The sequence below is a fragment of the Adiantum capillus-veneris genome, chromosome 11 (genome assembly GCF_014529385.1).
Source record: "Adiantum capillus-veneris isolate H3 chromosome 11, ASM1452938v2, whole genome shotgun sequence".
In the NCBI taxonomy this organism is placed as follows: Eukaryota; Viridiplantae; Streptophyta; class Polypodiopsida; order Polypodiales; family Pteridaceae; genus Adiantum; species Adiantum capillus-veneris.
In genome coordinates, this window is record NC_140941.1 from 38,499,883 (window position 1) to 38,644,061 (window position 144,179).

At 44.9% G+C, this 144,179-nt stretch overlaps 1 protein-coding gene across 1 annotated transcript; it reads left to right on the forward strand.

Moving 5' to 3' along the window:
• The first annotated feature begins 13,723 nt into the window (after positions 1-13,723).
• ING2 (PHD finger protein-like protein) lies at positions 13,724-115,064 on the forward strand. Its single transcript, XM_086523011.1, has 7 exons — positions 13,724-14,015; positions 14,138-14,209; positions 14,388-14,575; positions 64,327-64,390; positions 70,436-70,707; positions 114,275-114,313; positions 114,400-115,064. The coding sequence occupies exons 1-7, from the start codon at positions 13,970-13,972 to the stop codon at positions 114,526-114,528; spliced, it is 810 nt and encodes a 269-aa protein (XP_086379137.1). The 5' UTR covers positions 13,724-13,969; the 3' UTR covers positions 114,529-115,064.
• The last annotated feature ends 29,115 nt before the right edge of the window (positions 115,065-144,179 follow it).

Here is a 144,179-nt window from a genome sequence, read left to right on the forward strand (position 1 = left end):
TTTTCAAAACACTCCAAGGAAGAGCTTTCGTTGGTGCTGAATGCATTTTTAGAACATCGATCCTCCTAGTCTCTTTGCCTTCGCCTCTTGGCGTTGCAGCTATTGTCGCTACCTTTTTTTTAAAAACGCCACCTTAGGTTCACAAACACTGCAATTAGTGGCGATTGACAAAGCAACAAAACACAAGCGACCTACTATTTATTTTCTTGGTGCCAAAACTTCCACAAGTTCTCCTCCTTGCACCGCCAAAAGTCTCCTCTCCTATTCCTCTTCTTCGTGCAGGTTCTCCTCCCTTGCAATCAATGAGCACCATGTCAAAGTCAATGATGCAAAATCATAGGGCAATGAGGAGAATACATGAGAGAGAGAAAGAGTGTAATGGAAGTGAAAATATATTTATTGCAGTTGACAGGTGGTGAAAGCATAAGCGGTCAATGGGCTATGCGAAAGGATAGCACATTTATGAACATTTTATCACTAAAGTGCTCTTTATGAGCGATGGTCACTGTACATCTGGGCGGACAATATTCATTTTGAGCATTCAAGAAATCTATAAATAAATATGTGCAAGAGAAAAATATCACTCTTGCACGAGGGGAGATTGCACCCAGTGCCCTGTGTTATTGTTCTTCTCTCATTACTTTCCTTACTCCCTACACACCACCTTCACCATCTCTAATATCCTCTAAATTTTCTACACCCAGTACCCTCTCATTACACACCACACCCATAGGCCCTCAACCACATTTCGACAACTTCAAGTGCAATGAAAAACCATTCCAAAGGGGAAAACTTAACGCCATCCAGGAGAAAAGAGGGAAGACGTGTTGGATAGTTGTAAACGCTGAGAGAGAGAGAGAGAGAGAGAGAGAGAGAGAGAGAGAGAGAGAGAGAGAGAGAGAGAGAGAGAGAGAGAACCTCGCCATCCTGCAACTGGTTGCTGATATAGATACTTGCAAAGCACCGAATTTATAGTAAGTCTATGTTTTAGTAATCACAACTGCCCCTATTTATCTTTATCTACTCTTTCGACCTCATTTGGAACAAAATTCAACTCCCACACCTTGTAATGGCACTATAAGATATCTAAATCTCCATTCTACAAGACTATGTGATCAGCAATGATGTCTTTGGGGTGTCAAGGCCTTCCATTATTTTCTTGATGGTCGTAAAACTATAGATTTCTTGGTTCCTAATACCCTACGTGTTTGGCACGAGTACGCGAAAGGACAGCCTGAATTTCATGGTATCACCGACTTTGGTACCCCCCGCCGAGGCAACATCAAATGGATCAAAGAAAAACTTCCTCCTAGAGAAATTCATGTTACCAACAAAATCCTCTACATTAACACCTTCAATTTGCTGCATTCACCAACAATAGAAACCACCCAAGCTCGTAATGTACTTAATCTAAATCAACAATGTGATTGTTTTCCCATTGTTATGTTCAAAGTCTAGGATAGGGTCATTTAAAACAATGTCTATTATGCCTTTTGTTTCGTTCCTCCTAATCTATTTCACAATGTATTTGGACAAATCCTACGTGAATATCATCATGTTTGACAACTATCATGAACCACAAATGTCCTCTGACTTTGAGACGTGTGCATTGGGGACCGATGGAATTATCAATCCCCATACTTCTCTGACCACTTCACAGAAGCAAAGAAAATCCATGAGCACGAACACATACCATCCACCAACCTCACCTTACCCGACCACTGGTATGATGCCCATAAACCCTACTTTTCCCGCCTAGAGTACGATCCTTGGCTGTCTTAGGAACCTCACAACAGTGCCTTGAATGGAAGACCATGACCCCAATCGTCGCAGGCTACACCTAGGAGGTAGATATTCATCATATCCATGGTGAACAAAACCGATGTAAATATTTTTAGCAATTTTAATAGCTTTCTTAATGTCTATAATAACGCCAAAACAAATTTTCATTTTTCCTATTTCTCTTAAATCTTTCAACTCTCTCTCACATAGAACATCTTTTGCGAAGTGTAGACAGTAACAAATGTGTAGTCATTTATTTCTCTCACAAACAATAAGTTGTTTTGAGTTCTATCTACCATTTGTTTATTTTCCATTAGTCCTTCTATTGTTGTCTATTTAATCATTCCTAATTTATTTGTGTGTCCGACCTCTCTAGTAGCCTAACCTCCTTTTCCTCATTCCAAAAGCACAGCATAACTACACGATGTCAACTTCAATAAAGCCCCCCTCAAAGGGGTTATCCACTAGCCCAGTACCAATCTAACCCCAAACACATACGCATCACAGATTTACTTATCACTCATTATTGATCGATTTTTTCCAATCACTACCACACTAATGTGACAACATCCTAACCATTTTTTTTATGCTCGTGCTATGACTTGATGGACCTCATTTAATATTCTCATCTTGTCTATTTCTCTTGTAAGCTATTCTCTTTGCAATTATACCGAATAGGCTACAGTCAAGCAATTGCAACAACATAGAATGCTGCTAAACTTACTTATTTCCATTAATTGTTTAATCTATGAAATCAACCGATTATATCATCGCCATGGTACTTTCATTGAATGGAAATACTATTGACATTAATTAAGTATTAAGATATGAGCTCATGTGATTTAAGACGGTCAACAATTTATGTATACTTCACTAGTCAAAACTATTTCACTTTAGTCTCAAACAGGTAATATGTGTGGTCTTTTATGCTTTTTCTAGTCCATTGGTCACATGCACACAAATTCGTCGATTTAGGCAGTGTGCAAATACTCATCTTGGAGTAGATTCACCGATTTAGGCAACACACCAACAAACAACAGATTCACTAATTTACACAATATCAAGTGCAAATTCTAAGGTTTAGGTAGCACAAGTGCAAATTTGTTGATTTAGGCAGCATGATTGATTGGCGTTGATTTGTCGATTTAGGCAACATCGATTACAAAATCATGCTGCAATGGCTAGCCACCATTGCTCCTAGTATGATTTTGCTACCTGGGCATGTAATGAAAGTGGTATGGATTTGGACTTGCATTGGGATTTGGAATTGGATTTGGATTTGGATTTGGTTTATGATCATATAATGTCGGAAATGTATATTGAATTGAATTTGGAATTAATGGAATTTGATTATGAAACGGTGAGTGTGATCAATGATATCTTGATCCATCAGGATATGACACATATTGCTTATTCTTGTGGTATGGGACATCAGAATATACAATATGTGGATGACAACAGGCATAAGAAAATTCATTTGTTTAAATTTAAGAGTTTTATTTTTGCAAACAATTTTAACCATTGTTTTTTACAAGCAAGGTTTGCAGAGTTTCAACTTAGCAACTTAGGACAATTGCTTTTCTAATGGTGAGGTAACCTGCTTTCCAATGCTCAAAATTTGAACCATCAAACTTTGTATGGAAAAGCACAAACCCTGACAATTATGTACATGCCAAATCCATGGCGATAAACTGTGACAAGACCAAGCACAAATCGATCAACTGACAAGAGCCAAAGCCCTGGCCAACTTATACACCAAGTACTGTCAAAATACAACATAAGCTGGCATAAGCTGTCTAAGAGAAGTATCAACAAAATGAGAAAAACCGCTCAAATGATGCCAAAAAAACCGCTCTAATCCAACAGCACTATGTGGTAATCGATGAAACTATTCAACAATCTCCCTCCTGAAGAGATTACCACATATATGTCAAATGACGTAATCGGGTGAGCAAACACTCTCACAATGCGATGCCAAAACACTATGGAAAAGCAACCACTGAGTGCCAAATGCAATCAAAACACGATTGAAAACCATGCACATAAACAAATAAAATCGCAATAACAATTCGACAGAGTTTTGGCAGTATTTGGCTATCTAACAATAATAACCATACATGCCATAAACATGCTCAAAACCATGAGCAAATCATGCGCAAAATTTGCACTCAAGCATACATGAGCTGCCCCAAAGTCTCAACTCCCTAAATTTGGAAAACAATCCTGTAATCCGGAACACAAAGTGCATCAACCGCACTCTACAAGCGAGGCAGATACTAGCATAAACTTGGATGCAAACCAACCAAAATATGGCACAAATTGATGCTCAAAACAGATGAAATCAGCCCACATATGCCATTGCAAGGCGAAGAATCTCATCCGTCAAAAAGCGCACATCATGTGCATCCACATGGCAATGTAAACGAGCATCAAGCATGTACCAAATGTGTAGCAAATGAGCATCCAAATTAGCTGAAAATTCAGCTCACAATCATGCTAAAATGCTTGGAAAACTCTCTGCAAATCCGTGCACCACACTCTTGAAATCTGCTTAATCGCACAAGCCAATACACATAACCTGTGATGAATCCGACTCTCGAATTCTGAGAGTCCACAAGAATGCATACATCCACAAAGTGTTCTCAACGTATGCGCATAAATGTGTTGGAAATATCAACCCACACTCTCTTCACCTAAGAAAAACATCAATGCGCAAAACAAGAGAATGAGAAAGCTCAATCCGAGCTCTCTGAATGTAGCAAATCATCACAATAGGTATACATAATCTTCAACTTTTTGAATATACTGCAGCCGGTCAGCCCATATCTCCTAAACCGTTCAAAATTTGCAGAAACTTTCTTCTGCAAAGTTGTAGACCACGCAAAAACGGTTGGGATTATTAGAATGGACCTGAAATGTGTTGTTTTTACAGGTCGAAATAGATCTGTAAAAATCTATAGCTATGCACCTTAGACGTGCAGGCAGTCTGAGTGACGTATCTCAAAATTGGTGAAGATTTTGAGAAAACTTTCTCTTGCAAAGTTGAAGAGGAAGAAAAATTATTCGAGAGTAGCAAGAATCGGCTTGAATGAAGACCTTTTGATAGGCCAAAACAGATCTACAAAAACGTGCTTGAGTTTTTGCTGCATCTCTGCTTGCTTCCCTGCTCAGCTCTAATGGTGCTCCCAATCCATGAGCTCTAATACCAGTCGAAGTGCGCGAGCAGGAGCGTGTGTGAATGTGTGCAACAATGGAGAAGAGGAGACCTTGTGTTTGTAGGGGCTAAAACTCACTCTCTACATGTGAGCCCCCTTATTCTATGTACATAATGAATAAGTATAGTGGGCGGGCACCTGGCCTAACCGGCCACATGGGGCTTTACCCCAACAATTAGTTGGTATATGGCTAATCCTGGCAAGCAACATTGGATAGCAGTGAAACACGTCCTTGGATACCTAAAGGATACAACAAGCAAGTGTTTAAGCTTCGATAATAGTGACGTATCTATTGTTGGTTACACGGATGCAGATTATGCAAGTTACAGAGACACTAGGAGATCTATGTCTGGCTACATTTTTATATTTGCACGAGGAGCCATTACTTGGAGATCACCTCTTCAAGATTGTACGTCTTCTTTCACTATAGAGGCTGAGTATGTTACATCATCAGATGCTAGCAAGGAAGCTATATGGTTGGCACATTTAGTGGGAGATTTATACATTCAACAGGTTCCAGTTTTGCATTGTAATAGTCAGAGTGCCATTGCTTTAGCAAGGAATCCCATGTTTCACTCCAAGTCAAAACACATTGAGGTGAGGAGCCTTCACTTACTTTGCATACAAACGCCGACGACTCTTTTGGGATGCGTTTATGGATAAGCACTTGGATCTTGTCAAGTTCCACACTAATGACAACCTAGAAGATGATCTTACAAAGAGCCTAGCTACCGAGCGGTTTGCACATTGCATCGAGTTAACGGGTGTAGGGTGAATAGATTTGTACAAGGGTGAAGCTATCGTGTTTCACGGTTGTACATACTAGATTTAGTCACCGCGTACAACCACATTGACCTTAAGTGGGAGATTGTTGGGTAAAGGCCCTGTGGTCGACCGCCCTAACACTCCCTACACTTACTAACTCACTAGCTAATGTATTCTTCTCATATACAAAAGAGCAATAAAGAAGCACGCACACAATGCTCCTTCTTTGTTGTGTGTGTTTTTCCCCAATTGCCTCCTTTCATCTTCTCCTTCCCCCTTCCTACACGCATACGCACAGGTGATGTGCCCCATATCTCCTAGGCTTTGTTCTTCTCTCTTCCATGGAAACGACACCAAAATAACATTGTGTGGCCATTGTAGTATAGTGTTTGTAACAAAGCAACTAGAATGTCAATCCAAAAAACAAGAAAATTAACCCTGTGGAAATGGCACCAAAATAACATTGTGTGGCCATTGTAGTATAGTGTTTGTAACAAAGCAACTAGAATGTCAATCCAAAAAACAAAAAAATTAACCCTAACCTAGAGCACGACAACTATCACTACATTGTAGGCTTTGTTCTTCTCTCTTCCATGGAAACGACACCAAAATAACATTGTGTGGCCATTGTAGTATAGTGTTTGTAACAAAGCAACTAGAATGTCAATCCAAAAAACAAGAAAATTAACCCTGTGGAAATGGCACCAAAATAACATTGTGTGGCCATTGTAGTATAGTGTTTGTAACAAAGCAACTAGAATGTCAATCCAAAAAACAAAAAAATTAACCCTAACCTAGAGCACGACAACTATCACTACATTGTAGGTCTTGAGAAATGCATCATGCATGCATTGCAAACTCTAACATTCAAATCCAATGACCTATGTACTTGGTACACAAAGAATGTCCTTTCCTACAAATGCAATAAAATTAGTTCAAATTCTCAATGCACTCTCACTCAATGCAACATAGAGGGATGTAGCTACTCCATGGTGGGTTTCAAGCCCTAGTCGATGTTGGTCTAGCTCGTGTGGGATCATACCCTATGAAAGAATTGAGGAGAACCACTCGCTAGTTTAAAGTTTGCATGGGTAAAAGGGATGGTTGCTATTGTTAGCCCTTTGTTATATATTTGTAATAGGTGTTTTAATCAAATACAACGTTGTTCTTTTGGTGTCTTACTGTTGTCGAAGGTTGTCTCTCTCTCACCTTGATGGTTCATCTCTGCTGCACGCTCTCAATTTTTCTATGGACCTCACCGTGGCCATCCTCCCTAGTGCTGCAACCCAATAAGTGGTATTAGAACCCTAGGCGATGTCGAATCCTAGGCGGGGTGGCATTCTAAAACGTAGTCATAGGCGGTGATGAAAGGTTCCTAGGCGTTTCAAAATGCAGTGGTGCAGAGAAGGGGTTGAAGCCACAATGCCAGATGAAGGTCTGATTGTTGTTTTAATCAATAGCTTACCTGCTGCATTTCAACAAATTGTAACCATCTTAAAGGAATAAAGATCCACTACCTTCTTTGGATGGTATCATCAATTCCTTGTAGGAAGAGGAGAAAAGAGCATCTCGTGTCAATCCTTCCATTATTCCCACTGCATATGCAATCAGTGGTTGCGTTTCTACCTCAGCTTCGAGCAGACCATCCATTGGTAGTAGATCTTGTACAATTTGTGGACAAAACAATCATCAAACGAAGGATTGCGTCAGTAAAAAACCTTGTGCTCACTGCGATAAGAAAAACCATCCTTCCAATAAGTGTTTCAAGAAGAATAAAAATAAGATCTATATGGTCGATGGTGATGCAGAATCACAAATGCTTTTAAATGAGTGATATCCTTTAAATCCATTCTCTTTATGCCGTTCATGGTCAAAAAATTTGTATGGACTATAGACACTACCTCATAAAAAGTGGTAAGACCTCCCATTTGTCTGTCTAGTTTGAGTTCTTGTTGTCTCCACTTTGATTGGTGTCTGAGGGAAGTACATACACCCCAATGTTGTTGTCAAGGGAAATTGGGGGGGGGGGGGGGGGGGAGGAGCTTCTACTCATTACTTCAGGTGGTTGAACTCTGCCATGTCCTATTCTCAGTCCATTTTCAATGGTTTGGGCTTGGGTTTCAAGCCTTGGTCAATGTTGGTCTACCTCGCGTTGGCCTATTAAAGAACTAAGGAGAACCACTCCCTAGTCTGGAGTTTGCATGGGTAAAAGGGATGGTTGCTATTGTTAGCCCTTTGCTATGTATATGTAATAGGTGTTTTAATCAAATACAATGTTGTTCTTTTGGTGTCTTACAATTGTCAATGGCTCTTTCTCTTTCCTTGCTCGTTGATATTTGCTGCACGCTCTCAGTTTTCCCATGGACCCTCACCGTCGCCATCCTCCCTAGCACTGCAACCCAACACTCCATGTGTACAAAAGGAGACAATGTGTGTGCTAAAGTGAATCACCAAGCTTGCCTTCCACCCTATGCCTACTATTACACACAACGTAAAGCACAACTAGAGATTAAAAAAGCACCACACATACTTTAAGCATTCAAATTAGCAAACTTGCTTGATTAGCTACAAAACACAATTCACAAAAGAGGAGTAGACAAATTTATGGGTTTATTCAAAATCTCGAGCATCATGTATAAGGGAGCACTTGGGAGGAGAATGATAGAACTAGGTAGAAGCTACACGCTTGACTAAAAAAGAGCTATTCTCTATAATGAGCTTACTAAACTAGGATTCACATTTTGATCGATCAGAAGTGGTTAAAAATAATCCTTGCACTTAGTTGCTTTGTGAACATCACAAAACCACCAAAAAAATTACAAGATTTTTGGTACTCTCCTAAGGTTGTGTACTACAAAAAATAAGAGTTAGGATGTACCAAACATTCTACACACTTTCACTTTCTTACTTTCTCTAATCCTTGGTTAAACCGCCAACTTTTTTGGTGAATTGAAGTTCTTTATTTTGTCTCTCACATGTGGAGAAAAATGTGACTTCTTTAGTGACTCTTTCTCACATGTGGAGGAATGGGGTTATACATCATCCCTCTCCTTGCTGCTTCAACTAGTGAGCACCATGTCTCTTCTCTCCAGCGTCCCTCACCTCTCTCACTCTCTTAGCTCAAAGTAGTGGCCTCTTACACGCATTAAATTCTCCTCAAATATACCAAGTAGCATACTCTCTTGCATCCACCTTGCAATCATTAAAACTACACATCCCTACAAACACTTGCTTACCCACACAACATGCAATTGGTGCCAGGATGCATGCATTAACAAAGCAAGGATGGTATGGCAACTTGTAGCAACCACGACACTCAACGTTGAGGAGATAACCAAGGCAAAGACTTTCCCTTGATCCTCCTAGCAATGAGGGTTCTAATCCTCACCTCTTGGCATATTATACTTTGGTTCATCCACGTCAAGCAAGAGCTTCTCACCTCCGCTTAGTATCGATAATAATAAGGTGTCTTGTGAAGACCGGAATGACAAAAGCACGCCATGTGAGTACAACTTATCATTTTCACCAATGTTTGATTTTAATTTTGTATTGCTATAATCATTGGAAAAAAAATTGTTTGAACCAAGATGTTGAGAGCTTGGAAAATTTCGATTTAAAAGTTGTTTTAATCACTTGGAAACACCAAGGGTAACCTTCTTGGTAGGAGGCCAAGAAGGGGTAACTAATGTGAAAATGCATTGGGATAAATGTGGGCGCCTCCTCACTCCACACGGTAACCAATGAAGATCGCGAGATTGTGTTGGGGAAACTACCTATGAATTGAACCTATATATTAAGGAGGGTTTGGGTTCTTGCTTGGGAATGCATGACAGAGCTAGGGGCACTCTGGCAGGCTGAGTTAGTTTGCGAGAGGACGCATCCCCATGCTATGAGTTGCCAAAGTCATGATAGTGTATGTATGCACATAAAATAACTCAATGCACCGATTGTAGCTCAACTGGATCGGTTGTTGAGAGGTGTGATTACTCGTGTCGTGTTTTGATTGTTAGACTATGATTTTTTCTTGCCCGATGATTATACAACATTGCAAATGTTTATGATTGGATTGTGTTCATGCTAATGACATTAACTCAGCTGTACCATCCAATTGAGGGTGTTTCAAGATGTGACTTTGTTAGAAGATTTCTTGCTTATGATGATAAATTCTTTCAAATGTTGGCGATGTAAAAAGATTAAATAACACTAGCTATGGCATTCAGACATGAACCCACCGCAAGGAACTATGTGTTGTGTATTGTATAAGTGAAAATCCGTAGTAGATTTCTTTAATATGGGTGAACTATCATTGGTAGATTTCTCACACTAGAGGACTATCTCATACTCACTCATGTTTAAGAGATACCCCAGGATAAACAATCCCTTCTATGTGTAGAAAATTATTACCAAGTGGGATCTCTGCCCTACCTTAGGCAATGAGGTACATGATGGTATCTTGCATCACATCATGGGTTCATAGTGTTACGTGACATCTACCACCTTGACAATTAATTGGTCAGAGTTGTTGTATACTCTTCTCAGCCAATGGGATACATCAACAGGCTCCTCTAGGACATTAGGACCGCATAGATATTGTTTTCTTCGGTGGCTATGGGTGCATTCTTAAGTATTTTTCAATATAGATCAGGGACACATGACGTTTATGCACCTCCTCAACGGTTCAAATTGCACTCTTCCTATATGCCATTGTGATGCATAACTAGCACTCATACTACACTTCTCCAGTTTGTACTTTCGATGGGAGATAGGCCCATTGAGCATCCCCAAAGTTCTCTTGTACATTGTATATAGCTCCATTTTGAGAGATATAGTGCCTCTATAGTATGCATATGATATGTTCACATGCACGCCTAATGAGAGTATGAACGTCTTCATCGATCTGTTGTTTGTGCACATGCCACATGGTAGTTCATGATCGTTTGTGCCAGGCTAGCTTTGACACAATGCTACGAGGTTGGCGTGGGGGGGCAAAGAGCTCCAATGACTCCCACATACACAATGCATAGCTTTTGCAGGTACGATCCTCAACTCAATGCCCTTCCCACCTTGTAAATGTTGCCCAATTGAAGTAAACGTGTGAAGGGGGGGTGTCATTACGATATGACCTTTCACTCTAAGTGTTGAAAAAAGAAGGGGTGTGGCGGGCCATGGTGGACATCTTTGCACTTTTTGGCCGAATGAGGTGCTGAACGGTGCCATGTGCGCACACACACACACACACACACACACACACACACACACACACACACACACACACACACACAGAGAGAGAGAGAGAGAGAGAGAGAGAGAGAGAGAGAGAGAGAGAGAGAGAGAGAGAGAGAGAGAGAGTGAGAGTGAGAGTTTTTATTATCGTCCTCGGAGGTCAAATATGACCTATGGGACCAAAGTTACATGTGATGTAGTATGTGTATGGCTGATGAGTGACTCTCGATGCTCCAAAATTGCGGTGATGAGAGTCGCGATGGAGAGCCCACACTTTGGCTAGGAGAGGAAAGTGTGTAGGTCTAAGTTATGGCTGAAAATGTGAGAGAAGCAAGTTCGGATGTGACCAAAAGCTGAGCACTCTAGTAGTGTGTGGTACTCAGACTCTCGAACTTGCAGTGAGCATAATGTGCACAGTCGATTTGACTCTTCTCCATTACCCCAACGCCCTATCTCGTATCAAAGGAAATGGGAGCTAAGCCGAATGGCTGCGATAGTGCGTATCGCTGACAAGGGGATAGGCTCAAGCATGTAACTATGAGTACGGTTTCCTCTTTTAGCGAAGAACATGGTTTTGTAGTTGGGGGCAATATGGGTGGTGTAATGTATGAAGCGTGACCCACCGGATTTCTCCCAAGCCGTAATACATTGGTGTTGTAGAAAAGCTTTATTCACTTGGGAGTCAATTGAAGCATCATGTACCAAGTGTAATGCATCCCATCTCCCAAACCACTTCTTTATGTTTTGCATCCATCCCGTGCTCAAGATCTTGCTTTTATGCGTCTTTTGAACTTTTTTGCTTGCTTCCCATGCAATTGTAGGAAGTCGATGTGAGGGGTTTTGACGCATCTTTATTATGTACTCCACAACCCTTTTCATGCCCATAACCTCAATTGGAAGACAGCCCGACTCAAGAAGTAGGAGCATATATGGTGTTTGTGTCTTCACTTGGAGAAAGCTTGTGAGAAAACGCTTTTGGACATTCTCAAACTCTTTTCAAGTAGACTTTGAAATGCTCCCGCCCCACACTTCAACTCCATAAAGAAGAACCGGTGTCACCAATGCATCAAAAAGATACCTCTTGAGAACCCAACACTTGATGTTTCTCGCATTACACATGTTCTCAAATGCATAATATGCTCTCTTTCCCGCTTCCAAACGACGCACAACACATTCATGCCACTTGTGATTGGATGGAAGCTCAAGGCCAAGGTACTTAAAGCTCTCAACAACTGCAAGTTTCTCATTGTTGTATACAATGCATGGCTTCTCCTTATGGTTGGTTTTCACAAGCATAACCTTTGTCTTGGATTCATTCACAATCAGTCCACTATACAAGCAAAAGTTCTCAAGGACAACCATAAGCTTTTGTGCATCTTCTAAAGTGTGTGCTAGAAGCACTACATCATTCGCATACAACAAAAACATGATTACCGCATTGCAAATAGTGACCTCTTCAATGCCTTTTTCTTGCATAAAATCAAGTACCATTTCTTCCAATTGATCGATGCATAGACCAAAGAGTGTTGGTGACAATGGACATCCTTGTTCAACCCCAATAGTGCTTACAAAATTTCTGAAATTTCTCTTCACCGTGCGCAATTGACAAATCACCTTTCATAGATTCGAGAAACCGCAAGCATAAACTCACTTGGCACTTGGAGTTCTTCCATCCTTCTCCACAAATTGTTACGTGGAATCATATCAAAGACTTTCTTAAAGTCCACAAAACAACAATACAATCGCTTGCCTTTCAACCGACTTTCCTCCATGAGAACACGAAGAGTGACAAGATGATCAATGGTGCTAATGCATCGACAAAAACCCGCTTGTCCCTTTGCACGCTTGTCATTATCTTCAGCCCAATCATTCAATTTCATCTCCATTATGCACCCAAACAACTTTCCCATAAGAGACCCAATCATTATAGTCCGGTAGTTGTTTACATTCTTTACATCCCCTCCTTTATGCAAAGGCTTAACCCAATTAGTACTCCATTCATAAGGCATACCATGTTGAAGTGCAAGGTTGAACATATCACACATTCACTCATGGGTAAAATCTCCCGTCCATTTGATCATCTCCAGCTTGATACACACAAAGAGAGAGAGAGAGAGAGAGAGAGAGAGAGAGAGAGAGAGAACTTGCTATAAGCAACTGGGAGAGAGAAGGAGACTTGCCAAGATATAACATAGAGAGAGTAAGTGACCAAATGAGATTCCTTGAAACAACAATAGGAAGGCAATGCAAAATTGACGCATAGTTCTAATTATATAAGTTGGCAAACCAAGACAACGGACTACTTTAAGCCTAATTCAGATTATGTAGGAGACGACTATCAAACAAAAAGGGTTGTTGACCTCCAAGTTCACACTCCGCAACCTTTTAAACACAAAAGTTGACAAAGTAGTGAGATCGCACGTCTCTCCATCAATGAGTTCATGCTCAATCTACACAAATGGGCTTCTCGCTTTATTGCAAGGTGGAAGGCTCTCACGTCCAAGGGGTAGTGCCGCCGCAAGAATGCTGGGTCCAGAAGGTTACTCTCATCTTGTTGACGAACTAGTGCTCGCCACGGCAACAACTCACCCTGGTCTCAACGGGCAGTTTGAACCAGGCCTTAGGCAACGTTCAGACTGCCAGGTAAAAGCTTTAGCCAAGGGGCGTCTGTCTAGTGTGGCAAGAAATGGTTGGCTGGACGTGAGGTTCCTCGATACCTGAACTTGCCAAAGAGTGGGCGGCCTCAACCCCTGGGAACATGCAATCTTCCGCCCACTTTTCAACCTCTGCAAGCCACCAAGCTCTTAACTAGGAGTGCAAAGCTCATCGGACGTCTGCACTGACGATCAAACTCTTCTTGCAATTGTCCCTGCGCAGTCTGAACCCAACGGCCGATACAAATCCAAGCAATACTTTGCTGCACGTCCAGACGCAGGAAGCGGGGCTTGATCCCCCAGCCGCACATACAGAGAACGCGTCGGGTGATGGCGATCGCAAGAACGGGCGTTTATGTCGACGACTACCTTGACTGTAACACCACCCGCCTGTTTTGTTTGTTTGTCTGCCTGCGCGCGCGCGAGAGAGAGAGAGAGAGAGAGAGAGAGAGAGAGAGAGAGAGAGAGAGAGAGAGACGGCTTTTGGGTTGTTGACAGACTCTAGCTCTCTTCCTGCCGAGCTGCAGAGGCTTCTCTCTACAATGCGCGAGCTGGATGAACGTTCTCAAAGTACGTTCCACCACACGTATATGCATTATTCTTACTGACTTTTATGTTGGAAAGTATGTATTCAACATGATAATATCCGAGGAACGTTGCTTTGTGTGTGTGTGTGTGTGTGTGTGTGTGTGTGTGAGTGGGTGGTATTAACATGCTGGCTTCTAAGGGGCGCAGTGTGTGACTGCAGCTATGATCAGTCAAACAAAGGAACAAACCAATTATTGTTTAAGCTTCCCTTCTCAGCACTCAAAAAAGGCAACACCTGATCAAGAAGAACTTGTGGATAAGCTTCGCAAGGAGATTGAGACTAACCAGGAGAATGCTCTCAGTTTGTGTACAGAAAAAGTGCTATTAGCACAGCAAGCTTGTGACTTGGTATATTTGATTGCACAACTTGCTTTGTATGAGTTTCTTGATGTGTATATATATATATATCTATCTATGTATATATATAAAATATATATCTATGTATATATATATATATATATATATATATATATATATATATATATATATATATATATATATATATATATATATATATATATATATATATATATATATATATATATATATATAGAGAGAGAGAGAGAGAGAGAGAGAGAGAGAGAGAGAGAGAGAGAGAGAGAGAGAGCTTTATCAGTGTCTTCTGGAGGCTGAAGTTTGCTTGTGAGACAAATGATGTACATGTGTATGTCCTCTGGATATCCAGAACAAGGCGTCTAAGGCGTTTGGAGACAGACGTTGCCACTGCCTTTCACTTCGATTGGGGAGAGAGAGAAGAAGAAGAAGAAGAAGAAGAAGAAGAAGAGAGATTATAGTTCAAAGAGGAGAAAAATAAAACTTCACGCAGTACCTTCACACTGCATTAACGGAGTACAACAGTTTGCTACACTGCTTGTGATGGCATCACACCATGGAGATTTCTTGGCGGTTAGGACACCCCAGATTGCTGCTACACTCGTGAGTTCGTTGGAGTATTGTCCTTCAGTGGACATCACATAGACATATTCATCATTTGCCTCACATCTTCGGCTTCATGCGGTCTGTTCAACATGTGGTGCTGAGAGGGGGTGTTAGACTTACACCACTCTGTTGCTTCACAGGTCTAGGGCATGCATTTACGGCTAGTGTGCCCCAGGGCTGGCCACCCTTTGCATATTCATTTTCTCTGCATTGTCCAGCCGCCCACTTCTGGAATGCCGCCCACCTTGTACGGGCACCCTCATATATATTTCTTTTCTTGCTGGGTCGTGGGGGATTTTATATGGCATTGCCCTATCTCCCCTTGGGCACCTATTTAAGGGGCCAGGGAGGTACCCACTTCCATCATCTGGTTATTGTGTATTGGGTCTTCTGTTCATGGTAGTCATGAGGGGTGATTCACCATATCTTGCGTTTGGTGGTCTACTCTCTCTCTCTCTCTCTCTCTCTCTCTCTCTCTCACACACACACACACACACACACACACACTTCCGCACACGCACACCCTCACAGTTTTCTCGTTTCAGATATGCATTGTTGCAATGAGCATTTAGCCCTTTTTCCATCATGGTTGTACTCCCCTGAACGTATAGCTTCACATCCTCTAGAGTTAGAGGTCCATCACCTATATGTATACATCACCCACATACACTTTACTTAAGTCCGCTTTATTTTGTTGCATGTTTATTTTCAAGCTTTTGTCCTTTTGTTGGTGTCCTTTTGTTGGCACTACCTTTCGGCAGAAAGAGAGGGTGTATGCCGAGGGCATTTGAACATGTGTACAACGGAGCACCCTTCAAATTTTAAACCATTATTGAGGAGGGGAGAGCACGTGGGAGACGGCTCTATTGTTGCTTTGTGGACTTCCGCAAAGCCTTTAATACAGTGCCCAAAGCTAGATTGATCACAAACTCCAAGAGATGGGGGTACACAAAGCGTTGATCTGGGGGATCATGGCTCTATACAAGTCAGTAGTGGGGCATGTACGCACTCCAGAGGGGATTTCTGTTTGGTTCACTCCACTATTGGGATGAAACAAGGTTTCCCGCTATCTCCTACACTATTTGGCATGTATGTGGATGAGGTTGCTGACTACATTGAGAGGAATGGTGATAGAGGAGCACAATTGGCAGGGACATGAACTGAGTGTGAAAACAATTTCTTGTCGTAAAAGACGTGTCAATAGACCTACAAGTGTCCTGCCCAATAGGATCTGTGGTGTCTATAGTCAAACCGTCTGGAGAAAATGGGGAAGCCCAGGAACCGTCACGAGCATGACCGGAAGCCTGTCAATGCATGAACCTGCAACCTAGTGTGGCTAGGTGGCTAAAGTGTGAAAAAAAAATCTCCAAGAAGGCCAGATGTAGAAATCTGTGCCGTAAACTCCCTCCGAAACAAGGAAAGCTAGACTAAATAGTCTGCACTGTAGAAGCTACCGTAAGCTGTAGCAATCACTGATAGACCGCACAAACCACCACCGGATGGTGTCTTGTTTATAGGTAGGGTAATCCAAGATGAGGTGAAAGCCAGACTCAACAGTTTGCGCTGCGAAAGGCCTTTGAGAAGAGGGGTGGTAAGACCAAGATGTCTGCATTGTCCTGTGAAGAAGGGAAGCCAGACTGAGTAGTTTGCTGCCACAAATGGGTGACGTGGCATGGCATGGCTGGACACAATTACGGTGGGCAGCAGATACACACACCCCCTGGCTGACATGGCATCCGGAAATCCCGCTGACATGCTGACGTGGCAGCTCCGTACGGACCTCCGTAATTTGTGGCACAGAATGCGGCAGCAGGTTGACGTGGCAGCTGTACGGAGATTTGCTTTTTGGCGCAGCTGAATTCTACGCAAGGCTTTGGAGAAGCTTTTTGATAAGTTGCTTTATTTTAGATGCTTTTAAAAGTGGAAGCTTTTGGGGCTCTGCTTTTGGGCATCCCTTGTAAACATTTAAATAGGTGGGCAGGGTCTCACAACTCAGAGCATTTGGACACAGAGTCTGAGAGTGAGAACCCTCCCACTCTCTTGTACTTTGAACATAGATTAATACAAAAAGAAATACCGAAAGGGGCGCCAGTCTTTGGGGCCAATATCTCTAGGCACGGAACTCCGCCGGGCCATTCGAATCAATTGTGAACTGTGAACTGTTTTGAAGTGAATCTCTGTTGAGTTGCGGTAGAATCTTGACTTGGAGTGACCAAGTTTGTTACAGTAAAATCAGAGGGCGGCCGATTTCTCTTCTACCAGGAAATCCGATCCTTTTCTCGCGGCACTTATGGATTCCAACAATGAACAATCGACTTCCTCCACATCTGGGGATGCGGGAAGAGATCACGAAGAAGATTCTCACAAAGAGTATGGCCCGCCTTGGCCTACTCAGGCGGAGATTGAAGAGATGGAACGTCGACAATTGGTTGATGATGGGACAAAGATGATGATCAATCTTGCGAAGGATCCGAAATTTGCAAAATTTTTGACTCAGACAACCTTCGACGAAGTGCACTCCCAGTGGTTGATACACGAATTACCTAGCTTTTTGACGCGAACAACAAAGCCAAAAAGCACGACAAAAAGCAGAAGAAAGGAACTGACTTCCCGGGTCACTCGGGTCGTCAATCTACTTTTGCCTCGGCACGAAAGCAGAAGAAGCATGTGCGATTTGAAGGAGGGAAAAATCGAAGCAAAAAGCAAAGCTTTGGAAAGGGCAAGAAAAAGGCAAAGAAGCGTAAGTTTCGCCCAGTTTCTGACAGTTCTATAGAGGACTCGTCTCGGATAGTTCGGACTTCGACGATCACTGATTGTATGCAAAGAAGAAGAATTTCTATAAAGCCAACCAGTATGACTTTCTAGAGGATAAAAGCAAGAAAGTTCGAGAATTGAAAGAAGGTGGACAGTCAATTAAATTCGACACTTTTTCTGGATTCCGAGATGCTTCGAGGGCTTTGGCCTTCATACAGCTGTTTGATATAGCTTTCTCTGGAGGGCATTACTCAGAGCACTCCAAGATTCTGAGGGCTACCTCTTGCTTCAAGGGAAATGCTCGAACATGGTGGTCCACTCTTCTATTGAACAAGAAAGCGCCAGTTAAATGGTTGAAATTTAAAAGGCTTTTTATTTCTTCTTGGTTGACTTGGGAGTATGAAGGCGACATACGAATTGCTTGGAATCATCTCTGGATGACCAAGAAAGATACTTTGGACGCATATTGCGAGAGATTTTGGAGCTCTTTTCTACTCGTTCTTCATTTAAGAAGATCTCGTATAAAGAACAGATTGAGCGGTTTAGCTGCGGACTTCCTACAGAGATCCGAGATCATTGCTTAGAACTAAAGTCAGATTCTATTCAAGAACTGATGAGTCGTGCGAAACGGGGTTTTGCCATACATTCAAGCAGTCTGACTTACCCCATAGATGAGATCATGATGCAGAGAACCAAATAAACTTCTAAAAATGAAAGTAGAAAGAAGAAGAGCCCCGAAGAACAGAAAGATAAGGATGCACGACCCCGACTCACTCTTCGGGAGAGAGCCAACTACATCAAAGAGGGGAAGTGTTTTGGATGCGGGGAACTTGGGCACATCTCCGCGAAGTGCTCTAAAAAGGCACAAAAAGAACAAGATGAAGAAAGGCCAAAGAGTTTGAAAGTAGCTGAGGAATGTGGACGAAAAGGCAAGATGAAAGCTGGACTGGTTCCAGATTGCATGGATACTGACCCAAGCACGATTGATGAGAGTACAAAACTTTGCCAATGAAATCTAGTCTGTTTGTTTACTCGATCTTTTTGAAAGAGTTGAATGATGATTGTAGGACAAATATGTCTGATCTAGAAAAAGAACGTTAAGATTTTCTCCACACTTATGTTGATTGCTTTTCTGAGGGCCTGCTAGGCGAGTTGCCACCAGCTCGTCTTGAGGATCATACCATTGATCTGATACCTGGAAGCACACAACCGAACCGGCCACCTTACCGAGTGAGCTGAGCCTAGAATGAAGAGATTATGAACCAAGTGAAAGACCTCTTGAAAAAGGTTTTGATCGAGCCGAGTACTTCACCTTACTGCTCTCTAGTGTTTTTGGGGTTTGAAGAAAGACGGATCTTGGAGAATGTGCATTGATTATAGAGCTCTCAACAAAATCACCATCAAGAAGAGATTTTTGATTCCTAGGATCGATGATATTCTAGACCGACTACAGGGATCCTCTTGTTTCAACAGGATCGATTTAAAGAGCGGTTATCATCAGATCCGAATGGCGTTGGGAGATGTCTACAAGACAGCTTTTCGGACGACCTTCGGTTTATTCGAGGTTTTGGTGATGCCTTTTGGCCTTACCAATGCTCCAGCGACCTTTAACCGAATGATGGACATGATTTTTAGAGAGTGTAGATCTTTTTGTTGGCATTTTCTTTGATGACATTATTGTCTTCTCCAAGGAAGAGGCAGAACATAGAGAACATCTGCTTCAAGTCTTTCAAGCATTACGAGATCACAAGTTAGTGATTAATGCAAAGAAAAGTGAATTTTTCCTACCAAAGATACACTTTTTGGGACACATTGTGTCAGCAGGCAGCAGGAGTGCAGATGGATCTGGCCATGATAGAGACTATCTGTGATTGGCAGAATGCCCATGAAGTTAGAAGCTTCTTGGGATTGTGTTCGTACTACAGGCGGTTTATTAGAAAGTTTGTAGAGGTTGCTTCCCCTTTGCATGTTTTGACATAGAAAGGAGTCCCTTTCTTGTGGGGACCCACAGGGGTGACTACCTTTCAGACATTGAAAGAGAAATTGACTACAGGACCAATTTTGACTTTGTTGGATTTGCAGAAGTCATTGGAAGTATATTGTGATGCTTGTGGTCGTAGTCTCGGTGCGGTCTTAATGCAAGAAGGCCATGTCATTGCCTACGAGAGCCGATTGTTCTCAAGGCCAGAATTGACAACACAGATTTATGAGAGCTTTTGGCGGTTATCCATGCTCTTACTCAGTGGTGACAGTACCTACTGAGAGCCGATTTTATGGTCTTCACCAACCATCAGAGTTTACGCTACTTCTTGTCACAGAAGCAGCTATCGAAAAGTAGATGCAGTGGGCTAACTTATTGTCACAGTTCAGTTCCAGATTGTCCATGTGCAGGGACAGAAGAACTTGGTGGCAGATGCTTTGTCTTGGAAGCCGTTGGTTCTGGCTATTTCCGCGATACATCATGGAAGCTTCGAGGATATGGTTGATGAGTATGCCACAGATCCAAATTTTGCAGATGTATTCGGTTGAATACAGAATGGGGAGGTAGTAGCGGGATATTCCACTCGGGATAGCCACCATTTACGGTTCACCCTGCGGCATTGATACCACCTTGAAAGGTGTGGAGAAATACTTCTTTTGGCCGAGACTCAAGAAGGATGTGGACGATTTTGTACGCAGTTGCTTGGTATGCCAGAAGGTCAAGTTTGACAGGCATAAAGCACAGGGATTGTTACAGCCTTTACCTATACCCACCCGCCCCTGGGAAATTATTGCAATGGATTTCATTTTTGATCTCCTGAAAACATAGAGTGGGCACGATGGTATCTAGACTGTTATTGACAGATTTAGCAAGCAAGCTCATTTCATTCCAGTGAACAAGACAGTCAAGCGGGATCACTTAGCGATATTGTTCATTGCTCAGATATTCAGATTACATGGCATGCTTGAGACAATAGTCTCTGACAGAGATCCCCGATTCATGAGTTTGTTTTGGAAGCCTATTTGGGAGAACATTGGCATACGGTTGCAGTTCTCGTCATCTTTTCACCCCTAGACAGATGGGCAATCTGAGATTGCAAATTTAGTTGTACTTGATTTATTGAAGTCTTACATTTTGGGATCAGAAGACTCAATGGGAAAAGTATTTGCCCTTGGTGGAATTTGCCTACAATAACACGATACACTCTTCGATGGGGAAGGCGCCATTTGAGAATATTGAAGGTGCTCCGAAGGTTCCACCATTCTTAAGCACAAAGATAAGATTTTTGAAGCTGATCAGTACACGAGAGACTTGGATACAGCTTTTGCCAAGGTTCGGGAGGCTCTAGAGAAATCTCAGGAACGACACAAAAAGGTAGCAGATCGACATCGTCGCGATTTGAAATTAAAGGAGAACGATTTCTCTTACGATTTGAGAAGGCACGCCTGAGAAAGAAAAAGGGAAAGGAACGGCTTTTTCCAAAGCTTAGCATGAGATACTATGGACCTTTCCAGATTAAAGAAAAGATAAATGATGTCTCCTTTGGACTGAAGCTGCCCGATATTTGGAGGATTCACAATGCTTTTCATGTGAGTCTCCTGAAGCCTTTTAAAGGCTATGTGCACGATGATGGGGAGCCAGATGAGCAACCCGAAGTGGAGGAAAACGAGGAGATACTCATTCCAGAACAAATATTGGCACATAAAGATAGAAAGATTAAAGGTAAAGCGATCAGACGGTTCTTGGTTAAATTCAAGAACTATCCCGCATTGGATGCAAAGTGGATGGAGGAGGAGGACTTAGCAGATACTCCTCAGATTGTGAACCTTTACAGTGAAGCATTCGGTTTAGCTTAGTCTACTCCAATAGAACCCCGATTTCAGCATGGGCGAATCTAGTGCAGTGGGTACGCACAAGAGGGGAGTCACTCCACTCCTTTGTCGACAGATTGCCCCAATACCTTGATTTGATATAGAGTCACTGATGTCCCTTTGGGTTTCAGGGATACTGTTGAGCTGACAGTTGTGACTCAAGAATGGAGGGGAAAGGTGTTGAGGCTCGAGACTACCTTGAAAGGCGTGGAAAAGTATTTCTACTAAGCTTAGAAAGGATGTAGATGAGTTTGTCCACTTGTGTGGTGTGCCAAAAGGTCAGATTCGACAGACATAAAGCACCAGGACTACTACAATCTTTACCTATTCCTCGAAGAGTGTAGCAATGTACTTTATCTTTGATCTTCCGAACACTCAGAGTGGGCATGATGGAGTTTGGACAGTCATTGACAGATTCAGTAAATAGACTCTTCATTCTGGTAAAGAAGACAATGAAATGTCACGTGCATATCTAACCCTATGTGCATGTGGACAAGCTACTTTATGACAAGGGTTCAGTTAGCTTAGGAAGTGTTCTGGCACCTTTGTGAGTGTGTTCGCAGACCGTGCATGTCCAGACATTTCCTCTGGTTGCACACAACATGATCATCAGATTACAGCAGTACCCATCAGGGGCATTTTACAGTGCATAGAATCTATTTTCCCTATTTTAGTCATTTTTCATTTATTATTAATCAGTGACTTTGTTGGGAAACTAGGTAGAGCAATTCTGGTAAGTCAGTATATAATAAAAGCTAGCGTTAGCACTTTCTGGCAGAAAGGCAGCAGGGACCACTTGTCTGGCAGTGCACCTTCTCAGCAAGACCCCCGGCGGACAACCTAGCGTTTTCAGCCATCAAGAACAGCCTAGTGTTTTCAGCATTTGCAGATCAGCCCCAGCGTTTTGTAAGTTGCAGATCAGCCTGGCGACAACAGATTCTCTAGCGTTTTGCAGCAGATATCAACATCAACACTAGCGTTTTTGGAACAGCAAATCAGCCTAGCGTTTTGCAGTTCTTTGGCGAAAGAACCACTTTCTGCATCAGCGTTTTGCATTTTCAGCAGTTAGGATCCGCACGGTAGCCCCCAAACCTCGCAGATCTCACCTTCCCGTAGCAGATCCTCGCCGCACGGTTAGATCAGCCAGTGTTTGCAGATTCAGCCCGCTATTCGCAGATTTCAGCATCTGCGTTTTCAGCGCATTGTTGTCCCGCCGTCATCATCGTCGTCGTCATCGACATGGAGTCAGAATTCAGCAGTACAAGATTTGCAGAATTCAGCCCTTAGCGTTTTCAGATTTCAGCCCGTCTCGTCGTCGTCCTCATCGCCGTCGACATTGTCGGCAAGTCCATTGCATCTAGACCATTGTACCAGATTGTGTAATGAATAGCGTAGACCATTTCTCGCCATAGAGAGTGGGGCCCTTGGAGGAGGGTTTGACCACATTCTGGTGTCGTATTCTTCTCTATCTATCTCTCAATCTCAACACCTTCATTCAGAGTTACCCGGAACGCGGAACGGGAACGGTGATGGGCCTCCTTGTGGAACGGGGGAATGGGAATGGGTTTGAAACGGGAACGGTGCGGAACGGGAGGCTAAAAAAACACCCAAATAATGTTATTTTTAGCGTTATGTATTTGAATACAAGTAGTATCGGACCGCATTTTGACATTCAGGCAGCCTGCACACAAGAAGAATGGTGAATGCGAAGCGGGTGTCTGAATACTTTAGAAGCACTTTTTTTTTTGCCGCCCAACCTCTCGAGGTACTCACTCCGAACCAAGTTGTGATTGTTGATGGAAGTAACAAATCTTCACTGCATCAGCAATGACTGGAGCGATCCAGTCTAGCTTGCCGATGTCTTTTAGAAGGTTGTTCAAGCAGTGTGCCATGCAAAAGCACACTGTCACATGTAGATAGTGGCCCTCTATAATAGCTGCTGCTGTCCTGTTTGATGCCTCCCCATCTGTGACAAAGGCCACCACGTGTTGCTCACCGATTGTTTCTATGGCCGCTGTCCACTCTGCAGAGAGGACATCGGCGAACTTGCCACTCTCGATGGCATCATGAGAGTACACAAGGTACATCTCTCCACTCGAGTATGCGACGAGACCATGGATAGATCTCTTCCTTGTATTGCTCCACCCGTTGGCAATGAGAGAAACGTAATGTTTTGCCCAAAGACGCTGAATATTGAGTGTTGCTTGCTCCACGATAGCCTTCTCTCGATCGAGCAAAGTGGTTCGGAGAGCCTTTGAAGATGGCCGCACATAGCCGGTGCCATATTCTCCTATCCGTCGCACCATAACTTTTCAATACTCCGACCTATTTCGAGCAAACATAGAGATGTTAGTATTAAAAAGGCGGAAACGCTCCATATCGGAAGAAATAAGAGAGAAGATTGATAAATCATAAAACATACCTCGCCGCGACAAATGGGATATGGTCGTGATAGAAGAATCGGGCCACGGCCGCATCCACCTCTTCCTTCTTCTTTGGGTCCCAAGATGTTACCGGCCCGTAGGGCGGTAGGCTTTGGCTTTCACCCGAAATTCTGTACTTTAGACACACACACACACACACACAGCACTTTGCAAAAGGGAACTTGCGACGGGAATTAACACTTAAGGGCACACACTGCTCGGAAGCTAGAATGCTCCGAGCAGACGCCGACAACGTGTAGGCCCCAAAATTGGCGCCCCTTTCGGTATTTCTTTATACTTTGAGAGGGTAAATTACAAAGTAGAGTCCTGGGAATCCTTTACCTGTATCCCAGTTAGATACCAACTGTTTTGGCCAAATTTCGCGAGCATAACAACCCCAAAACTTGCGCAAAACCAATTCCCCTACTGGAACTCACTTCAACTAGCATAAACCCTTTGATTCCTGCCCAAAAACAGTAAATTCAGCACGCTGTATTTACTGGTTTTTGCCCTGTTTTCAGCCCCAAACAGTCCCCTAACTGTCCTCTGCCAGTGGGGCACTATTCCCAATGGTTTTGGCGTCCGTATGGCTGAAAAACAGTCAATTTACAGCGCATACACAGCACTGAAAATGCTCGTGCTCGGTGAGGTTATGACCCTCACCGATGCCTGCTTTGGAGTAGCAGTTAGCTACCCCTGTTCCTGCTCAAGGAGGCTCTTGCCTAAGCACAAAAGCATGAACCCACACAGCTGTACATCGGTCAAATGAAGAGCCCTCTTGTGGGGCATCACATAACTGCACGTAGGGGAGAGAGAGAGCAGTGTGTAGCGTGTAGGGCATCACTCCTAGCACCACACTGTACATGAGAGGGAAAGAAAGAACTCCGTAGCTCTTAACTTGTGACAAAAGCTGAAAAATGAGTCTCCCCGCTACAAATTCAGCGCCACTTCTTGATGCAAGAGAAAAGTGCACAGAAATGTGCCACTTGGCGCGTTTACAGGCATTTTCCCGTTTCGGGGTTGCTACCTAAAAATCTCCCGACTGGTTGCCCAATTGACTTTGTGGCAGAGTTGTAGAATGTTCCCCTTGTCATACCAAAGGTAACGACGCGAACACATTTCACGGCCCAAAATAGCAGTTCCCTTATTTTTAGGAGGTACTTCCGTTGGGGTCCCACTGGTCATCTGACCATCTATCCTCATTGGGACCGCATCCAAAAGTGCAATGTGGCCCAATTGTCGGATATTTTCTGTTGGTGATTCCACCTTGACTTTATGTCTTTATTGAGTTCACTTCCTAGTATCCACCAACTTGCTAAGTGCGACGGGGGCACCTACATGTCCTTGCACTGAGCCTAGACATCCTCTTACTATACGAATTCCAGTGCCGACCAACTTCCCGTCTGCGGATGATTTTCCCGTTCACATTGGCCATACAATGTCCGATCATTTGCAACTTCAAAAAGAGGGTCTCAAAAATTAAACAAAAATCATTGGAAAGAAACCAACAACTAAGGTTAGCAATTGCCACGTCCTCGTGACATACCCCCCTCTTGAAATCACAAACGCCCTCGATTGCATACCATAAATACATGCCACTGATGATCTTGTGTTGTTAGCACTCTTTTATCATCGCATGTATCCGCAAGAAAGGATGTAACACATAGATGTAAATGACTTAATGAGACCTTCATACTTTTGTCATTTCCATGTATGACACTGAATTCATATGTACATATGATGTGCTAGCTCTATCATTATCCCCCTTTGCACACGTTGGGTTGGGGCATAAGTAGGTTGTAACCCAAAGGCTTCAAAGTTCAAGGTAAAGCTGCAATACATTTGGTGACTCGGACAGTTCATGCTCTTCCATCCACTTTGCATCCATAGGCGGATAGTTCTTGAACTTCACCAAATAGCGTCTTGCAACTTGTCCTTTAACTTTTTTTACAAAACGTGCGATTGTACTCCAGCAAGCTCTTGCATGAAACTGAAGTAAGCTGGTGCCAATCTGTCATGATGTCGGCTTCAAATTCATTTGACAGCCAAGCAGATGCAAACATTTGCTTGAAGTAGACCCAAGTGGCGGGTGCCTGTCCTTCCATTAACAATGTCGTCCACCATGTAAGCGCATTGTCCTTTAAGAAAGTGGCAGCTTTCGTGACTTTAGAGGCCTCTGTAAAATTCCCTCCTGCATAAGCTGTATCAAATTGCTGGAGGAAAGTGAGGGCCTTTGCTTTATTCTCAAAGCCACTGAAAGTGCTGAATTTCACAGTTGCACCACCTTCTTTGTAAGCTTTCGGCTTCTCCAGTGCCCCCAAATTGTCATATGGAATGGTCTGCAACATGGGCACTGTAGTAGGCATGACCGGCACACCTTGGCCATTAACATTTTGCATCAGAGGTGCGATATCTGACTGCTGTCCAGAAAAACCAGCCATGCAAAAATGACCTTGTAGCACCCCAAACTGGCCCTGGTTGCACTGAAAACCCTGTTGCATGCCGATACTACCATACATGGGGTTTGGCATCATGCCTTGCATACCCTCAAACACTGTTCCTGGCATGTACAGCTGACTTCGAGGCGCATAACCAGCCATACTTTGGAACACTGATCCACCCCCGAAATACCCAGGATGTACCGTGGGTGGTGGAAAAATTGGGTGCATTGCCTGGTATCCTGTTCCCTGTCCTCTCAAGACAGCATGCGGGCTCCGAAAGGTGGCGGGCTGAACTGGCATAACCTGTGGAATAGGCGTTCTAGCCACCTGTTCAAGCATGGGAGGAACCTGTTTTGGAGCCCCCGAGTCCGCAACATGCGAGTGTTCCCTGTCCTGCTGAGTCGAATGAAGTACTTGGGCTTGAGCCTCAACAAGCTCTGTACGCGGTGTAGGTTGCCTATTTTGCTGTTGCACTGGTGGCGTTTGCAAGAACTCCATAAACCTTGGATTTTGCACTAGTTGCGAAAAGACATTCACTCGGCAACTAACTGAGTCCTGAACGCATCATCCTCTAGTTGCCCAGTCATAAAGCCCTGTACTACTGGAGGGACATTCACATTAACAGGAGGTACAGTCTGACGTGGTCGTGAGCTCTCGCCAATCTCGAACACCATAGCAGTTTCCTGTCTATCCTTCGAAGAGGAATCCTCTTCCATAATGCCCTTCCCTTTGTCGGCCATAGTGTAATCCCGCGATCCTATACTCTGTGTCTTTACCCAAAACAACCGAGGCTCACTCTTTGAGGAAAAAGTGATTGAGATCTCGGCAATGGAACCTTGTTACCGGCCCGTAGGGCAGTAGGCTTTGGCTTTCATCCAAAATTCTTTACTTTAGACACACACACACACACACAGAGCACTTTGCAAAAGGGAACCTGCGACGGGAATTAACACATAAGCACATACACGGCTCGGAAGCTAGAATGTTTCGAGCAGACGCCAACAACGTGTAGGCCGCAAAATTGGCGCCCCTTTCGGTATTTCTTTATACTTTGAAAGAGTAAATTACAAACTAGAGTCCTGGGAATCCTTTACTTGTATCCAGTTAGATACCAACTGTTTTGGCCAAATTTCGGCAGCATATCAGCCCCAAAACTTGCGCAAAAGTGCCAGATCACTTTCTATTCTAGACTAACTTTATTGAATTGAACCCTGGTCATGCTGTAGCTTGTCCAGGGACACATAGGGTTGGATGTGTCACGTGACAGCCAAGGGGTGCGCCCGCCGCAGGGAAGTGTAGAGCTCGGGTAAGAGAAGATCCTGCTCTAACACAGATTGCAAGCTAAAGAAGAACCTCAAGAACCCAAGAACCCAAGAATCACAAAAACCCAAGTTCCTCGTGAACTTAAGAACCCAAGACTTCAGTGTATAGTCATCACCCGAAGCGGAATGGATACTTCGCATGGAGGTGATGAGCATGGAAGTGGCGAAGAAGAATTTTTCCCACGAGGAGGTTTTTCCGACCCTCCCGCTATCCCATCTACGTGAAGGATTGCACCAAATCCTATGGAGGCTTTGGTCAAGACGATGATGGACATGATGATACAACAAGAAGCGCAACGCGCTGCCTTGGAGCGCGAGCGCGAAGAAAGAAAGGTAGAATTGGATCGTGAACGCGAAGAAAGAATGACAACCTTAGAGCGTGAGCGCGCTTGGCGGCCGAAGAAAGAAAGGCATAATTGGATCGCAAGCGCAAAGAAAGAAAGGCCGAATTGGATCGCGAGCCCGAAGAAAGACGGTTAGCCTTGGAGCGTGAGTGCGAGCAAGCGCGCTTGGTGGCCGAAGATAGACGAGCGGCCTTGGAGCTAGGTGTGAGGCATAGAGAGACCAACGCATGAAGAGTTGGTCCTACATGTACTTACCTCGAAACCCGAGCCGTTCAAAGATGTTGTTAGTTCATCAAGTAGCAAAGACTCGAACTCCGACAACCTCGTCACAGAGAAGATCACGTTCAATAAGTATGACGGTAAGATGGATGCTAGTGTTATTCATTCTTGGTTGCATCAATTTAATGCTTATTTTGCGACAACTAAGAAGACAGGGAATAGCAAGGTTTTGACGACAGCCATGTACCTTGCCGGTGATGCCATTAATTGGTACCACGGCAAGACACAATTGGCCGCGCACCTAGAGGAAGCCGACGAAGGCGCGTCCCTTTCCTTCAATTGGGGCGACTTCCAAGACAAGCTCAAGGCGCAGTTTATGCCACCATAGTACCTAGCACAATTGAAAGAAGATTGGCGCAATCTCAAGCAAAATGGTATGCCAGTCATGTTTTCCTCTAATCGTGTTTTACAGCTCGGCACCCAATTACGCAAATCGGATGATAAGTGCAAGGAGGCATTCTTTTTTGGATTGGACGAGTATATCAAGTATGATGTCGAGGTACTCCATCGATCTCAACAAAGCGGTAGCGATTGCTCTCAAAGTACCTCTTAGACTACTCAGAACTTGGCGCCCACAGAACGGTAAGAATGGTAACTCTTCTAACCAATCTTCCTCTAGTCTCTTAGAAAAGAACACTCACAATGAATCTAAGGGTAAAGCTAATGCAATTGCTAAACCTAAGCTCACTCCAGATGAAAAAGCAGCACAAGGAATTTTAGGAGGATACATCACGTCAGAAGAACAAAGCATTTATTCTAAGGAAGGTCGATGTTATCATTGTCACATCAAGGGTCACATAAAAAGAAGATGTCCTAAGATTGAATCTAGCGAAACTAAAGAACCCACAGAACTCACATCCTCTGTTAATGCCATCAATTGGAACACGAGTGTGACCCAAGTTTCTCATGGTCCTCCCATTAATGAGTCTCTCATTAAGTTTTACGGTCATGTGAAGGGTCAGCGTTTTGTCATATTGTTGATCTAAGCAGTATTCATGATGTTATAAGTGACTCTCTTGTTGAAAGAGCCCGCTTGGAGGTTAGCAAGACATCTCCTTTTGAGGTGTCGGGTATGGAATCTCTCATTACATGAGAGTGCCTTGATGTGTTGTTCATTGTTCAACAAGAGTCCTTCCTCAGAAAATTTGTAGTATCTCCTCTCTCAGGATATGATATGATTTTAGGCATTCGATGGTTTCATGAGCATAATTCTCTCATTGATTGGGCAGCCAATACTTTCACTTTTAATCCAAAAGTGACTCTCCCATTGTCATTTGTGGGGAGGAAGTTGTTCATTCTTCATCTCTCATTTCTAATGTGCAGGCGAAGCTTGAAAAGAAAAAAGAGAAGGAGACTCTCTCTGACTTTTCTTCTCCAAAGCACGACACCCATGATTTGCATAAAGAAGATGTGTTTATTCACAAGGATGATGATTTGCATGATAAAGATGTGATTGTTCACAAGGATGATGGTTTAGTTGATGCTTTTTCTGGTGAAGCTAACCTCAAATACGATCAATCACGAAGAACCGATCTTGGCTCTCGAGTCGAGATCTAAGGAACCCACTCAGGAAGTATTATGTGTCTGCATGATTAGTCAGCACGCATTGTTCGAGTGTTTCATTCATGACGGTTTCCTGTATATTAGTCACCGTCTTTATGTGATTTCTTTTCATAGGCATGCCATATTGTACGATGAACACGATTCACTCATGAATGAGCACGGATGTATGCGGATTACTCATGAAAAGATAAAATGTTTGCATTCAAGGAATTCACATTCCATGTCCCTTCCTTGGCATGACACAGTATCCGAAAGAGCACAAGAAGGATTGAGCATCAAGCATTGGCATTTCCATTGTGATTTGCCACAGTTGATAGATTTAGATCAGAAAGACAAGTTTTGATTTTAGTTTTTGCGTGTGTTTGATGAACGGTTTGGCACTCCGTCTCTTTGTTCATCTACATTGCATGCACAGTCTTTAAAGAAGACTAGAATTTTTCCAGTCACTTTACATGGAATGGGTATGTTCATGTTTTTGTGTTGGAAGTGGTTTCAGGAATTTTCCTCCTCGGAGATTCTTGAAGAAGGTAGATCCACGACTATAGCCGAAGTTGGAGCTTTGACGCAGCTACATATGACTTTGTGTCGCTTTCGGTGCGGCCCAAAGAAGCAAGCGTTGCAGACCTTTATGAAGTTCAAGTATCGCACGACCCACACATCAGAGTGGGCCGCCGAAGAGTCCTTCTCGGGATTCATCCAGATGTTGTTGGCGATCTCCCTCGACGCCATACAATTCAGTACGAGTACCTCACTTTAAAAAGGAGGGGATGTCACGTGCACATCTAACCCTATGTGCATGTGGACAAGCTACTTCATGACAAGGGTTCAGTTAGCTTAGAAAATGTTTTGGCACCTTTGTGAGTCTGTTCGCAGACCGTGCATATCTAGACACTTAGAGTAGTTGCATTTCCTCTGGTTGCACACAGCATGATCATCAGATTACAGTCAGTACCCATCAGGGGCAGTTTATAGTGCATAGAACCTATTTTTCCTGTTTTAGCCATTTTTCACTTATTATTAATAAGTGACTTTGTTCGGAAACTAGGTAGGGCAATTCTGGTAAGTGAGTAGATACGAAAAGCTAGCGCTATCACTTTCTGGCAGAAGAGGCAAAAGGGACCAAGTGTTTGGCAGTGCACCTTCTCAGCAAGACCCCCGACGGAACAACCTAGCGTTTTCAGCCATCAAGAACAGCCTAGCGTTTTCAGCATTTGCAGATCAGCCCCAACATTTTGCAAGTTTCAGATCAGCCTGGGGACAACAGATTCTCTAGCGTTTTGCAGCAAATATCAACATCAGCCCTAGCGTTTTTGGAACAACAAATGAGCCTAGCGTTTTGCAGTTCCTTGGCGACAGAACCACTTTTTGCATCAGCGTTTTGCATTTTCAGCAGTTAGGATCCGCACCGCAGCCCCCAAACCTTGCAGATCTCACCTCCCCGCAGTAGATCCTCGCCGCATGGTCAGATCAGCCAGTGTTTGCAGATTCAGCCCGCTATTCGCAGATTTCAGCATCTGTGTTTTCAGCGCATTGTCGTCGCGTCAGCATCATCGTTGTTGTCACCGACATAGAGTCAGAATCCAGCAGATACAAGATTGGCAGATTTTAGCCCTTAGCGTTTTCAGATTTCAGTCTGTCTCGTCGTCGTCCTCATCGTCGTCGACATCGTCGGCAAGTCCATTGCATCTAGACCATTGTACCAGATTTGTGCAATCAATAGCATAGACCATCTCTCACCATAGAGAGTGGGGCCCTTGGAGGAGGGTTTGACAACATTCTGGCGTCGTATTCTTCTCTCTCTATCTCTCAGTCTCAGCACCTTCATTCACAGTGGTTATCCACTTTGTTTGTGATCATTTGCACTCTCACTAAAGGAACGGAAGGCTCTCCCTTCTGTAAGTAAAAGGAACCCTTGAGCACAGTTCGGAGCACTCATCTTGAGCAAAGTTCAACATTCACTTCGCTACACCTTACATAAAAGCTGATCATTTAGCTAAGCTGTTTGTCTCACAAATTTTCCGATTACGTGGCATGCTTGAATCTATAATGTCAGATAGAGATCCCCGATTTACACGATTATTTTGGAGAGCAATCTGGGAGAATATAGGCACCCGCCTTAAATTCTCGTTGTAACAGACTTGGACACTCCAAGTCAAGAATCAATCGTGACAGCACCAAATAACCACTTCAAAACAATTCACAGATCACAATAGATTTGCACTGGCCTGGCGGAGTTCCGTGCCTAGAGATATTGGCCCCAAAGACTGGCGCCCCTTTCGGTATTTGTTTATGTATTAAATCAATGTCAAAGTACAAAGAGCGGTTAGGGTTTCACTCTCAGATTTTGCGTCCAAATGCTCTGAGAAGTGAGGCTCTCACTGCATATTTAAATGTTACAAGGGATGCCCAAAAGCAGAGCCCCAAAAGCTTGAAAGCAAAAGCAGATTCTCTCTCTCTCTCTCTCAATGAGAATAAAAATAAAGCATATTCTCTCTTTATCTCTCTTCCAATTTTTTTAAATTTTTTTTCCACCTCCGCGATTTTCAAAAATTAGGGTTTCTGGCAGAAATTAGGGTTTCCGCTGTTCGTAGCCACATCATCACTTTGTGACATACCCCCCTCTTGAAAGCATTGTAATCGACCGCGATTATGCCTGCAAAACCGACAAAAGCCATAAACCGTCTTAGCAGACACTGATTGTTGGTACCTACGTACTAGGAACACACATCTAGCACATGTACCAAATCGACAGTCACATCACACGACATCACAGGACATCACATGACATTCAACATTCATTCAGATCTTAGAGGTTAGAGCATGATTTATCGGCAATGTAGCTAGCAATCACTTCAAGGTCTAATCGGGACCTCATCGATGTCCGATTGACTAACCCCTATTGCAACCATGTCTATTCGAGATCAATCAGACCAAAATGTTGCAGTCATTTCGTCTTTCAGTTCCTGCACTCAAAAGAAGTGAAGAAACAAATCAGTATCATTATCGGGATTTCCATTTCATAAAGTCATCCAGCAGAATACTGTCAGCTCTCAGTATCCCTGAAGCTCAAAGAGACATTAGTGACTTTAGTATCAAAATCAAGGCATCTGTTGACAAAGGAGCGGAGTAACTCCCCTCTTGTGCATCCCACTGCACCAGATCTTTGGCCAAGCTGAATTTCCGGGTTCCGTTTGGAGTAGACTATGCTAAACCAAAGCATCGAGGTAAAGTTTCACAGTCCGAGGAGTATCTGCTAGGTCCTCCTCCTCCATCCACTTCGCATCAAATGCAGGAAAGTTCTTGAACTTAACCAAGAACCGCCTTCGGACTTTACCTTTCTTCGTATCCCTATGTGCCAAAATCTGTTCAGGAACAAGGATCTCCTCGTTTTCTTCCACTTCGGGTTGCTCATCAGGCTCCCCATCATCAGGCACATGACCCTTAAAAGGTTTCAAGAGACTCAATGGAATGCATTGTGAATCCTCCAACTATCTGGCAGTTTCAATCGGAAGGAGACATCATTTATCTTTTCAGTGATCTGGAAAGGTCCGTAGTATCGCATACTAAGCTTTGGAAAAAGCCTCTCCTTTCCCTTTTTCTTTCTTAGGCGTGCCTTCTCAAAATGTAAGAGCACCCAATCATCCTCCTTCAATTTCAAGTCGCGACGATGGCGATCCGATGCCTTTTTCTGTCGTTCTTGAGACTTCTGCAAAGTCTCGCGAACCTTGGCAAAAGCCGTATCCAAATCTCGCGAATATTCATCCGCTTCAAATATCTAATCTTTCGTGCTCAGGAAGGTTGGAACATTCGTAGCACTTTCAACAATCTCAAATGGCGTCTTCCCCGTCGAAGAGTGTATCTTGTTATTGTAGGCAAATTCCACCAAAGGTAAGTTCTTTTCCCATTGAGTCTTCTAATCCGAGATACAAGACTTCAATAAATCTAAAACCACTGAATTGGCAATCTCAGATCGCCCGTCAGTCTGCAAGTGAAACGATGACGAGAACTGCAACCGCGTGCCAATGTTCTCCTAAATTGCCTTCCAAAACAAACTCATAAATCTGGGGTCTCTGTCGGAGACAATCGTCTCAGACGTGCCATGTAATCGGAAAATCATCGTGATCATTCTGTGTTCTCGGGAGATAAAAAATGAAATCCATTTCAATATTTTCCCAGGGGCGGGTGGGTATGGGTAAAGGCTATCGATCCCTGTGCCTTATGCCTGTCAAACTTGACCTTCTGGCATACTGCGCACAACTCTTCCACATTCTTTTTGAGTCTCGGCCAAGAGAAGTATCTCTCTACCCCCTTCATGGTGGTAGCAATGCCGCGGTGACCCGTAAAAGGTGGATAGTGGCATTCAGTCATAACCTTTTCCCTCAACGGCTGTGTAACGCACAACATAGTCTTTCTCATCAAGTAGCCTTCCCGAAGGGAGTATCCAGCTACTGTCTCCCCATCCCGTATCCGCGTGAAAATATCTGCAAAATCTGTATCTATGGCATAATGATCGACCATATCCTCGAAGCTCCTATGATGTATCGCAGAAATAGCCAGAACCAACGGCTTCCGAGACAAAGCATTTGCCACCACATTCTTCTGTCCCTGCACATGGACAATCTGGAAGTGAAACTGTGACAAGATGTTCGCCCACCGCATCTGCCTACTCTGTGACAAGAAGTAGCGCAAACTCTGATGGTCTGTAAAGATAGTAAAATCCGCTCCGAGTAGGTAAAGCCGCCACTGAGTAAGAGCATGGATAATCACCAAAAGCTCTTTCTCATAAATCTGTGTTGTCATCTCCGGCCTAGAGAACAATCGGCTCTCGTAAGCAATGACATGGCCTTCTTGCATCAAGACCGCACCCAGACTACGACCACAAGCATCACAAAATACTTCAAATGACTTCTGCAAGTTTGGCAAAGTCAAATCTGGTCCTGTAGTCAATTTCTCTTTCAATGTCTGAAAGGCAGTCACCTCTGTGAATCCCCCGAGAAAAGGGACTCCTTTCTGTATCAAGATATGCAAAGGGGAAGCAACCTTTGCAGACTTTCCAATGAACCGCCTGTAGTACGAACACATTCTTCAAATCGGGCCAATCACGTATAGTCTCTATCTTGGCCGAACCCACTTGCACTCTTGCTGCTGAGACGAAGTGTCCCAAAAAGTCTCTGAAGAAGATGATCTCTGTGTTTTGCCTCATTCTTGGAGAAACAATGATATTATCAAAGAAAATGCCAACAAATAGCTTGTACTCTCGTCCATCATCCGGTTAAATGTCCTCGCAGGAGCATTGGTTAAGCCAAAAGGCATCACCAAAAACTCAAATAATCCAAAAGTAGTCCGGAAGGTTGTCTTGTAGACGTCTCCCGTCGCGATTCGGATCTGATGATATCCACTCTTCAGATCAATCTTGCTAAAGCAAGAGGATCCTTGTAACCTGTCGAGCATATCATCGATCCTAGGAATCGGAAATCTGTTCTTGACAGTGATTTTGTTGAGAGCGCTATAACCGATGCTCATTCTCCAAGATCCATCTTTCTTCAAATCCAACAACAGTGGAGAGCAATATGGTGAAGTACTATGTTGGACAAGACCCTTTTCCAAGAGGTCTTTCACTTGGTTCATAATCTTTTCATTCTGTACTCGGCTCACACGGTTCGGTGCCCGGTTCGTGTCAGGACAAGGGTCCTGTACCCTAAGAACTAGGTTAGTCACGGACTACGGCCAAGGGTCGGGCTTGGCAGTGTGGACAGGGGATCCGTCTAGGGCAAGGGGCTAGGAGCCCGCGTATATAAAGGGAGGTTGGGAGGAGGATCCTAGAGTCTAGTTCCCTAGTTCTTACACTGGTATCAGAGCTTAGGAGTCTCTTCCACTCTCTCTCTAGGCGTGGTCTCTTTAGGTCCCTAAAACCAAGCTCTTTGGGTGAGAACTGTGGCTTTTTTGGGCCTTTTCCAAAAATAGACAAATTTCTTGCCAAATCGGGCGGCTTGTCCCGTTTTGGAACTGTGTGTGTGGTGGGTGATTTCGCGAGGAGTTGGGCTTGGAATGGGCGCCATGGGGAGGTAGGGAAGTTGGCAAGAGCCTGCGGCCATAGCCAGCCTCGTTTGTCCACACCATCATCTCCTCGAACTCGCGTTGCTCTGAGTCGCTGCCTGCGTTTTTTTTTGCTAAAAAAAAACGCTATTTTCACATTGGTGAGGCCTTTGGTCATTAACCTTAGGCCTTGGCCACTACAAGCGGCCCTTCCCACAGGAAATTCAGCAAACCAAGCCGGTAAAGCAAGCCAGAGCAAGGGCGAAGCACACACTCGGCTTCCCATCAAATTTCACAAAGTTCGACTACGCTCAGTACTGTAGAAAATTCAAGAACCTGCGTGCTTTGATGGAAGGCAAACGACCACAAATTCCAACCGATTTGCTGTTTGCATAGGATGCAAATCCAATTATCTGCCACTACGAATTGATCAGTGTTTTCGAGTGCATCCTCGGCTGCAAGCCAATTGTTGATTTCGCGGTTGCTTGGGATTTATAATTCGACTTCGAATTCGGCGTTCGGTTCAGTTGAAGACATAATTACCTAGTTAATTATCGCAACCTGCTATGAGCTAGTGCTGAAGTTCCTCGGTGATTTCACCTCTTCGCCAATTCTACCGGGACTTGAAATTCACCTTCTTTACGACCGCCGGAGAAGTTAGCACGGCTAACTACCTCTGTGTTCGATACGGCTACGAGTTTTTATTGCACTCCAAGGTACTGTTTTCTCTTTTGTTCGCACAACACAGATTCGCCATGAGTGCGGAAATTGATGATCAACACATGTTTGACCTTGAATACCTGGAATTGGCTACACCTTTGGATGTCATGGGGCCGGATACTCTCACGGAGAGTACTAGCGTGGCAACAGGGATGGACGGTGCAAACCCAGGTGACCTATCTTTGTCCCCTCATTTATCAACCCCTTCTCCTTAGAGCGTGTTGGATATTCTAGAGGATGACAGTCAATTGCCGGATGCCAGGGAGTTCGTGAAACTGGCCTGTTCAATCCAAAAAGGGCGGTAGACTTTAAACTTAAACCTTATTTGCTTTCACCCATTTAATTTGTCGTCCACTTTACCTGTACTTTCAAGACACAACAAAGGGGAGAGGGATACAGGCTGCTAGATTGCACTTGTATGAGTAGACCGACACCAGATTGGCCCCTAACTTAGGCGCCCCTTTCAGTATTTCTTTATTGTTCAAAAGAGGGAATAAACGCTGTGGAACCCTACAAGCTGCCCCGCACAAACTTGGCTGAATTTCAACTGTTCCGGCCCGATTTCGGCAGCATAACTGTACTAGGACACTTCACAGTTAGTATTCCCACGCATTGACTGACTTTCCCGACGCATACGGGCACTTTGCAAAACCTGGCGAGAATCTGCAGCACGCTGAATTCTCTGTTTTCAGCCCCGAAAATGCGCCCGATCACCTGTACAACAGTCCCCTCGCGTCCCCGAACCTCCTGGGGTTATTAGGGACCGTTTAGGGCCAAAACCCTAAACCTGCAAAAATACACAGCAGGCTGTAATTTACTGTTTCGGGCTCCGTTTCGCGTGCCGGTCGCATCCGTAGCAAGTCCTCGAGCTCCCACACCTGTAGGGCTACTTGCCCTTTGAATCGGACGAGATTTCGAGCGTGAAACCTCTCCGAATCACTTGTACCTGCGGGGGATTAGCCGCTAACTAATCCATACCTGTGCAAGAGGCTCTTGCCTTGACAATCGCGCATGAACTCACACAACTGTACATTGGTCAAATGATGAGCCCACTAGTGGGGCATAACATACTGCCATAGGGGAGAGAGAGGGCAGTGCGTAGCGTGCAGGGCATCACTCCTGGCACCGCACTGTGCATAAGAGGGAAAGCAAGCACTCCATAGCTCTTAACCTGTGACAAAAAACTGAAAATGAGCCTCTCCCAGCTTAAAATTCAGCGCCACTTCTTGTTACATGAGGAAAGTGCACCAGAAGGTGCCACTTGGCACATTTACAAGCATTTTCCCGTTTCGGGGTTGCCGCCTAAAAATCTCCCAACCGGTTGCCCAGTTGACTTCACGGCAGAGTAAGAAAATGTTCCCCTTGTCATTCCGGAGGTAATGACGCAAACACATTTTCAGGTCCCAAAATAGCAGTTCCCTAAATTTTAGGAGATGTTGCCATTGTATCTTTCTAGGTCATCTGACCCCCTTTGTACACTGCAGCCACACCCGAAAGTGAAATGTAGCCTCTGTAGCAAAGGATTCCACTTAGGCTAGTCAATGACCCCACTTTGGCTAACCATAGTCTTTGTCCAACCTTAGTGCTCTCTTGCCCTCAGGCTTGGACTCCCTTAGTGCTCTCTTGCCCTTAGGCTTGGACTCCCTCTGGACAGTTCCACACTAGCTATGCAATGCAGGGCAGTTAGATTTCCCGAGGGGTGTTTCCAAGAAGTGAAAGTAAATCAATAATAAGAAAGAAATCAGCAAAAAGGATAGATAGTAGTCACACGCTGGTGACAGTTTGTCACTCGACAGGATTGGCAAACTTTTGATGCACGATTTTGCAAGCTAGCTATAAGGGTCCAAATATTGGTGATGCAAGTAGAAAATCTCACACAACTAATTTACAGAATGCTACAAGAATTAGCTTCCCGCTTGCAAGCAACCCAAGGGGTTGTCAATTTACCAGTTATGACCAAAGAGGTCCAACCTGTCCGAAATAATTCAGTTGTCGGAACAAATCGGGGCACGACCAACATGGTCAGGAAGCGCCTATCACCATCCGACTTTCAACGTGCAAAAAGTCAAAAATTATGCTTTATTTGCTTAGGAACACATCAAAAAAAGCAGTGCCCACATGTCGGATAACTTAAGCATGATGCATGAGTTCGTGATTTGACATAAACTCCAATTTTGGTGCACGGCATAGTAGTTATATGGCTTTTGAACATGTTATGCTTAGCCATTTTCTCATACTTCAATATGGATTTTCAACGTATTGTACGTTTTTTGAATTGTGTACTGTTACGCCCCAATTGTTTTTCTGCCATAGTCATTGTTGGTACGACCAGTCACATCTTCTCGGCTTATACGATCTGCCGAAAACATTCTGAGATGCATGCAAGATCACTGAATTAGGGTGTATATGATACACGTGTCCTACAACTTTACGTTTCGCATTTACTTTGGACAGTATTATGAAAAGCCAAATGCTTGGCCCATTTCACATGACACAAGGCGTCTAATTCGTACTCCGATTACCTCGGCGACAAGAGCAGTTGGCAACCAAGTTTGGGGCACCTACATTATCATCTCATCGAATCCCTACCAGTCTAACCGGTGCAAGGCACTTAGGGTGTTGACTTTCACGGTTGTCACGGTAGCCACGGGCTTCCGTTTTTGTATGCAAGGCATGCTACCTAGATGGTATAAAGTACGCTCTCACAAATCACTTTGTCAAAGACACTATTAGTTATGCATTGTTTCCCATAATTTTCGGTTGCTATCAAGGCACACAAAACAACCTAAAACTTCTACTGGATTCACAACCCATACACGGTAGATGGTCAAGATGTGACTTGTGTTCCCTCTCGTGATGTGAACACCATACAGTCAGATGGTTGCATGCTTATAGGATAAGCTGACAGTCAGGCATAAGATGTCTAAGAGCACACATTCTGGGCACAGACACACTAGCAATGTAAGGAAAGTTCCTCAGCCCAGCATGCTCTTTTGTTCGTTCTTCATCTCTTTCTCTAACGAACAAAATGAAAATTTTCTACGAAGTTTGTTTCATGTTTCACTACTGAGTTCTCCTAAGCCAAGATGCTCTACAATTCTCGGCTACAAATTGGGCAAGGTGCCATTCACATTTATTTTCATCGGTTTATCGATTGAACACTCATTGCCATAAGGGCTATGAACCACGCACGCTGGCTACGGGCCATTGCTAAATCTAGGATAAGATCCACTTGTTGGTATTCCTTAGATGATTGTTCTCAAGATCGAACACCTCTACCCAGTGGAGTACACATTGACGTTAATTGACAAGCAAGCGTCTTGTCATTACAGATGTCATTACGGATGTTTAGGGTGACATTTTTGTACTACATGTTTTCAGTGCAACGCTCATGTGCGTTTTTTGATAATCTTAACCTCACACCGGCTGATCTCTACCACGGAGTATAGACGCAGCAATCAGAGGTGACAACATGGTTGTAAGGGATCGGTAGTTAACTCGTGTGGGTCTCCTGCTCTCTCTATAGCACTACGAAGTGTCCATGGACATACGGTTTTGGGGTAAGACCCAGCGAGTGATTGCTACATCACCCCATAGGCATTAAGGATCATAGTTTGATGTGCATTGAGGATCACCGTTGACCTCTCCCAGTTCTACTTTCAAGGAAAGAATTCCACAATCTACCACGCGGTAGCAGACGAACACACTTTTTAAGTTGATTCCACTCAATCTGTACACGGTTAACTATATTGGTTACCGTTATCTCCTAGTTGAGCAGTTTCTACAAAGAAGTCTTATCAAGGGATTTGACTACGTACATTCTAATTCAAGGGCTTGGGTTGCAAAGGCAACAACCAGGTTTCCAGTGCAATACTGTTTGTTTTTCAGGTAGGGGACATGCTCCTTTCGATTTGTATACAGGTAAGTGTACATTATGTTATTGCATTTTGTATACATATAAGTGTACTGATTTGGTGTCAATTCCATGTTTAGTATGCTTTGCTTGGTGTTTCAAGACGTCTAAGTACGCTTGAATATTACAGACCCATGCCAAGGGCATGTCGGCACAAAGTATTTTGGGCCAAGTGTCCAATCTGTCTTTCTGCCTTATGCAGTTACGAACCTACTTGTAGGGTTCAATTTGGCACATGTTGTCACATGGGATACAACATGATTTAGGAACTCAAGGAGTTCGGTTTAGCCAGTGGAGCAAGACTAATGAGGGTCCCTCTCACTCCCGTCGTAGAGTGTTTGTAGTTACCTCCACACACAAGTACATCTTGTACTTGAAGGATGTTCCTTTTTACACATCCTTACATGAGACATATTCCACATGTGGAGAATATGAGTCTCTGGATTGACATTGGCACCATTATTTCAATTATGTGTCACGACAAAGTCCCTAGGTGCTGGTAACATCTGTTTGATAGACCATTTTTAGCACGACGTATGAGGAGCAATTTCGTGGCCAGAAATTGTCGGATACTTAGAATGACTTGTTAAGGTACAAGTACTACTAAACAACATTACAGATGGTTGTTTATACATACAGCAAGGCTATAAGTTGTTAATGAAAAAGTTTCATTGTCTGTATCTAGAAGTGATCAATGTTTCACCTTCTATTGTGATTCAGACGTTTCAGCAAGGCTTGCAAAAGATTGCAACTAAAAGTATTTAGTTTCTTTTCAGAACTATTTACATTCCTTTTAATGGGTGCTAGGCGCATCACATTTGCCATAAGTACTGGCAAGGATCATTATGGATATACAGGTTCGGGTTAGTTTTTGCTAAATGCATGCACACTAGGTGTTATGGGCCTTAGTGTTTAGCAACGGCTGATTTGGAACGACATGCATATTCCTCAGGTTGTTGCTTATGAAGCATTTTGCACTCTATGTGCACTATCTCTATGAGATAACTTTTGGGTCTAGTAATCACCAATAGAGGTCATGGCTCGGTTTGGGCGTTTGTAGATTTTCTCAAGTTAACCACGATGGTTGTACACTACTGTGATTCCCCGTTTACCAGTCATATGGGACGACTGTCTGTAAACCGTGAGGAAAACACACCTCAGTACTGTCAGTTATCCAAGGGGATAGGCAGATTACAAAGAGTAATATTGCGCTAAAGGATCTGCTAAGAGCATACGTTAAAACAACGCATTTCTGAATAGATGATTTTCTCCCTATTCTAGAATTTGCTTAAGTACGATTTTTCGTCTTTGAACACCTCTTGTGGTGGGGAGTTGGAAATCTGGCTCTCAACTTCAGGGACAGTTGCGCCAAGGTTTCCTTGAATTATTCCAGTACCTTCAGAAGATCTGAACACTGGTTATGCCTTTCGGCAACTCTTTGTTATGATTTCTCCTTTACAGTACTCAAGTGAGTTATAAATGGAGTTACCAATTAGACCCAAGTGACTCTTAGTTGTGGCTACTCCTTTACTGTACTCAAGTGAGTTATAACTGGAGTTACCATTTCGACCCAAGTGGTTGCAAACGGACAACAATGTTGAAAATCAAGATGTTGCTCTTGGTTTCATTGAACCTCCTCACTGCACCGATACTGCACCAATTATCTGTCATATAGACAACTGGCTCACTTATGGGACGTCAATAAAGAAAACATCAGTATTCTTAAGAAGATAGTACTAGTGTTTTCGAGGACGAAAACTCTTCCTTAAGGGGGAAGTAATGTCAGGACAAGAGTCCTGTACCCTAAGAACTAGGTTAGTCACGGACTACGGCCAAGGGTCGGACTAGGCAGTGTGGACAGTGGATCCGTCTAGGGCAAGGGGCTAGGATCCCGCCTATATAAAGGGAGGTTAGGAGGAGGATCCTAGAGTCTAGTTCCCTAGTTCTTACAGTTCGGTGGCGTGCTTCCATGTATCAGGTCAATGGTCTGATCTTTAGGCCCTCTGAAAACAATCGGCATGAGTGTGGAGAAAAATCTTGGCGTTCTTTTGATCAGGTCAAAACATATTCAACCTTTATCCATCGTTCAGCTCTCTCCCAAAAGAATGAGTAAAGAAACTGAAGTTCATCAAGTACAATCTCTAAGTCCTTCATTTATCAAAGTCGCTTTCTCGGCCCGATAGTCAACCACGGCGTAGTTCTTGTGGTACTAAGGGATCCTGAGTAGAACGTCACTCGTGTGCCTTGAACAACCCTGTCATTGCAAACGAAGTTTTCCAATGCTCGGTTTAATGGCAACATCCCATCCGGGTGCCAGTCGAACTACCTCCGCCTGTGGCGTCAGTCTGTCGGGTGTAATTCCAAATCGAGCCGCCAATTCCAAGTGAAAAGAAGTTGGCCTTGGCTCCTTCAAAAGAGCTTCCTGATCCTTCACTTTGCCCCAAAAGCGGCAAAGTTTGTACTTTCATTCATTAGATTCGGTGCAGGTCCCACGCCATGTGGTACTAGTTCTGCTTTTCTATCTGCCTTTTTTGCCACGTTCCTCAGCTGCTGTCAAACTCTCTTTATCATTCTGTTCTTTCTGTGCCTTTTTAGGGCACTTCGCGGAGATATGTCCATGTTCCCCGCATCCAAAGCACTTCCCCTCTCTGATGAAGCGAGCTCTCTCCTCAGGAGTAAGCTTGGGTCGTGCATCCTTTTTCTCTGGGTTGCTCTTTTTCTTTCTACTTTCATTCCTAGAAGTCTGTTCGGCTCGTTCTGTCATGGCCTCATTTGTGGGGTAGGTGAGACTGCCAGAGTGAATGGCAAAGCCCCGCTTCGCATGACTCATCAACTCCTGAATAGAAGTTGACTTCTGTTCCAAGCAGTGATCTTGGATCTCTGTAGGTAGACCCAAGGTAAACCGCGCAATCTGTTCTCTGAACGAGATCTTCTTGAATGAAGAGGCGGGTAGAAAAGAGCTCCAGAATCTTTCACAGTAAGCATTGATTGTATCTTTCTTGGTCATCCGAAGATGGTTCCAAGCAGCTCGTATATCTCGTTTACTCTTGCGTCAACCAAGAAGAAATAAAAAGCTTCTTAAATTTCAGTCATTTAACTGGCGCAGTCTTGTTTAAAAGAAGCGTGGACCACCGAGTACGAGCATTCCCCTTAAAGTAAGTGGCAGCTCTCCGAATCTTGGAGTGCTTTGAATAGCGTCCTCCCTCGAAAGCGATGTCAAACTGCTGTATAAAAGACAAAGCCTTTGAAGCATCTGAGTATCCTGAAAAAGTATTAAACTTGATCGAGTGGCCCCTTTCCTTAAACTCTTGGACTTTCTTGCAGTTATCTTCGAGAAAGTCATACTAGTTGGCTTTGTAAAACTTCTTCTTGTTCGCATAGAAGTTTACATCATCAGAATCTGAGTTGTCTGTAGACGAGTCCTCAGTAGAACTGTCAGGCTCTGGGCGAGATTTAGCCTTCTTTGCCTTTTTCTTGCCCTTTCCGAAGCTTTGTTTCTTGCTTCGCTTTTTACCTTTTCTGTCTTCTTCGCTCGAATCTGAAGAGCTAGAAGAACTGTCAGAAGAAGAAGAAGAAGAAGAAGAAGAAGAAGAAGAAGAAGAAGAAGAAGAAGAACTTGGTACTCCTTCAAATCGAACACGCTTCTTCCGTTTCTTTGCCTTGTCAAAAGTCGACTGACGACCCAAATACCTGGGAAGTCAGTGCTTTTCTTCTGCTTTTTGCCGTGCTTTTTGGCTTTCTTTTGCGCGTCAAAAAGCTGAGCAATCCGTGCATCAACCACCTCTTGTAATTCCTTCTCTGAGTACTGTTTGTGATCAGAAGGTTTCTTGAGAGCGGGGTTCAGGGGTGGTGTAGTGGTTTTCTGCCACTGCGCATGCACTTCCTGGAAAGAAGTCTCGCTCATATATTTTGCCAATTTCAGATCCTTCGCAAAATTGAGCATCATCTTTGTTGCATCGCCAATCAATTGACGACGCTTCATCTCTCTTTGCTCCGCCTGAGTAGGCCGAGGCGGGCCATACTCTCTGTCAGAATCTTTGTTGTGATCCCCGCCCGCATCCAGATGCAGAGGGGCCGATTGATCCTTGCGTGAAGCCATAGGTGCCGAGGAAAAAAAATAAATTGGGGATCGGATTTCCCGTAAAAGAGAAATCGGCCGTGTTCTGATACCACTATAACAGACTTGGACACTCCAAGTCAAGAATCGACCGCGACAGCACCAAATAACCACTTCAAAACAATTCACAGATCACAATAGATTTGCACTGGCCCGGCGGAGTTCCGTGCCTAGAGATATTGGCCCCAAAGACTGGCGCCCCTTTCGGTATTTCTTTATGTATTAAATCAATGTCAAAGTACAAAGAGCGGTTAGGTTTTCACTCTCAGACTTTGCGTCCAGATGCTCTGAGAAGTGAGGCCCTCACCGCATATATAAATGTTACAAGGGATGCCCAAAAGTAGAGCCCCAAAAGCTTGAAAGCAAAAGCAGATTCTCTCTCTCTCTCAATGAGAGTAAAAATAAAGTATATTCTCTCTTTATCTCTCTTCCAATTTCCTTGCAAAGCCAAAAAGCAGGGATTTGCGTCGCTCAATTTTTTTTTCCCACCTCCGCGATTTCCGGAAATTAGGGTTTGCAGGAAATTTAGGGTTTCTGCCAGAAATTAGGGTTTCTGCTGTCCGTAGCCACGTCATCACTTTGTGACACTCGTCCTCGTTTCATCCACAGAAAAATGTGCAATTGGAGATAGCAAATTCAATTGTTTTTGATTTGTTGAAGTCATATATCTCTGATCATAAGACTGAGTGGGAGAAGTACTTGCCTTTGGTGGAGTTTGCTTACAACAACACGGTCTATACATTTACGGGAAGGCGCCATTTGAGATAGTCGAGGGTGTCAGAAATGTTCCACCGATTCTGAGCACCAAAGACAAGATTTTTGAAGCAGATCAGTATACACAGGATCTAGACATTGCTTTTGCCAAGGTGAGGGAGGCTTTGCAAAATTCTCAAGCATGGCATAAGAAGATAGCGGACAAGCATCAACATGACTTGCAGATGAACGAAGATGATTGGGTGCTACTTCGGTTTGACAAAGCATGCCTACGAAAGCGGAAGGGTAAGGAAAGGGTTTTCCCAAAGCTAAGTATGCGATACTATGGAGCCTTCTAGGTAAAGGAAAAGTTAAACGATGTATCCTTCAGGCTGAAATTACCAGATACTTGGAAGATTCACAATGCATTCCATGTGAGTCCCTTGAGATCTTTCAAAGATGAAGTGACAGGGAGCTTGACAAGCAATCAGAAGTAGACGTGACGGAGGAGATTCTCATTCTTGAACAGGTAATGGCGCACAAGGAAAGGAAAGTGAAAATTAAGCTGCGCCAGAGATATTTAGTGAAGTTCAGGAATTATCCGGTTCTTGATGCTAAATGGATTGAGGAGGAGGACTTAACAGATACTCCTCAGATACTAGAGCTTTACCTTGAGGCTTTCGGTTTAGCTTCGACTATTTTGAAAGTTACCTATGAATCATTAGGTTGAATCGGTGTGGTGCGGACTGCTCCAGAGGGGAGTCACTCCACTCCTTTGTCATAAGGTTACCTCGATGGGAATAAAGTCGCTGATTTCTTGAGAGATTACAGGGATATTGACATGTTGATAGTGTTCTACTGAATGACTTTATGAAAATATGTACATTTGATATGGGAATTCCTAAAATGAATTTGTTACATGTGCTCTCTCATGTGTGCATTGTTTGAGTATGCATTTGAAAGATGAAATGACTGTAACATTTTATCTAGTCACCTGAGGGGTGATGTGAATGTGATAGTAGCATGATTTAGTAGATCAAGACATTTGTGAAAAGATGAGCAGCGTGTGGATGTGATTGCTAAATAATTTACAATGATCATGATTCTCATTTGAGATTTGACGCGAATGATGATGTGAATGTGATGTGACTGTACAGTGACTGTCGTCTTTGTGCAAGTGTTGGGGATGTGTGTAGTTTAGTATGTCAATTCTTAGAGTGAGTGTCCATTGAGCTAGTTTTTGTCCTATGTCTGTTTGGAAGGTGTAATCGAGGGCGATTACAATTCTTTCAAGAGGGGGTTATGTCACAAATTGATGGCGGGGCATGCCTAAACTTGAAGAGTTGGCCGAGGGGACACTTTGGGGGAGGGGGGGGGGTTTAGTGTTTAAAAACCTAACCTAAATAACTTACATATTTTGGCCGAGTTTGGCCGAGAGGACACTTTTTGTTAGACTTACACCACTTTATTGCTTCACAGGTCTAGGGCATACTTGTATGGCTAGTATGTCTCCGGGCTGGCCACCCATAGTCTAGGTTGCTCATGGTCTTGCCGCCCACTTTGTTCGGGCGTCCTCATATATTTCCATATATCATTTTCTTGTTGGGTCGTGAGGGATTTTTCCAGGCCTTGCCCCTACCTCCCCTTGAGCACCTATTTATAGGGCCAGGGGGTACCCACTTCCATCATACTGATTGTATTGGGTCTTTTGCTCATGGTAGTCATGGGGGGCTGATCGCCCCCTCTTCACCATATCTTGCGTCTCTCTCTCTCTCTCTCTCTCTCTCTCTCTCTCTCTCTCTCTCTCTCTCACGCTTCCGCACACGCGCACTCTCACATGGTATCAGCAGCTTCAGGCTCTCAATGATCCAAGGGTGCATATCTGCATGAGGCTTTCCTCCCAAGATCAGCAACAACCAGCGTTTTTGCATGCACCAGGCAAGCGATGGAAATTTTTTTGTCGCGGGAGAACCTTCTGAACCTGCGCTTTTGCATTTACACCTGGAGTTTTTGATCAAGTCTGCCAACACTACTGTTTTTGGAAAATTTCGTCACCGGAAAACCTCCTCCTTCCATTAGCGTTTTTGGTTGCCATCTGCATTTTTGGACAGTTGCTGCGTTTTTGCAGCAGAGGGGGCAGCGCTCAGCTTTGCTTCACCAGATCTTGCCTACGACACACGGCCTTGCATCCGATGCATTGCCGGTCAAATTCTTCTTCAAATCTTCAAATTTCAGCCATATACCACTTCTGTTTTCTCTGTTTCCATCCCACTTGGGATTGTGCCAGGGACTCACCATCCTCCCCAGACCCTTTGCACCGCTCCGGACCCCGCCAGGAGCGTACGAGCACGCTGAAAATCGCTGGACAGCAGCGTTTTCATCACCTCGCAGTTTTGTTCTTGGGTGGACAGCTGCCACATGGCTTCTGTTTTTCACAGAGGATGAAGTTACCTCTTGCAGGACACCATCCGACAATGGTCCATGCGGTCTCTCAGTGACTGCTGGAATACATGGTAATTTCGATATCGGCTTGATCATCTACGGGCGTACGATCCTTGGGAGATCCATTCATTCCAGCCATCATTAGGCGGTTGCGCACTCAAGAGGGTGTGGTGACTTGTGGTTTGCTATGGACACACCTATGTACTCGTTAGAGGAGTTCACACGAGATATGGCCATGCTTATGGCATATGGGATTTTGACATTCCCAGAGAAGACACCACCATCTTGGGTGGACAGAAACTTACCACTTGACCTCGACACGTCAGATAACTTGCTTATATAGGAGTATCTACATGGACTTCAGAGAGGATCTCGGATCTCTTCTTGGACAGGTTCATTGCTTGGATCTACAGACTGGAGTGGGACTTCAGTGCTTTGAACTCTCTTGGAGAGTTTACCCGCGAGATGCGGGAGATTAGGCATCCTGCGAGTACATCCGGAGTCACCCAGAGCTTGGCTTGGATGGTAGTGCAGTTGCTCTTCTACACTCCTGATCATTTGGATTGCTACCTTCAGGGTTGCTTATACTCACCCTCGGTAACCTTACAACAGACTTATCCCCCGACTTGGGCAGTAGGCCACTCCCAGCTCATTCACATTGAGAGCCACACCGATATGCGGTTTGGTGGCGTTGTCGGCGAGGATTCTGTTTTGGTTGACATCGGAGGATTGGAGGCAGGAGATACAGGCAAGACGGCGTGGATAGATTGGTCTAGCTTTTCCTCTTCTTAGAGGATCTTCACAGCGCAGACCGCTCAGTCTGTCTTCCCTTCTTGACAGAGGATGTTTACGGTGCAGACAGCTTGGTCTGACCACACCTCTTCTCAGAGGCCCTTCACAAAGCAGACTATTGAGTCTGGCTTTCCCCTTATCTTGGATTACCCCACCTACTGATGACAGGACACCATCCGGTGGTGGTCCGTGCGGTCTCCGGGTGACTGCTGCAGCTTACGTTAGCTTCTACAGTGCAGATTGTTTAGTTTGGCTTTCCTTGATGCGGAGGATGTTTACAACGCAGATTGCTACGTCTGGCCTTCCTGGAGTTTTTTATAGCTTAGCCACCGGGCCACCTTGGGTTGCAGGTTCATGCATTGACAGGTTTCAGGTCATGCTCATGACAGTTCCTGGGCTTTCTCCATTTTCTTTAGATTGGTTTGACTGCAAACACCACAGATCCTATTGGGCAGGACACTTGCATGTCTATTGGCACTTCTTTTACGACAAGGAGCTGTTTTCACACTCAGTTCGGGACCTCCAGGGAGTATCTTTACTCTGTATCGGTGGAGTACAACAGTTTGTTGCACTGCTCGTGACGGCACTTTACCGCGGAGATTTCTTGGCGGTCGGGGACACCCCAGACTGCTGACACTCGTGGAGTTTGCCGGAGTATTGTCTTTCAATGGACATCGTAGTAGACATCTTCATCATTTGCCTCACATCTTCGGCTTCAATTGGTTTGTTCAACATCCGGTGCTGAGAGGGGGTGTTAGACGTACACCACTCTGCTGCTCCACAGGTCTAGGGAATACTTGTACGGTTAGTATGTCTCCGGGTTGGCCACCCATAGTCTAGGTTGCTCGTGGTCCGGCCGCTCGAGTTTGGGGCCCGCCCCCTACTTTGTCCGGGCGCCCTCATATATTTCCATATATCATTTTCTTGTTGGGTCGTGGGGGATTTTTCCAGGCCTTGCCCTACCTCCTTTTGGGCACCTATTTATATGGGCAGGGGGGTACCCACTTCCATCATACTGATTGTATCGGGTCTTCTGCTCATGGTAGTCATGGGGGGGCCGATTGCCCCCCCTTCACCTTCTCCTCTCTCACTTTTCCACACACGCGCACTCACACTTTGGGGGGGGGGGGGGGGGGGGGGGGGGGGGGTTTGGAGTTTAAAAACCTAACCTGAATAACTTATAGATTTTGGTCGAGTCGCCCAAAGGGAGTTAGGGTTAAAAACCTAACCCTACCCAACTGACAGAACCCAGCTGAGGCGCCTAAAACATTAAAAAATAAAGTAGAACACCGATTTGCATAAAGGTTGATGAGTGGCAGCGCGAATGGACAAATCCGGAATTTCTATTTACTGTTGATATGGCATGGTAGGAAATTCTGAGATTTGCGTTGGAGCTTTTGGGTGTTGGTTTGTGGAGCAAAAGCTTGTGAGGAGCAGTGCTTTTAGAATAGAGCTTTTCACTTTTATGCTTTTGGCCAGGGGCCTTTAAATAAGCTACAAAGACCTCACTCTCGGCAGATTGGCTTGGGAGCATTGTGAGAGAGAGGACCTTGGGACATTGCACTCTTGCAAAGTAATAATAAAGAAATACCGAAAGGTGTCAAAGTAGGCAGTGGAAGATGCAATGAAGACAAGAAGTGGTTCGCGATTCGGTGTGCACCTCGACTCCGATCTAGAACATTTGCGATACAACATACATGAATAAGGCACCTGTTTTGAAGAGAGATCATCTGAGAGAGAGAGAGAGAGAGAGAGAGAGAGAGAGAGAGAGATCTGGGAAAGGCTCTCCGTGCTGATAATAAACTGCTCATACTAGTGACCAAGGTTGGTCCGGCATAGATCTGACATGCCCCAAGGGATAGACCCGAGGTACACAACTACGACTGTAGCTTCCATTTGCTCTTGCACACGAGACCATTGACGGTCTCAACATGTGCTGCCCTAGCCTCTTGAGAAAGCGAGGCTTTGGCTGGATCTCCTCCTAGCACGAGAAGTGATCTAGAGGAAGAGGAACATGTCTCATGGCATGGTGCTGTCTAGAGAGCATGGGACATCTCCTCCACTACCTACACCCCGAATATGTCAAGATGATCACACGGTCTCTGTTTGGGTGCTCTAAGATTCATTTTTCTTCAAAACAAGTAGCATTGGTAAACAGAAAGACGAAGTACTAGATCCTTTTTGAGAAGTTCTTTTACTTGGTTCATTATTTCCTCATTCGGGGCTTTGCTCACTCTGTAAGGTGGCCGGTTTGGTGGAAATATCCGTTTTGGTGGCGTACTGCCAGGTATCAAATTATTGTTATGATCTTTAGGTCTCTTAAGAGGTAGCTCTCTAGTAAAACCCGAAGAAACAACAATTGGCTTAAGCTTGCAAAAATTCTTGTCTAACTCTGACAAATTTGAATTTTTATCCTCTTCTAAATCTCTCAAAAACATCGCGACTGAACAAAAAGACTGGATTTCATTACTTTAAAAATGGTTGACGTCGCCCTTAATTTTACATGTAGGACGATTTCCTTGCCCTTCTCATTCTTCAATGCTGCTTTTCTAGCCCAATAATTGATCACGACATAGTTCTTGTGGTACCAACACCCCTCAAGTGGCATGATATAGAAAATAGAAGTCCTCGTGCCCTAGATACCCCTCACATGCAACCGCTATTTTAGTGACAGGTGTAATAGCGACATGACTCTCGAGTCCTGGGTGCCGCTAAAACCGCATCCATTTGTGGTTCCGTTCTTTAGGCGTTATTCCAACTTGAGCCACCAATTCTGGTGAAATGAAGTTGGCCTTGGCTCTGCCATTGAAGAATATCAAGACCTTCTGATCTCATACTTTGCCCCATGCTCTGCAGAGCTCGGTACTCTCATCCTTCTAATCCAAGGTCGGCCCCACAAAATGTGGAACCAATCATGCCTTTGTCTTTCCTTTGCTTGCTCCACTGCCGGTTTGGAATTCTTTGGCTTGTCGTTAGTTATTTCCTTGGATTCTTTCTTTGGACACTTTACCAAAATGTGCCCTTGTTCCCACAACCATAACACTTGCCCTCTTTGAAGTACTATGTGCGTTGCTCTACTGTCACTTTAGGGCTTGTGGGTTTCTTCTCGTGCTTCTTGCCCTTCTTCTTTTCCTAGGAGGACTCTTTTCTTGTTGACTTGGACATTGGCTTGTCAATGCATAAGTCAAGGACCTTGAATGCATGGAGAAACTATCATTTGTGTGTTCCATGAGCTTTTGAATGCTCTTGAACTTTTACTTCGAGCATTACCCTTAAGAAAAGAGGTCGCCAGTCGCTCCCAAAGAAAGTAACCCTTGTGTTGGTCATTTGCAGAGCCGTTAGGTAGTTCCATATCATCATTTTTGTGACGTCGCTCCTTGATGGTGATAAGCTCCTGCCGAGCGTGTTGCATCTGCTCCTCCATCCAAGGGCTACTTGGGTGGCGCTCCTGCATCCTTTGTAGGGAGGCAATGCCTTGTCGAAGTTGCTTCTCCTCCTCCTTGGTCGTAGCCAAATTAGTTGTAGATTCCCAGACGAAGAAGTGCTTAAGCTCGACAAGGCCATTGGCCGCTCTAGAAGCAGAGTCCCCTTGTGTGTCCAAGCTCTTTGTCCACAGCGCCACAACCTGCTCTTTGAGCTCTGTATCCAGCAGAATCCTCTCTGGGATGCGTAATAGGACACTGCCACTCCTTTGTTTTTTTGACACAGTAAGAATAATTGGCGCATGATCGGAAAAAGTAGTCCCGACCAAAATGCATACTCATCCACCCATGTCACAACAGTAGTAACGATCGATCATAGATAGATTCACGCCCCCTTCTCTGTGGTTAGATCGAGAGAACGAGAGGCTATTTGTTATGTGAAGCGGAAGTGATTGATGGTGTGTGCATTGTGCTTAGGATGAGTGCTCAATGCGTACTCAAGGACCAAGGTTCCTTTTTGTGAACGAGATAGTTCCTTTTACTTCATGAGAGTTGTGTACTAGATTACAGAGAAGAGAATGACACTGTGAGTGAAGGTTGTGTGTGTGAGAGAGAGAGAGAGAGAGAGAGAGAGAGAGAGAGAGAGAGAGAGAGAGAGAGAGAGAGAGAGAGAGAGAGAGAGAGAGATGACCTATAGGACAAATCAGAATACATCCTTGGTTACAATGTCTTCCATCATGGCAAAATGAAAATAAAATAAAACTACCTTAGTAGCTCAGAGCTCCATGGTCATGAGCTTACCATTACAACATGTATTACCCATGCTTTCTACATATAAAGAAAAGAAAGATGTGCAATCATGTTTCTTTAGTTTCCTGTGCTTGAGGTGATTTGTTGACAAAGTCTCTAATGATGGCTCTTCCTCCTCTATAGACTGCCCACTTCCCCTTTTTCCTTGCTTCTCTTACTTTTTCTAGTTCTGCTGATCTGTTCTTTAGTTGGGTAGGTGTCAGCTCATCTGATATCCAAACGGATGTACCTTTAAATGACCTTGTCTGCTTCATGTGTCACGTGACACATCCCAACCCTATGTGTCCATGGACAAGCTACACCACAGCAGGGTTCAGTCAGTTCCATCAAGTCTAGATTAGCAATGATCTGGCACTTTTGTGAGTCTATTCGAAGACCGTGCATGCCCAATCACTTAGCATAGATGCATATCCTCCTGTTGCACACAGCATGATCATCGGAATTCCCATCAGAATCCATTAGCATCAGTTAGGGGAATTTTCCAATGCATTTAGTCTATTTTCCTATTTATTGGTATTTTCACTTATTATTTTTAAGTGACTTTCTAACAAAAGTAGGTAGGGCAATTTTGCTAAGTTTCTATATAAGCAAACCCAAGTTAACACTTTCTGGCAGAAGAGGCAGCAGGAGCACCTTGCTCAACAGGCAACTTCTCAGCAAGACCAACCCCCGCGGCTACTTTGGCGTTTTCTCCATAGAAGACCTAGCGTTTTTGCATCAGATCAGCCTTGGCGATTTGTGCACAGCAGATCAGCCCCGGCGTCATCACGGCACAGCAGATCAGCCTAGCGTTTTTGCATTTGCAGAACCCCGGCGACAGAAGGACCAATTTCAGCCCCTGGCGTTTTTGGATTTCAGCAGCAAATTAAGACCGGCATTATTCACCTAAAGTGTAGCAGATTCAGCCCGTAAAGACCATCACTTTTCAGCCCTAAGAAACCTCATTTTTCAGCCAAGAAAACACAGCCAAAACAGTCATTTTCAGCCACCGAAATAGTCCCGAAATTCAGCGATTAGAAGATCTCAGATTTCAGCCATCGTCATCATCGTCGTCGTCGTCGTCATCATCATCGGCAGAGACCAAGTTGCATAGTCCATTGCATACGCATTGTACACCTTTGTGCAATCAAAGAATAGACCACTCTCGCCGACGAGAGTGGGGCCTTCGGAGGAGGGTTTTACAACCTCTCGGGTGTCGTATCTCTTCTCTCTCCTTCTCTCAGTCTCATTCACTTGCACGCACAATCCACTCACTTTGTTCGTGACCACAATACTCTACAAAACGGAAAGCTCTCTCTTTCCCTAAAGAACTAAAAGGAACCTTGAGCAATAAAGATCACTAATCTTGAGAAAAAACAACATTCATTCCGCTGCACCTAACATTGGTATCAGAGCTTTGGAAGTGTTCTGCATTACTCAAGGAAAGAACCACAAGATTTTTTTTGCTTGTTGCGATCGCACGAACCCAAGTTTACTTGGGCGTGGCGATTCCTAATCGTGTTTTGTTGAAGAGTGACAGGAATCCCAAGAAAGAAGGGCTTGTCCAGCCTCCCCTTGTGTCTCTTTTCACTCATTGAGAGCGGACCGTGCACTTAGCGGCCAGCCAATCGACGTGAGGTTGGAAAAAGCAACCTTGGTGTGAACACAAGGCCGCCAAGGGGTGCGCCCGCAGAAAAGGGTAGAACTCGGGTGAAGAGAAGATCCTTCTCCAACGCGATTTGCAAGCGAAAGAACACCTCAAGAACCTCAAGAACCCTAGATTCTCACGAATCAAGGACCTCAAGACCCCCAAGAACCCAAGTTCCTCGTGAACTTAAGAACCCAAGAACCCACAATAACCCACGATTGCAGAATGGTCATCACTCAAAGCGGAATGGATATTTCGATTGGAAGTGATGAGCATGAGAGAGGCGAAGAAGAATTTTCCCCACCAGAAGGTTTTTCCGACCCTTCCCCATCTACGACAGCGATTGCATGAACTTCTAAGGAGGAGTTGAAGCTGTTGTTTATAGAACAGGATTTACAATGCAAAGCAAGAAATGCAGTAAGAATGGAAGCCATAGCGCGTGAGCGTGAGCAAGCACGCTTGGATGCCAAAGAACGACAAGCCACATTGGATCGTGAATTCAAAGAAATGGAACGCAGACACGCAGAGAACCAAGCAAGACAAGCAGAATTTGATCGTAAGAACAAAGCCCTCAAAGAATAGAGTGATCGACAGAGAAAAGAGATGTTGCGACTTTTTTCTCAAGTACGGGCGTACTTTGCACAGAATCACGAAAAGGAGACTCTCTCAGTCTCTTCTTCTCCAAAGGATGATACACAGGATTTGCATGATTGTGTGAAGCATGATGATGATTTGATTGATAATGATTTGCATGATGAGAAGCATGATGAATTGAATGATAATGATTTGCATGATGATTTGAAGCACAATGATAAGCATGATGATTTGGATGCCAATGATTTGCATAATGATTTGGATGACAATGACAAGCATGGTGATTTGCATGACCAAGATGTGATTTCTCACAAGCATGATGAGTTGCATGAAGAAGATGTGATTGTTCACAAGGATGATGTGTTAGTTGATGCTTTTTCTAGCAAAGCTAACCTCGTTGTAGATTCGATCAATCACGAAAAAGCGATCTTGGCTTTCGAGTCGAGGTCCAAAGAACCCCCACAGGACGATTCGATCATTCAGGACGAACCGATCTTGGCTCTCGAGCCTTGGTCCAAAGAACCATCACAGGAAGTATTATGTGTTCGCATGATTGATACGCACGCATTGTTCGAGTGTTTCATTCGTGAAGGTTTCCTGTATTTTAGTCAACATCGTTATGTGATCCCTTTTACTAGGCATGACATATTGTATGTTGAGCACGTTTCTCTCATGGATGAGCACGAATGTAAGCGGATTGTTCATGAAAAGTTGAAAAGTTTGTATGTACGGAAGTCACATTCCAAGTTTCTTCCTTGGCATGACACAGTTTTCGAGAGAGCACATGATAGTATGAGCACTAAGCATGGGCATTTCCATTGGGATTTGCCACAGTTGATTGATTTTGATCAAACAGAAAAGATTCGACCTCATTGTTTGCATGTGTTTGATGAACGGGTTGTCACTCCGTCTCTATGTTCATCTACATTGCATACACAGTCTTTAGAGAAGACAAGATTTTTTTCCTTCACTTTACATGGAATGGGTATGTTCATGGTTTTGTGTTGGAGATGGTTTTAGGAATTTTCAACCATGGAGATTCTTGAAGACGAAAGAAGCAGGACTCTCAACGAAGTTAAAGCATCAAAGGAGCCACAAAAGACTTTGTGTCGCTTTCGGCGCGGCCCAAAGAAGCAAGCATTGCAGACTTTTATGAAGTTCAAGTACCGCTCGACCCACACAGCAGAGTGGGCCGGCGAAGAGTCCCTTCCAGGATTCCGGATGCTGTTGGCGATCTCCCTCGACGCCATACAGTTCGGTACCAATACCTCACTTTGAAAAGGAGGGGATGTCACGTGACACATCCCAACCCTATGTGTCCGTGGACAAGCTACACCACAGCAGGGTTCAGTCGGTTCCATCAAGTCTAGATTAGCAGTGATCTGGCACTTTTGTGAGTCTATTCGTAGACTTTGCATTCCCAATCACTTAGCATAGATGCATATCCTCCGGTTGCACACAGCATGATCATCGGAATTCCCATTAGAATCCATTAGCATCAGTTAGGGGAATTTTCCAGTGCATTTAGTCTATTTTCCTATTTATTGGTATTTTCACTTATTATTTTTAAGTGACTTTCCAACAAAAGTAGGTAGGGCAATTTTGCTAAGTTTCTATATAAGCAAACCCAAGTTAACACTTTCTGGCAGAAGAGGCAGCATGAGCACCTTGCTCAACAGGCAACTTCTTAGCAAGACCAACCCCAGCGACTACTCTGGCGTTTTCTCCATAGAAGACCTAGCGTTTTTGCATCAGATCAGCGTTGGCGATTTGTGCACAGCATATCAGCCCCGGCGTCATCACGACACAGCATATCAGCCTAGTGTTTTTGCATTTGCAGAACCCCGGCGACAGAAGGACCAATTTCAGCCCCTGGCGTTTTTGGATTTCAGTAGCAAATTAAGACCGGCATTATTCACCTAAAGTGTAGGAGATTCAGCCCGTAAAGACCATCACTTTTCAGCCCTAAGAAACCTCATTTTTCAGCCAAGAAAACGCAGCCAAAACAGTCATTTTCAGCCACCGAAACAGTCCCGAAATTCAGCGATTAGTAGATCTCAGATTTCAGCCATCGTCGTCGTCATCGGCATAGACCAAGTTGCATAGTCCATTGCATACGCATTGTACACCTTTGTGCAATCAAAGAATAGACCACTCGCCGACGAGAGTGGGGCCTTCGGAGGAGGGTTTTACAACCTCTCGGGTGTTGTATCTCTTCTCTCTCCTTCTCTCAGTCTCATTCACTTGCAAGCACAATCCACTCACTTTGTTCGTGACCACAGCACTCTACAAAACGGAAAGCTCTCTCTTTCCCTAAAGAACTAAAAGGAACCTTGAGCAATAAAGATCACTAATCTTGAGAAAAAACAACATTCATTCCGCTGCACCTAACATCATGACTGCTATCTTTTCTTTCATATCATAGTAGAAAACCTTTGCCTGTTTACCTTTGACTTCCACGAGAGAGAGAGAGAGAGAGAGAGAGAGAGAGAGAGAGAGAGAGAGAGAGAGAGAGAGAGAGAGAGAGAGAGAGAGTCAATCACGGGGATGGGCACGATGTGCCAATGGAAAAGAATAGAATGAACAACTTTAAGCACTTCAAATAACAACTGAACTGAAAGAGAGAGAGAGAGAGAGTGCATGACACACGAGACGGGGAGTGGCGGAGTTCCACCCCAAGAGTGCACTGGCCCCAAACCTTGGCGCCCCTTCCGGTATTTCTTTATATTGCCTCAACTCAATACAAGCCGATACTCCACGTTCTGTACCTTCACCCGGAAGCGTGCTAGAGAATGAGCCCATGGCACATATTTAAAGGCAGCCACATGAAAAGCTTCAAACTCAAAAGCATCTGAAAGCACTAGCACCAAAAGCTGCCAGTGCGTTTTGTGAAAAATCCGTCCAGGTTGCCACATCATCATGTCAATGCGAAATTCGGGAATTCCGTAGAGGTTGCCATGTCTGCAGTCCAGCGTAATTTGCGGTTGATCCGTGCAACAATGCCACATCATCATCGGAAGGTGAGGCCCCATCGGACGAGGCTCTGTAAGTTGGTAAAACTTCTGCTGCTACTTCAGTAGTTTGAGAGAGAGAGAGAGAGAGAGAGAGAGAGAGAGAGAGAGAGAGAGAGAGAGAGACCGACATCAGATGGGGTCCCAAACCCCCCTCCAAGGGCCCCCCTCCATAGTAATAGGGAATGGCCGTTTTCAGGTCTCCGTTCCCTGTTCCCATTCCATGTTCCCGTTCCGAATCCCCGTTCCGAATCCCCGTTCCGTGTTTCAAATGTGAGTACGCGTAACAGGGAATGGCATTTTGTTCCGCGTTCCCGTTCCAGTTTCCCGTTCCTGGTAACTATGCCCCCCTCTCTATCGCTAGAGAGGTATTTACTTTAGATTGCACAAATGCTGATACACTGGTCTAGATGCTGATGGGAACTTGATGTAGATGCTTGGTTCTGTGAGGCTGAAGGCTGGAAACTGAAAACGCTAGGCTTGACCCGATTTGGCTCTGCAATCCGACGATGAAGCTAGGCTGAACTTGCCGATGCTGAGGCTGAAAAACACTGATACTGATGGTAGAAAAACGATGGCAATGGGCTGAATGCTGATGGTACTGGGCCCTTGTATTGCAGGTACTGACTTTGGGTACTGCGGGTACTTACTTGCTGAAAACGCTGAGGTTCTTCTGGCTGAAAACGTTGGGTTTGATGCTAGGTGCTTGGGCGATGGTAGAGGAGCCAACGCTCGTACTTGGTACTTGATGTTCCCTTAGAGAAGTGACCCTTAGGGTCACATATATAGGAATCTCATGCTTGGTTGAGCAGTACTTAGTTTGCCCCCATGATCTTGGAAAAATAATGCTAAAAATGTCACTTATTAATAAGCGGTGACCCATTAATAAGAGGTGCTTCGCATGCGGTAATTTCCTAGGCTCGGTTCTAATGGTGCTATATGGGATGTGCAATTAGAGGGTATGCAGCTACTCTACATTGCCTGGACATGCACGTCCTGCATACAGGCTCACAAGGGTGCCAGAACACTTCCTAGGCTAACCTAAACCCTAGAAATAGGAGTTACAGCTTGTCCACATGCACATAGGGTTAGATGTGCACGTGACGTCCCCCCTTTTCAAGGTGAGGTGCTGGTACCGAGCTGCATGGCTTCTTTGTAGTCTGCCAACAACTCAGGATAATCTGTGAAGAAATCTTTGACGACCCACACTGCATCGTGGGTGCCTCGATCCTTGAACTTTAAAAAGTACTGTCGTGCTTGTTTCTTTGAGCCGCGCCGAGAGCGATGCAGAATAATCTGCTTCGGCTCCATGTCTTCAACTTTGTCTATGATCTCGAGTTCATCTTCTTCAAGAATCTCCTTTGAAGGATCTCCCTGAAATCTGAAACAACTTCAACCACAATTTCATAGACACATTTTTACTTCTCTGGTGATTGGAAATGCTTCCTAAATGACTGTGGGTGGAATGCAAATAAAAATGGGAATGAAGTGCCAAACCTTTCAACAAATACATGATTGTTATCTAAACTTGACCTTTCAACCTAGAACTACGACTTTGGCAAACCATAAAGAGAATACCAATGCTCGATGGACAATCATGCTAGTGCTTTTGCAGTGATTGTGTCTTGCCAAGGAATGAGCATGCAAAATGTGTGTGTGTGTGTGAGAGAGAGAGAGAGAGAGAGAGAGAGAGAGAGAGAGAGAGAGAGAGAGAAACGCTGATAGGAGGAAGAGGGGGCGATCAACCCCCCTGACTACCAGAGCATGAGATTGTACAATGTCAATCTGTGTGAAATGGGTACCCCCTTGGCCCCATATATATTAGTGCCCAAGGGACTCCATACTGGGTGGGCGGCCGTCCCAAACTTGGGCGGCCGGACAAAAGTGCAACCTATATGCATATGCTATGGGTGGCCAGCTTGGAGGCACACTAGCCGTACATGTATGCCTTAGACCTGTGAAGTGGCAGAGTGGTGTAAGTCTATCACCCCCTCTCAGCACAGGATGTTGAAAAAACCGCGTGAAGCCGAAGATGTGAGGCAAATTATGAAGATGTCTGTTGAAGGTGTCGTAAAAGAAGTGCCCATAGGCTTGCAAGCGTCCTGCCCAATAGGATCTGTGGTGTGTAGTCAAACCGTCTGGAGAAAATGGGGAAGCCCAGGAACTATCACGAGAATGACTGAAAGCCTGCCAATGCATGAACCTGCAACCCAAGGTGGCCAGGTGGCTAAGCTGTGAAAAACTCCAGGAAATAAACTAGATGTAGCAATCTGCGTCGTAAACTCCTCCGAAACAAGGAAAGCGAGACTAAGCAGTCTGCATTGTAAAAGCTACCGTAAGCTGCAGTAGTCACCGATAGACTGCATGGACCACCACCGGATGGTGTCCTGTCAGTAGGTAGGGTAATCTAGGATGAGGGGAAAGCCAGTCTCAACAGACTGCGTTGTGAAGGGCCTCTGAGAAGAGGTGTGGTCCGACCAAGCTGTCTGCACTGTGATCATCCTGTATGAAGAAGGGAAGCCAGACTGAGCAGTGTGCGGTGTGAAGTGAAGTGGCTAGACAAAGATGTATGTGCCATCCTACCTGTATCTCCTGCCTCCAACCGCACACACCTTGACAGCGTGATGAGTAAGCTATGAAATTCTCCCAACATGCTAATGTTGTCACAATTGCGGATCTCTTTTGAATTAATTAAATATCTGTCCAGCAATACACGAATATTACAATTTTGGGCATTTTTCTTGCACTCAATATCAATGTGAAGGTGTGATTTGTGCATTCATTTCAATCCTCCGGTGTCCACCAGAACAAAATCCACGCCAACAACGCCACCGAACCACAACTCGGTGTGGCTCTCAAGGTAGATGAGTTGGGAGTGGCCTATAGTAGCCTAGGTCGGGGGATAAGTCTGGTCGGGGGATAAGTCTGCTGTAAGGTTATTGAGGGTGAGTATCAACAACTCCGAAGGTAGCAATCCAAATGATTAGGAGTGTAGAAGAGCAACTGCACTACCATCCAAGCCAATCTTCGGGTGACTCCGAATATAGTCGCGGGATGCCTGATCTCTTGCATCTCGTGGGTAAACTCTCCAAGAGAGTCCAAAGAACTGAAGTCCCACTCCGGTCTGTAGATCCAAGCAATGAACCTGTCGAAGAAGAGATCCAAGATCCTCTCCCTAAGTCCATGTAGATGCTCCTGTGTAAGCAAGTGATTTGACGTGTCGAGGTCAAGTGATAAGTGTCTGTCCACCCAAGATGGTAGTGTCTTCTCCGGGAATGTTGGAATCCCATATGCCATGGGCATGTCCATATCTCCTGTGAACTCCTCTGATGAGTGCATAGGTGTGTCCAGAGCAAACCACAAGTCACCACCCCTCTGGAGTGCGCAACGGCCAAATGATGGCTGGAATGAATGGATCTCCCAAGGATGGTACGCCCGTAGATGATCAAGCCGATGTCGAAGATACCGTGTACTGCAGCAGTCACGGAGAGAGCGCATGGACCACCATCAGATGGTGTCCTTGCAGGAGGTAACTTCATCCTCTGTAAAAAAACAAAAGCCAAGAGGCTGCTGTCCACCCAAAAACACAACTGCATGGTGATAAAAACGCTAATGTCCAGCGATTTTCAGCGTTCTCGTACGCTCCCGGCATGGTCCTAGAGCGGTGCAGAGGGTGGGGAATCAAGGTCACAGCCCCAAGTGGGCTGAAAACAGAGAAAACATAGCAGGTGTATATGGCTGAAATCTAATGACATGAAGAGGATTAGGGCTGGCAAGGCACGGGATGCCAAGCTGTGTAGGAGGGCAATATCCAAGTGGGCGGGAACTAGCGCTCCCCCTCTGAACCTGAAAATGCAAGGGCAGTCCCCCCAAAAAATGTTAGATGCTCCGCCAGAAAACGTAGATGGCAGCAAAAATGCTAATGGAGGGAGGGGGTTTTTGCGATGAAAATGCCTGAAAAGACTGGCGCTGGCTGCCAAGAGGTTGATCGCCAGGTTGAGAAGAGTTTCTCCGCGATGAAAAAACAACATATCATATCTCTTGCCTGGCTGATGCAAAACGCTGGCCGATCTTCTTCTTAGGAGGGAGAACCTAATGCAGAAGGTGATGAAGCGCCTAGAACATGAAGAGCCTGTGCTTTGATACCATGTGAGAGTGCGCGTGTGTGGAAGCATGAGAGAGGAGAGAGAGAGAGATAGAGAACACATGCTGATATGAGGAATAGGGGGCAATCAGCCCCCCTGACTACCATAGCATGAGACCGTACAATGTCAATCTGTGTTAAATGGGTACCCCCCTGACCCCATATATATGAGTGCCTGAGGGAGTCCATACTGGGCGGGCGGCCGCCCCAAACCTGGGCGGCGGGACAAAAGTGCAACCTATATGCATATGCTATGGGTGGCCAAGCTGGAGGCACACTAGCCGTACATGCATGCCCTAGACTTGTGAAGCAACAGAGTGGTGTAAGTAACACAAAATTTATTGACATGACCTACAATGATGAAACATTGTGCATTCCTTGAACACAAACTTTCTATCTTTTCTAGAGTGCGGTTCATGCTTCTTTGTTCATCCGTGAGTGAATCATGTGCATCGTGCAATATGGCTTTCCTATAAAAGGTAACACACAAAGACAATGACGAAAATACAAGAGACTATCACGAATGAGAGACTTGAAAAATGCATACTGACTATTCATGTGAAAAAAAGATACTTCCGGAATGGCTACTGTGGACCTCGACTCGAAAGCCAAGATCTGTCCTTCGTGACTGATTGTATCTGGAATTGGGTTAGCTTTATTAGGAACATAGTCAATCAAACCACCAAATTGCTCACAAGACTGGAACCATCTAACTTGACGGTTACTCCAAGGTGTACCTGGTACAGACTGGAGCCCCTTGAAGGCTTGATGATCCTTACGAACAACTAAATCTCTATCTGGATGGAACTGTGAACATTTAACTTCTGAGTACAACGCTTTCTATTTAGCCTTGATTACTTTGGGGAGGACCATTGCTTTGACGTGGAAGGGGCTTGTTCCCATGGTGTTGCATATGGAGGAATAGCTACGAAGGTCTGGATTTAGAGTGTCCTTTGAGGCCTTGACTGGATAGACACTTAGAGCAGGAAAGCAGAAGCAAAATCAACAAAGCGATGATACTTCTAGATCTAGTTGTGTGTGAGCGTGTGGTGTTTTGGGAACATATGTTAGTACCTAGTTCTACATCCACTATTGGGCACTGGCGACGTTAGTGGGGATGTCGTGGTATTTAGTCAATACTATGCATGATGGAGCTGATGGTTATATTGTCTTGTGGGTGACTACCATAGGTCTATACCTTGCACTTTCTTGTGAGGGTGAATCTTGGCTTATTCTGGATTCATCTAGGTATATACTTCTAGATCTAGTGGAAGGTCCCCCCCATGAGATGGTAATCATGCCCTGATGAGACCCTAGAGTTCGAAACGCGTTGGCACTCTCCTTTTGCATTCAACTACACAGCCCCCTTGCATTTTTGCTCCTCATCTCCCCCTTGGAAAAGTTTCTCATGTCTGGTTTGTTTGTTTACAAAGTTTCACTTGTACCTCTCTTGTTTAGAGATTGCTTGTGGGGCTATTGCTCCCCCCCCCGTCCCCCCCGTGTCACCACACCTACTGCTACAGTTTGAGAAAATGCTCCACATCTATGTAGTCATATTTTATTCCTAGTAGTTTTTGAGCAGACCTTCATTCGTGTTTCAAACATGTGAATTGTTTTGGATCTATTTCAACTTGTTATATGCAAACTGTTTTGAAATCCCAATTTGTATGAGAAGCAATCTATAGGACCTTTGAAATCTCTTTTTACGTTTTTTCATTCCTGGCAAAAAAAAAGATCATAACTTAAGATTCTATAGAGAAATAAAGATGTTTTATACTAAGTATTTTTGTGGTGTCCTTGTATACCATTGTTAGTAGATGTACAAAGCTTAAGTTTATCTTTCATTGCTTGTTTCATGCAGATTGATGGCCACTTGAAACGTCTAGATGAAGATTTAAACCAATATGCGGAGGATCTCAAACAAGGTTTGAACTTTAATCCATTGATACATTTAACTGTCAAGAAAGAGGCTCGTAGTTCCTTATTTGGTATTTTTTTGTGAATTGCTTTTGTGTATCTTTTAGTGCTTAGCATTGGAGCTTTGCTAGCTGGTAGTGATAATAATTGCTTCTTCAGTTCAAAAGTACATACTTCTAAATGAAGACTTGTGATTTCTTTTGTGGTTGAGTGCTTCTGTTTCTTGATGGTGGACTAAGTCAGCCTATTCTTTAGACAGCTGTGGGTATCCTTTTCAAAGCACTTTGCTGAGTTTTAGAGCTCACACACGCTCAGATGTACCAAAACAGCACAAACTAGCAACTAACAAGGCCATTTCCATGAGTATGGTCACCTCTCATGCACCACAAATGTTCACGTTGTACGTGCATGTTTTATGTATATATGGGGCTCAAAAAAATCAGATTGTCAACATGGCAGTGGAAAAGTGAATTGGATTAAGAATAGCAACTCGTGCAGCAGCAGCTCTCTCCAAGTATGGACAACCACCTGGACTCCAAACAACTCGACCCAGATCTCCATCTGGATCAGCTACAACGGGATGTGCAGCCCTCTGCCAATGTAAATCTCCTCCAACGCAGCACCGTCAACCCATGACATTCAAACATATTGCAGAGCGTCTAGCAATAGGTGTGTGGGGTTGATATCAGGCCTGCAAGCTGAAAGGGCAAGGAAGAAGATTGGCAGGAGTGAGTGGGAGAGAGATCTCCCTGTAGGCACTAGAGAGAAAATTCAAAAAACACTAGGGGGACACTACGAGGAGAGTGTGATAGCAACCCAAAATGCTGGCCCTCTAGTTGCAAAGGGTGGCCTTAGGTCCCATACATATGGACCGAGAAGGGCTGCAACACCTACAACCATAACCCATAACACTTATCCCATAACATGGAAAGGTGCCCACTAAAAACTGTCTACGGGCCCTACAAACTGGGACCAGGCCCAATGCCAGCCTACTAGGTAAGGGCAAATTCATGGAAAAACAAGTTGCATGGTGATATTTATCTCTTTGTCGGGCAAAACCATTTTTAAGACCTCACTCTTTAGATGTGAACCAAGTAAAGGACTGGAGCTAATGGTGAGTGTCAACTTGAGTTTAGCCATGGAAGCTCCACTCATTCACAAGGCCAAGAACAACTCAAAAGTGTCGTGTGTGATGATTTCATGTAGCCTCCATCCCAGCTACATAAATACTATGCTTGTTTGTCTTGTTGAAACCCCTATCTTCCTCCTCCAATTCTTTGTCGAAATGATTTCATGGGAGCTTGGGCACTTTCATAGACAAGCCGACACACCTTTTTGAGGAGAGAGAACCCTATTTGGAACCCTCACACACTCAAATGCAAGGTAGAAACATCACGGGACTACACTAGAACACCATAGTAAAAGCTTGTGTATCCCCCTTGAAAGAGGCTTAAAGTGCTGATATTCAACTCCAAATAAGCGAGCCCCTTGCTTAGAGTCATGGCACTGTGAGTGATGTGGCATACACCTGTTTGAGGAGAGAGAACCCTATTTGGAACCCTCACACATTCAAATGCAAGGTAGAAACAACACGGGACTACACTAGAACACCATAGTAGAAGCTTGTGTATCCCCCTTGAAAGAGGCTTAAAGTGCTGATATTCAACTCCAAATAAGCGAGCCCCTTGCTTAGAGTCATGGCACTGTGAGTGATGTGGCATTTTTAGCCATATTTTTCTCAATTTGGGTTATTTTTTACCATTTTATGGCCTTTTTTTGCCATTTTTAATTTTTTAGCCCAGAAATGACCCATTGTGGTTGTGAAAAGCCCAAACAAGCTTGGAAAAAAATCCCTGAAAATGTGAGAAAATTCCCTTGAGCCCAATTTTTATGCTGAACTTCATTGTTATCATGACCTCTAATCACATCATTGACGGCTATGCATGCCAGCTGCTATGTTCGTCCACATTGAACTTTCTAGGCGAAATGAGTGTGTGCCACCATGACACACTTGACATATGTACATCTATGAACCAAATTAAGCATGTTCTAATGTGATAAAACACGCAACAATGCCACATCTAGGGCCTCGACTCCTCGACAAGGTATGTACACAACTGCAACCGCGGATACCACTTTCTTACATACGACACTATGTACATTGTAGCATTTGCCCCAAAATATCACAAAGCATAAAATGTGAAGTGAAAATTGTAACTTCACATTGTATGTAATGTGCAACGGAAGTGATTTATGGTGATACCTTAGGATGAGTGCTTAGTTCGCATTCTTACTTCATAAGAGAGATGTGCAAAAGACCAGAAAGAGAAAAGAGAGATATTGTGAGTGAAGGTTGAGAGAGAGAGAGAGAGAGAGAGAGAGAGAGAGAGAGAGAGCAACAACGGATGGGGCCCCAAACTCCCCTCCAAGGGACACTCTCTCTATCCCTAGAGAGGTATTTGCTTCAGATTGCACACATGCTGATACAATTGGTCCTAGATGCTGATGAAATCTTGCTACTGATGCTTGGATTTGCTAGGCTAGGAGCTGAAATGCAAAAACGCTAGTGGAATTGAGGGGATCTGCAACCAACGACGAGGCTATTCCTGATCTGCTATGGCTAATGTCGAGGGTGCTGATGACGACAATGAAGATGGACGGAAAACTGAAAATGCTGGCCGATCTAATGAATTAGGGCTGAATCTGGAAACATTGGCTGAAATTGATGCTTGAGGGCTGAGAATTACTAACGCTAGGGCTGATCTGGGTTGCGGTACTATTCTACCGCTGTATGCTGAAAACGCTAGGCTGATATGGTGCTTGATGGAAAATGCCATGCTCGAGGTTGCTGATGAGAAAACACTCGAGAGCTCTGCCTGCTTCTCTCTTCTCTCTGCAGGTACTGACTGACTTGACTCGAATGGTGACCTGGGGGTCACCTTAATAAGGCTTCTAGGGTTAGGTAGGGCACTTCCAGAATAACCCGACTTGCTGAATGCTGAAAATGTCACTTAATATAAAGTTATTAACTCATTATAAAAGGTGCTTCGTATGTGGTCAACTCCCTAGGCTGGGTACTGACGAGGAGGTGCTTCATCTTGAAGAGTTACTGAGGTGACATTCCCCATTCGAGTCATTAAAGTCTGCACTTGAGGTATTGCATGTGTGTTCATTCCATTTACCAAATCAAAAGCAAATACCACATCAGCAATTGTGTGGGGGGCCCTTGAGAGGGTTGGTTGGGACCCCATCGGGTGTCATCTCTCTCTCTCTCTCTCTCTCTCTCTCTCTCTCTCTCTCTCTCTCTCTCTCTCTCGGTCGGGAAATAAAAGGAACCATCATTTACGCCAAGAAGCAATCATTAATGCAAGGACATAAGTAAACATTTGTGGAAGTGTAAAACCTATCTTCACCATTTCAATTCCGTTGCACCTAACAACGAGTGCATTCCAATGAGTGCCAACACCTATAGTATGCCAGTAGGGAGCTCTGTAGCTGTGTAAACCTACAAAATTTGCCAAAACAGCCCTCAAATCAGCCAAAAATTGGTTTAGGTGTCCTAAGCTTCCTGCAGGTTGACAAATAGCTCTCCTCCTGCCATGTGTCCCACTTTCCACTTCATGAAGCCTCTTAACTCTTGGGCAAGTGAAATTTTGATTAGTTCATGACTAGGACAAATATTGTCCTCACATTAAATTCAATACATACACAATATTTAACGCACTTTGTCCACATTTGTAAATGTCGTCCAAGCAAATAAACCGGCGCACACTTTGGATTTTAACGTGAACTGGCTCAAACACAAGTCATGCTTGTGGCCAACTGGCCTTGGCTCATTTCTCAATGGCCATGCATTTGCCCTCGAAACTTGAGGTCTCGTCCACTTGCCCGTAGCAAGAGCTTTGGGGAAAAGACAGAAAAGAAAAATAGGAAAAATCACCAAAATACCCCTAAAATTTAGAACAATTTCCAAAATGCAACCTCAAATTTCAAAAACTCCCAAAATACCCCTCATATTTTACCAAAGATTCCCAAACTGCCCTTATAATATTCCAAAATTCCCAAAATACCTCTTGTTATTCTCGCAAACATCTCGAAAGACTTTACTCTTTGCAACTCTTCATAAGAAGATTAGCTCTCTCTCAACTGAAGATGATAGAAGTAGACCAGCGGAGACTGATCGAGATTTTTGGTTGGAGTTGACCCATACTCTCAGGGGACAGTTCGAGAGACTTCAGGGCAGCTCCGACCGCGTGTGGGAGCGCAAAGAGGCGTTCCTTCGACCGTGGCGCCCTAGGCCTTTCTTCACCATGGTCGGGGGTGAACTCAGATGGCACTACCGTCCACCTGTGTGGCTTTTCCCTCCTCCCATCTCCTGATTTAGTCCTCATTGTACATATGCTGTTTTTTCATTGGGAGAATCTCCCCTTTTGGTTGATGTAGCCCTCTCTAGTAGAGGTGGTTGTAGCCCTATGGGCAGTTTTATGAACTAATAGAAGGATCTTTTTCTCGGAAAAAAAAGATGATAGAAGTAGGATTTGAGATGGTATTGTGGGCTCTCAAGCTGAACTGACTTCTTATTAGTAGATACAAATGGCTCTATTTGCTAGGTGTATTTTTATATATAAGACACTTAAAGATAGATCACTCTTGTTAAAAAGAATAAACTATGCAATATTATGGAGCAATCCATCCAAGAGTGATATAAGGGTATTTTGGAAATTTTTGAAAGTTGAGGAATATTTTGAGAATTCCCTAAATTTCAGGGGTATTGTGGTAACGTAAAAATAAATAAATAATGATGCAAAACAAAATATAATAAGTAGAGACCAAGAGACACCTCTTGGTGACATCTATGTGGGTCCTCAACAAGAGTGGGTGGGTTGGGCTGTATCAGATGCTGCTTTGCTATGGTTGCATCTCTGCCCAAGAGTAAGTCAAACAATTCTAGCTCTTGGGCCTCAAATTTCCGTTTTTTATGGCGGGTGAGGGTCCTTTGCTCCTTTCAAGCCTAGTGCTATGTGATCTCATCTAATGCAGGCTTTGCAGGGAGGCATTTCTATAGCTCTTTGCACTTATCATTATACCATTGGTTATAGGTCATCATCCCAAATGGTGCAATGCCGCCTGTGTGGGTGTGATGAGGGAATCTGCTAATAGCTGAGGTGTGTAGGATGGAAGAAAGCTGACTAGGAGTGTCTAGTGGTGCTGAGGGGTCCAACCGATAGATGCTAGCCAGTCAATGAAGGAGCTGTTAATATTTGGTGAAGAGGCAAATGCAGTTGAGAGGACACAATGTTTCGCTGGTGAATCCTTATATTTGCATAGTATTTCAAACCATAATTCGGAACTAATACTACAGGGATAATATAGTGACAATTGTGACATTCTCTTCCATTTAAAATAAAAACCAGGGTTTAATTGATGCCAAGTGTTTGTCAAAGAAACCCCTAGAGAATGGAAGGATACTGTTACATTTCATATGTTTGCCAAGTTGAATTGGACTCATCAAGATCCATCAGTGAAGTCAATTTTTTAGCACCAAAAGATTATGTTCTATGGATGTGTCCAATTGCTTACTGGTTTCAAGACATAGAATGTGGTTCTGCTTGGGCACTTGGGTTTTGTCTTTGTGGTGCAAAGTTACTAGTTGTTTCCGTGTCATAATTTTGTATCTGATCCTTTACACGAATCTAGCAGAGCTTGACAATAGTAGTAGTCATATTTTGCTGTTTCATGTTTCTTACTATATCAGCTGGTTTTATTCCAAGTTGGTACTCATTTCCACCCATGTGAATTTTTCTTGTGCTTCTGCCTACTTGCCTACTTGAGGGCTGGTGGGACAGCCCCAACAAACACCCCCCCCCCCCCCCCTCTAAAAAAAAAAAAAAGGTGGGCCCGTTTCTTTTTTTGTTGGTCTTGAAGGATAGAGCAGTCCATTTGGGTCCAGATCTTTGGTTCTTTAGGGTTATTAAAAGCCATTGCATTCGATTTTGTTGGTAATTTCGTGATGGAGAAGCAACTTTTTCTTGTCTTGTTCTTGGTTATAACAGAAGGGAAGATTCCTCTTGATGAACCGGCAATAATTCCATTGACCAGTATCAGAGACGAAAAAAGGAAAGGAATATTTTCAACACCTCAGGGAAAGAGAATTGATTTCAAATTAGAGAGGGAAAGAGATTGGGAAAAAGATGGTGAAAGAGATAGGGATAGTGAACTTATGCCTCCACCTGGAAGTCATAAAAAGAAGAGTATTCCTGCTCCTTTGGATGGAGAAGACCAACCTATTGACCCAGATGAACCTACCTATTGTATCTGTGGCCAGGTAAGCTTAACATTTTCTATTGAAGGGTTTCTGTACAAATGAATAACTGCTTACGATTTTTAGGTTGTCTTGGGTTCATTTAGATGTATATATTTGGTGTATCACTCTAAAGCTCTTCCTTTTTCTAGCGAGTGTGAATAAGAGCTCTCAATGCCCAAAGCATTACTTCACAAAGCCTCTTCTTTGTGTTTAGGCATGATATTTCTCTTTAGAAGGTTACAATTGTTCTCATTCATTTATGCATGGCAAAAGCATACAACCATTTAGTCTCAAATAAACTTGCATAGCACATTTTTGTGATCCTCCTTTTTTCTCAAACTTTCTTTTTCGGATGATTTTTCTATCGAATGTCCCTCGATATTGAACTCAATATATTAGACTTTTGTATAATTTTATAGCTATCGTGTGTGCGTGTGCGTGCGCACTATATTATTCTTTGATCATTTGTAGTGTTTAGCTCCTTTATGTTCCTCAGTGCACGGCATGTGGGTTTTCCATCTTTCCTTGAAAAAGTATAGCATCACTACAGGAAAGTTGTGTGTGGGAAGATGCGCGACTTATTTCAAATTATTTTGACTATCCTGTATAGTTTATTATCCTCAGTTTGTGCCCATTGGAACTCGAATGATATTTTGATCCAAAGTTTCTAACGGGTGGACAATCAACAAGAGTCAAATTTGTCCAAAGCATTGCAATGGGACTCTTTTGTAGTCTGGCAGAGGAGTAATACTGAACAATAGCTGGATTTAGCGTAGACGTGCACTAATAGAAGCACATAATTGAAAATAGGGTCCACCTAAGGCCTCAAAAACTATGATTCTTGAGCAGGAACTATTTGGATACTCATTTTTGACACCCGGGAACCCTTGGCCAAGTTATAGTCACATGGAATGGGAAATGGGAAATGGGAAATGGGAACAGGGAACGGGGATGGCATGAATTGCCATTCCCCGTGACTAAATACTTATCTACAAGGACTGGAATGGGTATGACGTACCCAAAAATGGCCATTCCGTGTGACTATGGATGAAGTGCAACCACCTATCACACACAACATGGTCTTTCGTATCAAATACCCTTCCTTGAGAGAATATCTTGAAATTGTCTCCTAACTCTGTACCCTATCAAAGATTTCACCAAAATTCGGATTTGTAGGATACTACTCCCGCGTCTCATCAAGGTCTTAACGATGCATTGTTGTATCAACGGATAGCTGTGGCTTGCGAGACAAGGTGTTTGCAACCATGTTCTTCTTTCCTTTTGGATACACTATCTAGAAATGAAACTGAGATAGGGTATTGGCCCATCTCATATGCTTTTTGGACAACTTTTTTTGGGACAAGTACTTCAAACTCTCACGAACCATGTTCATTGTAAAATTTGCGCCAAGCAAGTGATGCTTCCATTGACTCAAAGCATGTATCACTGTTGAGAGTTCCTTCTCATAACTTCGTGAAATCCTCTCAGCCTTTGAGAGTATCCGACTCTTCCAAGCTACTACATGGCCCTCTTGCATTAAGATCACACCCAAACTGCGTTCACAAGTATCACAATAAACCTCAAAAGATTTCTGCAAGTGGAAAAAGAGTTGGCTGTTGACGCGCGTTGCGGCTCTTCGCCATCGCCCCCCCCCCCCCCCCCCCCCCCCCCCCCCCCCCCCCCCCCCCTAGCGCGCTACTCTGTTGTCCTTTCTCTTGAAGGTAGGTCGGGCTGTTCTTCATTCTTCGACTCACCTCCTTTGCAGCTGACCCGTCCTCCTTAGCCTTCACAACAACAGGCACAGATGGAAGACTCTGCTCCGCCCCAGAGGGACTCGACTGAAGCCCCCTTGCTCAACACCGCAGAACCTACCATCCGACTCGCTCTTTCGCCAATAGAGCAAGCGAGCTCAGAAGCAAAGGTGGAGCGCCTTTAGGCCACCTGTGTTATTTGCAAGATAATTGGCACCCGACCTAGCAGAGGAGAGGTGCGTGACCTCCTCCAGGCTCGCCGTCTATCGGAGGTGGAAAAGATCATCGACCTCTGTTTCTCGGGTGCAGCTACTACTCGATCGAGTTTGAGACTAACGAGATATCGTCCAAGGTCATTGTGATGAGCCCCTTGGCCATTTGAGCAGTCAGGGCTCATTTTCGAGTGGCGCTATAGTTTCGATCTAGCTATTGATGTTCTTGTCGAGGAAGCATACCTGCCCATTTTGGTCTGCTTCCTCGGCTTGAGGAGAGAGTACCTCTCGCTACTTTCCAGGAAAGGTTCTGAGATTGGGCCTGTTTTGGAGACACTACGCGTGGTAGCTTCAGTTGCTACCATAGCAATAGGCATACCTACAACACCTCATCCTCTGTAAGGTAGATATACTACCTCAGGTGATATGTCTGACCTCGAAAAACGACAAGAATTTTTGTAAGCTCAGGATGACTGTTTTCCCCGAAGGCTTACGAGGAGAGTCTACCTCCTGCTCGTCCAAAAGATCATACGATTGATTTGATTCCCAATAGTACATCACCGAACCGGCCATCTGACTGACCAATTGGGTCCAAAATGAACAAATAATGAACCAAAACAGATTTCCCATCCGGAGGATCGATGATATACTCGAAAGACTTCAGGGTTCTACTTGCCAAATTGATCTGAAGAGTGGTTATCATCAGATCCAAATTTGCTCCTGGAGACGTCTACAAGACAGCTTTCAGGACAACTTTTGAGGTTGTATAAATATTTGGTGATGCCATTTGGCCGTACGAATGCTCCGACTACACTCAACCGCATGATGGATAGGATTTTCAGAGAATATCGATCATTTGTGGGCACTTTCTTTGACAACATCATGGTCTTCTCCAAGAGTGAGGCAGAGCATAGACAGCATCTGTTACAAGTTTTCAAGACATTGCGGCAACATAAACTGGCTGTAAATGCGAAAAAGAGAGAGTTTTTCTTGCGTAAGATACACTTTTTGGGACACATCATCTCAGCAGAAGGGGTAAAGTTGGACCCGGTTTTGGGATACTTATTTGCCAGTGTCTCGACAATGCTAAAAATAGGCTGAAAAATGACTTATTAATAAAGCCAGGCTAAGAGGTGGTTCACATGCGGCAAATCACCTAAGTGCTGAAATGCTGTCCTGTGCAAGAGAGGGTATGCAACTATGACCGACCTGGACATGCACGTCCTGCTAGAGGCTAACAAAGGTGCTAGGCTCAGTCCTAAGCTAATGACTCATGCTAGACTGTAGCAGAAGCATGTCCACGTAGCGCAAGTGAAGTGCGCACGTGACACTTGACCCTTACATATTATGTGTGTGTGTGTGCACACGCGCGTAATATTTATATGTTTATATTTAGAGAGAAGAAGAAGAAGAAGATTGTTTTTACACGCGTAATGTTTATATGTTTATATTTGGACCCCATCACAGTGAAAGCTCTCTCTCTCTCTCTCTCTCTCTCTCTCTCTCTCTCTCTCTCTCTCTCTCTCTCAGTAGCGTGTGGAGCTTGAGACAGCAGCACGCAGACTTGCACCACACAGCAGCGCGTGGAGCTTGAAACAACAGCTCTCTCTCTCTCTCTCTCTCTCTCTCTCTCTCTCTCTCTCTCTCTCTCTCTCTCTCTCTCTCTCTGGTGCCCATACTGCCTCCCCTGCGCGCTGCTCACTGCGCGCTGCTCCCTGCGTGTGGCTCCCTCCTGCGCGCTGCCTCCTCTGCGCGCTGCCCCACCCCTGCACGCTACCCCTGTGGGCTGCTCCCTCCTGCGCGCTGCGCTGCTCCCTACACGTCAAGTGAAAACACACACCCCATCCCCATCCCCTGCCCGCTGCCCCCTGCATACACACAAGCTGAGTGTTCTCTTCCCCTCTTCTTCACAATATGAAGAGAGGGTAGCTACGAAGCCAACCATGTCTTCCCCCACCATCAAGACGCCGACACCGACAAAGAAGACAACGTCCTTCATGCTCACGAATAAGAGGCTTGCACAATTGGAGAAGGACATGAAGGAATGGCGGATGGAGAGAGAAATATGGAAGGAGGAGAAAGCCAACTTCATCAAGCTATGGAACGAAGAGAAGGAGGACATGAGAGCGGAAATCCAAAATCTCAAAGAGGAGAAGGAGAGAAGGGAACGGGAGAACGAGAAGGAGAGGGAGAGATGGAGGAAAGAGCAAGAAGAGATGAAGGCACAAATCGATCTCCTTCATGCTTCCCTCACATCCCTCACCCCCGAGGAAGGAGAGATTAAAGGGGAGGCTAAGGAAGCCCTCAAGGAGGAGATCACCAAAGCCCTCACCGCAAGCATTGAGGACAAATTAGAGGCCACCAAAGAAGGATGGGTCGAAGTAGTCAAAAAGAACATCAAGAAGGTAGCAAGAGAGGAAGCCCAAAAAGATGAAGTACTCATCGTACACACAACCATCGAAGAGGAGAAGATGCGACAAGCTCGCCGTCTCAATGTGCGAGTGACCGGCATCAAAGAAGAAGAAGGGTCTACACCCGAAAGCGATGGGAAAGCTTTATGCAAGAAAGTGGGATACAAGGAAGAAGAGATCCCTTTCTCCAAAGTTTGGAGAGCCGGCAAAGATCCAAAGAAAAGAGCTCTCATCCTCCAATTCGCCTCCGAGGAGTCTCGAACTTCCTTCCTCCGAAAGAGGGTCATCTTGAGAGGGATCGACGGCCCACCGATTTATCTAGATGATGACCTCACAAAGATGCAACAAGATCACCGTCGCGCGTGCATGCCTCGAGTCCACCAAGCCCGCAAAGAAGGGAAGAAGGCAGTATATCGGGATGGTAGGGTTATCATTGATGGCAAGACCATCGCATAGGGACTCGCGGCCTGTGGGACACACGAGGAGATTCATGTCACGGTTTGGAATTGCAATGGAGACTTATGGACACACCCAGAGAGACTTGAGGAGGTGATGAGAGGTCGAGACATCATTCTACTTACAGAGACACACGAGAGCCCGGAGAGAGGGTTACCACGGATACATGGATTTCAGTGGGAGTCTCTACATCGAGGATGTATGCGCCAGCACACCACTCGCGGCTCAGGAGGAGTGGCCATACTCTTTAGACAGGGGCTTCACAACAGACTACAGATTGTTGCCCGGGACCCACAGGCCCGCTACATGTGGATTCGCCTCGAGCTCTCACGAGACAGGATCGTCTACATTGCCCTTTGCTATTTTGCTCCCACAGGCTCCAGATTCGCCCCTATTGAGCAGGAGTCACCGTACGCATGCCTCACGGAGGAGATTATGGAGTACTCCACACTGGGTGAAGTCTTCCTTATGGGAGACTTCAATGCTCGTACACGCAGTGAGCAGTGTGAGACATATGACCATGAGGACCCAGAGACACTACACACTCTAGATGAGGAGGCTACTATGAGAGACACAGCAGACAGAGCTCCAGTCACAGCTTATGGACGACATCTACTTCGACTTGGCTCCCAGCACCGTCTCGTTATTTATAACGGGATGGTCCAGTGGCCCACCTCAGGGGGCCTGACTTGTATGCCACATGGAGTTGCAGAAGGAGGGGGGAGTACAGTCGACTATATTCTGGGACCCAGGGAGGCTACACACCTTATCACATCCTTCACCATTCCACCCATACCCATCGGAGCCGACCACACATACCTCTCTTTCTCTATCACCGGAGATACCATCACACACAGCTCCACAACACGCACTCCACACACCACCATCCATTTCACACATGAGTTAGCCTCTATTTACTCGGCCAAGGTCGAACATGGCCTATGTCTCCTCCACCCATCCACACCACTCTCAGTTCTCACATCACATATCTCTTCCGTTCTCCACACTTCAGCTATTAGCTCTTTTCCACACACCACTCACACAGGACGCACTCCCCCCCCCGGGGCTATGCCTCAGAACCGCTGGTATGATGATGAGTGCAGAGAGCTGTACCGACGCCTCCATGCACGGCGAGCCTTAGGAGAGATCACAGAGAGAGAGGTCAGACGGCATATGAAGACGCTGACACGCCAAAAGCGGCGAGCATTCGAAGAGGCACAGGAACTTGAGCTATACCGCCTATTCATGAGCATGGATAGCGCGACGGCATGGCGCACCCTGCGCGAGCCACGTCCAACTACAGCTATTGAGGATCCACAGATATGGCATGATTATGCAGAGCGACTTTATGAAGTGCCAGGGCAGCCTCCTATTCCACAACCACACGAGCCTCGCCCCACGTGCTCCTCCTTCTTTACAGCAGAGATGGTAGAGAGGGCCATACACCGCATGCAGCACAGACGATCAGCTGACCATACTGGATTACAGAGTGAGCACATCATTTATGCGGCCTCCACTATAGCCCCGTTGATTGCACATGTCTTCAACCGGGCTATAGGGGAGGGCTTCCCAGAGGAGTGGACACAGCACACCATAGTGCCTATCCACAAATCTGGCGACACCCTGGACCCAGGGAACTACAGGACTATCATGATTGGCCACACGATGGCCAAGCTATATGGAGCAGTACTTGAGGCACAGCTCAGCTGCTACGCAGAGATCGAGGGTTTACGAGCTCCAAGTCAAGCAGGTTTCAGACGAGCTTTCTCCACCATTGACCACATCTTCGTTCTGCGCTGCCTCATTGATGGGGCAAAGGCGCGGAAGAAGAGGCTTTACTGTTGCTTTGTGGACTTCCGCAAGGCCTTTGACACAGTCCCACGCGAGAGACTCTTCCAGCGCCTTCACAGCATTGGGGTACCAACAGAGATGATTTGGGCCATATATGCTCTATATGAGAGGGTGACGGGTCGGGTTCGTTGCCCAGGCGGTTTTTCAGAGACCATTGCTAGCACCATTGGTGTTAAGCAAGGATGCCCACTCTCCCCGACACTCTTTGGGCTATACATCGACGAGATCTCCGACTACATACTGCGAGCAGGGGGAGAGGGGAGCGACTTGGCAGGTACTCCGGTCCACATCATGTTATATGCTGATGATATTGTGTTGATTTCAGAGTCACCCGAGGGCTTGCAACGCCATCTTGAGGCCTTGGACGAATTCAGCACACACAGGGGGTTGACTGTGAACCTTGGCAAAACCAAGGTTATGATCTTTCACACATCCAGTGCAGTGAGGAGCGCCGCCACCTTCACAGCAGCAGGAGGACAGGTTGATGTAGTCACCTCCTATGTCTACCTTGGCATCACATTCACCAGCCTACCAGGACCCTTCACTATGAGGCAGGCTGCTGTTGACAGGCTCACCCGAGGATATGCAGCTCTGGCCATGCTAGAGCGGAGGTGCCACCAGGCACACTTTCAGGAGCCCCGCACGAAGGGGTGGCTTTTCGACACCTTAGTCACCCCGGCCTTGATGTACTCGGCGGCAGTATGGGCACCAGGATTGACAGCTGACCAGTGGACACAACTTGAGAGACCACAGGTATATATGATCTCACGCTTGCTCCGCAGCAAGAAGACAGTGCCACACGACATTATTAGAGCCGAGCTCGCCACACCACCTATGGTTGTAGAGGCACTATTCCAGACAGTTTGCTTCATCTAGAGGATGAGAGAGCTACCTCCTGACAGACTTACCCGTAGAGCATTTGAGGCTGCTATACAGCTCTCAGAGAGTGGACATGAGAGAGCATGGTACTCACAGGTCAGAGCATGGTTTGAGGGACACGGTCTTGACATGGAGAGCCTACCACCATTCCAGTACGACCCCCACTCACCATATGTTCACCTCTCTCGCAGTGAGAGGAACTTGGTATTGAGACAGGATCTGTGGCAGCTACACACTAGGAGAGTCTGGGAGGCATCTAGCTTGGGGACGAGGATGTCAGATTACAGAGACCAGTTTCTCACCATATTGTCTGGGGGGTTCATACAGAGACCACGCTACATGGACACATATATGCCACATAGCTCACGGGTGGCGATTGGTCAGCTGAGAGTGGCTTCACACAGGTTAGAGATTGAGATCGGGAGACATACTGGTGTTCCGAGGGGGGAGCGAATCTGCAGAGCCTGCACAGAGGAGGTGGAGAGTGAGGAGCACTTTGTATGTAGATGCAGAGCATACACTGAGATCAGAGGCAGGTATGAGGCCCTATTTAGAGGACAGCCCACTCTCCGAGAGATCATGGAATCTCGAGATCAGAGACAGCTCGGACGTTTCTTACTAGAGATACAGAGCCATCGGGACACACTACTACAGCCACACACAGCTACACAGACAGAGGGGAGACAGTCGCAGCTCACAGACTTCTTTCAGAGGATTTCCGCCCCCCCCTCACCAGACACTCAGAGGGGAGTGACACTCCCACAGGCGGAGGTGAACCGAGCTAGACGACGACCACGAGTCACAGGCTACAGGGGCGCGAGCTCCCACCACCGACAGATCGAGGAGATCCGAGCCCGGGAGCGCCGTGCCACTGAGGAGCGAGTGGCTCAGATGAGGGCTGACCCGACAGCTTTCATCCGGGTAGCCTTGGCACCAGACCCACCCATGTACCACATCTTACACCCCCCCATTAGTACAGGATGGAGCCAGATAGCTTGATGCATTCTCATGATTGTACTACCTTGAGCATACAGACATGCATATACCCCTAGAGATAGAGCTCCATCCCTCCTCAGATACTCCACTACCTACTTTCAACTCAGTTTTGTATCAATTTTGTTTCATTTGTCTTTCCGATAGACGGATGACATACACACAATGTACATTTGATTTGTCTCATAGGCCGATTTCGGCCTGACATAGACGTTAAAAATCTTTCTTTCTTTCTTTCTTTCTTTCTCTCTCTCTCTCTCTCTCTCATAGCAGAGGAAGGGCACGTAGAACTGGTCCAGCAGCAGAAGAAGGGCACGTAGAACAGGTTCTCTCTCTCTCTCTCTCTCTCTCTCTCTCTCTCTCTCTCTCTCTGTCTCTCTCTCTCGCACGTCACTCCTGGGTCCTCCTCTTGCTGCCGCGTGGATTTTCCTTTCGCTCACGTACGCTGCCCCTTTAATCTAAGCTTTTGATTAATCAATTGTAGCAGCCGCCTTGCTTAAGCAGGGGGTTAGCTTCATGTAAGCAAAAAGGGGGCAGCTTGTCAAGAAGTGGGTCCCTTTGCAGATGCGCAAATGCAGCCAGCACACATGGCAAGCGCTCTCTCTCTCTCTCTCTCTCTCTCTCTCTCTCTCTCTCTCTCTCTCACACACACACACACACACACACACACACACACACACACACACACACACACACACACACAGAGCAAGTGATGGCGTCGTGAGGGGCTGAGCAGCTGATAGCGCAGCAAATGCTCCCAGCAATCCGTATGATACTACAAAGGCTCCAAGGCTACGCGCACAGAATTTTGTCCAGCCATATGTTAAACGATCGTACACTAAGCATATTTTAACATAGACAAGGGGGCAGCTTAACGAGAAGGGGAGCTTCAACAAAGAGGCAGATAACATTTTGGTGTCAAGTTCACGTGCACAGAGGTGATGGTTGGTTATTGCAAGCAAGGGGGGAGCTTGGTATGGGAGGCTGCTTGTGTGTGGACATATACTAAGGCTCTCTCTGGATATTTGGCAGAACAGACTGAGTGTCCCGCAGTGGGCTGTGGTAGTGCATATACCCGCCCGAGCCAGAGCGTCGAGCTATACCCGCATCGCCAATGGAGGCCATGAGCGCTTCGCCAGTGGAGGCCATGATCGCTTCGCCAGTATGTAAGCCCCATACGAAGGCAACCTTTGTGCTTACAAACAAGCGGATAACACAAATGGAAAGGGAGATGAAAGAATGGAAAGCAGAGACGGAGGGATGGTGGAAAGAGAAGGCCAACCTTCTTCAAATGTTTCTCAATGAAGGCGCACAATGGAAGAAGGAGAAAGAGGACTTGCACGCAGAGCTACAAACACTTAAGGCGGATTCACAAGCAGTTAGAGAAGAGGTCACAGCCCTCAAGCGAGAGCTTGCGGATAGAGTAAGCAGTGGACTAGAAGAAGGGGAATTCCAGCCCTCGGTGATAGAGGAGATCATGGTCATCAAGGAGCAGGTACGGATGATCACAGAGGAGGAGAAACAGAAGGTGGTAAAGACGTCTTCGTGGATGGATGTGATCACGAAAACGCAAAAGAAGGCGGATGAGGCCGAGAAATGGATAGAAGTCGCTAAGAAAGGGAAAGGGAAAGAAACCACATCCGTCCCCACTCCTACAATCATCAACATGACTCTAGAAGAAGAGCAGCGAAGGAAAACTAGAGCCTTGCATATAAGAGTAACCGGTCTAAAAGACCGAGATGATGTGGAAGGAGAAGTCGAAGAACTTCTCCGCATGATGAGTAGTGAGCCTACTCATACAAAGGCATGGAGGGTAGGGAAGAAGACACAAGGCAATGGGGAGACTTCAAAAGGGGAGAGCTTTAATCATCTGTTTCCCATCCATGGAGGCAAAAAGGACTTCTTGAAGAAGCGCCCTACACTAAAGAAAACGGGTATATTCCTTGGAGATGACCTCACTCTCACAGAGCTTGCGCATATGAGAGAGGTAATGCCAGAGATTCAAGCGGCAAGGGAGAAGGGAAAGACGGCCTTCTACAGAGATGGCCGGGTGGTGATTGTAGAGCGGCGCTCCACATGACGGTGCGAGACCCATGGGACCACACTCAAAGTTGCCACCTGGAATTGTAATGGATCTATGCGCCTTGATGTGGGTGCTTTTGAGGATAGTTTTACGGGAAGAGACATCGTCTTCTACTCTGAGACACATCAGGCCCCGGGGCAATCTATGCCTCACATTAGTGGCTATAGATGGGAGACAGCCTGTAGACAGGAGACACGATCAAAGCACAGAGGGCGGGGCTCAGGAGGAGTGGCAGTGTTATTCAAAGAGGAGTTGCAGCCATTGATACATATAGCCCGCAGGGATGAGCAAGCTAGGTACATGTGGGTGAGATTGAGAGCAGAGACGGACAGATATCTTTACATTGCTATTTGCTACCTTCCCCCGAGTACGTTAGTTTATGCACCACCCAGAGGACAGTCCCCCTTCTCTATTTTTGATGATGACATATGGGAGTTCTCTAGAGATGGTGACATCATCATTCTAGGGGATTTCAATGCTAGGACTGCCCATCATCAGACAGTATTTTATGATACTTCAGAGGAGATGCTGAGAGAGTGGGATGTTGCAGAGACGGGCCTATCTAGGCTATCACGGGATGGAGAACACACTGAGTATGGACGACACTTGATAGACATGGGGACTGCACATGGATTGGCCATATTGAATGGCCTACAGAGATTTCCCGATGCGGGGGGTTTTACATGCTTTCCACATAGACATGGAGCCAGCACAGTGGATTATGTAATGGCACAACCGAGCCTCATCTCTAGTATCTAGGATCTCACGGTTGGACCCAGACCTGTTGGTGTGGTAGTGGACCATGCTCTTGTGTCGTTGACCATCTCTTTTCAGTTTAGTGTAGCACACAGGCTACGGGCAGCAACCTCTACTCGCTACACCTTCACACGGGAGACGGACTCTGTATACATAGATGGGATCTACAGACGCCTGTGCACAGAGGAGCCAGGGCGACCTCTGGAGGAGCTTACTACTATACTGACACAGACACTACATGATGCAGCAGCAGAGGCATACCCACATACCCAGCCTGGGCAGAGACGTCGTTCGGGGAGCATGCCCCAGAACAATTGGTATGATGAGGAATGCCGAGACACTAGAGGGAGGTGCTTTTGGGGGACATCACTCACAGACAGTCATAGATTGACTTCCGACGTCTAGTGCGGCGGAAGAAGAGGGCATTTTTGGCTCGCCTAGAGCAGGATCTATACCAGCTTTTCTTGAGTCAGGACTCACGTGAGGCATGGCGGCTCTTTCATGAGCGCTCCCCCCCCCCCTGCCATCACTTCTACAGAGGCCTGTGGCCAGTATGCATCATCTCTGTACACAGTTCCTGAGCAGCCCCCCCTTCCCGACCCCCCCGATCCATGCCCACACACATGTGCTTTTTTCACTCTGCTGAGATGGTGAGGAAGGCCATTGACAGGATGAGGATTGGGAGAGCATATGATCATGATGGCTTAGTGACTGAGCATTTCACGCATGCCAGAGATTTACTAGCAGAACTTCTAGCAGTTATATTTAACCGTGCCATGTGTGAGGGCTTGCCTGATACTTGGAGCCTATCTACTATTGTACCTATCTTCAAGTCGGGAGACCCTATGGAGCATGGGAATTATCGCACTATCATGATTGGACACACATTGGCACGGTTGTACGCATCTATTCTTGAGCAGCAGCTGAGTAGATGGGCAGAGAGGGAGGGGATACGCGCAGCCGGGCAGGCAGGTTTCAGGAGGGGTTTTTCTACTCTTAACCATATCTTGACACTCAGAGCCATCATTGAGGAGGGCAGATCGCGTGGGAGACGGATCTATTGTAGCTTTGTGGATTTCCGCAAAACATTTGACACAGTGCCCAAGGCTAGATTGATGCGCAGATTACAGCAGATGGGAGTACCCACAGAGCTCATTTGGGGGGTCATGGCATTATACAAGTCAATAGTGGGGCATGTACGCACCCCAGAGGGTCTATCCACACCGGTTTACTCCACTATTGGGGTGAAGCAAGGCTGCCCGCTCTCTCCTACTCTATTTGGTATGTATGTGGATGAGGTTTCTGACTACATTGAGAGAGATGGTGATAGAGGTGCACAGCTGGCAGGGACATGGATTCCACTATTGTTATATGCTGATGATATTGTGTTGATCTCCGACTCTCCGGAGGGGATGCAACGTCACTTGGATGCTTTGCATAGGTTTGCCCAGGAAAGTGGTTTGTCCGTCAACCTTGGTAAAACCAAGGTCATGGTATTTAATACCACCCCACAGTGGATCAGGAGGTCAGCGCCCGCATTCACATACGGCCAGGACAAGGTGGAGTATACAGATGCTTACACTTACCTTGGAGTGGTTTTTAGTGGGCCAGCTTTTTCATTGAGGAGGGCAACAGAGACTAGATTGACCAGAGCCCATGCAGCATTGGGTAGATTGGAAAGGATGTGTTCACAAGTTCAGTTTCAGGAGCCTCGAACGAAGCTTTGGCTCTTTGAAACTTTGGTGGCTTCTGCATTGCTTTATGGAGCTGAGATTTGGGGACCTTCACTGGATTATCACGCCTCACTGGAGGACAGGCCGTAGTGATGGATGGGGGGACATGGAGAAGCCTCTGGTCTCTATGATCTCGCGGCTCATTAGAGCCAAGGCTTCAATACCACGTCCAATTGTACGAGCAGAGCTAGCTGCCCCCCCCCCCCCCCCCCCCACTAGTGGTTGAGGGACTCACCAGATCTGTCCCCTTCATACACTGCGTGTGGGAACTTCCGAGAGACAGATATGCACGCCTTGCACTTGAGTCCTCTCGACAGTTAGCCATGCATGGAGATACAACATGCTAGTATGGGGAGATGACATCATGGTTTCAAGCGTATGGGTTCAGCATAGACAGATTACCTCCCTTCTAGTACTCACTGGATGCGCCCTCTCTGATTCTTACATAGTCCGAGATCACTAGGCTCATTCACCAGGACTTGACTTAGTTAGACACCAAGAGGACATGGATGTGGCACCGTGTCAAATGCTTTGCGGAAGTCCACAAAGCAACAATACATCCGTCTCCCATGTGGCCGACCCTCCTCAATAATGGCTCTGAGTGTAAGAATATGGTCCAAAGTGGAGAAACCCCTCCCGAATCCAGCCTTTCCTGCTGCTCGTATGCCCTCATTTTCTGCCCATTTACTCAGTTGCTGTTCAAGAATGGATGCATACAACCGTGCCAATGTGTGCCCTATCATAATAGTACGGTAGTTCCCTGGCACCGTGGGGTCCCCTGCCTTGAAGAGAGGTACAATAGTAGATAATCTCCAAGACTCGGGTAGTCCCTCACACATGACACGGTTAAACAACCGTGCAAGAACCTCTGACAGTAAATCTCTAGCATGTATCAAGTGCTCTGCCACCAAACCATCATGATCATATGCTCTCCTAGTCCTCATCCTGTCAATGGCGTTCTTCACCATCTCAGTGGTAAAGAAGGTACTAGTGGCTGGACATGGCTCTAGAGGGTATGGTAATGGTGGTTGCCCAGGTACTGTATATAATGATGCTGCATACTGACCCCAAATCTTCGGAGAAGTAATCACTGGAGGAGGTGAGTGCTCATGGAAGAGATGCCAGGCTTCACCTGAATCTCGACTCAAAAAGAGCTGATACAAATCGCGTTCCATCTGGGCTAAAAAGGCTCGCTTCTTCCGTCGCACTAAATGCCGGAGGGCAATCCGAGACTGTCTATATGTAATGACTCCAAGTATAAGCTTGCTCTGAATCTGAACTCTCATCTCTTTGCACTCCTCATCATACCAACTATTCTGAGGCATGTTCCCAGAACGTCTTCTCTGATCTGGTTGAGTGTGTGGGTATGCCTCTGCTGCTGCCCCATGCAAGATCTCCGTCAATAGCGTGGTGATCTCCTCCACTGTATATACAGGCTCGGCTGCCCACATCTGCCTGTAAATCTCCTCCACATAAACTGAGTCCGTCTCTGGTGTAAAAGTATACCGTGTGTGTGCAATCCTCCATGGTGTCTGAGAGGCACTATACTGGAAAGAGACTGAAAAGGTCAAGAGAGCATGGTCCACTGCAACTCCAACAGGTCTAGGTCCCACACTGAGATCCTGAATACTGGAGATGAAGCTCAGTGAATTCATGACATAGTCCACTGTACTGGCCCCATGTAGAGCTGGCCCCATTTAGAGAGAGAGAGAGAGAGAGAGAGAGAGAGAGAGAGAGAGAGAGAGAGAGAGAGAGAGAGAGAGAGAGAGAGAGAGAGAGAGAGAGAGAGAGAGAGAGAGAGAGAGAGAGAGAGAGAGAGATCTGGGAACTCCTGGCACCACCCTTCGGACTCTGTGCGATGCTCAGGGGACACTACATATGCATCCTGATGTTATACTTGATATGACTGCAGATTATTTTGAGACATTGTTCACTGCTGATGTATGCACTACTGAGGTTTTACATGCACGTGAGCAGATCTGGCATCACATACGACACCGTTGTACAGACACTATGGCAGAGATCTTGTTGGCACCCTTCACACTTACAGAGCTCTATGCTGCTATAGAGAGTCTTGATCCATCCTCCTGTCCAGGAGAGGATGGCCTCACTAGAGCTTTCTTTTTGACATATTGGGATGTATTGCATATACCACTGCTTCGCGGTTGTCAGGACATCTTTGCATCAGGATATATGCATCCGGATCTTTGTTTAGGTCTCATATCTCTTGTTCCGAAGGGGGGTGACACCACTCAGCTCCGACAGTGGAGACCTATTACCCTATTCCCTTCGGTCTATAAGATATTAGCGTTGATGATCAACCATCGCTTGCGGCCGTTCTTACCCGATATTATTCATACTTCTCTGATAGGCTTTGTCATGGATCGATGCATCCTGGATAATATCTTCACTTTTTATGAGGTAGTGGAGTGGGCCAGATCATCTTCCGAGCCTCTCGCTTTTTCCATCCTTGACTTCGAGAAAGCCTACGATCGTGTTGAGTAGGAACGTTAGCCAGGATGGGTTTCCCTTCGAGATGGATCTCAGGTATTTCCGCTCTCTTCAGGACTGCCAGCAGTGCTATTACTATTGGTGCTTGAGTCAGTCGCAGTTTTGAGCTTTCTCAATCTATCCGTCAGGGATGTCCTCTAGCAGCATATCTGTATCTGTTTGTAGGAGAGACTATGTCCGACTTTCTTCGTGCTCAGAGTCGTGCATTTTGTTGCTTGACCATGCCAGTACCTACAGCTCCAGACCTTATTGATCAGGAGTTTGTTGATGATACTATGCTCATGTTACGCTATTTGCTAGTTGCTCTTGATGCCATGCGGGAGGCCCTAGAGGTTTTTTTCATTGCCAGTGGTGCACGCATTAGCTGGCATAAATCCTATGGGTTACTGGTTGGCAGTGATGACATACCTACTTGGGGGGTAGCTGATGGTTTCACATGGCTGCAACTGGGTCAGACATGCAGATATCTGGGCTTTCAGGTTGGATTAGATGTTACCTCACAGCAGTAGTTTGCACCCGTGCTACAGTCTATTCGCAGGAAGCTATGCCATTGGTCTTCACGTCATCTGTCGTTGGCTGGCCGTGCATTGGTCGCCAACCATGTCATTCTGGCTACAGTATGGTATACGGCTTCTTGTTGGATGTTACATTCTGGTGTGATGGCTCCGCTCCGCCGCCTAGTGCGGAACTTTTTATGGAGTGGCACAGACGGGACTATTGATACCCGTGCTCGAGTCCGCTAGTGTCACGTGACACATCCCAGCCCTATGTGTCCGTGGACAAGCTACACCATAGCAGGGTTCCCGTCAGTCAAGTCAGTTTAGATTTGCAGTGATCTGGCACTTTTGTGAGTCTATTCGTAGACCGTGCATGTCCAGTCACTTAGCATAGATGCATATCCTCCGGTTGCACACAGCATGATCATCGGAATTCCCATCAGAATCCATTAGCATCAGTTAGGGGAATTTTCCAGTGCATTTAGCCTATTATCTTACTTATTGGGATTTTCACTTATTATTTTTAAGTGACTTTCCAACAAAAGCAGGTAGGGCAATTTTGCTAAGTTAATATATAAGCAAACTCAAGTTAGCACTTTCTGGCAGAAGAGGCAGCAGGAGCTACCCGCTCAACAGGCAACTTCTCAGCAGTACCCCCCCTCATGACCCCCATCGCCATACCTCCCATCACCCTCGGTGTATTTCCCGCGACAGAACCACAGCAACATTAGCGTTTTTGCCTTTCCTCAGCCATCGCCAGATCAGCCATTGCCTAGCGATTCCCCACCCCACTTCAGCCAGCATTTTCTCTTGCAAAAACGCCAGCAGACTTCAGCAGATTTTCAGCGTTTTGTTTTCAGCAAATCAGCGTTTTTGATCTGCAGTTCAGCCCTTGAAGAAACGCAGATTTTCAGCCTCAGACTCCGTAGCAGATTCCCCCCAAGAAGGTTGCAGATGGTTCCCCATTTTCAGCCATAAAAACACAGACCAAAACAGTCATTTTCAGCCACCGAAACAGCCCCGAATTCAGCGATTAGAAGCCTACAGATTTCAGCCATCGAGTCATCGTCGTCATCAGCGTCGTCGTCATCAGCATAGTCCCATTGCATACGCATTGTACACCTTTGTGCAATCAAAGTAGACCACTCTCGCCGACGAGAGTGGGGCCTTCGGAGGAGGGTTTTACAACCTCTCGGGTGTCGTATCTCTTCTCTCTCCTTCTCTTAGTCTCATTCACTTGCACACACAATCCATTCACTTTTCGTGATCATAGCACTCTCCATAAGACGGAAAGCTCTCTCTTTCCCTAAGAACTAAAAGGAACCTTGAGCAATAAAGATCACTAATCTTGAGAAAATAAGACATTCATTCCGTTGCACCTAACATTGGTATCAGAGCTTTGGAAGTGTTCTGCATTACTCAAGGAAAGAACCACAAGAATTTTTTTGCTTGTTGCGATCGCACGAACCCAAGTTTACTTGGGGGTGGCGATTCCTAATCGTGTTTTGTTGAAGAGTGATAGGAATCCCAAGAAAGAAGTGCTTGTCCAGCCTCCCCTTGTGTCTCTTTTCACTCATTGAGAGCGGACCGTGCACTTAGCGGCCGGCCAATCGACGTGAGGTGGGAAAAAGCAACCTTGGTGTGAGCGTAAGGCCGCCAAGGGGTGCGCCCGCAGAAAGAAGTAGAACTCGGGTGAAGAGAAGATCCTTCTCCAACGCGATTTGCAAGCGAAAGAAAGCCTCAAGAACTCCAAGAACCCAAGACCCTCAATACTCAAGAACCTCGGATTCTCACGAATCAAGGACCTCAAGAACCTCAAGACCCTCAAGAACCCAATTTCCTCGCGAGCTTAAGACCCCAAGATCCTAGTGCATGGTCGTCACCCGAAGCAGCATGGATACTTCGCATTAAGGTGATGAGCATGAGAGAGGTGACGAAGGATTCTCCCCACCAGGAGGATTTTCCAACCCTCCCCCTTCGCCATCTACGCCACGAGTTGTACTCACTCCTATGGAGATGATGGTCAAGTCGATGTTGGACATGATGGCACAACAACAAGAAACGAATCGAGTTGCATTGACACAACTCGCAAGCAAAGCAGAAGAACAAGCAGCAAAGGACCGTGCACAAGAAGCCAAGGACCGCGAGCGCGATGAAAGAAACGACAAACTTGCTGCAAAACAAGAAGAAAATCGACTTGCTCAGGAACGTGAGCGCATTGCACTTGGCGCAAAACAAGAAGAACAGCGACTTGCTCTCGAACGCGAGCGCGCTGAACGAAAAGAACGCAAAGCAGAAAAGGAGGCCGAGCGTGAAGCTCAAAGGGAGCTTCGCAATCAAGAATTTATAGTCCAAATCCTAGCCTCGAAGACCGAACCACCCAAAGATCGTGAGAGTTCGTCAAGTGGCACAAGCCACGATGCGGATTCACACAATCCAGTCACAGAGAAGTTGACTTTCAGTAAGTATGACGGTAAGATGGATGCTACTGTTATTCATTCTTGGTTGCATCAATTTAATGCTTAACTAAGAAAACAGGCAATAGCAAAGTTTTGACGGCAGCTATGTACCTTGCTGGTGATGCCATAAATTGGTACCAGGCATGGCAAGAGGCACAGCTAGCCGCGCACCTAGAGGCAGCCGACGATTTCACGCCTCTCTCTTTTTGTTGGGCTGATTTCCAAACAAGCTCAAGGCGCGGTTTATGCCACCTCAGTACCTTGCACGACTGAAGGACGATTGGCGAGCTCTCAAGCAAAACGGTATGCCGGTTATGTCTTTCTCTAATCGGGTTTTGCAGCTCGGCACTCAATTATGCAAATCGGATGCGAAGCGCAAGGAGGCATGTCTTTACGGATTGGACGAGTATATCAAGTATGATGTCGAGGTACTCGATCCAATTGATCTCAACAAAGCGGTAGCCATTGCTCTCGCCCACGAGATGAAGCACAACAAAGGAAAGCCTAAGGAGAACAAGACTTCCACAAGTACCTCGTAGACTTCTCAGAACCCGCAGAACGGTAAGAAGGGTAAGAATGGTCAGAATGATAACTCTTGTAACCAATCTTCCAACAGTATCTCAACAAAGAATTCTTCCAATGAATCTAAGGGTAAGGCTAACACAATTGCTAAACCTAAGCTTACTCCAGATGAAAAGGTAGCACAAGGAATTGTAGGAGGTTACATCACTTTGGAAGAACAAAGCACTTATTCTAAGGAAGGTCGTTGTTTTCATTGTCACATTAAGGGTCACATAAAAAGAATATGTCCTAAGCTTAAATCGAATGAATCTAAAGAACCCACAGCACCCACTACATCAGTCAATGCAATGAATGATAACACGTTTGTGCCCAAAGTTTCTTAGGACCCTCCCATTGATGATTTTCTCATTAAATGTTATGGTCGTACGTCGAGGCACCGTTTTGTCATATTGTTTGACCCAGGTAGTATGCATGATGTGATCAGCCCCTCTCTTGTTGAGAGAGCCCGCCTTGAAGTTAGTTCGAGATCTCCTATCGAGGTCTCTGGATTTCGTCCTGGTATGGATGCTCTCATCACGAGGAGTGCCTTGATGTGTTGTTTGCAATTCAACAGACTGCCTTCACTAGAAGATTTGTCTTTTCTCCTCTCTCAGGATGTGATATGATTTTGGGCATTCGATGGTTTCGTGATAATGATGCTCTCATGGATTTTCTGACTAACACTATAACTCTCAATGCCAAAAGTGATTCTCCTATTGTCATTCATGGAGAGGACATTGCTCATTCTCCATCTCTCATTGCTAATATGCAGGACAAGATTGGAAGGATTCGGGATAAAGAGATTCTCTCAGTCTCTCTTTCTCCACAGCATGACACACAGGATTTGCATGATTGTGTGAAGCATGATGATGATTTGATTGACCATGATTTGCATGATGATTTGGATGATAAAGACAAGCATGATGAATTGCATAAACAAGATGTGATTGTTCACAAGGATGATGTGTTAGTTGATGCTTTTTCCAGCGAAGCTAACCTCGTTGTAGATTTGATCAATCACCAAGAATTGATCTTGGCTTTCGAGTCAAGGTCCATAGATCCCCCACAAGAAGATTCGATAGACCCGGAAGAAGCGATCTTGGCTCTCGAGCCTTGGTCCAAGGAACTATCACAGGAAGTATTATGTGTTCGCATGATTGATACGCACGCATTGTTCGAGTGTTTCATTCGTGAAGGTTTCCTGTATTTTTGTCACCATCGTTATGTGATCCCTTTTACTAGGCATGATATATTGTATGTTGAGCACGTTTCTCTCATGGATGAGCACGAATTTATGCGGATTGTTCATGAAAAGTTGAAAAGTCTGTATGTCAAGAAGTCACATTCCATGTCTCTTCCTTGGCATGACACAATTTCACATGATAGTATGAGCACCAAGAATAGGCATTTCCATTGTGATTTGCCACAGTTGATTGATTTTGATCAAACAGAAAAGATTCGAGCGCATTGTTTGCATGTGTTTGATGAACGGTTTGTCACTCCGTCTCTATGTTCATCTACATTGCATACACAGTCTTTAGAGCATAGTAACAAGGAATGGCCGTTTTCAGGTCTCCGTTCCCCGTTCCCATTCCAAGTTCCCGTTCCGAATCCCCGTTCCGTGTTTCAAACGTGAGTACCCGTAACAGGGAATGGCATTTTGTTCCGTGTTCCCGTTCCCCGTTCCCGTTCCGGTTTCCCGTTCCTGGTAACTATGCTTTAGAGAAGACAAGATTTGTTTCCTTCACTTTACATGGAATGGGTATGTTCATGGTTTTGTGTTGGAGACGGTTTCAGGAATTTTCAGCCATGGAGATTCTTGAAGACGAAAGAAGCAGATCTCTAGATGAAGTTGAAGCAAGGAAGGAGATTCAGAAGACTTTGTGTCGCTTTCGGCGCGGTCCAAAGAAGCAAGCGTTGCAGACCTTTATGAAGTTCAAGTACCGCTCGACCCACACAGCAGAGTGGGCCGGAGAAGAGTCCCTTCCAGGATTCCGGATGCTGTCAGCGATCTCCCTCGACGCCATACAGTTCGGTAGCAGTACCTCACCTTGAAAAGGAGGGGATATCACGTGACACATCCCAGCCCTATGTGTCCGTGGACAAGCTACACCATAGCAGGGTTCCCGTCAGTCAAGTCAGTTTAGATTTGCAGTGATCTGGCACTTTTGTGAGTCTATTCGTAGACCGTGCATGTCCAGTCACTTAGCATAGATGCATATCCTCCGGTTGCACACAGCATGATCATCGGAATTCCCATCAGAATCCATTAGCATCAGTTAGGGGAATTTTCCAGTGCATTTAGCCTATTATCTTACTTATTGGGATTTTCACTTATTATTTTTAAGTGACTTTCCAACAAAAGCAGGTAGGGCAATTTTGCTAAGTTAATATATAAGCAAACTCAAGTTAGCACTTTCTGGCAGAAGAGGCAGCAGGAGCTACCCGCTCAACAGGCAACTTCTCAGCAGTACCCCCCCTCATGACCCCCATCGCCATACCTCCCATCACCCTCGGTGTATTTCCCGCGACAGAACCACAGCAACATTAGCGTTTTTGCCTTTCCTCAGCCATCGCCAGATCAGCCATTGCCTAGCGATTCCCCACCCCACTTCAGCCAGCATTTTCTCTTGCAAAAACGCCAGCAGACTTCAGCAGATTTTCAGCGTTTTGTTTTCAGCAAATCAGCGTTTTTGATCTGCAGTTCAGCCCTTGAAGAAACGCAGATTTTCAGCCTCAGACTCCGTAGCAGATTCCCCCCAAGAAGGTTGCAGATGGTTCCCCATTTTCAGCCATAAAAACACAGCCCAAAACAGTCATTTTCAGCCACCAAAACAGCCCCGAATTCAGCGATTAGAAGCCTACAGATTTCAGCCATCGAGTCGTCGTCGTCATCACCGTCGTCGTCATCAGCATAGTCCCATTGCATACGCATTGTACACCTTTGTGCAATCAAAGTAGACCACTCTCGCCGACGAGAGTGGGGCCTTCGGAGGAGGGTTTTACAACCTCTCGGGTGTCGTATCTCTTCTCTCTCCTTCTCTTAGTCTCATTCACTTGCACACACAATCCATTCACTTTTCGTGATCATAGCACTCTCCATAAGACGGAAAGCTCTCTCTTTCCCTAAGAACTAAAAGGAACCTTGAGCAATAAAGATCACTAATCTTGAGAAAATACAACATTCATTCCGCTGCACCTAACAGCTGGCCCACGATCATTCGTCCTAGGTTAGAGGGAGGCCTTGGCATTATTGATCCAAAGTTACAGAGCCGCGCCCTTCTTACCAAGCTTATTGTTCGGGGTCTTTTTCCCGAACAAGAACCTTGGAAGATGCTTCTTCAAGCCGCTCTTTGCGCAGTGACTCCATGACTCGGCACTAGAGATGGTCATACTTGGCAGACAGGGTATCGTTTTCTCTTTACTGATGCCCCCTTGTCCAGCACCTCCCTCTCCCCCTTTATCCGATCACTCCTTCAGATTTGGGTTTCCATGCGACGGGCTATCATACGCTCACCTCCCTCATGTCGTGAGGAGATTGAGCGCCAGCCTCTCATTTGGAATGTTGCAGTTCTTGATTCTTCGGTTGATCCACCCCGTCAGCTTGGAGATCGGACTCACATTGATTGGGCTGCCTGGGACGCCGGCCTTGCTGCCTCTATGCGGTTGTTTCATGAGACACGGATGCTAGATGCTGATTTTGTGGCAGAGCATTATGACATTGGTCGCGGGGTGGCAGACAGATTTCTTGAGATTGATACCGCCCTTCCTTCACAGTGGGATGCAATCATGAGAGGCACGGTTCAGATGCCTCCCCATTGCGGCTGGGAAGGCCTCTTTGCTCAGAGCACGCTCTTATTAGTTCGTTTAGACACCATGCTGTTCAGAGTTGATACTGACCAGTCTGAGGGGATTCATGCTAGATTGACATATGATGCCATCTTTCCACATCCTATCCTTCCCGGAGCTCGATGGGAGGCAATCAGAGTAGTTGGCTCTCGTGGGAAGCGTCGTTGTGTTGACCCTCGTTTCGCTTCCGCTGATGCTGCACTTTGGAGGCTTTGGGTGTGGGAGGGTCGTGCCCTATCTCAGCTATATTGGGACCCAGGAGAGTGGCATTGGCCTCACTCTGACCCTACATGTGCACCGGTATCCTTCTTTGAGTACACTGTCAGGATTGGACGGTTAGCATTGATGAGACAGCAGCCAGAGCAGCCCACTCGTATGCGTTTCTGGTTACACTCCGGTCTCTCTCATGCCTATCTGCAGCAGTTTTGGTCCGCCATCTGGGATTTACATGCGGCTCGTCGTATTTCTTTTTTCATGTGGATAATTGCGCATGCGGGACTTCTAGTTGGGACTTGGCTAGCTACTATGGGTCATGATCCGTTACGCTGTCCTTTGCGACTCCCTGAGTCACCTGCACACTGTCTTTGGTCATGCTCAGCTTCCCATGTAGTGTGGCTTGCAGTTTGCTTTCTACTTAGTAGAGCAGGTGTTCAACATGGATTTCTTACTTGGGGATCTGTCTCATGGTTGATGCCAATGCCCGGTCCCCATCTTTTTTATGAGGGCTTAGACAGAGATCCAGCCTTTATGCTTACTTCGGTTGGTTATCAGCGAGGGACTTTGGCTATGCTACCACAAATTGCTTGGCAGGGGGATTCTCAGACACGTGATGAGGTTTTTTCAGTCATCACTAGTATTACACTATGGAATGTTTGGAGAGCTCGTTGTCTCCACATTCTCAATGCGGCTCCACAGCTCCTTTTGGATACCCTTACTACCATTTGGCTGGATATCATTCACACCCTGATTTGGCAGTGGGATTCTTCCTCAGGTGCATCTCGAGCAGCCGAGGCTCGCGGTTTTGCCTTCCTTCGGCGTTGGGCACGATCCCCACTCTTTTTCACTCTTTAGAGGTGGACAGATTACGTGGCATTATGCCCCTCCTCGGTGGTTTCTCCTCCACTCGTCACACCGACCACCATGAGATTGTTTTAGTCGAGTTGTCACTATAGTGGCTCTCCTCCTTACATTCAGCTTGTACACCCCACGTGATAGGCTATTTTGGCATCCGCTGGGATTATATTGTACTCAGTGGGTCGTAATCATTCCTTCCGTCCTCGTCAGCAACCAACAGCACAGCCAGACCCCAGTGTTACCTCTCCTGCTCCCTCTCAAGTTTCCACCACCCCCTTGCCCCCTGCATCTCCTCCTTCTTCGCCACAAGTTCACTTACCTCTGCTCCCTGCTCCTCCTTCACCCTGCAGTTCCCCCACTCGCTCCTTCCCCTCTTCCTGAGGTCCCTGTTCCGATGTAGATGGATCATTCACCTCTACTACCTCTCCCTCCTCCTCCTCTTCCTCCTGTCCTTACTCTCCCCCCTCCACCTTCTGGTCCCCCCCCTCCCTCAGTAGCTCATACTTACGTCCCACGCAGTTTTCTCAGCTCTTGCCCTCTTTCCACACTCATGTAGTGGGCACTGTGGATATACTACTAGTACAGGAGCATAAGATTGCCACTCCTTTTGGCAATCTCATGCCATCGGGCGCCCGCACTTTTTGGGAGCCTGCTCTGGGCCTTCATGGTCAGAGTTGCGGTGTATGCATCTCAGTGGGGCCACGTTATTTGGCCTCAGTTTAGCAGCATGGCACACTTGTCGCTGGCAGCGCAGTTTATGTTTCTATTCGGATTCAGGAATCTATCATTGGTTTTATGTCAGTCTACGCACCCACTACCCCTTGGGAGAGGGCTACTTTTTGGTCCTCCTTGGCTGCTGTTCTACCTGCTGTAGACTCTTGGGTTGTTGGAGGTGACTTCAACAACGTTGAGAGCGACTTTGATTGGCGAGCCACCACACCTCCCGTTCTATCATCCATTTCTCCCGATGAGCAGCCAGCTTGGGATCGATTTCTTCTAGCTATTCAAGGTGTTGACGCCTGGCACATACCCTCTTTTGGTCATCACCCTGCTACTCTTCATTACTCTTGGGGGTTTCAGCGACAGCAGGGGAGATTATTAGAGCGACTTGATCGTTTTTACATTGGCCCTTGGGCAGCAGCTCTAGGCGGATTTACTACTATATGGAGAGGGACCAGCCTCTCAGATCATTTTCCCACATCATTGCTTATCTAGATCCTCTGCTCAGAGACGAGGCTGCCGCATCCCTGAGAGTGTTCTCACCACTCAAGTATTACAGCAGCAGATTCGTGACTTATGGTCCACGGATGCTTCTTATTGTGGACCCCCTGGAGAGTTTCTTGCTCATTGCATTTCTCAGTCTAGTATTTACTGCCGTGATCAGACTGCTATCATTCACCGTCAGTTGAGAGTATGCGAGTCTGATCTTCACATCCCTCTTGGTTCCACTCAGCGCTTGCTTGAGGAGTGGCCTCAAGATGCTTATCTCGCTGCTAGACAGACAGAGCTCACAGAAGAGATTCGTCGAGTACAGGAGGCTAGGTCTGAGTTCACACATCATGCTTCAGTGTCTCATTGGATAGCTAAAGCTGATTGAATGAATAAAGACTTCTTCGCGACGCATAAAGAACGCCCTCCTGGCACCACTCTTCGGACTTTGTGCGATGCTCAGGGGACACTACATATGCATCCTGATGTTATTCTTGATATGTCTGCAGATTATTTTGAGACAGTGTTCACTGCTGATGTATGCACACCTGAGGTTTTACTTGCCCGTGAGCAGATCTGACAGCACACTAGACATCGTTGTACAGACACTATGGCAGCGATCTTGTTGGCACCCTTCACACTTACAGAGCTCCATGCTGCTATAGAGAGTCTTGATCCATCCTCTTGTCTAGGCGAGGATGGTCTCACTAGAGCCTTCTTTTTGACATATTGGGATGTATTGCATATACCACTGCTTCACGGTTGTGAGGACATCTTTGCATCAGGATATATGCATTCGGCTCTTTGTTCAGGTCTCATATCTCTTATTCCGAAGGGGGGTGACACCACTCAACTCCGACAGTGGAGACCTATTACCCTACTCCCTTCGGTCTATAAGATATTAGCGTTACTGATCAGCCATCGCTTGCGGCCGTTCTTACCAGATATTTTTCATACTTCTCAGACAGGCTTCGTCATGGATCGATGCATCCTGGATAATATCTTCACTTTTTATGAGGCAATAGAGTGGGCAAGATCATCTTCTGAACCTCTCGCTTTTTTCATCCTTGACTTCGAGAAAGCATACGATTGTGTTGACTGGGACTTTCTCGAAGGATCTTTAGCCAGGATAGGTTTCCCTTTGAGATGGATTTCAGGTATTTCCGCTCTCTTCAGAACTGCCAACAACGCTATTACTATTGGTGGTCGTGTCAGTCGCAGTTTTGAGCTTTCTCGATTTGTCCGTCAGGGATGTCCTTTAGCAACATATTTGTATCTGTTTGTGGGAGAGACTATGTCTGACTTTCTTCGTGCTCAGAGTCATGCATTTCGTGGCTTGACCATGCCAATACCTACAACTCCAGACCTTATCGATCAAGAGTTTGTTGATGACACTATGCTCATGTTGCGCTATTTGCTACCCGCTCTTGATGCAATGCGGGAGGCCCTACAGGTTTTTGGCATTGCCAGTGGTGCACACATTAACTGGCATAAATCCTATGGGTTATTGGTTGGCAGTGATGACATACCTACTTGGGGGGTAGCTAATGGTTTCACATGGCTGCAGCCGGGTCAGACATGCAGATATCTGGGCTTCCAGGTTGAATTTGATGTTTCCTCACAGCAGCAGTTTGCACCCATACTACAGTCTATTCGCAGGAAGCTATGCCATTGGTCTTCACGTCATCTGTCATTGGTTGGCCGTGCATTGGTCGCCAACCAAGTCATTCTGGCTACAGTATGGTATACGGCCTCTTGTTGGATGTTACATTCCGGTGTGATAACTCAGCTCCGCCGACTAGTGAGGAACTTTTTATGGAGTGGCACAGATGGGACTATTGATACTCGTGCCCGAGTTCGCTGGTCCACGATCATTCGTCCTAGGTCAGAGGGCGGCCTTGGCATTATTGATCCAGAGTTACAGAGCCGCGCACTTCTTACCAAGCTTATTGTTCGGGGTCTTTTTCCCGGCCAAGAACCTTGTAAGATGCTTCTTTAGGCTGCTCTTTGGACAATGACTCCACGACTCGGCACTAGAGATGGTCATACTTGGCATTGAGGGTATCGTTTTCTCTTTACGGATGCCCCCTTGTCCACTTCCACCCTCTCACCCTTTCTCCAATCGCTCCTTCAGATTTGGGTTTCCATGAGACGGGCTATCGTACGCTCACCTCCCTCATGTCGTGAGGAGATTGAGCGCCAACCTCTCATTTGGAATGCTGCAGTTCTTGATTCTTCGGTTAATCCACCTCGTCATCTTGGAGAGAGGACTCACATTGATTGGGCTGCTTGGGACTCTTGCCCTGTTGCCTCTATGAAGTTGTTCATGAGACACGTATGCTGGATGCAGATTTTGTGGCAGAACATAATGACATTGGTCGCGGGGTGCCAGACAGACTGCTTAAGATTGATTCTGCCGTTCCTTCACAGTGGGATGGAATCATGCGAGGCACGGTTCAGATGCCCCCTCATTGTGGCTGGGAAGGCCTCTTTGACCAGAGCACTCTCTTATTAGTTCGTTTGGACACCATGCTATTTACAGTTAATATTGACAACTCTCAGGAGATTCATGCTAGATTGACATAGAGCTAGTTCACATGAGCAACAGGTTCGCAACCAACTGCAAACTGGTTCCCGTTGGAAACTGTGTGCTTTTAGTTGACATGGTCGCGAAAAAACGAGGCAAAAAGGAGCTTTTGTTTCCGAATACTCAGCCCGATAACCAAAACAGGCGTGTTGACTGCACGATTGTTTGTCTTTTTCGCAGTTGCACTCTCGCTTCACCCCCAAGAGGTGGAGCAGGACGGCAACCAATTCGCAACCACGAACCGGGAACTAAGCAAGAAACCCACCATGGAAATAGAATTAATTGGCAATCGGTTGCACACATGTTGCCAACCAGCGCCTCACGTGAACTGCACCATATGCTGCCACTTCTCCACTACTTATCTCCCCCGACGCTCGATGGGAGGCCATACGCGTAGTTGGCTCACGCGGGAAGCGTCGTTGTGTTGATCCCCGTTTTGCTTCCGCTGATGGTGCACTTTGGAGGCTTTGGGTGTGGGAGGGCCGCGCCCTATCGCAGCTTTATTGGGACCCAGGAGAGTGGCATTGGCCTCACTCAGACCCCACTGGTGCACCTGTATCCTTCTTTGAGTACACTATCAGGATTGGAAGATTAGCATTGATGAGACAACAACCAGAGCAGCCCACTCGTATGCGTTTCTGGTTACATTCAGGCCTCTCCCATGCCTATCTGCAGCAGTTTTGGTTCGCCATCTGGGATTTACATGTTGCTCGTCGTATTTCCTTTTTCATGTGGATGATTGCTCATGCGGGACTACCAGTTGGGACTTGGCTAGCTACTATGGGTCATGATCCGTTATGTACTCGATGCCCTTTGCGCCAACTTGAGTCACCTGCCCACTGTCTTTGGTCATGCTCAGCTTCCCATGTAGTGTGGCTTGCAGTTTGCTCTCTACTCAACAGAACAGGTGTTCAACATGGATTTCTTACTTGGGGATCTGTCTCATGGTTGATGCCGATGCCCGGCCCGCATCTTTTCTATGAGGGCTCAGCCACAGATCCAGCCTTCATGCTTACCTCGACTGGTTATCGGCGAGGGACTTTGGCTATGCTACCACAGATTGCTTGGCAGGGGGATACTCAGACACATGATGCAGTTTTCTCAGTCATCACTAGTATTACACTATGGAATATTTGGAGAGCTCGTTGTCTTCACATTCTCAGTGCGGCTCCACAGCTCCTTCAGGAGATCCTCACTGCCATTTGGCTGGACATCATTCACACCCTGATTTGGCAGTGGGATTCGTCCTCCGGTACATCTAGAGCAGCCGAGGCTCGTCGATTTGCCTTCCTTCGGCGTTGGGCAAGATCCCCACTCTTCTTCACACTGACAGGTGGTCAGATTACTTGGCATTATGCCCCTCCTCAGTGGTTTCTCCTCCACTCCTCACACCGACCACCATGAGATTGTTCTAGTCGAGTAGTCACTATAGTGGCTCTCCTCCTTACATTCAGCTTGTACACCCCACGTTATAGGCTATTTTGGCATCCGCTGGGATTATTTTGTACTCAGTAATATACAGCCCTGACTTTTTCCAGAGAGAGAGAGAGAGAGAGAGAGAGAGAGAGAGAGAGAGAGAGAGAGAGAGAGATGAATGAAATGAAATAATATATTAACGTCTTCAAAAGGCCAAAAATGACCTATGAGACCATCAGATACAAAGTGGTGAATCTAATACATTGTCTGAAGTACAAGTACAAAGAGTATTGAATGTAAATGTGAAAAATGAAAAGTGAAGTGTGAAATGTGAAATGTAGAATAGGCCCTCAATGACACTCTGGGTGTCGTGCTAGAATGCCTCTGATCCTCTGCTGGAGTCTCTGAGCGATGGAGTGTGCTCCTGTGTGTCGGTCGTGGTCGTCTCGATCTCCTGAGCTTAGTCGCCTTGTCAATGAGGGTGCCTCTGGTATGAATGTGGGTACAACTCTGTGCTGGTGGTTGGTCTCTTGGCTCCCTCGATCCAAAGAAATCTGTGATATGTCTCTGTGACTATCGTACTCCATGTCTCCTCAACATACTATCTCTATGTTGATGTAGCTCAAGTAGATATAAGCCAAGGCATCTCTGATCCTGATACCTCATGACTCTATCTAGGGGTCCAAAACCCTCCTTGAATAAGCAATGGAAGTGCCCTTGTATCTCATAATACACAGTGCAGTGGCATATGTAGTGTAGCTCTGTCTCTGGCTCTCTATCGCATAGTTGGCATATCCTATACTCCGGTGGTATCCCTTTGAATCTACCCGTCTCAATCTCCAGCTGGTGTGAGGATGTGTGAATCTGACCAATAGCACATCGCAGACCATGAGACAAATGAGCGTCCATGTAGCTCGGACGAATCACAAACCCATCTCCCGAAAGTTGGAGAAGATGCTCTTTGTAGAAAGCCATCTTCGTGCCCAACTCCTGCATCGGCTCTACCCATGTCCTCCTGGTGTCCAATTGTATAAGATCCTGACGAATGAGTCTATTGATCTCCATCCGTGTGACTGACAATGAGGGTGCATCCAGGGAATACTGGAAAGGAGGCAGTCTATCCATGTTGAAACCATGCCTCTAAAACCATGAGGTCATCTGCGCATACCAACATGATGCGTCTCCCTGCATCACTAACGGTCTAGAGGACTCAAGAGCCAATCTAGTATATCTGCCTCTATGTGTATCCCATAGACCGTGCATAAAGGACACTGATCTGGTAAGAGCCTCAATCTCTATAGGAGGGGCGGCTACCTCCGCTCGAATAATCGCATGTGGTACAGAGGCCTTGGCTCTAATCATCCGGGATATCATAAATACCAAGGGTCTCTCCATGCTCCTCCAACTGTCATGATTCACAGATGGTCCCCAAACCTGGACCCCATAAAGCATAGCTGAAGCAACCAAAGTATCAAAGAGCCATAGCTTTGTTCGTGGTTCTTGAAACTGAACCTGCGAACACATCCTCTCTAGCCCTCCCAATGCCGCATAGGCTCTGGACAGTCTAGTCTGTGTTGCTGACCCACTGTGGTGTAGTGTTAAACACCATAACCTTGGTTTTACCAAGGTTCACAGACAATCCACTATCCTCTACAAAGCTGTGCAAGGCATCTGACTGTGTCTGCATGCCCTCTGGTGACTCTGATATCAACACAATATCATCAGCATATAATAACAAAGGGATCCATGTCTCTGCTAGTAGCTGAGCGCCTCTATCGCCCTCTTTGTCAATGTAGTCAGAAACCTCATCTACATACATACCAAATAGTGTAGGGGACAAAGGACACCCCTGTTTCACTCTAACAGTGGAATGAACAATGTCAGAAATCCCCTCAAGAGTGCGTACATGGCTAGTCATTAGGCTGTATAAAGTCATGATCCCCCATATGATCTCTGTGGGTACTCCCAACTTCAGTAGCTGCGCATCAATCTGGCCCTCGGCACTGTCTCAAATGCTTTGCGAAAGTCCACAAAGCAACAATACATCCGTCTCCCATGTGCCCGACCCTCCTCAATAGTGGCTCTGAGTGTAAGAATATGGTCCAAAGTGGAGAAACCCCTCCTGAATCCAGCCTTTCCTGCTGCTCGTATGCCCTCATTTTCTGCCCATTTACTCAGTTGCGGTTCAAGAATGGATGCATACAACCGTGCCAATGTGTGCCCTATCATAATAGTACGGTAGTTCCCTGGCACCGTGGGATCCCGTGCCTTGAAGAGAGGTACAATAGTAGATAATCTCCAAGACTCGGGTAGTCCCTCACACATGACATGGTTAAACAACCGTGCAAGAACCTCTGACAGTAAATCTCTAGCATGTATCAAGTGCTCTGCCACCAAACCATCATGATCATATGCTCTCCTAGTCCTCATCCTGTCAATGGCGTTCTTCACCATCTCAGTGGTAAAGAAGGTACTAGTGGCTGGACATGGCTCTAGAGGGTATGGTAATGGTGGTTGCCCAGGTACTGTATATAATGATGCTGCATACTGACCCCAAATCTTCGGAGAAGTAATCACTGGAGGAGGTGAGTGCTCATGGAAGAGACGCCAGGCCTCACCTGAATCGCGACTCAAAAAGAGCTGATACAAATCACGTTCCATCTGAGCTAAAAAGGCCCGCTTCTTCCGTCGCACTAAACGCCGAAGGGCAATCCGAGACTGTCTATATGTAATGACTCCAAGTATAAGCTCGCTCTGAATCTGAACTCTCATCTCTCTGCACTCCGCATCATACCAACTATTCTGAGGCATGTTCCCAGAACGTCTTCTCTGATCTGGTTGAGTGTGTGGGTATGCCTCTGCTGCTGCCCCATGCAAGATCTCCGTCAATAGAGTGGTGATCTCCTCCATGGTATATACAGGCTCGGCTGCCCACATCCGACTGTAAATCTCCTCCACATAAACTGAGTCCATCTCTGGTGTAAAAGTATATCGTGTGTGTGCAATCCTCCGTGGTGTCTGAGAGGCACTGTACTGGAAAGAGATTGAAAAAGTCAAGAGAGCATGGTCCATTGCTACTCCAATAGGTCTAGGTCCCACACTGAGATCCTGAATACTAGAGATGAAGCTCGGTGAAGTCATGACATAGTCCACTGTACTGGCCCCATGTCTGTGTGGAAAGCATGTGAATCCCCCAGGACAAAGGAAAAATCTCTAGACCATTAAGTATGGCCAAACCATGCATAGTCGTCATCTCCATGAGATATCTCCCATACTCTGTGTGCTCTCTATCCTGTGAGTGTCTGTCAAGCCCCATCTCTGATATATCCATCTCTCTAAGCATCTCCTCAGAGGTATCATAAAATACCGTTTGGGAGTTGGCCGTCCTGGCATTAAAGTCTCCCAAGAGAATGATATCTCCATCTCTAGAGAACTCCCATATGTCATCATCAAGTATAGAGAAAGGGGACTGCCCTCTAGGTGAGGTATAGACTGATGTGCTTGGGGGAAAGTAACATATAGCAATGTATAAGAATCTGCCCGTCTCAGCTCTCAGTCTCACCCACATGTATCTCGCCTGGTCATCTCTCCGGACAATCTGTAATAGCGGCTGCAACTTCTCCTTGAATAAGACTGCTATCCCTCCTGAACCTCGACTCCCATGCTGGGATCTAGTGTCTGGTTGACAAGCTGTCTCCCATGAATAACCAGTCACACGTAGCATCAACTGTCTAGATTTCTGATGTGTCTCTGAGTAAAAGACAATGTCTCTATCTCTGAAGCTATCCTCAAAGGCACCCACATCCAGCCTATATGATCCGTTACATTTCCATGCTGCCATCCGGAGTGTGGTCCCATATGTCTCGCACCGTCATGCTGTGCGTCTTTCCAAAACCACTACTTTCCCTCCTCTATAAAAGGCAATTTTTCCCTTCTCCCTTGCTGCCTTGATCTCTGGCATCAACTCTTGCATATGTGCTATTTGTGCTAAAGTAAGGTCATCCCCCATAAATATCCTAGTTTTCTTAAGTGCTGGTCTCTTCTTCAAGAATTCCTTCCTTGTTTCCAAAGTCGGGAAACACAAAATAAGTGCTCTCTCTTTGACGTTTCCCTTCTCATCCAGTCCCTTCTTTCCTACTCTCCAAGCACCTGTGTGCATAGGTTCTAGGATGCCCATGCGTTGCAAGAGTTCCTTCACTTCTTCTTCTACATTTTCGGTGTCTTTGATACTTGTAATACGCACGTGGAGGGCTCTATTCCTCCTCTTCAGTTCCTCCTCAATGGTCATATTGATGATGGTAGAAGTCTGTGCGGCTTCTGGCATCCGGGCCTTCCCTTTCTTTGCACCCTCAATCCATTTTTCTGCTTCGTCAACCTTCTCCTGAGAGAGAGAGAGAGAGAGATTTGATTTGGTATTAACGTCCGTGGGGGGCCAAAAATGACCCATGGGACCTCAAAGTGATACATAGTCTCCCCTCACGGGGGTGTATGGTGTGGTGTGTGTGTGTGTGTGTGTGTGTGTGTGTGTTATTCTCTTTTTGTGTTCCTATGAGTGTCTTTTGATGCTCAAGTATGCGGGTGAGGTATGTGCCAAGAGCTGTAGGGGAGGGGTTTGTCTTGGATAATAGGTCCGCAAAGGTAGAGCAACCGCTTAGAAGTGGTTGAAAGTTAGCCCGGATGTGAGCGTATTCTGGGCATTCCAATGTCACGTGTGCTTCATCTTCGGGAGCTTGCATTGTACATGATGTGCATATCCGTTTAGAAGCATCAATTTTCAGCCAGCCCTCTGTTTCTATTTTGAGCATATGTGACCTTGTGCGCATCAAAGAGATGGCTCTTCGTGCCATGTGGGGCATGGGTGTTCGTATGTGGGCCTGAGCTTCCATTGGGTTTGTGCTATAGCCTTCCCAATACTTTGTGTTGACATGCTTGCAATAGTATTCAAATTTCGAGAGGTGTTGCGTTGTCTTCCACTTGGTGTGGAGGCTATTTAGTAATGCAATTTCAAAATTCAGCATGTGTTCTCCCTCCTTGCCCTCCTCAATAAGCATGTCCACATATGCCTCTACATTCCATTTAGCGAACCATTTCTTAGTGTCTTGTATGAGGCTTGATGACAAAAATTTGCTTTTTTTTGTCTTTTGCGGCGCACATCCCGTTTCCAATGCAATGCGGGGGATTCGAGTAGTAGGCATCGCTTTGACTTTCATGATATACGTGTACATTTTTTGCAATGCTTTCATTTCTAGTGGTCTCTTGCCCGTCTCCAAGAGTAGCACGGAGTATGGTATCGTCTTTTTGACCCCCATGTGTCGACATAGAAATTTTTTCTGAATTTTTTCAATTTCATTCCATGTGTGGGCTGAAATGCTTGCTCCCCATATTTCCACTCCGTAGAGGATGGCTTGCACTACGCCTGTCTCAAAAATGGTCGCTTTTATCTCCCATCTTTTTATGCTCCTTTGTGTGCACATGTTTTCAAATTGATAGTACTTGGCATGGCCGATGTCAATTCTATTATGTGCGCATTGTCCCCAAGCATAGTTGCATGGGATGTCAATCCCCAAGTACTTGAAACTGTCGACTTTCTCAATTTGTTTCCCTTGATACATGAGGGGGGCGTGGATATCCATCTTACGAGTCTTTACAATCATGAACTTTGTTTTGTCTACATTGATTGATAGACCCACATTTTCACAAAAAGCATGTAACGCATCGACCAATTTCTGTAGAGCTGTAATGTCATGGGCGAAAAGAGCCACATCGTCTGCATAGATGAGCATGAGAAGTGTAAACATTCTGATGGTTGGTTCATCCCCTTCTAGTTGAGGGAGGAAGCTTTCTATTTGGTCAATGCACAATCCAAAAAGAGTAGGGGAGAGAGGGCATCCTTGTTTGACTGCCATGTTGCTCGAGAAAGCTTTGGACAGCCCTTCGTGCGTTTTTAGTTGACATATGACTTTGTCATAGAGACGTGCTACCGCACTCCTGAGATGCATCGGTACTTTTATGCATTCCATCCTTTTCCATATACCCATTCTCGGGACCGTGTCAAAGGCTTTGGTGAAATCTACAAAGCAACAATATAATGTTTTTCCCTTTAGCCGACTCTCTTCCATTAATACCCTGAGTGAAACAAGGTGATCAATGGTGCTATGTTTTGGTCGAAAACCTGCTTGTTCTTTTGCTCGTTTTCCATTTGTCTGTGCCCATGTGCTTATGCTTTGTTCTAAGATGCTTCCCAAAAGCTTTGCCATGCAAGATCCAACCATAATGGTACGGTAGTTGGTAGGCTGATTTACATCCCCTTTTTTGTAAAGTGCTTTGATCCAGTTCTTTTGCCAATCCTCGGGTAGCCCTTGAACAATGGCTTGGTTTAGCATTCTATGTATCCACTCTCTAGCTCTCATACCTGACCATTTAAGCATTTCTGAGTTCAAGTGTAGTATGTCCGGAGCTTTCCCATTTGCAAGTTTCTGTATGCCTTTTTTTAACCGTTTCGGGATCAAAGTGGTCTTGGGCATGGAGATCGGTTTGCATGTGTAGCATTTCTTCCGCATTATTATGCACATATAGTTGTTCCACATACATGTACATGTCATCTGAGCTTATGTCCCCCATAATGTCATGTCTCCGTCCTTTTATTTTCAGCCATTCTTTTTTGGGATTTTTCTTGAAGTTGGCTATGGCTTGTGTCTCCGTGCGTAGCTCATAGTTTCTTCTTTTCCGCCTCTTGAGATTTGTGTAGTCTTTTGATAGAGTTTCCCATTCCGTGTTCGTCGTTGACAGTGCCCGCAATTGTTTTTTCACATACTTGCACTCTTCATCAAACCATGGGTTATGCGGTAGCCCTTCAACATGATTTCCTCGCCGATGCGTTTTTCCCATTGTTTGTTCCACGGCGTCACAGAGAGCTTGTTTGAAAATTGGCCATGTTTGTGCGATGTGTGATGGTATAGGTACATGAGCAAGTGCATTGTCTAGATGTTCTGCATACATTCTTTTCTTGTCCACTTGCATTTTGTATATCCATGATCGGGCATGGGGCTGTTTTTGTGCTTTTTGAGTGGGAACTTGTAGCCTTACATGGATTGGGGTGTGGTCCGAATTGGGTGACCTCTTCCCAATTGTAAAATTACTTACAATATGGGATGCCTCATATGCAATCAATACATAATCAATAACACTCATGCCTTTGTTGGCCGTGTAGCATGTGCATTCTCCCGATTTTTCAAACTTACTTGTTCCATTGACGGCGATTAGTTGTAAGGATGTCATCATACTGAGCAATGCAATACCTTGCGGGTTTGTAATGAGATCTTTCGAACATCTCTCCCATGTGGGATCTAGTATCTCATTATGTTCAAGCATTGGAGGTGTCATGAGATCCACCATTTGCATTTGTGCATGTGCTATGCGAGCATTCATGTCCCCAATAAGCATAATCATCCCTTCTTGTGCATAGGCATGGATATCGGCATACAGATCCTCGAAAGGGTGATTCTTCTCTACATTGAAGGCACCATAGAATGGTGACTCTCTATGGGGGATGTAGCACCCGGCAATGAACATAGGTTTAGGTTTTGTGTCAAACTTGATCCATATGTACCGGTTATGGGTATCTGTCTTGCAAATTGTGATCATTTTTCTGAGTTCCTCTCGGTATATCACTGCGACTCCTCCTTGTCCCCTCATTTTTGTACATGGCATCCGTAGGGAGTGTGTGACATATCCTTCAATGTGTGGTATTCTACATGCATCGTGTTCCCATGTTTCCAATAAAAAGAGAATGTCGGCTTGTGGTAGGACTTCCGTTAATCCTTCTCCTTTATGCCACGGGAAGCCTCTGCAATTCCAACTCGTTACGTGTAATTCCGTGAACCCATGGGTCTCGCATTGTCATTTTGTTTCCTCTTTTGCTTCCCCTTTCGTGTCTGCTAGGGTTGTTTTTTTGTTCATGCGAGCTTCGTATGCTTCACGTCTGGTCCTTTGTTGGTTCGGCGTTCTATCTTCACTGATGTATAGTGCGCTATCCTTTAAGTAGATGCGGGCGTTTTCGAGGATAATAGCCCTCTTGCGGGCATCCAAAAGTGTGCATACAATTGCCCGATTTGCTTCTGGTTTCTTCTTGCCTACTCGATGTGCACCATATACCACCACATCGTGCATTCCGAAGTTAGTGGAGATCATTTCCGTGATGTCTGTGTTCAAGGTAATGACCTTCTCGTTGTCGGATTCGGGGATACCCCGTATCACGATGTTCATTTTTCTTTTCTCTTGTTCGGTGTATTCTTGGTCATCCTCATTAGCATACATGTCTCTGTTCATTGAGGAAGTCTGACGTATTGGTGTGTTTGTCAGTGCATCTTTCCAAGAGCCCACATTTTCAGATACATTCTTTTGCGCAATCTTTTCATCATGTGTGGCTAGCGTGTCTTGCATTGTAGTTGTGTGCTTATCAAGAGCACCCTAGAGCTCCTGCATCTTCTCCTCTTGGTGACGGACTCGTAGGTCTTGCATTTGGAGCTTGTGTTCCAATTCTTGGTTTTTTAGAGCTAGGTATTTGATTTCATCACTCTAACTCGTATCATGAATGACGAAGCGCGCGCGAAAAGACCATTTATACGCACTTCGTGCCTTAAATGAATAACTGCGAGCAGTAACGCCACAAAGGTTATGCATGCTTCATGATGGTGGTGTGCATCGAGGAGATGAGTCCCCATATGTCTCGTAATGAGCATGGTGGCGTATTCCCTTCCATGATGTCCGGTTTCGGGGGGGTTGTTTGCTGTATTGGTTTGGGTCCCATGGTGCGTGTAGGTGAGGACCTGACAGAGAGGCCGCTTCTGGAAATTCGCAGGTTCACAGTGTCATTCATATGGCCATGGTGTGCTGGTAGCCAATGCAGAGAGAGAGAGAGAGAGAGAGAGAGAGAGAGAGAGAGAGAGAGAGAGAGAGAGAGAGAGAGAGAGAGAGAGAGAGAGAGAGAAGAAGCAGCACTAAAGAGGGAAGGAAGGGGGGGGGGGGGGCGATAGGCGATAGAGTTATAATGCCGAGAGAGAGAGAGAGAGAGAGAGAGAGAGAGAGAGAGAGAGAGAGAGAGAGAGAGAGAGAGAGAGAGAGAGAGAGAGAGAGATTAACATTTCATTTCATTTCATTCCCTCTGTGAATGTCTCCCACTACCTGGTCTCCTCAAGAGACTTTCCCTATCTGCGCAGCTCTAGGAAAAACAACCCGAGGCATTGCGGATCGTGATATCTCATGACTCTAGCCAACGGTCCAAAGCCCTCTCTGAATAGACAGTGGAAGCGGCCTCGTACCTCGTAGTACACCGGACAATGAAAAATGTGATGTAACTCTGTTTGGCTTTATATGACATAACTGGCATATCCTAGCTTCTGCTGGTACTCTCCTAAATCTTCCAGTCTCAATTTCTAGTGATGCGATGATGTGCGCATCTGACCAATAGCACATCGTATCCCTCCCTTTCTCTCACACGGGATGGAGACCACTAGACTTATATGTCAGGATTTGATTCAACTAGATACCAGAAGCACATGGATACAGCCGGTACAAGAGTTGGGCACGAAGATAGCTTTCTATAGAGAGCATTTCCTTCACTAACAGAGGATGGATATGTGATCAGACTGGCCTATATGGACACTCATTTATCCTATGGACTGGGATGGAGGCAGGCTATCCATGCTGAAGCCGTGTGACTGAAACCATGATGTGATCTGCCCATACCAACATGCTATGTCCCCTTGTAGCGCTAGCTGTCGGGATGAGTCAAGTGCTAGCCGAGCATATCTGTCTCTGGGAAGGTCCCATAAATTATGCATGAAGGAGACTGATTTAGGAAGGGCCTCAACTACAAGAGGAGGGGCAGCTAGCTCAGCCTGAGTAATCTCATGTGGCACTGAGGCCTTAGCCCGAATCATCCGAGAGATCATAGAGACTATAGGCCTCTCCATACATCTCCATCCATCAGTGCTACCAGATCTGCTATGGTGGTCCACTAAGGGCCCCCAAATCTGAACCCCATAGAGCATAGCTGAAGCCACTAGAGTTTCAAAAAGCCACAGCTTTGTTTGAGGTTCCTGAAACTGAACCTGCAAACACATCTTCTCCAAAACTCCCAAGGCTGCATAAGTCGTCAATCTAGTCTCTGCTGCTCTCCTCAATGAAAATACCGGTCCATTGAAGACTACCCCAAGATAGGTGTATGCATCTGTATACTCCAACGTCTCTTGGCCATATGTAAAAGTAGGTGCCGACCTCCTGACCCACTGTGGTATGGTGTTAAACACCATAACCTTGTCAAAGTCGACGATGCGGAAATGTAGAGACCAAGGAGAGAGAGAGAGAGAGAGAGAGAGAGAGAGAGAGAGAGAGAGAGAGAGTCTCCTGAACCAATCAATGAATAACTAAATGTGTATACAATGGAGGCAAGGGGTTGCTTATATAGCAATCCTAGTAGATTGCCCTACCCAAGACTTTGACAAAATAAGTTAAATAAATACCTAAAAGCCAAACTAAATAATGGTTCCCTGCTAGATGCATGTGCATTGAACTCCAACCTACGGGTCCAAACACCAATAACTTGAACTCCAACACAAGGGTCCAAATTAATTATAGGGAGCAGTGCTTGCCTCCCTTTGCCACTCACAAGCCTCTCTCTGGCTGAAGCTAGTGGTGACACCGGTTATTTGACTAGAAATTTGACGTCGAGGCCACTGTGGCCACCGCCACGAGTGCCATGTCAATCTCCTCTGCCAAAACTTTATTACAGTAATCTCTGTCCAGCTTGCCTTTGTCCTTGTCTTCCTGTGAGTTCCTGCTTTTGCCTTTGGCTTCAAATTCTCGAGCCAAACAAAGCGTCGAATCACGATCATGACTATGGTCGTACCTCGTGGGTACCAAGGCAGCTAACTGAGTACTAGTACTGCCATCTTTGTCCGACTGACCTTTGCCGTTGCTCTCTAGCGAACTCCTCCATTTGCTTTTGACTTCATAAACTCGAGCCAAACAATTTGTCGGGTTCCTTGAGAACTGAGCCGGTACACAAGCCGCTAAATGGATGGTTGGCGATCCGTTATCCATAGCTTTTGGTTGTCTTTGGTCGATGTCGTCGTGGGCGCTTAAGCAAGGTAGGGACATATTGAAGCTGCAAGATCTGGTAATTGGATACCTTCTCGCACTCCAAAAAATGGCCGTACAAACCAAGCTGAAAAATATCCAAGCCGATTCAACTCCACCGCAAAGGGAACTCCACACGCAATGGGCTCCGGAAAATCTGCTATCCCTCTCTGAAATCCGAAACTCTGTCGCCGATAGCCGCTCCGCACGTTTGCCCTGTGGTAGGCCTCGAACAAATCCAAAGTTCCACAATAAACTGTGCATAGCAATGGCTAAGAATTTCATCCAGGCTGCACAAAATCCCCAAGCCATTCCTCTGGTACTCCCAAGCCACTCCATACCCTTTGTCAAGCTCCAATCTTCTCGCCACTTTCAAGCCATTTTTCCACTCCATGGCTATTCTGCAAGTCCAATCCTCCAAAAACTTGTTGTTGTTGCAAGGCCGCTCTCAGATCCCTGCTACTTTGCCGTCCAAGCCGCTTCTTTACTCCCTCGTACAAGCCACCCAAGCTCTGTGATCCACCTTCCAAGGCTCTCCCAAGTGAGGCTACCAGATCCCTTCGTTAGCTATCCAAAGGTGCCCTCCACACTCACTTTCTCTCAGAGCGTTTTAAACGCTGGTAGTGACAAGAGAGGAGGGGGCACTTGGGTTAGAGCTAGGTGGTTGATTACGGGGCTGCCCAACTAGGCGTCTCAAAACGCAGGCCTTGGGGCCGTTAGACCTGGAGGGCAGGGGCAATGAGCCGGCTGTGAACGTTTCAAAACGCTCGCTGGCAGGGGTGTTCATGCGCCAAGGGGAGGAGGAGCTCCTGTGTCTTTCAAAACGCTAGAGAGCGGGAAGGCGGCGTTGGAAATTGGGCTATGGCGAGCGTTTCAGAACGCCCGCAGCGTCCTCCACTGCAAACAGCCACAATGGGCAGCATTTCAAAATGCCGCCTAGAGAGGGAGACGTAGGAGGGCTCGGTGAGGCCAAGGACAAAGCGCCCAGCGTTTTGAAACGCTGTGGGCAGCACGCGGGGGGGGGGTAACTTCCGGGAGCGTAGGGGTGTACAAGAATGCAATGCAAACTAGCTAGCTCCATCCAGTCCCATATGAGGATGTAATATCTGATACATAGGCGATGGCGAAGTAAAAATCCCCTGTAGCATGATCTCCGGATGTAGATGTAAATGAGCGATCTGCTCCTGGATACGGCGCTGATGTGAGAGAGAGAGAGAGAGAGAGAGAGAGAGAGAGAGAGAGAGAGAGAGAGAGAGAGAGAGAGAGAGAGAGAGAGAGTACCAAGGCTCTTCATGCTCTAAGCTCCACCAAGTAGCTCTGATACCATGTCAAAGTCGACGATGTGGAAGCGTAGAAACCAAGGAGAGGAAGAAGAAGAAGAAGAAGAAGAAGAAGAGAGTTTTAACGTCGTAGGAAACTATCCCAAGAGGTCTTAAAGATCTACTCGACGAGGAGAGTTGAACTCAAGACTTGTTATTCAAGAGGGAAATGGCATAACCAATCTACCACACTTGGGTGATAGAAAGGTTATACCATTTTCCTCTTTTTATTAGCGCAAACACACACACACACACACCCGAGAAGAAGAGAGTTTTAATGTCGTAGGAAACTATCCCAAGAGATCTTAAAGATCTAGTCGACGAGGAGAGAGAGAGAGAGAGAGAGAGAGAGAGAGTCTCTGAACCAGTCAACCTTGGCAATGAATAACTGAATGTGTATACAATGGAGGCAAGGGGTTGCTTATATAGCAATCCTAGTAAATTGCCCTACCCAAGAGTTTGACAATTAAGTAAAATAAATACCTAAAAGCCAAACTAAATAATGTGATCACATTGGGCAATTCACTTGAGATGCCAAAACTTTAACAAAGCATCCAAATGACGTTGCATCCCCTCCGGGGAGTCGGAAATCAGCACAATATCATCAGCAAATAACAGTAGTGGGATCCATGTCCTTGCCAACTATGCTCCTCTATCACCATCTCTCTCAATGTAGTCGGTAACCTCATCCACATACATGCCAAATAGTGAGGAGATGCGGGCAGCCCTGTTTCACCCCAATAGTGGAGTGAACCAAATCAGAAATTCCCTTTGGAGTGCGTACATGCCCCACTAATGAATTTGTATAGAGCCATGATCCCCCGAATCAACTCTTTTGAACCCCCATCTCTTGGAGAGTGCGCATCAGTCTAGCTCTGGGCACTGTATCGAAGACTTTGCAGAAGTCCACAAAGCAACAATAGAGCCGTCTCTCACGTGATCTCCCCTCCTCAAAAATGACTCTGAGTGTCAGGATATGATCTAGAGTAGAGAAACCTACTCTATATGATTTAGTTTATTTGTTTGTTGTTTTTATTTTTTCTTTTCTTTTCTTGTGTCCCTTGCTTTTTATAGTTTTATGAGTGCTTTATTCCCTCTTATATTCGTGAGTTTCAGACTATTCTGAACTTATGAAGCTATATATATAGAGAGAAACCTCTCGTGAAACCGGCATGTCCTGCTGCCCGTACACCCTCTCTCTCTGCCCATCTACTCAACTGTTGCTCAAGGATGGATGCATACAACCGTGCCAATGTGTGTCCAATCATGATAGTGCGGTAGTTCCCAGGCTCCATAGGGTCCCCTAACTTGAAGATAGGTACAATCGTGGACAAACTCCAAGTATCAGGTAGGCCCTCGCACATCACTGCTAGAAGCTCTGCAAGCAAATCTTTGGCATGTATAAAATGCTCTGCTATATATATATATATATATATATATATATATATATATATATATATAGATAGAGAGAGAGAGAGAGAGAGAGAGAGAGAGAGAGAGAGAGAGAGAGAGAGAGAGAGAGAGAGAGAGAGAGAGAGAGAGAGGAAGGAGAAGGAGAATTTTAACATCGTAGGAAACTATCCCAAGAGACCTTAAAGATCTAGCCGACGAGGAGTTGAACTCAAGACCTGTTATTCAAGAGGGAAATGGCATAACCAATCTACCACACTGAGAGAGAGAGAGAGAGAGAGAGAGAGAGAGAGAGAGAGAGAGAGAGAGAGAGAGAGAGAGAGAGAGAGAGAGACGTGTATTATTGTCAATATTAACAATATTGGAGGTCAACACGAAGAGGCATATTTGCTGTTCTATGTTGGCTGATTCTATTTCTTGGCAATGCCATAGGTATCATTTGGGGAAATGATAGCATGCGACAACGAACATGTAAGTAGGCTTATTCAGAAGCTTTGCTCTTCTAGAGTTCTACACTCATAATCTCTTCTTTTGACTGTTCTTTTTTGGTTTTGCAGTGTGAAGGTGGAGAGTGGTTTCACTATCAATGCGTTGGTCTAAGTTCTGAGAGTCGTTTTAAAGGCAAGTGGTATTGCCCATCATGCAAAGTTCTGCAGCGCAGGGGCCTTCTTGATCCTCCAGCTTAGGTTCAAAGTAACGGATATGAACAAGATGACTAAGTGGCGGTGGTTTCCATATCATGTTCAAGGGGATTGATCAAGAGGGCATCAGTTCCATCTGCAATTTACAACACTGGCAAGGACTGGTAATTATGAGAGCTGTTGAGGAGCTTCAAGGTACAGGGAATAATTTCTGTTCCTTTCTTGCATTCAGTTGTTTGTCTCATGAGAAACGCCCGTCTCACCCAAGTTTCTAGCTCTGAGGAAATCTCACATCTTCAGCATTTAAAGCTTAAAAACTCTGATGAAACAGGTGTCGGAACTCTGTAGAATAGCTAGAGCTGCTAGGCTACTCTTGGTTGCTAAGAGTGAACATTATGTGTTGTATTATTTTTGACGCCTCCCTTGGCAAAAGGCCAAGAGTAATGCCAAAACCTTGTATGACAACTAAGTTGCAAGATGCCTCAGGCTTGAAGAACGCTTTCAATGCATCAAGGAAGGTGTAAAAGGGGCTGCATAGTGTGCCCTTCTTCAAAAGAAGTAATCCCTTTTGCTATGGAGAAGGTGATTTCCTTTAGTTTTATAATTATTGATAGTTACATACATAAATAATCAAGATGTCACGTTTTGAAAGATGAGAACCAAAGAAGGTAGTGAAGCATTTGTAACATTGTTATGAAAGAAAATGCTTGAACCTAAAGGTGCTATGCTTTTGCAAATGAGGAAAAATTTAATGCATGCTCTAATTTTAGATGGTACAGCAAAGTGCAATATCGGCTGGATAAAAATTGGTTTTGTATTTCATTGGACTCCTTTTAAGTCCACAAGCGATAGACCTAAAAGTGGAAGGAAAAAAAAGGAAAAAGAAAAGTTCAATAAGTAAATTGAATGGTTGATGCATGTAATTCGGACGTGTTACCTTGAAAGGTCTCTAAGAATGACATCCATTCATAGGGATTGATGATGTTTTTAAAAGAAAGGCACTTATGGGGCAACACCTCTACAAAAATGTATAAGAGAGCAAAATCAAGAAAAGAAATTTGTGTTGAGGCATAATTATCTCCTCAGTTTCATGAACTTTGTAGGGATCTTTTCTTCTTTCTTTCGTATTTAAAACTAATCACTTATGATCACATCAAGTATGTACCAGTTATAAAATTTCTAGATAGGCATGGCTTGCATATTTCCAAGATACCTTGAACATATGTAGTGGGACTACAGAAATATGGTAATGTGTATAAACTTTTATCTAAGGAGGATAATAATGAGGGTGAGCATTATGATGGTGGTTTGTGGAAGAGAGACTACTTTTGAAAAGCTTGACAGTTGTTCATGCAAGAGAAACTACTTTCAAAAAAGCTTGACCACTCGTCCACTGCCTTGCTATTGTCAACATTGCAATCAGACCAAAAGTGACTAAGTTGAACATTGCCTTAATAGCGAGTTCATGTATGCAACTTGCAATGGCAATGAAAAAGTGCAATTTGTGTCAGAAGGTGAGCAAGATTGGTCCCTTTTAGAGCATTTGCAGCTTCAAAGCAACCAAGAATTCCGCCACACTTGTCATTAGTTGAAGCATTTGAGTCTGAAAACTGTACAAGTTTGTCAACTATTGGTTGGTTTGCCCAAATGTAGCTGGGCTACAGTGTCACTGTGCACGGAAAGACGGTTACAACTAGAGTTGTGGGTTCACACTAGGTGGACTTGACACGTAGCAGGAGTGGTGGTCTAGTGACATGGTGGCCAATTCTTCCTTGCCACGGTTTGGAGATATTTGAGTTTCCGGGCGTTGCCCTTTTTAGATATATGCTCATATTTGGTTAGTCTTGGTATGTGTTCTAGGTGGTTTTATGAGTCTTCATTCTTGAGTCCAATCTCGTGTGTTTAGTCTAACACCACACATCTTCAATCCCATTGTACCCGTGAGTTCTGGGCTCAACTAAAATCTCACTAGACCGATGGTTGCTAGCTCTATCGCCCTATACATCTGATGCCTTCCCTCACTACCCCCTTGCCCTGTGCATGCATGGTGAAGCAACATATGTTGCTTTTTTGCTCACGCTCCTCCATTAGCATCGCAGAAGATTCTTTTTTTTTGGTTGAGATGTATGTGCTTAGCATCACAGAAGATTCTTTTCTATTTTCTTTTTTGAAATGTGTAGCACATACTTCCGCCAGCTCGCCCACACACCCTTCTGCTTTGACTCCCGCGTCGCTTGACAAAGTCCCTATTCCACCCTCGTCCGTATCTCATTTGATTCCTTCTAATTTCTCATTTGATTTGATTTGATTGGGTACCCCCTACCTACTTGGTTTTCTGTGATCTCTTGCCTTTGGTTTGTACACCCTAGCCCTCGACCCACTTGGTCGAGCGGGGTCCTGCAGGGTTTTGGTCTATTTTTTGGCCTTTATCTTGGGCTAGTCAGCTCGTCTAACGGGGTGGCTGTGCTGGTTCACTTGTCTACTCGCCTAGCTAGTCAGCAAGCCTATTGGTCTAGTCAACAAGCCTAACTAGTTCACTAGCCCTGGGACTCTACCTGTTTACTGGCCTTGATCCATCTGGTTCGCTTGCCCTGGTCTAGTTAGCAAGTTAGATTGTCGAGTAAGTGCTACAAATTTTGTAAAAGAAAAGAAGCAAAGAATCAACTCTTTCACTCTTAAATATCATTTTTCAAGCTCATGCAGCGATGCCATTTTAGGACTACAGTTCAATGCCGTTTTGAGAGCGTCTCTCTCTCTCTCTCTCTCTCATCCGGAGGTGGCGGTTGAGGCAGCCTAATCTTTGATGCTCAGTGGAGGCTCTGTGTGTGTGTGTGTGTGTGGAGGTCGTGACCGAGGCTGCTAAGACAACCTCTTCTTTTCCTCTCTCTCTCGCACACACACACACTCTCTAACCAAGTGGGTAAGCAAGGCAGGCTTGTGCGGTAGAGCTGCAGAAAGAGAGGGGGAAGAGGAGAAGCGTGTGCGACTGTAGGAGCAGTGGGAGAAAGGAGGCAGGGGACCACCCTAGAAGGGGGGGGGGAGGGGGGGGGGGATATTCTTACTATTGAATTTTCTAAAGGATCCTAGTAATAGGTCCTATCGAGTAGTGGGGGCTACCAGCTGATAGAAAACCAAAAAATTGTGGCATTAGTTCTAAATGGAAAAGGAGAACTCGAAGGAAATGGAAAGAAGAGCCCGGGGGTATACCATGCGAAAACACTCTCTCTTTCCCTTCTCATCTTTCTCTCTCTCTCAGGCTCGCCTCTCTCTCTCTCTCTCTCTCTCTCTCTCTCTCAAGGTTGCCTACGCCCTTGTCGTCCATCCTCTCAGGGTTCCTCCCGTTCTGCATCGAGCCCCCGGACTGCTTCTCGCATAAAGAGGACGGCGACTCCTACAACTCGCCCAACTAGAGAGAGAAAGAAGCCTGCACACGCGCTCGCTGTAGCCTATTTCTCTCTTATCTCGAGAGAAGCCTGCACACGCGCTCGCTGTAGCCTATTTCTCTCTATCTCCCTCTCACGCATCGTCCTTGCACAGTTGGGCCAGGGAGAATCTTCGTCATTCGGAAGCATCGTTCTACTAATGAATTTTATTTCACAGCTCCCAGTAGGTCTTAAATAAGAGGTTGGGTGGGTTCGTTGCTCATGCATGACACCTACGACAGAATCTAAAGATCGACAAAGCCCACTACTGAGCCCTTTGAAGTACCACCACAGAAAGCGCCAACCTTTCTTGCCAACTAGAAGTCCACCATGTCCGTTACCCCTACCCTCCCAAGCACCTACCTCCGCTCTTTCAACTAGTTCTTCACTTCCCAGGTCACCTTCCCCAATACATTTGGCTCCTGAGCAAGCAGCCATGGAGGAGTTGACAAGCGTTCTAAGGCGAACATCAAGTTTCCGACTTTCAATGGACTTACTGAATTTGCAGACGACCACGTTAGAAGGTTTGTATCCCTTTGTAGAGGTCGGGGCCTAAATAGAGAAGATGCCTACTTAGTGCTTTTTCCATCCACCTTGGATGGCTTAGCGGACAAATGGTACAATCGGTTTGTAGAGAACCACTTTACGACTTAGACAGCATTACGACAACAATTTAAGTGAAGCTTTCAGGCAAGGTGACTTCCAATAGAAGGTTCTGGATGGGTTGGCAAACCTATTGCTCCAGCCACATGAGACTTTTACAGAACTCATGACAAGGACAAAGTCTGTGGTCGCAAAGCTCCCTTAGCAACCAGGAGAATTCATGGTCAGGAAGTGGGTAGAGAAGGCTCTTCCCAAGACTTCTCAACAAAAATTCCGGGAGAGTCTTCGACTTGAAGCCACTCTGGAGGAGTTTATTGCTATCGTCACTAGGATAGAAGGGGCAAGGAAACTATTCAACGTCTCTCCTCAAGTAGAAACCACCTCAATACTCTTGGAAAGTCCTTCTGACCCTTTGAATTCTTTACGAAGGGAACTTGAAGCAGTGAAGTTGCAACGAGCTCTTCAAGAGGAGAGATCATTCCCTCTTCGACAAGAGAAGCCTCCACATTCTTCTTTGGACTAAATCAAGGGGATCCAGAAGAGCTCAGAGGTCAACAAGAGTCCAAGGCTATGGTCTGGTGTAGCTCATGCCGTTCTCCCAGGCATCCTTCGTAGGAATGCCCGCTTTGAGCTTATTGTCACTTCTGTGAGAAGCTCGAACATGAAGAGTGTTACTATCTGAAAGGATTGTGGCAATTACAACAAAGCCTCGTCACTACGCTTCAGCACGGCTTGGCACCTACATCCAATATGGTTTCGTCCTATGGCCATCCAAACCACGTGCCACCTTTGTTGAAAACCCCTCATATGCAACCTATGCAAGGTATGCAAAGCGCTTTGCATACCTTTCCCATCTCAAATTTTTTATCATGCTCTAGTGTTTCCTCAGCCCCTCAGAGCTTCTACACCTCAGCTTTTACCTCCATGCAACAGAAACCACCTCGCCCCTCGACTTGCCCATACAATCATCGCATTGTGTGTTACAAGTGCGGGGAATATGGGCATTACCAAAGCAAATTTCTCTTGCCCGAAGGGTCTCTGTCTCGTTGTCATTTCCCCTAGGCTAACGATCACTATAGTAAAGGATTGTCCCAAGCAATGGGCATCCAAGTCGTCAAACCCGAGTCCAAACTACCAAGAGTTCACATTTCCAAAGATCAACATAATAGTGGTGGTAAGCACCATTCGTCAGTCGTCACCTGCTACACATGTGGTTACCCCTAAGGATAGGCTGCAGCAAGGGTGTCCTCATTCAACACAAAGAGCAGCCCTCGACCTTCTCGAAGGTCTAACTCATCCATCTCCACTTCCACAATCTAGTCCACCTGCAACAACTGAAGCCACCCACTAGTGCCAATGGCCAACCGACCTCTATGCTATCTGATATTGGGGCCTTCTTGGAAGCAGTGGCCTACTTTCAGCAAATTAAAGTCCTAGAGAAAGCCTTGATCAAAGGAGAAAAGCCTACAACATAGACTATCGTGGAGAACATGTTTTAACAAGTGTCCCTTTACTACATGCTAAAGCTGGATGCAAATCTTCGAAGTGACACTCTCACAACCATTCAATCTCTGTACCCCGGTGCAGGGTCCAGTGGTGGGCACCTCCTAGTGCAACCCTTAGAGTCCTACATGATCTCCTATTTCATTGCTCCCCTCACTGATTACAAGAGTCCTCGTCTCACTATGTCTATTTGGGGGCAACAATTTTTAGTTGTCATGGTTGATGGTGGATCTGGCATCAAATTGATGCCTGAATTCACTATGCTTGCATTAAGTCTCTAGCCTACTAGGCTCGCCTCATTCACAGTGACTGTGGCCAACCAGAGAAGTGTTTACCCCTTGGGCATAGTCGACAACGTGTCTTTGTAGGTGCAGGACTTCACGTTTAGTATGGATTTTGTGGTGGTTCTTCTTCTCCGGGTTGAGGGAGACTTTTCTTTGCTCATCTGCAGACCATGGTTGTGGCACACTAAAGCACTTCATAATTGGGGAAACGATGTTATGTGGATACATACTCCCGGCTCCCCAATGTAACCCATTTGACTTGAGGGAGGCATGGATCTAGTAGTACATCATAGTTCTTTGTCAGTGGAGTCCAATCCTGACCTAGGACAACCTACCCCACCTGATGTGCTAGACGAAGACCTTTTGGAGTGGTCGAAAGCCACCAAGTCTATGCCATGCTATGTGGTCTCTATTCAATCCTTGCCTAAGGATATATCCTCTTCCAATGTTCCTCCACTAGCTGAGCCAAGTGAGCCACATCATCCAGCAACAAGCGTGGCGGTCACAACGTCTGATAACTCAGTTGCCCCCCTTGGTGGAAGCCCTCGGCCTTGGAGAGCCTATAGTGAACCATAGAAGGGGGAAGAAATGTCCTTTATAGGAGTTCACCCACATCTCAACGCTCCTCTCAGCCTCCTCAATATTGGGCTCTCCAACCTTGCAAAAGCTATATTATGTGTCTGATGAATTACCTTTGACGAGCTTTCGCAAGGATGGTTGCAAGAAGAATATAATGATTTTCACGTCGATCAGACATCAACCCATGATGTCTGGAAGCTCCAAGAGGTGGCACAATCTTCATCTTCAAATATAGCCTTGCCAGCCACAGTACCTCTTGATGAGAAGTCAATTTGGGCGACCTTGACAACCCTCTGCCTATCCTTTTAGCCGTTTGGTTATGGGATCACCCGAGTAGATAGTCTCTTTTATGCACTCTTTCAAGGATGTTTTTGCATGGTTTTACAAAGATTTGGAAGGAATCCCACCAGAATCGGGTATCAACACTATCCTTCTGGTCAAGGGGGCTAAGCCAGCAGCCTCAGGCCGAGCGTACAAGCTCAACCCTCAGTATGCAACAGCTGTCAAACTGGAGCTCGAGAAAATACAAGAGGCAAGGATTATTGTACCTTTGGAGCACTCATAGTGGCTATCACCCATGATCATCACACCCAAGAAGCAATCCAATGAAATCTGCGTGTGCGTTGACTATCGCGCTTTGAACAAGGTAACAATCCTAGATGGTTTTCCCACACCCTTCACCAAACACACGCTCGAAGATGTGGCATGGCACATACTTTGCAATTTGATGGATGTATACACATACTTTACAATTTCATGGATAGATATAACGGCTAGAATTAGTTAGACATCCATCTTGGTGGTGAGATCAAAATTGCTTTTGCAATTCCATGGGGTATTTTCATTTATACAAGAATGTCTTTTCGACTGAAAAACGCTCCACCTTCTTTCAATCGCACAAAAAATCTCATCGTTTATCCTCTGCTCACTAATCATCTTCGCATACTCATGGATGATTTTTCCACCTTCTCCGGTGCTCAATGTTCCTTCCACTGGAGAATTTGGAGGAGCGCCTCGCTTAGCTCTTTGTTGTCTTCCTCAGGTGGAGGGAGGCACACCTGAAGCTGAATCCTAATAAATACCATTTTTTGGTCAGTGAAGGTACGCTTTTCGACCATGTGGTGTCTGGTAAAGGTTTAGCGCCTGAACCTGAGAAGATAGTAGCCATTTTGTGGTTTTCTCCCCCCATCAATCCCAAAGGCGTTTAGAGCTTTGTAGGCCACACATGACATCACTGTAGGTTCATTCGTATGTATGCACAGGTGACTGAACCATTGGCACAGTTGACCAATGCTACTATACCCTTCCAATGGTCTAAGCTCGAGGCTGATGCATTTGCTTACCTCAAAAAAAGCCTAACTGAAGCACCTATCCTAGTTGCACCTGATTGGTCTCTCACTTTTCATGTGCATACGAATGCGAGTCAGACTGCTTTGGGTGTTGTGTTGACTTACCCTAGCAAAGAGTTCAACCTTGATCTGCCCATTCACGATGCAAGTCGACTGCTCACTAAAGCAGAGCGCAACTATAACACGATAGAAAGGGAAGGTTTGGCTATTGTTTATGCTCTACAAAATTTTTGCCACTATTCATTAGGGGTCCACTTCACAATTATTACTAATTATCATACTCTATACTATCTGCTTAATAAGCCACAAGTTGCAGGTCGAGTGTGGTGGTGGCTACTTCTATTTCAAGAGTTTGATTTCAATGTGGTCCTCCGTCCCCACAAGCATCACGTGATGGCTGACCACCTCTCTCGCATTCAAACAGGTGAAACAACTATAGGGATTGCAGAGGACTTTCCAGATAGCAGTCTCTTTAAGGTGGATACAACTCCGAAGTGGTACGACGATGTCTTGTATTTCTATTTACTGGCTTGTACCCAGAGAATGCATCTTATTTGCAGAAGAGAAGATTAATGTTAAGTATCAACCATTCACTCTGATTGGAGCCACAGTGGTCCCATTGGTGGACATTACCCTGTTCACATCACCATACATAAAGTTCTACAAAGTGGACTATGGTGGCCTTACGTATTTAGGGATGCAATCGCTCGTGTCAAAGTTTGTAATGTCTATCAGCATTGTGGACCTAAACTGAGTAGACAGTCCAACCACCCTTTGTAGGTTTCCATTTCATGGTTACCCTTTGATAAATGGGTCCAATTTCTTCCCCAGCTCAACCAAGTAATTGAAAGTATTTACTCGTAGCTACAGATTATGCCACCAAGTGGGCAGAGGTACTGGAAACAACTGATTGCACTGGCAATACATTGGCAAAGGTTTTGTATGAATATATATTTTGTAGGTTTGGGTGTAGTGATCGGGCAGTCACTTTGTGAATGAGTTGATTTCAACATTACTGACAAACTACAAGATTTTTCATCGCAAATCTTGTGCATATTATCAAGAGCCAATGGACAGGCCGAGAGCACGAACAAGATTCTTATCGCACTCCTACGAAAAGCATGCCATCTTCGTCAGGCTTCACGGGCTCAGGCTATCCATGACACCCTCTGGGAATATCGCACTTCTTTCAAAGCAACGACCAATCACACCCCCTTCCAACTAGCCTTCGGCTTGGAAGCCATAGTCCCTTTTGAATTCAACTCAGAATCCCCTCGAGTGGACAGTCTTCCCGCCAATTGGGGTATAGACTCTGTCTACGTCTCTCATCTCTCCGTGCTGGACGAAAGTAGATTGTTAGCTTCCAGCGCACTCCAAGCATAACAGCTCAGTTGTAAAGCGTGGTATGATTGTCATCTTCGCCAACCAAAATTCAAGCTCGAGTCCTTAGTGCTACTCTATCAGGCTCGATACCAAAGAAAGTTTAAAAAGATCATACATGCTTGGCAAGGTCCCTGCAGAGTGCATGAGATTTTGCCCCAAGGAGCCATCCAGTTATTCACCCTGGAAGGTGTTCCTCTGCCTCTAGTCAATGGGTCTAGAATCAAGAGCTGTCATTTTGCAAATTGACAGTCTCTACTAGCTCTTGATCTCTTACAGATTTGAACAGACTTAACTGTTTATGTTCTGAACCCATCCTCTCTCATCTCCTCTCCTGCTTTGGATACCTACTCTGTGTGGCTGGTTCTAGCTATTGTATGTGGTCTCTTAGTGTGGTTAGTATGGAATTTGATCGTACAAAGCAAGTTGTACTATGTTGTTCTTATAACTTAAATGCGCTCGCATCTTTGCTTTTCTGCATGGCCTACTCCCTCTAACCCTCAACTCTTACGAATTCGGGGCCACCCTTGTGATTGCACTATTCATCCATCTCACTCTTCTCTAGAGCTATTCCTTCTTTAATCGCCCAGGGAACTGCCAGTCCTCACATGTTACTAAGTCTCTCTTTGCTCTCAGTGTGTGTAACTTGTGGTTGTGCTTTTCAAAATGTTACTTAACAACTTAACGTGCAAGTTTAACAAAGTTGTAAATTGTGAGCAGCTTCAACTGACTTGTGAGTAGTTTCTGCTTGACCTCTTGGGATTCTTGGACAAGCGTAATTCTCTCTCTCTCTCTCTCTCTCTCTCTCTCTCTCTCTCTCTATATATATATATATATATATATATATATATATATATATATATATATATATATATATATATATCTCGCTCAGATCCCAAGTTTTGAGTCATGTGTTTCCCTGCTACTGCTCATCCCCCGTGTGTGGTGCTTCCTTCCTGCTGCTTGATTATCTTTTGTGTTGGGTACTCGCACTTTGCCCTCCTCTTCTCGCCTTTTAATTGCTAGTCTCTTTCCTTGCTGTCGGCTATCTCCCCTGGCCTTTCGCCCTCGCCCTTCCTCTTCCCCTCGCGAATTCGCCATTTGAGCTCGCCTTTGCACGCCCCTCTCTCTCTAGCCATTTTCCATTTGCCTTTGCCTTGGTGGTCGCTCACCCTAGCCCTCCCAACTGGCCATTTGTCACCCCTCGCTTCACCTTTGCGTTGTCGCCCGCCTAGCCGCTCCCACCATTCGTCTTCACGCTCGCCGTAGCCCACGCACCCTTCGCCAGCTTCCATGGGGCCCTGGCCTTTCTTATGCTCGCCCTCGTCCACCTTGCCTTCGCCCAGCTGCCTGGCGGCCTCGCCATTCGTCGTTTGCCATTCGACGTTCGCCCATCGCCTACGTTAAAACATTACCTTACGTGGCCTCTAATTTTTAAATAAACCCTTAAAAAAAAAACATAAAACATTGCAATCGTCTCCCTGTTCACCAAGCGCCCTCTAACGAAATTGCCATGAAGATCATAGAGCTCCACCCTTTTCCTCCGTGAAACCTCTCTCTCAATCTCCGCACCCTCTCCTATCGCTCATGGCATTGGCATATTACAGACGACTCAATTGTATTCTTGTGTAGCTTGGTCACTCAGGCCATATTGTGGCATCAATCAATGTATCTGGGTGTGGCTTAGTGCAACACATGCTTTTGAGGAATCTACTCACCTGCGGAATGCACTTATCAATTGTGGTCATCATCTACAAGATGGTTCTCACTCGAAATAAGGAGCAACACCTCCAATCTGAGCAGGAGTCCTCAACCTCTTCTGGGGACAACAATGAAAGCAAGTTGGACTGCGAGCCTAGTAACCGTAGACTCCTTCGATGAAGATTCACCCCAATCTACAGCGGCTAGGCTAGGTAAGGTGACCACTATAGAAGGCAACAGGAACAATCCCTAATAGGCGGCTGGCAAGACTGAAGGCTTCCAGAAGCGGTAATCCAAAGACAGCTATCACAGTAAATGACAAGTACATAGTCAGTACAGACACCAATCCGAGGACTATAAATAGGACCCACTACTTCATTTTGGGTACCTGATAACCTGATATCCGAGAGCCTAGAGCCTAGATCCAATTCCTGAGTCCCTAACCTCAAGCCTCATATTTAGATCTTGAGCCATTGGCTAATGTACTTTGTACTTTCATTAAGTTGGTCAATACTGACTCCAATTTTACACTTTTCTAATTTAAATAATACAATTCCAGTTCCAGTTGTCGTTTCCAGTGTCTTTTATATTTCTAGTTCTATTTCTGTCTTTCAGTTTACTGAAGTCTGATATGAGGACTTAGTTTAAACTGAACTAACTCTAGCTTCCAACTTGGAATAGCATTTGAATACATTCAACTCATTCCATTTTGGTGATCACGATGCTTGAGCTAAAGTTTCTCTAGACAAGTGAACTATCTCCAAGTTGGGCTAGGGCAAATACATATCAGACATGCCGCCCATAAGAGGTCGAAGGCCAGCTACCAGATTCATGGAGGATCCCAACCGCGTAAGCCTAATTCCAAAAGAGTCAGTGTGAGGCTCTAAAATGGAACAACAACCTGGAAATGAGACAAATGTGGCCCCTGGACCAGACACAATTGATGAATCACGGGATTCTCGGCACTCTACTCATTCCAGGCGAAGATAGGCTGAGGGAGCCGACAGAAGGAGCTGATCCCATGGATCTCAAAGGAACCGAAGACATATTGTAGAAAGTGAGAGTGGCAAAAGAAGTCACAGATCAGCACAGAAGCCAGCTAAGAACAAAGGTGAGGACACTGTATTAGAAATAGAAACAAATAGGGATTGGAATGCTGGCATTGATCAGTACAACAAGAGAAATCCTAGAGACAGGTTGCCAGTGCATAAAGCCAGAACCAATCATGTTGCTGAACACTCCAATAATCTGAAGATTTCCTTCCAAGTGTTCAAAGGTGGGAAAAGAGACGATCCCGGTGTGCATATTCAGGCCTTTGAACAATATGTAGAACTTAAAGACATTGATGATGATGAATGCAGGGAGTATTTTCCACAAACACTCCCATAATCTGAAAATTTCCTTCCCAGTGTTCAAAGTTGGGAAAAGAGATGATCTCGATGTGCATATTCAGGCCTTTGAACAATATGTAGAACTTAAAGACATTGATGAAGATGAATGGAGGGATTATTTTTCACAAACATTGAAGGAGGCAACACGGAAATGGTATTACCATTATCCCGCTTGTCGATTTAGATCTTATAGCAAGCTTATCAAGGCATTCAAACTGGAAAAAGGACAAAAAGGATATTTTAGCGTCCTTTTTTCTTAATTTTCAAAAAAATCTCACGTGCTTAAAAGAAAGAATTCATAAAATTCCCTTTAAGAAGCATTTCTACAATAGTAATAGAGTTCTTAAAAATTACCTCCTTACATATTTGAGCCTACAAGGATAACCAAATTGACCCATAATTATAGTTGCACAAATCTGCATTCAGATTTTGCAAAGAATAGGCACCATACGTGTCAAAAAAAATCCAAAGGGGTAGGAGAAAATTTTATTTTGCTCCTTTATACCAATGCTATGTAATTATGTAGGCTTTTACTCAAAGAAAAAAAGTTTACATTAGTATTTAATTAGGCCTAGCTATGTGGGTCAAGCATGCATGTTTTATAAATTGGATCATATACAAAGTAAAATACATTATATCCATGCGTTAAAGTCTTGACTATGTTATATATACATGTATGATTCTAAATTCCCAGGGAGATCATAATTGAAGAGCGTTGAAGAAACTAAACGAGTTACTTTTTCCTTTGTTGTAGCACTGTGCACGCTAGAAATACTTGATATTTTATGTAGAAGATAGTAGCAAGAAAACTCCATGTAATACTTGAAATTTTTGACAAAACTAGTAAAGTATAGCTAATTCCTTGATAACAAGGCATTTAAGGCATTTGAATACTTATTTAATTGGTTGTTTAAATGAAAAGAGTAAATCAACTATAAAGCGTATCTCATAAAATTTCAAAATCCAAATTTATTTCGAGGATTTATGCTTTCTAAAGTTTCCAAAAAATGTAGTATCTTGGTTTTAACCCCTAGATTCAGCGTAAAACATGAATTTGCAAAAAGATAGCATGAATTGTTTGAAAAGAGCTTTGAAAGACTGAAATTACCTTGTAAACAACATTTTGCAAAAATCAAATTCTCATTTACTACTTATAATGACTGATAAATATAGGCTTTCAAATATGATATTTTCCATTCAAGATGGTATTTGCTTTCAATATGGGTTTATAAGTTTGAAAAATATGATTTCTTTAGGAAATTATAGAGTTTTTATGTTTTTTTTAATAAAAAACAGCTCAAAATTTACGTGAATTTTCATTGTAAAACTTATCATATATCTTTTTCTATAGTACATATTTTGACGTGGAAAAAAATGGTCTACTGTTTTCACCTCATAACCTATGCACACAATGGGAAAGAGCCAAAAAGTCAATTATTAGTTTATGGAAATAAATGACAAAAGTTGATGAAAAAGCAAGACACTTTAGTGTCCTAGGACATTTGAGTGTCCAATTATAGAACTAGTGTTAAACAATAGGGGAGATGAAGATATTTTGTGTGAGCTTGATAAAAAAAAGCAAGGGAGTTTGTCTGTCAGAAGCTACATTGAAAAAATCAAAGAATTAACCAGACAATTATAGGAATCCCCTTTTGAGAAGAGAATGAGAGCCTGGTTCCTGAACATCTTCAGAAGCAAGAAATTGAGAGAACAAGAAGTACTAGCACCAACAAAGAAGTTCAACAATCTGGTGCAAAGAGCTTTGAAACTGGAACAACAAGAAAAGAAAGAAAAGGGGCATAAGAAAAGGCAGTCCAGTGAGAGTGAGTCTTCCACTGAAGAGGATACAGAAGTTGACAGTCAACCTGGACAATATCAGATGAACATTACCAGTAGCTGCAAAATTTATCAAATAGAAGAGAAAAGTTGAAGCTGAAGCCAAAGCAGTGGACTTGGCTGTCATTCAAGATGGTGAGGTTCCAATAATTCAGATAGACTACAAACTCAAGAAGCAATGGGAACCATTGTCTGGAGTAATCCTGGATGGGGGACCTGGAGTAAACATTCTCGGGGAGCATCTGAGGCAGAAGCTGGGTATAATTGAGATGAAACCAGTCCCATTTAGTGTGAGAATGGCTGACCACAAGCTGCTGGACTCATTGAGAATATGCGGATCAGGGTAGGAAAGGAGAAGTTCAAAACTAGTTTTCTAGTATTAGATGTACAAGGAGCTTATGGAATGTTGTTAGGAAGACCTTGTCTCAGAACTATTGGAGCCATCCATGATTATGCAAATAAGTTTTTGACCATTCAGGGCTCTAGCAGAAGAATTCCGATCAAGACCGATAATACCAGAAGCTAGAAGAAGGCTCTAAGACCTCAGGAAATGTGTAAGGAGTATGGCGCAACGAAGATTGAAAGAATACTTGCTTAAATGAATATTTTTCCTTTAACAGAGATTGATATGAGTGTTGTACTTAGAGATAAAGAATAAGATGAAAGGCAAAGGCGACAGTATCCAGAACAATTTACTCAACTGAACTCTGGAGAATGACAAGTTCAACTAGGGGCATTTGCGAGAACAATCAGCATGAGTTAAGTTTGATTTTAGGTCAGAAAGGGAGACCAATTCAGAAAACATTGATGAAGGAGATTTAGCAACACTGGCACCAAAAATTCATAATGATCTTCTGGAAATAAGTAATCCTTTTATTGATTATGTTGTTGGCAGTCGAATTGAGAAGGAAGCAGAGTCAATGGCCAAACAAAAGGGAGGAGGTCCAAATTGGTTACTCCTTGATGATCAAGAGGTCGAGGAGTGGAATCTCCGCTCAAAAGGCAATTCTAGAATGATCAAGATCAATAAGCACCTAAAGCCATAGATCAAAGAAAAGACAAAGGCATCGTTCCAGAAATACAAGGATGTATTCACATGGGAACATACTGATCTGAAAGGCGTAGATCCAGAAGTGTGCCAACATCGGATTCCACTGAATCTGGATGCCAGACGAGCTAGGTTGCAAAGGTACAGAATGAATGGGGAGCATTCATGTATCTGGTGATGCCATTTGGGCTATGCAATCTTCTGGAAAAAAGTAATCCTTTTATTGATTATTTTGTTGGCAGTTGAATTGAGAAGGAAGCAGAGTCAATGGCCAAACAAAAGGGAGGAGGTCCAAATTGGTTACTCCCTGATGATCAAGAGGTAGAGGAGTGGAATCTCCGCTCAAAAGGCAATTCTAGAATGATCAAGATCAATAAGCACCTGAAGCCACAGATCAAAGAAAAGGCAAAGGCATCATTCCAGAAATACAAGGATGTATTCACATGGGAATATACTGATCTGAAAGGCGTAGATCCAGAAGTGTGCCAACATCGGATTCCAATGAAGCTGGATGCCAGACGAGCTAGGTTGCAAAGGTACAGAATGAATGGGGAGCATTCATGTATCTGGGGATGCCATTGGGGCTATGCGATCTTCTAGAAATAAGTAATCCTTTTATTGATTATGTTGTTGGCAGTCGAATTGAGAAGGAAGAAGAGTCAATGGCCAAACAAAAGGGAGGAGGTCCGAATTAGTTACTCCTTGATGATCAAGAGGTAGAGGAGTGGAATCTCCTCTCAAAAGGAAATTCTAGAATGATCAAGATCAATAAGCACGTGAAGCCACATATCAAAGAAAAGGCAAAGGCATCGTTCCAGAAATATAAGGATGTATTCACATGGGAACATACTGATCTAAAAGGCATACATCCAAAAGTGTGCCAACATCGGATTCCACTGAAACTGGATGCCAAACGAGGTAGGTTGCAAAGGTACAGAATGAATGGGGAGCATTCATGTATCTGGTGATGCCATTTGGGCTATGCAATGTTCCAACAACTTTTTAGCGATGTATGATTAAAATTTTCATCAATTTTTGCATAAGTTTTTGGCCATCTTCATGGATGACTTAACGGTCTTCTGCACTGAAGAGATGCACTTACTATTTTTGGAAATGGTGTTCAAATGGTGCAAAGAGAAAAGGATCTGTTTGAATCCCTTTAAGTCAGTATTCATGGTCTAGAAGGGACCACTGTTGGGACATATAGTGTCTAGGAATGGGATTGAAATGACAAATGATAAGATCAAGTGCATTCAACAAGCTAGAGTGCCAACCACGGTGTCTGAATTAAATTCGTTTCTGGAATAGATAAAGGTTTGTTCCATATATTTGCAGCTAAGGCATTACCTTTATATGAACTGACCAAGAAAGGTAACAAATTTATCTGGACTGAATAATGTGAACAAAGTTTCCATTGCATAAAATATGTGATCAGCAAGAAGCCAATACTTCTCCAACATAGCTGGGATATAATTTTCCATGTACATGTAGAGGCTTCTCGCATGGCTATGGGAGCCATACGCCCAGCCTTATAGGAAGATGGACTACCCAGTCTACTTTGCCAATCGCACGTTCAATATAGCTGAATTGGGGTACTCAACTACGGAAAGAGAAGCACGAGGGATGGTATTTAGCACTACCAAATTCAGACATTATCTACTGAGCAAGCTATTTCACTTCTATGTAGATCATTAAGCTCTATTTTTTTTTCAACAAGGTTTTTATACAAGGAAGGCTAATCACGTGGATAATGTTTTCAATGGAGTTAAAACTCAAGATTTTTCATAAGCTAGGAAAAACACATTGTGGAGCAGACTTCCTTTAAAGAAGCAGAGAGGGGTATTCAGAAACTTCATTAAGAGATGAGCCAGTAGATGTTGAATTATTCCAGACTAGAGCTAAAGAAGAGGCAGATCCAGAATGGCAGGACATTTATGATTTCCTTCAGCTGGAGAGGTTTCCTAGAATAAGAGGAAAGAATTGATCATAAAAAGTCTGAATTTTACTATCATTGCTAGAGCACTTTACAAATTAGGCATTGACGACGTGCTTCGCAGATGTGTGCCAATGAGAGGACGAATGTAGGTAATCACGGAAGCTCGTTATTTGGAGATGCTATATGACAGTTTTTAATTGATACTACATATAAGAAGATTCTCCAAGCAGGATTATGGTGGTAGACTATGATGGCTAATGTCAGAGCAAGTAGGGGATCCAAGGAAGCTTTTTGAGGGAGCTTTTCTTGGAAAATAGAACAATTGATTATTTTATCGAAAAGTATTTCTCTATGCTCTTTTTATGGGATCGAGTCTTAAAAGCAAAAAGGCTCCCTCTGCTACGCAACACCTAGTAAGGACAACCATAGTGACTACATGTTTTCACAGAAGAGCCACAAAAACACGAAATATCCACTTGATAAAAAAACAGACAAGTTTGTACACCCTCATTCACAGTACGCGAACTGGTTTACAACAACAAGCAAAAGCCATCTATTTACAAGTTCAGACGACTTGCGAATAAACAAAACACATCTATTTATTCACAGAATTTTTAAAGCATCCATACACAGTGACTAACCTAAAAGAGCATCGTCTACAAGATGTGAGGTTTTCCATTGTTAGTCTACTCTATGAGATGGATTGGTGGATCCAATTCCACAATGTTCGGATGCAGTTGTACAAGAGATGTTGTCTTCAAGGAACGCTCTACCTCATTTGCAAGTCTCTTGTCTCACTCTTGAATCTCTCGTGGAGACGGGCTTGCGTCTCCAAAACATTGTTTAGTCTTGTGGAGACGTCCTCGTTTCTCTCAAACATTGTCATCATACGGCCCATATGGCTACCCAGCAAGGCCAAGGCTTCACAATCACCCCCGTACCGAATGACAACATCATTCTCATTGGTGTATTGTGCAAGCAACTGCCAAAGGAACCAATTCCCACGTTCCATACCCCCTACACAATAGATATATGTCAAAGGACTTAGATACATGACAGAGGAAAACTCTACATAGAGCCAATGAATGACGGATTCTACCTCGCATTGGTGTCCCACCCTCCTCTCGTGTCCAATTATCCTCTTGCAGCGACTCAAACCAAGCATCGTCTGATGGAATGTCAATGGCCTCTAATGTCCAAGTCTTATATTTTCTCATTGCTGACACCAACAATGTGCACACGGTTCTACTTTTTGTCTTGCACACTGATGTCTTACACACAACCATGTTCAAGTGGTCTTCTCACCAACCAACTGTTGATGCCATATCATGCACTATTCTATAATTATCTGACGGACACACGAACACACCTTTTTCATCAGCTGTTGTCAATGCAAGTCGAGTGAGTTGTCTAAAATGGCATGCTTCCATCTTGTTCCAATCAGGGACTTCTGAATGAGACTGCCCATACCATATACATTGGATGGTAGGAAAAGAATAGATGCATTCACTGATGAATCAATTGCCGACCCATCTCGCAATGGCATTAGACACCCCACAATGTGTGGTCTGACATTGCTCACCAATGCATTTTTCAATTCATCTTCTGTCTTGTCCCAGCCAAGATGCAGAATCTGGATACGCTCGCCACCGCTAGATGCAACAAAACCATGAACTAAGCAAACAAGTTCTTAAAACACAATTGAACAACCATTTACTTGGTTTTGGAACTTACTAGTAGATGGTATTGTAACTAGTGGCAGGTCTGAGACATGCAATATTTTTGTTTCCTGGCTCTTGGCAAAGTCTACCACCCCCTTTGCAGACATCTCACTTCTTTTTCCTGAACAACAAGACCATATTAATAAGAGAGACAATCAAGATTATGATTGTTACGAACATCAATAGAACTCACGTTTTTCTTTCATTCAAGCCTCTCGTTGTCAACCGGAAGAGAGACCGTAATATTTCCTCTGCATAACAAAGATGAATTTCTTAGTGAAAATTAACTAGCACAATGGCGACGGTGCTCACAAGTGACCCCTTTTAAACCATGTTCTATGGTACCTATGAAGTTGTATCAAATTCTCCCCTCGAGGCATTTGCACACTAGAATTCGCTGCTGTGGAAATTTGTGTACCTCCATGTGCTCTCTCTTCTCTTTCCCTCACTGTGTCTTTGTGTGATTTTTCCTTGCTTGGAGGGAAGCATCCCTCATCATACTCCAAGAACCAAGGTAGGTCTTGATAAACTCTCCCCTTGAAGTTGTGGGCCACTTGCAAAGTGTTAAACACGTGCTTTGGTTTAACGATTTCAAGCATTTTTTGCAAGCTTGCAACACCTCTGATGTTGAACTTACGCTTTTGCAACCATCTAATACAAGTTATAGAATTGTAAACATTCAAAAATATATTTTGTTTGTCTGAGACAAAAATATATAGTGATCAAACCTGCAAAGGCATCTTTTGCCTGTGTTTGCCAACGCTTTGGCCACCTCTGATTGTGATCCCTTTTTCATTAGAGCCAGCTCATAAGTGAAGCTCTTTCCTCTATGAGTAAGCTTGGCAACATCAAGGAACGAATCAAGGTCAAGACCAGGGATGGATGTCAAATGTATATCTAGATGCTGCTGTGCACGTTCGCTGCCTCTCTCTTGCAATCGACGACAAGAAAACCTCATCCCACAACCACTTTCTAAAGATAGTTGATTCGCCTGGGTTGTGAAAACATTTGACATGCCAATTAGATTACGTGAAAATCTAGCGAGATAGATTGTTAATGCTAAAACCAAATGTACTCACCTTCTGCGGTATGTCTAATCTCTTAACATCTACCTGATCAATAGAAGCCATTACACAGAGAATGAATGTATTCTTGATAGGGAGAAGATCTGCACATGCCAACCCGTACAATCTTTCCTCCGTTAGCCACTTTGGTCGATTGGTCCACTCAAATGTTCGCGATGTCTTGCATTGAAGCCAACAAGAATTAATTCCATATTCTTTATCAGATGGGAGGTCTAAACAATTTACCTCCACCAATCATCTCCCAAAGGTGGATCAACAATGGCCAACACATGTTTTGTTATCTTTTTGGATGGTACATCTATTTCAAAAAATGTTTTCTATAATTGCTTCAAAACTTCGAAGGAAGCATTCTATGCTTCTCGACGATGATCTTTTTCAATATCAGGGTGAAATTTCTTGCATGTATGGTATTATTGATAAATGCCTCTTGCGAGATGCAAAAATTAATGAAAACTAATTTAAGGAAACTACAATGGCACTCATTGGATGTAGAATTTGAGACATTAGAGCCACATGCACATTATACCATGATTTTCTTCCTACCCTCTTGTCAATGTTAGCCTGCATCTACATGGTAATTTCTCCATGATGACCTCCTTCGAAGCAAGATCCATTGCCTGCACCATCTATAACATATCAACGTAGAAGGTTTCAACGTATCCCATCTCATTCAATATACATTGGATTGAGAATCATATAATGATTAATTTATGTGATATAAAGGTAGCCACAGAATCAAACATGCCTAAATGTACTTACTTGTTTATACGCATCACAATGCTCAACATGTCAGCCTCATTTGAAGAGTCTACCTCCACAAGTTCGAAACAAACCCTTGGATGCAAATCGACATCTTTTTCGTAGGCAAAACCTACAATCACAGGAAATATCACATTTTAATTTACCCCAAAATGCGCATTCAAGTTAACCACATAGAGAACAAAGCTTACTATGTTTAAGAACTTCCATCCAAGCGGCTAACCTATGGTTGCCATCCCACGTATATAACATTTTGCCACAAAGGTCACCCCAACATGTATCTTTGATTTTTGCCTCAAACTCTTCATTGACCATCCGCCACAATGGATCCCATGTTTGCATGATAACGTTGTTAACATTGATGCTAGGATGGCCCGGTGCATTGATAGATCATGTGAAGCATCTCTTGGGCTCAAAATATCCCTCCAACAAAAAGGTATCTGCGAGTGATTGGAGATGCTTGGAATTCCAACTTACTTGTCTTGATTTCTCAAGTTTCAGCCAACCGGCATAGAGGAACCTAGGGCAATGGAGTCTCATGCTCTATCTGTAGCATTAACCAAATTATGTCAAAAACCATAATTTGCATAAGTGGCTGCATACTTTTAATACATAAGTTCACAATCACTTGTAAATTCCCAAGATGCTTGGACAACATATCCTGACGTACAGTGACATCCTCATTAACGGGAAACTCCCTCCTGGCATTTTCCCCTGCTGTCATGTATGCCTCTATCTCTCGGTCATCTAGATATCCTCATCCGAGCTGATAACATCTCTCACAAACCCAAAAGATGTCCCTTCTTGCACTTTTGTCTTACCCTTTGCAGCTTTTTTAGATTTTTTCATCGACGGAACAGGTGGAGATGGGATTGCACTAACTGGCTGGCTACTACTGGGGGGAGAAGTGTCTGACAGTAGCGGATGGTGACATTTGTTGTGGTTCCATCCTTGCAGTCTTGGTGACCCGCTATTTAACAAAAAGCACAGCAAAGATCATTCAGCAAGTTAACCCATTGCAGCTATACACGCAACACTTTATACTCAAAGGATATCAATGTCAAGCCATTAGTGAAATAAATCTAGAAATTACCAAATCACTTCTGGGCCATGCAACAAAACTATTCTCCGCCTTCTTCAAAGTAGTCATTTCCTCATTTTTGAAAGGAACATGAGGTAGAGAAGCATCCTTCCCATCATATACTTCCACCACAGCAACAACATCCAGCCGACAATCTGCTCTCATGAAGCTTGGCCAAATTTAATGTCTTGCTATTTTTCCAACACCAATCACTTCTCTATTGTAAATGAATTCAACGTAAGCACCAACATCAGTTTTCTTGGCCATCTTTGGCTTTAGTCATGAATGCAAAGATAGAAAACTCTAGAGGATCAACAAAAAGGAAAAACCATAATTCTACCTCTAAACATTCTCTCACTTTGCTCTTTTACCATTATTTCAATGCATACACTCTTCTATATCAATGTATTTCCCACCATCCCTCTCTCTCTCTCTATCTCTATCTCTATCTCTCTCTCTCTCTCTCTCTCTCTCTCTCTCTCTCTCTCTCTCTCTCTCTCTCTCTCTCTCAATATATCTCTCTCCCCTTGGCTCTCTTCTTCTCTCTTGCCATCCCTCTATTCAGCTCTCTATATATCTCACTAGCTCCTAAGCCTGAAGGAGTACGAGCGAAAGTGGGACGCGAGAGAGAGTGCGAGAAGAAGAGCATGACGATATAGTGAACTCGCTCTACTGTAATGTGTAGAGCATAGTGAGTTCTTATTAGGTTTTTACAAAAGAATATGTGTACATACCTGGCGGCCCGCCCACTTACCTGGGCGACCACATTGGGCTTTATACCCCAACAATCTCCCACTTAAAGTCCAATGTGGTACTTTAAGTGTGAGAGAAGATACTATACAAGCTAATATACAAGAGATGTAGAGAAGTGATGTACTACCCTACACCTAACTGCTTGCGAAAATGCGCAAAGCTCTCTGAGGGAAGTCCTTTTGTAAGTAGATCAGCAGGATTTTCTATGGTGTGAACTTTGACAAGCTGAAGTTGCTTATCCTTGAGCATTTCCCTGATGAAATGATACTTCACATCCACATGCTTTGTCTTTGAGTGATAAACTGGATTGCGAGCCAATTGTATAGCACTTTGACTATCACAATATAACACAGGCATCTCTTCTTTGATTCCCAAATCTGTTACTAGTTGATTAAGCCAAATTGATTCTTTGCATGCCTCTGATGCTGCAACATATTCAGCCTCTGTAGTAGACTGAGTAACACAATCTTGTAATCTAGAACGCCATGATACTGCTCCACCAGCCAATGTAAAGACATACCCTGACGTAGACCTTCGATTGTCTAAGTCACCTGCATAATCTGAGTCTGTAAAACCCTTTACACTTAGCTCCTGACTCCCATAGCATATACGAATACTCTTTGTAGCTTTCAGGTATCTCAATATTCCTTTCACTGCCTCCCAATGTTTCTTGCTTGGGTTTGACATGTATCGACTTACTACTCCCACTGCAAATGCAATGTCTGGGCGAGTAGCAATCATTGCATACATCAAACTACCCACTGTAGACGCATATGGAATCTTATCCATTTCAGCCTGTTCTTCCTCAGACACAGGACAATCTTGTTTGCTAAGTTTCACATATGGTGGCAATGGAACGCTCAATGCCTTTCCCTTCTCCATATTGAAACGTTGCAAAACCTTGTCAATATACACTGTTTGAGATAACCAAATCAACTTCTTTGATCTGTCTCTCTCAATGCGCATACCAAGTATATGACTTGCCTCGCCCATGTCTTTCATGTCAAACGATTTTGCCATCTTTGACTTCAAAGCTGAAATTTCTTCCAAGTGCTTTCCAGCAATCAACATGTCATCCACATACAAAATAAGGATCAGCCAACTACCATCCTTAGCCTTCTTTGTATATAGACAGTGATCGAACTCACTACGTTTGTAGCCTTGAGAAAGCATAAACTTGTGGAATTTATGGTACCATGCCCTCTGTGATTGTTTTAAGCCATAAAGACTCTTTAACAACTGGCATACCAAATCTTCCTTGCCTTTCTCAACAAACCCTTCTGGCTGCTGCATGTAAATTTCCACATCTAAATCACCATGCAAGAACGCTGTCTTGACATCCATTTGGTGCAACACCAAATCTAATATGGCAACCAATGCAAGAAAGCATCTCAATGTAGTCATCTTGACCACCGGAGAGAAGACTTCATCAAAGTCAATGCCTTCTTCTTGCTTAAAGCCCTTGGCAACAAGCCTTGCTTTGTACTTTGGCTGACTATCATGAGCGGTGATCTTATACCTATAAACCCATTTACAGGGTAGAGCCTTTTTGCCCCGTGGTAATTTAACTAGCTTCCATGTATGGTTTTTATGCAGAGCTGTCATCTCTGACTGCATGGCCAATTGCCAATTCCCGGAGTCCTTCATTTGCACTGCTTCCTTGTAGCATGAAGGCTCATTGCAATCAGTCAACATGACATAGTTCATAGATGGAACAAACCTATCAGGAGGTTGCGTGACACGTCCAGATCTATGCACAATAGGTGGCTCAGGCTCAACCACAACCTGTGGTTCCACTCTATCCTGTCCTTGCTCCTCTTGAGCTCTGACATTTTGTCTTGCACGTGCAGGTCCAACTTCTTGGAAGACAACTCTTCTAATCTCCTCAACCCTCTCTGTTTAGAATGATATTTGGATTCATTAAAGTGAACATCATTGCTGCGGACAACCTTTCTGGATTCGGGATCCCAAAGTCTGTACCCCATCTCACCAGAATTACCATAGCCTAGAAAGATACACTTTCTACTCTTTGGCTCAAGTTTGTTCCTAAATTCCTTTGGAACGTGAGTATATGCCTCACAGCCAAAGACTCTGAGATGCTTGTATGAGGGCATTTTGCCTGACCATACCATCTCTGGCACTGAATCCTTCTGCAAAACCTTGCTAGGAGATCTATTTACAAGATGAACAGCTGTTGATACAGCTTCAGCCCAAAACCCATTTGGCAGCTGTGCATTAGACAACATACTTCTGACCTTCTCTTGTATGGTCCTATTCATCCTCTCAGCAACACCATCTTGAGGAGGACTGTAAGGAGCAGTAAGTTCACGTTTTATACCTTTTGACTCACAAAAGTCCTGAAAGGCCTTTGAAACATACTCTCCACCATTGTCAGTGCATAAGCATTTAAGCTTCTTGCCACTCTGATTCTCCACAAGTGTCACAAACGTTTTGAAAACACTAAATGCTTCATCCTTATGCTTGAGAAAGTAAATCCATACTTTCCTCGAGTAATCATCTATAAATGTCATAAAGTAAGAAGCTCCCCTAGAGATAGGTTAGGCATAGGTCCACACAAATCACTATGAACAAGTGCCAACTGTGTATCTCTTCTACTGCTTCTATGCTTATGTGGCTGTTGTGTTTGCTTACCATACAGACAATGTTCACAGAATTCAAAATCATTAAATGAAAAGCCAGGCAAATAACCAGAACGAGACAAGATTTCCATTCCCTTCTTGGACATATGTCCTAACCGGCTATGCCACAAAGAAACGTTCGGCTGCTCGGTTACATTGATTACATTTTTAGAGACATTTGATACATAAATCATGTAAAGTCCTCCAGACTTTACTCCATGTGCTACTGTCATAGAACCCTTGGATATCTTCCACATGTTCTGTCCAAAAGTGGTGACGTAGCCAGCATCATCAAGTAAACCTGTGCTGATCAAGCTCTTTGTAATTGTGGGAACATGTCTCACATTCTTCAGCGTGAAAGAAGAGCCATTCTGAAACTTCAATTGAACATCTCCAACACCTAAGATCTCACATGTCTGCCCATTTCCTAGCCGAACATGATCTTTAGTGGTCACATAAGAGGTAAACCACTCCTTGTTTGGAGAAACATGAAGTGATGCCCTTGAGTCTATAATCCAGTCACTCAGTGCATTTCCATCAGATGCTGTAAGAAGAGCTGAGTCCATTGTATTCTTCAAGAAGTAGATGTCTCCTGACACTAGACTGTCATCCTCTGCAACAGTGTTTGTCACATTTATTTCTTGAATCTTCACTGAGGACTTGTTCTTCTCACCATGGTCTTCAGCTTTCTCTTTGCCTTTTTCTGCTTTCCATTCTCTGAAGTCTCTTTTCATGTGACCCTTCTTGCCACAATGGTAGCATTCTATGTCACTCTTGCCTTTAGCACTACGGGACTTGCTACGAGACTGATTCCTCTTTACACCTTTGTACTTTTCTTTGGTCCTTCCCCTGACAACTAAGGCTGTTCCCTTGCCTTTGTCCATTGTCTTTCTATTGGTTTCTTCAGTAAGCAGACTTCCTTCTACACCTGCTATGTTCAAACCATCTGGAGGTGCATAATTACTCAAAGCTGTGCGAAAAGTGTCCCAACTTTCCGGCAATGTGATCAACAGGAACATAGCTCTAACAGGTTCATCAAACTTGACACCTTGAGCTGACAACTGACTGTAGATTGTGTTGAATTCATTCAGATGATTGGACATATGTGTCCCTTCTTTCATCTTTAAGTCAACAAGCTTCTTAAGCCAGTATACCTGTGAAGCTGCACTCTGCTTCTCATAAAGATCACTCAGCTTTAACCATGCTTGATAAGCCGACATCTCGTCTGCTACATTGAAGTAAACGCTTTCTGCCAAAGTCAGCATAATGGTAGAAAGTGCCAATTCATCCATTTCGCTCCATTCATCTTCGTCCATATCTTCTGGTTTTATCCCCTTGAGCTTTATAGGTTTCATCTGCTTCTTTTGTACCAACATGTGCCAAATCTGCTTCTTCCACAATGGGAAATTGGTTCCATCCAGCTTCTTGATATTGTAAAGAGCAGTGTCCTGTGATCCAGCCATAGCTACGCTTCACAGTAGTTTACTTTCCTGGGAAAAATTCGGCAGAGTTTCCCCTGTAAACTGACCTCTGAACCAATATCAACCTGTCAAATGAACCAAGAGAGCTTCAGATTCTGCTGAAATTTTGGCAGAGTCTCCTTTGTAAAATGGCTCTGGTGTACTAAAAACAGACCAAAAAACAGCTCAAAAAACACTGTCCTATCACTGTCCTGTAAGCATAGACTGTGACAATGCCTCAACGGAAGTAAAGCAAAGATGCAATCCCAACTGTCTAACTCACAGTCAATACATCCTAGCTACCTATCTAAGGGTGCTTGAGGGATCACTCCAAGACCTGTATCACCGAAAGGATCTCAACATTCGAGAATCCCCCAGCTCAATAAAACCTCACTCGACCCTCAACAAAGGCTGCAGTAAATCTGAGAGTACATAGACTTCCCACAAAGTCATACATCCACAAATTTCCCACTGTATGCTGTAACCGCTGCGGCGGTTGTTTGCTGCGTGACTCACAGCCAGCAAACCCTCAACAGACATACATCATCTCTGACAATACATACCATGTGGAAGTACGTCCAATGTTAGGATGAAATCTGGAATATCAAGCAGCAAACACAAGCTACCTGATGAACTAGTGGATGTCGCCTACAATCTGTGTGTAGATGCGCCCGTGTCATATGTGACACGCCTCCAAGAACTGTGAGCCATCCTTCGATGTGTAGACAGCCACAAATCAACACTCTGGGAGTGTTGATATCCTCAGCACCTGCAGTCGTAGGCCAAAAAACCCCAAATTTGCAGAGTCGGATCTGCACACGCTGAGACCACGTAGTCGAAAATGGCCTGCGCAGAGCTTTGTCGAAGCCGAACGGTGGCCGAGATGACCTCAGAATGAAATTCTGAGAACACTAGCCCTTTGGGCTTTCCCACAGGATTTTGGGGCCGTGTCTTCCCCTGTCGAATTTCACTCCAATCTGAGTTGGTGACTCTAGCCTCCTGCAGTGCTGCCCCGAGCCTCGATCTGAGCTCTGATACCAGTTGAAGGAGTACGAGCGGAAGTGCGATGCGAGAGAGAGTGTGAGAAGAAGAGCACGACGATATGGTGAACTCGCTCTACTGTAATGTGTAGAGCATAGTGAGTTCTTATTAGGTTTTTACAAAAGAATATGTGTACATACCTAGCGGCCCGCCCACTTACCTGGGTGACCACATTGGGCTTTATACCCCAACAAAGCCCTCACCTCTCGCTCTATCAGTCTACCCCATTGAATTCTCCAACTCTTGCTCTCCCTCTATCTCCCCCCCCCCCCCCCCCCCACCTCTTGTTCTCTCTCCCCCACATTCTCTCTCTCTCTCTCTCTCTCTCTCTCTCTCTCTCTCTCTCTCTCTCTCTCTCTCTCTCTCTCTCCCCCAAGTTAAAGTTGATGGTGATAGTTACCTTGTGAACAGCCGCTTGATACTAACCCTGATGACTCAAGAATCTTCTAGGCCATGCCCCTTTATATACGATTTCTCCCTCCCTCTATCACCCTCTTCTCTTCCTTCTCTCTCTCTCTCTCTCTCTCTCTCTCTCTCTCTCTCTCTCTCTCTCACACACACACACACACACACACACACACACACACACAAAGAGTAGAGGGTGGGGGAAAGACTTTGAAAAGAAAGTTTATAGATTCATCTTTTGCTACAATTTTTTGGATGGACAAATCTCAATATTTATTTAGAGATACCTATCTATCTTTCTCTCTCTCTCTCTCTCTCTCTCTCTCTCTCTCTCTCTCTCTCTCTCTCTCTCTCTCTCTCTCTCTCTCTCTCTCTCTCTCTCTCTCTCTCTCTCTCTCTCTCTCTCTCTCCCCATCACATCTCCAGGAGGGAGAACAACCATATTACTTTCTTTCTAGCTTGTGTCAACTGAAAATAGGCATTAGCGCCCATGAAACATATTTGAATGGAAGGGTAGATGCACTTGGAATGGTTGAGATTTTTAGAGGGAGGAGAAATTCCCCTTGCTGCGAGCGCTTTCAATCTTCCCACCCCGCTTAGTCTTCTTCTTGGCGCAAGCTTTCACTACTTGCATGAGCAAAAGGGGTCTGGAAATAGTTTTAAATACATTTTTGTTTGCATTGATTTTTAAAAAAAATGCTTTTGAACACAACCTCTCTCTCTCTCTCTCTATCTTTTCTTCTTTTGCATCTTGTGAGCGCTAGTGCCCATTGTGGAAGGAGGGAAGGTGGTGAGATGGGCATGACATGGAAGAAGAGCTAGCGCCCATTGTGGAAGGAGGGAAGGTGGTGAGATGGGAATGACATGGAAGAAGAGAGAGAGAGAGAGAGAGAGAGAGAGAGAGAGAGAGAGAGAGAGAGAGAGAGAGAGAGAGAGAGAGAGAGAGAGAGAGAGAGAGAGAGAGAGAGAGAGAGAAAGGATCATCGGTGCTAGCACATATTGCCCGAGGTAAATTGAGAAAATTTGAACATTTTTGCATGTGAGTTAGACTTAATTTTTCAGCATTTTGTGGGGGGTTTCACCTTCATATAGAAAATTTAGAGGTAAATTGAAAAAATTGTAGGTGGGAATACACTAAACCTAGGTTTTAATCTATCTTTGGATAGGATGCAAGGAAAAAGTTAATTAGATCTCTAAAAAACAATTGTTAGAGCAATAATCTCTCTCCCTTGATTTTTCAGCAAGATATTCTATGGTGAATCCTGGGGACTACGGGGGTTGTGGTGACAGCGATATGTTTTCCATCATTTCTACTTCGGATGGTGACATTCAGACAGAGGTGAAAGATGGTGTGAAAGTAGGTCATCAATTTCAATTTGTATCGATTCAACCTTGTCTTCGAAGTTTCTGTTGGTCACACACAAGAGTATGATAATGTCCTCAACATCAAAGGTGGCAATAGTAGAGTTGTTTGACAACTCCATTGAAGAACAAGGAGAAATTGCTGCTAAAAAATTATCCGATAAAACTCAAGATTCCTTTTCCTGCGTGTCAGGAAGGAACGCCGGGAAATTTAGAGAAGAAGAAGCTGAAAACAAAAAAAAGGGGAAGGTTTTGACCAGGTGGAAAAAACACAAAGTACATTAGAGTATATTGAATTAAATAGCCACAAGTACCCCAAGTACCCCAAGTTAAGCAGAATGATCTCTAGATGTTCAAT

Excerpts from the sequence above, each read along its gene's own strand:
- ING2 (XM_086523011.1), top strand. The coding sequence starts at position 13,970 with ATGGCGATCGCAAGAACGGGCGTTTATGTCGACGACTACCTTGACT. Across the intron at positions 64,391-70,435 it reads TGCGGAGGATCTCAAACAAG|AAGGGAAGATTCCTCTTGAT; the intron begins GTTTGAACTTTA and ends TGGTTATAACAG. Across the intron at positions 70,708-114,274 it reads CCTATTGTATCTGTGGCCAG|GTATCATTTGGGGAAATGAT; the intron begins GTAAGCTTAACA and ends GCAATGCCATAG.